Raw genomic sequence first — 107,965 nt, 5'->3', positions numbered from 1 at the left:
AGCACAAATTTCATGGTGAATCCCAATAATTTCTCAAGTTTATTCAATGTGCAAAAATAAACCATGTTGAACTAGAATTAGGTAATCACTTGTGAGACTTAAAGTTTCTCAGTGTATAGATTTTTTCCCTGAAATTTCTTGGTACATGTGATCATTTGTTTTCCATACTTGATGACTCTTAAATAAAAATAAAGAAAGGGTATTCATGGGATCGGCAGTAATATGGTCTTCTGCCATAACAACTCACACACACATTAGCTTATCCTAATTCAGAATTTTTACACAATAGCCTACACATAACTCTACATAGTAACACCCAATTATATGAAGGTCATTCCATAAGCCAGGGCAAAGCCTACAGCAAACAGCACACTGACCAAATGACAGATTGTGACTGCATGCGAGAATGGCTCAGTACCAGCACCTGAAATATTCGGTGCGGGCTTGAACATGTTAAAAGATGGATGTAAGCAGAATGGAGCAGCAAGCATACATGAAAATTGCCTTTCTCACTGACAGAAACGCTATTACTCAGTGCCATGTGGAACTACAAGCAACTGTGGGTGATACAGCCACAGTATTCTAGAGTGTCAATACCCAACACTGCTGCAACTTTCTGATGAACCATCTGTGATGCACACTTCAGCGAAAACATCCACCGCCACTGAATAGTGCAATCATACTCCATGAATAATGCTACAGCCCACACTGTGGGCACCATCAATAATTGTGTGTATCAGTCAGTGTGAGATGTCCTCCCCCACTCACCATAATCACCAAATGTCACTTCATTTGACTTTGACCTCATTACACAACTGAAGAAGCCTTTGTGTGGGAGGTGCTTTGCAAACAGGGCAGTTATCCTCATGGCATTTTGGCTACAAGTGGCACACATTGATGAAAATCCAAATGGCATTCAATGTCTTCCCCAACATTAACAACATTGTGTGGATGCACTGGGGACAGTAAATGATTTTGGTTCATTTTTATTCCATTTGTACTTCTGCACTATAACTTTACACAGAGTTCCAATGAATCTGTTTCATTTCAACCTTTGCCATGACCTCCTGTACTGGAATCCTATTTTTGTTGATATTCAGATACACACTGCTTTACCGATTCAATGCGCATTGTGGAAATCCTAAGTTGTCGCAATATTACGAGATATACCATAGTTGCCATGGCTTATGGAATGACCCTCATATATTCAGCAATAGATACGAAAGCCATATACACTTGACAAGCTTTCCTTTTTACGCTGTTGCACAGTAGAATAGTAAGTTAGTGCAGGACTAAAATTTTGTTAAGACCAATGGAGACAGTCAACTGGCACATGTCTGCCAGATAGGCAATCGTGTCATAAGCAAATTTCAACATGGGGGCCTGAAGTATAAACAAGCTATGACCATGTTTCAACAGACCATGCAAGAGAGAAGCCAAGAACAACTGATTCAGCACTTCAATAACAGTATGGAACAGACAGGATGTGCTACTGCAACAAGGCTAAATACAGTAACTTCACTCAGGATGCAAGCTTTGCCCAAGGAAAAACTCTGAAACTTGAAGTTAAACACCAGAGCAGCTGAGAGCACTATCGGGCTCAGAACAGAGAGCACATTTAGCATGTTTGATCAGCACTGCTTGGGAGTGGAGGCGGGGGGGGGGGGGGGGGGGGGGGGGGGGGATCATATCATCGCCTGCTACAAAACCTGTTCTCCTCAAGCTTATTCTTAGAGTTAGACCATCCCATCTGCATTTGGGATAACAATGGAAGACCAACTGTGTTAAGTTGCAGGATACTCTGGTAAATTTAACAAGTGTTTACAAGCAGCTGCTAACTTGAAGTCCACTGCCATCCGACCGTGGAGGGGACCTCTAAGCTGCAGTCCAGCTGGTCACAATGGTGACTGGCTGAGGATGGGGGCTGAGTTGATCTTCCATGGATGAAGAAACGAACTGCCCAAATGGCAAGCTGTTCAACTTAGGCACCAGATGCCTGTGTCACCACTACTGGAGCAGTACACGTATCACTTTACTGGCTGTGTGCTGAGACCGCAACTCAGGCTGCCCTTGGTGCTGCTGGTCTCCTGCCTACACATCATCTTGACAACCGACAACAGGGGTATGCAGGTTTCAGGGACCGAGCCGAAGCACAGGTTCACTCATCAAACGATTCGAGGCTCTGATGGTAATCCATAGCCATGTAAGGCTGTGGGGACGCACAGTTGCCGCATCCTCCTGCGATGAGGCTTCAGCACTGACCACAGGCAATGGAGGACCTGTTTTCAGCAAATTCTTCTCTGGGCACTGACATGCCACCTCATGCTTTCAAGCAATGAGGACTCTGCACAGTCGCTGCCAGGTTGCGTCACAAAGAAGATGGAATGATTGTAAAACTCTCACCTACAAATGATTGTTAATTGAATGATGTTTCATTACCACCCCGGCACTCAACAGTATCAATCACCCCTACTCCCTGTTCGACCTCCTGATAGCAAAGTGACCCCCATCTTTGGTCGTGACACTGCTTCCGGCTGTTGTTGCAGGGATCCAAACAAAGGAGTAAGCTCCACTGTCCTGCACGATGGCCAAATGGGGAGTTTCACAGTAAACTACAAGAGCAATGAAAGCTCAGCATCTGGCGCGGTCAAATCTGGTGTAGAGGGCTGATATATTTCAATTGTGTTCATCTTCACAAACATCAAGTATCATTTCTACACAACTCACAAGGAAACATAAAGAAAAGATGTAGTTGAATATGTGAAAATTCGAGGGAACATTTTCAGTGTTGACATACTAATCAAAAGAACACATTGGGACATGTCCCATAAACCAACAGCCAACCATAATTTCTTTAGAAATATATTTCCTGACATATTCCAAATCTCTTGAGGCTCTCCTCCATGCTGTTATCTGCAAAACACAATGTGAGAGTTAGTGATTCAATATTTTAGGGGAAAAAAAGGTCAAAATTCTCCCAAAAGATACCATGAAGGTACCTATGAAACCAAAAACATTTTGAAATAACAAAGTTGGCAATATAATGCCCTTTCCAACAAATTACACAAGTTTCTGCATTTCAAGCATTTGTTGCATCTCTAAGCTGAAATAGATTTGTAGAAACAGAGAGTAAGGTACCCTGTCCAGACATTCAGATTTAAGGGCCCTGAAACAATCAAACATTTTGTCAAATTTTACAATTTTTGCCAAATGTGTGATGCTGTTTGACATAAGTTTTAAGTGGCAGAAAATTTGACAAGATGGCGATTGTTGTTTGTGTTGCTGTTCCACCACATATGTTTAGTGAAAAATTGTTTCATTAAAATTTAGTTCCCTGCATCATGAATTTCCACAATGATGGAAACTATGATCAAGGGTAAAAACAAAATAGTAGTGGCAATTACCAAAATGGCATGTTTGTCAAATCTTTCCCAGCCATATATTACATAGGAAGAGGTTAAAAAGAAAATTGATACACTATGCACAACATACAAGCAGATGTGCAATAAAATAAAATAAAAAATATCAAAGTTCTTCAGTTTTTCCATGGACAATTAGGATATATGCTCCCATGTTTGGTATTTTAATGAACTGCAAAATACTGACATGACTAATTTACAGAACCATGGAAATAACATGTAGAACCCGAAGGTCAGTCTAGTTTCTGAAGAAATGCAGGAATGCCGGTGGCTGTACTGACTCTAAAATTTAGCCTAGAAAACAGGTTAAAAAAGGTAAACATACATATACAGCATTTGTAGACCTGGAGGAGCTTTTTATAATTCTGACTGACTTCTAATCACTGAAGTCAGCAGAGATAAAATACAGGGTGCAAAAGGTTATCTTTTATACAAACCAGACAGTAGTAATAAGAGCTGAGGGACATCAAAGCGGAGCAGTGGTTGAAAAGGGAGTGAGACACATTTGCAACCTATCCTCGATGTTATTCCATCACTACATTCAGGAAGCAGTAAAGGAAACCAAGTTCACATTTGGAGAGGGAATTAAAGTTCAGGAAGACGAAAATAAAAACTCTGAGGTTTGCCAATGACTATGTAATTCTGTCAGAGACATCAAAGGACTTGAACGATCTGTTAAATACAATGGATAGTGTCCTGAAAATAGGTGATAAAGGGAATATCAACAAAAATAAAATGAGGGTAATGGAATGATACTTTTTCTTCTCCTTCCTCTTTCTCTTCTTCCCGAAACATTTCTGCTTCTACATGCATTTGGTTGTGCAGTTTGGTCAAATTAAATCAGGTGATGCTGAAGGAATTAGATTAGGAAATGAGACACTAAAATTAGTTGGTGAGTTTTGACATTTTGGCAGCAAAATAATGGATGATGACAAAACAGGACTAAAAGAAGGGACTGACTGATATGACAAATCTCGTTGCATCAAGGAATCATCAGTTTGGTAACTGAGGGGAGGGAGGTGTGTGTGTGTGTGTGTGTGTGTGTGTGTGTGTGTGTGTGTGTGTGTGTGTATATACACACACCAGTCTTTCGACGGTGGAGATGGCCATCGCATGCTTGAGAATTTTATTATAACTGATGCGACTTGAAAAACGAGAAGATTTTATTCAGACATGCTGCCGCGAAACACTCCAAGGAAACAGATTTGCATTAAAATGCTCATCCACTGCCAGCAAGTTGACCAATGTGGTCAGTAAAACCATTGCCTGGGAAAGGCAAGTTGCTGGATTTGAATAATTTGCCAGGAAGTTTCATAATGCACAATGTTTTCAACATGGATAAGTTTTAGTTCCAAAAATATTACCACTTGAACAAAACTGAACAAAAGGAAGCTCAGTGACAATGCTCACAATTCACCTGATGAATAATGCAACTTTCTAATGATACCCTTGAGACTGGCCAAAAAACTAGCGATCTGGATTCCTGAGCAAAATTTCCGTCCACTGAACTGAATACTAGTGCATCTCCAAGGACGTAAAGCTTTTAAGTAGAAAAAAGAAAGAAAACTGCTGTTGAATATAGCTTTGTTTATAAAGGTGTCACAAATTCATTCCAGCAGGCAAATATGCAAGAAAGGTGCTGTGGACATCCTCTACTGCCACTGTAACACAATATGAAATGTCAGTAAAACAGAGAAGGGAAATCTGGAGGTTGCTGCAAGACAATGCTCCTACACAGCTAACGTTATTGGTTGATAACTAACTAAATTTTAGTACAGAGGTGCCTTCACTACAACTGCCCACTTCACGTGTCTTTTGCACTTGTTCCTGCAGTTTGAAATTAGATTGAAGTCACTTTTTGAACTGTAAAGATGCAATGGAAAATTCAATATAGCAGTAAAGGCACTCTCAGATTAAAGGTGCTAAGAATGTTGTGCACACTGTACTGATATTTGCAAAGGTATGTGAGTGCAAGTTGTTAAAAGGCTTCCATAAAAAGTTTTTGAAGGATGAGTTGAAAAGATCAAACAATAACTAGAAAAATAGGAAACTACACATTGAAAGAGGAGAAAGCAGAAATTATGTATACCAAGGATAATTTTAACAACCATTTTTATTACATACACATACAATTATTTTGTATAAAGGCTAATATATTTCAGTTCAATCTACTCTAAATTTTTCGTTTGGTAAAACTAATGGCTTTACCACAAATTTATTTTTCAAAACACTAGTTGCTATCAACTAATTAACATACAAAAATTATTACTTGCATCGCTCATGGGACGTTCAACAACAGAATGGCGGTGTGCTGGATCTGCCTTCTGATGTCCTGTTAGTACAATAAATAAATTCAGTTTCTATTGTTGCTGAGAACCATGTGCACTAATAGAGAGTAGGTGCAGATAATCTTATGACAGATCGTATAGTTTTGGAGCTCATTTTCAAGTAGTGCAGACAAAACAAAGGAGGATAAATATTACAAAATACTGTTGATGTAATTTTGTCACTACTAAGTGTGTAAATACAACTGTCTTTCTAGTGAGTTCGTATTATTTGATAAAGCAAACCATAGAACTGGCCTCAGCGGAAACTCACTTGCTCACTTATCTAAACTCCATACGGCGATAAATGACCTCCGATAGCCAGCAACACTGTTTCCACCTTTCAACAGCAAAGTGAAAATGGCTACTGCAACAGTGACTGAAAGCCATAGCTGCCTACCACTGCAGCAACAATGAGACATTGCCAAAGAAGTGTAAAGAAAATTTTGTTACAAGATTTGTCGCATAAGACACATGAAGCAGTCGTGCAGAACACACTTTAATTATCAGGGATGTTTTCTTGCCATAAGGACTATAAATAGTTAAAAGTAGTACATGTTGTTACCTCTCAGTGCAAACACAGAAAGTGGTCATAGAAAAATGCCTTCACTGTCTGCTATGACAGCTTGCTGTTAAAATTATTTCTAATGAGAAGGCAAAGGGAGTCACACTCCTGATGAAAAGACTGTCAGAGCAAAATATTAAATTCATGTAAGCAAATAGTGTGCAAATTACAGCAAGAGGGACACACTGCCAAGTGAAGTAGGATTCACGTCTCTACCCAGAAGAAGAACAAACTGTACAAAAATTGCTCTCTTATCGAGTGAAGTTTCGTGTAATGAGTGATGGCAATTTAGTACGACGTCACCAGCCGTTCGAGCACAGTGGAGGAAACGTTCAACAACATGAGCACCTTTTGTTGTTGGAAGCAGCATATGAACAAAGTCTTTAGTACATACTGCAGTCTGGTTTTAGCACTCTTTCTGCTACCATCTTAGTGCAGCTTTGTGATCACACATTTTTCGAAACTTGAGTTCACACAGTGTTTTTTTTTATGTGCAAATTTTCATGACCTTCGTAGTAATGTTTCCGAAGATAAAGCCACAACAAGACAAACACAAGAGAAAGAAAATGACCTTAGAAATGAAATGTAAAACCATTGAATAATGTGAACGTGGTGTGAGAACTGCTGATTTAGCACGCACATACAATCGGTGTACATCAACTATTTGCACCATCTTCAAGAATAAGGGAAAGATTAAGGAGATGGATGTTTCAAAGGGAGTGACAAGAGTATCTAAGAAACAGTTTCATATTCTGGACGATGTCAAAAGATTGCTCCTTATATGGATAAATGAAAAGCAATTGCAGGGTGACACTATTAATGAGAACATCACTTGTGAGAAGGCGAGAATGATTTTCACCGAGCCTGTTAAGAAGACACCAGGATCATCAGCAGCCAAAGAAGTGTTTAAGGGAAGCCATGGGTGGTTTGAGAAGTTTAAGAGAAGAACCACATCCACAGCATTGTGAGGCACAGTGAAGCAACCAGCTCTGACACAAAGGTAGCAGAGAACTTAATCAGCAACTTCAAGATGCTCTTAGATTCTGAGGGTTATCTGCCACAACAGGTTTTTAATTGTGATGAGATGGATCTATACTAGAAAAGATGCTGAAGAGTACCTTTATAACAGCAGAGGAGACTTCACTGCCCGGTCACAGGCCAATGAAAGACCATCCACATTGCTATTCTGTGCCAATGCAAGAGGCAATTTGAAAATTAAACTGCTGCTTGTTCGCCATTCAGAAACTCAATGAGCCCAAAAAAGTGTAAAGTCCAGAAGAGCAAGTCCCACAACAAGGCTTGGGTGACAAGTGACCTTTTTTGTGATTCTATCAATGAAGTGTTTGGTCCTTCTATGAAAAAATATTTGCTTTAGGTAAATCTGCCACTCCATGCCTTGCTTGTTATGGGCAATGCTCCTGTCCATTCTCCAGGCATACAAAACACCTCCTTGAAGAATTTTATCAATTCATCAAGATCCAATTTCTGCCTCCCAAAATCACTCCACTACTCCAGCCTATGGACCAGCAATTATTTCTAACTTTAAGAAGCTCTACACTAAAGCACTCTTTGAACATTGCTTTGAGCTGACTGAAGCTACCAATCTCTCTCACTCTCAGTTTTGGAAATATCATTTCAACATCGTTGCCTGCATCAAGATGATCAAAAAGGTGTGGGAAGGGATTACCAGGAGAACCCTCACTTCTGTTGGAAGAAGCTTTGGCCAGAATGTGCTGTCGAATGTCACTCTGAGGCATCTGAGTGAGTACCTGTGGAGCCTATAGTCAACGTGATTGTGTCTTTGGCCACGAGCATGGGAGTTAATAGCAAAGCAGCAATCTTCTGGCACAGTAAGAGATATGCTGAAAGCATGGGAATCAACTGCATCGTACACTGAAGATCACCACCCAAATAAAGCAGTAGCCACGTGGGCTACAAATTTATTTGATAATAATGCTGTGTTGCATTTTCACCAAGTGTTGAAGTATCAGCAGAAACAAATGACTATAGGTAGCCTCCTGGTAAATTATGTATTAGTTATGTATCATAAATCATAAAGTACATAATACTGTATATGTACTCTTTGAATAAATGGCATGAATACGATAAAAGTTTTAGTACTTTTCTGCATGGAAGCATTACCATATTTTACATTAATTTATATGGGATAAATTCTTTCACTTAATGAGTGTTTCGCACTACTGGTAAGATTCTGGAATGAACTATGCTTGTTATGCAAAGTTTCACTGTGTGTGCGTGTGTTCCTTTCTTTTCTGAAGAAGGCTTTGGCCAAAAGCTCAGTGTGAAAGTCTTTTTGTTGTGTCGGTCTGCAACTCAATGCGTCATCTTCACAGTGAGTAGCATTCTACCCTTTTCATAATTGTTACATACAACATACTCTATTGAGGCTAAGAATAAATTTACAGAGCTGATTTATATACTTTTAGAATTGTTTGTAGGTCAATGCTGGTATACTGAGTTCTCAGTTGATTGGTCTACATTGTGCTGCACAGATGCCTTAGAATATGCACCACATGAATCAACGTAAAACTATGTAACACACTAATACACTGAACCACCACATCAGTTTTATTCACATCACAATTCACTGAAGTATCCAACATCTGTAACTCAACATTAATATACCAAAAGAACATTCTACAGACTTCTTCCCTAGATAATTTGTAATTAATTATGTTCTTTTCCTTAAAAAATTTTCTTCGAGGACAAGGTCCCATTTAGCTTACTATGAGAAGAAGAGCTTTATCTACAGCAAAATAACACAGAAATTTGCAGTCATCTTGCAGCAGAGGTGTAGGTTCTGAAAGCGGGAGCTCGCCTACAACTGATGCTTTAGCGAGAGAGGTTTCTTTCACTCCACTCCCATCACTACTGAAGCCATATTCTCCAGAGTCAATCAATAAAAATATCCATATGTATCTGAAACAACTATCACACTATGGAGAAAGAGAATTATAAGGGTGGTAGAAGACAAAGCGGATGGGCGAGTTTGGAGAATTTCAGGAAAGCATAGCTCATTTACAAAGGATACCGCATACAGAACACAAGTGTGACTCATTCCCGAGTACTGCTCGATTCTCTGGAATCCACACCAAGTTGGATTACAGGGCGACAAGAAGGATGAACCCAATTAAGTCTTTTCAACTTTTGTTGATTATGTTGACTGAAGCCAAACATCATTGTCCTCTGAAGAAGACATGATGCTATGTTACTAACATGATAACACTTTTATTGGCACACCATCTCATTGGTTTCCCTGCCATAAATACATGTGTTTGACAATGCTTGTAAAAATACCAATGTGTACCATTATATAGCATGATGGTGCTGCCCCACTCGCCAGATCTTCAGTTTACTTTCTGGGAAATACTAGATTCAAGCACTACACAAAAAATTAACACTTAATAATATGTATCCCTAAATCTCATTTTCATAGCAAAATTTAAGAATGCTGTCAACCAAACTGCTTGACCATTATATCCAGATGGTGCCTCCTTTCTCACGAACTAGTGTACATGTAGAGGAACAAAAGTGCAAGCGTCAAAACTGGCTAGACACATGAAATGAGTGCTATAGCATCTATCCATTGCCTTCGTATTTTTTCAAATCATATTAAATGTGGGTCCAAGATTTTGGTGATCTGCTGGGAAAACTAATAATGTGCTTCTCTAGCCAATTTATTTCTAGAGTGATTAAGGCTGGCCACAATGTTGCCATACTGAAAAACCAATTATTCACTTGTAAGTTGGAGCTACTAATTACATATCTGACAACAAAAAATTCTGAAACTGTAAACGAGACTTCTTCATTACTAGTTTATTTGAACTTCTCATGTAAAGAAACTGTTCTCAATACTATTTTCAGATGTACAAAAATAACAGGAGAACATTATTTAAAACAATGGGAAGTTCAGGAATGATTTCATTTGTTTTATTTCATTTATTATTTATTTTATTTATTAGAGCACCATTTATTAGTGCCTATGCCACTCGGAAATGATCTTAACCTGGAAAAACTTTGAAAGTTCATAAAAAAATTGCTCAATACAAAGAAACAATGGAATTTTTTTGTTTGTAATGTTTTTCCATGTCAAAGACTTTATTTAAAATAACCATTCATAAAGTTTTTCTCAGTTTATTAGCCTTTTAACACTTTGCCGTCTGCAAGTCTTGTTAAAATTTATTCGCTTGGCGCCGGCAGTGCTAATTCAGATTACTTGGCTTGTCGCCGGCCGCTATCACCTTCCCATTGATAACAAGCTTCAAACACACTGACTTTTGTGGGCTTTAATTTTTCCGGAAATCCTCTATTTTGCCGCATCGTTTTTTTTCTTTTCAAGTAACTTCTCTGCAACTTCTACACTATCATAATAATTATCCATGTAGAGGTGATTCCACTTTCCATAAGAAGGTGTCAATAGTGCCATCACTGTTTTTGCTAAAGATTGTCCAGCATTGGAATATGTCTTGAATAAGGAAATGTGTCCCGTACTCGAATCACACAGCATCCCAATGAGTATGCCATATTTTGTAATTTTCAACGGATCGTAAACTTTAAAATTTAACTGTCCTCGCCACAGTATCATTCCTTTATCAATTGAGATGTTTTGACTTAGATTAAACATTTCTTTAAACTTTTTGGAAAAATAATCAATTACGAATTGCACTTTGAAAAGCCGGTCGGCATGATCCGGTTTATTGTTGTTGTCGGAAAAATGTAAAAATTATTATATTTGTCTGAATCGGTTGCGGGACATGGTTTTGCGAAATACCGGTGTGTGTATCAACGGATTCATTGACCAGTAATCACCGATCCTTGCTTTTCTTACAATTCTCATAAGGATAGCAAGCCCGAACCATTTTTCTAAGTTCAGGTCCCATAACGTCGACAAATTTGGCATTTTTTAAAATCCAGTTTCCTTCTATTGCAATTTTGACTGTAATACTTGTTGGTTTCGTTGTTAATATTTTCAAATAGATTGTTCCCCATATATAATTCTATGTTATCCATGACGCTCTGTGTATCTTTGGGAAATGTGTGTGGTCCTGCAGATCCTTCAAATTTATTATTGATCCTCAGTAAATCATAGTCTGTTTTCTTCGTCTGATTCAACAGAATCAGTTGGCAACTGTAGCACTCGCCAAATCCTTCTTGGACCTATTTCACTATCTTCCAACGATCCTGCTTCATTTTCACTTTTTTTTATATCCAGTGTAGTCTTCCCAATCTGCCAAGTCGTCCGGAACGTCAGACAAGAAATCCGCGCATTCATCGTAAATAATTGTATCGTCTCTTTCGTCGTGCCACGATGAAAGTGCACAAATACTTATAAAAACAAAATACTTGTTGATGTGTGTAACTTATTGTTACCTAAACAAAACACCAACAGAATGAAAAAGATACTAAAGTGTTGTCACCGGCCACTGCGCGGTACTATGCTCACGACACCACTGTGGTGTCGCTGGCCGTTGACTGCTATTTCGCGCACAACACCACTGTGGTGTCACCAGATGGCAAAGTGTTAATTGTATTAATTAGAAATCTATTAAATTGTCAGCCCTCATATTTTTATAATCTTGTGAAGTGTACATCCAGAATAAGCAAGTAGTGTTATTGGTATTTTCTGTCAATAGTCGACTCTGGTGAAAAGCACTCAAGAAAATACAATTACAGATATGTACACTTTGAACACAGGCTCATCACACTTGAGTGTTGTCCTAGAACAGCATACAAGACACCCAACAAGGAAGGAAAGCTATTTTCTTTTGATAAGCGCAATATATTTGTGACAAATCGCACTTATGCAAAGTACAAGCTTTTATTACGCTGCTGACAGCATCAGGCACATGCCTGAAATTGAACAGAGAAATGTATCATATGGATGCATCTTAAGAGATACTCTAAATGAAAGGCAAAAAGATTAATTCCGTATGAGTTTGAAATGACATACTATATCTACACATGCACAATAATGATATAAATGTGATACAAACACATGCCGATATGCAATAAAAGGTAGCCATGCAGAACTTGCCACTTGAAGCAATAAAAAGAATATCTTTATTACCATCATGAGAAAGTTTTACAGGAAAATTACTGAAAAATATAGCGACCTACAAACTGTAAATGTAAAATTTCACTCTTACAAAATTTTAATTAGTACTAGAACAAAGAACTCATGGTACCTGTAACATTTAGAAAACCACTGCTTCAAAAAGAAAAAAAAAAAAAAAAAAACTTTGAACATGTCTATTTTAAACATGGTTTAAAGAATCACCATTGGGCTTCTTCACCAAAATAGAAAATATGTACAAAATCAAGCTTTCCTTATGCCTGTAAGACTGGTCGTTCGTGCTTCCCTTGCAGTTTATCATTAGTAATAGAATATCCTGTTCCACCCTGAAACGAGATAATGACCACCATTAAATAACAATTTTTGCTAACAAATTTGCATGAACAAAAAAGTTTAACAGTAAACTAACCCGTTGCATTGGAATAATATCCTTTTCTGTGAGTTTTTCATTGGTCAGTGGGTGAAGCCAGTCTTTCTTAATGATCTTCTCAACACATTCCATTGTTACCACATCTCCCCTGCACATATAACATGGAATCATTACTAAACTTACAAAATCTAAGAGTGTCAGCAAAAAAAATATTACGTCCTAAATGTTATTTCTGTTAGTGAAGCTTAAAACAGTTTTCAAATTTCAGACATAATCTGTGAAGTTAGTAAAACAGTTACAAAAGTGCTGCAAGTGATGACACAAGAAGGTTAACTTGTTTCGGATTTTTTAGTTCCTCATGTAAAAGGCATAATGATCTGAAACAATAGATTGTTGTACTCATCATCTTTCAATTGCTGAATATCGCAGGAACCTCTGCTACTACTGATTATAGCTGATGTGTTCAAGAAGAGAAAATCCTCTGGTTACAGAAATATTGTAAAAACAAATGGCTGCCTTTTCTTTTTCTTTGAACTGTACTGATTTAAAAAAAATACAAAAAACAGAATGTTTAAGATGAAGCAATGCACAAACTAAGGCTTCATTTCCCCTGTATCCAGTATCAGGCTTGGTTCTCCACTTTCCCCCTTATTTCCACCATTCTTTTTTTATAACTGTTCAGTTCCAGTCCAAATTCCTTCCCCTTAAACTTGTCTAACAGAGTTATTCCTTCTTTTTCTAGGACTTCCTCTTATCCTAGAACTTGGTCTTCATTATTCCTTTTCACATTCTTCCATCTCCTACTTTCTTTAGTTGTCCATATCATTTTAAACTGTTGTTCTCAATTCTCTCATCAGCTTTTGTGCTCCAATTTCATTCCTAAAATCTTCATTTCTCACTGTGCCTCTCCTCTTTTTCCCTAACATACGTCTTAGAAACTTCATTTCACTGACTATGATTCTATTCTCCTCTCTTCTTGTCACTGTCCAGGTCTCCAATGAACATATTAGCATGGGCGTAAATTATGTCTTGTACACAACTTCATTGGCACCTCCTAAAGGATGCCACTTGGATACAACTAAAGAGCTTAATTTTTATTAATTAAAAAGAATCCACATCTGCTGTATAAAGAACAACGTGATTTCAATAACAAAGCCTTTTTTGAAACTTTTTTATCTGTTATGATGTCTCATCCCTGATTTTCACCTTTGTCAAGGTTACTTTCTTTTTTTAGCAGCTTGCACTTTTCTAACAGTGGCTTGATTCATCACTTCTTTCATACTGGCTGTTTAGTGTATACGTATGACCCACAGAAACTAGTTTGCTATAGTCTGATTCACGGACAGTGGCATTTTATGCAGTTCAGGCACAAATGGGAATTGTCTTGTTGCCAGTTCCAAGCAACAACTGCGGTATGCATATACATCTGCTCTGTGCTTGAAGAATGTATTGTATCTTGCAAATTATGCCTCTCACTTGCCTATGTAGAATCTGTCACTTACTACCACCATCAGCGATGTCAAATCGCATCAAACGGAATAAAAATTCACAAAATAACTCTCTACAATCACATTTAATGCTCACACTGGCTACGACATTGAAAGCAGAACACTACTGAATGCTCATTGCCTGTTGGAGAATGCATGGCATAGGTGTGCAGATAAGCCTAAATTCGACTGCCATCGTTTGTGACTCCAACTATAGATGTGAATCACACCTGACGCAGATGGCATCTACCCTGCTTCTAGTATACATGTAGCTTATCTACACCAGTAGTTATGCAAGTGTTTGCTAGTTTTCACTTTGACAAAGGCTTTCTCTAACCATCTATATTATACTGTGAGTATTTTTAATTTTATCTTAATGATTTAAGAGCTACTTACTTTACACTGTTACACAGTTATTGGTAGCCTTCAGTTCCAATAATCATAGCGCAGATATGTTCACATTGCAAGCACCTCTTTTGGCTCCTCTCAGTCGACAAATTATTCAAGTGTTTATAGTTTTGTATAAAAGTTAGTTTGATTTGTAGCTTATTTTCTTAGTATTTTACTATCCCATTTTCTTTCTTTTTAAACAGATCATCCTGTGACAACCTGCTAAGAAATCAGAACTGGTAATGATGCTACTTGTGTGTCCTGACGCTGAAAATACAGTCTCTGTGTTGCACTTCATCAGTAGGCCTAGTCTGTGTATACTTTCTCAGATAAAAACCGTCAGTAGTGTGTACTTATCATAAAAATATACTATTAGCACATTTTATGATAAATAAACAAAAGTTTTAAATAGTTTGTTTCAGTTTTATTTTGTAGGTAATCGTGTTTACTCTTCTACTCCACTCTGCTTCCATAAAAGTAATATGTTAACCCCCCCCCCATGTGCTCTTGCAGATTGTAGTGCACATGTAGCTGCAGGAAGAACCAGGTATTAAATATCTGTACTATGTAAACCAAGTAATTCCATCAAGGTGGTGAAGTGAAATGAGGGACTAAATTGACTCTTAGTCTATAGATTAATGAGTGATACAAAGAGCAGAGAGTGTACAAATTATACTTCTAAAGCAAATTATGTCTTTCAATAAGTTCTCTTTAAAACATAAAAAAGGTACTTACGTTGTTCTAATAACAGCACAAGGGACAGAATTACTCAGGACATCATGAGTAACAGCACACATATATCGACTTTTTTTGACAACAAGTGGTTTCTTGTCATCAGGATCATTCACTTCTTTAAATTTTACGTTAATGAGGTCCTTGACCCTCAGTGGCTTGCCACTTATAGGGCAGTAAATAGTTTTATCCTGTATAGACAATATACAAATTAGATACAGAGTATTATCCTATCACATAGCAATCTTAACTATACTCACATTGTACTATTTGTTAAATCCGCAAAGAGGCAGATGAGATTGCCAATACTTCCTTTTAGGAGGTGCACTTCTAGTGCAGACAGCGGAAGCACGCACAAATAAGCAATTGATAGCACTCTTAGCTTTTGGAACCACAGCTTCGTTCTTCAAGAGAGAAAACAGGAATCAACTGGTGGAGGTAACAGAGAAGGACAACACACTTGACACGTTAAGAGGGTTCGACAAGGATTTAAGAAGAAGTGAGTCACCCTGATTGCTCATAAGCATTTATAAACCATATTAGGAAACAAACAAGGAGGGGGTGGGGGTACATTAATGCTGCCATGTGCGCATGCTGCCTCCCCCCCCCCCTCCCCTCCCCCACACACACACTCAAACAAAACCTTTCCAATGCTTCCTCTCTGCTTATGATGATGTATTTCCTTCATGACTGTTCCAGAAATATGTCGCGTATTCATGCTGGTCCACATCAGTGGTTTGCTGTTATGGCTTTCAGTCCGAAGACTGGATCGATTCAACTCTCCGTAGTAGTTCATTGTGTGCAACTCTCTCCATCTCGTCATAACTACTGCAAATATTTGAACCTGCTTACTGTATTTGAACCTTAGTTTTCCTCAGCAACATTTATCCCCCACCCAAAACTGACAATTCTTAGATATATCAAGATGTGTTCTCTCAAATGATTCTTTGTTTGAATCTGGTTGTGCTACACATTTCTTGTTACATGAATTTAATTTAGCACACCTCATTAGTTTTTTGATCTACCCATAAAAATTAATGCCATTATTATGTAGCACAGCCTTTTCAATGCTTTTTTTCTCTTCTCGTTGGAACTATTTATTGTCCATGTTTCCCTTCCACACAAGGGTGCACCAGACAAATACCCTGAGAAAAGACTTCATAACATTTAATTTTATTCATTGTTAACAAATTTCTCTTTTTCAGAAATCGTTTTCTTACTATTGCCTGTCTGCATTTTATATTGTCTCTACTTCAGCCACTGTCAGGTTATTTTGCTGTCCAAATAGTTCACGTCTCTTCATTCTTAAAACTGCAGTACGATTCTGTACAATTTGTAGATATGACATTTCATTCGAGTTTTGTCTTGCTACCTTCAAAATTTCAAACAGTATATTCCAGTCAATATTATCACAATCTCTTTCTACATCTACAAGTGCTATAATCGAAGGTTTGCTTGTTTTCAGTGCTGCTTCTATGATATGCTGTAAGAGAGGCATTTGAAAAGTCCGTGCAAAAATAAAAACTACTTACGTATTTGGTGTAAACTTTTTCATTTTTCGACAGTCTCCTGTTAGACTTATAAACTTCATCCAACACTGTTCTAATTTGTTGATCCCTTCTGAATAACAGGAATTGTCCAAGTCTGCAAAATAGCTATTAGTTGCTGCACTCACCTCCTCATTTGAATAAAATCTTTGTCCCTCCAGCCATTTCTTCAAATTGGGGAACAAATAGTAGTCCGAGGGAGCCAAGTCTGGAGAATAGGGGGGATGTGAAATGAGCTGGAATCCTATTTCCACTAACTTTGCAACCACAATTGCTGAGGTGTATGCTGGTGCATTGTGGTGATGGGAAAGGACTTTTTTGTGGTCTAATCACCAACATTTTTCTTGCAGCTTGGTTTTCAAACGGTCCAATAACAATGAATAATATTCACCTGTAATAGTTTTACCAGATAGTCGATGAGGATTATCTCTTGCGAATCCCAAAAGACAGTCGTCTTTACCTTTCCGGCCGAAGGAATGGTCTTCGCCTTCTTTGGTGCAGATTTTCCCTTGGTAACCCATTCATTAGATTGTTGTTTGGTCTCAGGAGTATAGTAATGTAGCCATGTTTCATCCACAGTGATGAAATGATGCTTAAAGTCCTACGGATTCTTCCTGAACAGCTGAAACCATCCTTCCAACACTTCACACGATTCCGTTTTTGGTCAAGCGTGAGCAATCGCTGAACCCATCTTTTGGATAGCTTTCTCATGTCCAAATGTTTATGCAAAATATTATGTACCCATTCATTCGAAATGCCTACAGCACTAGCAATCTCACACACCTTAACTCTTCTGTCATCCATCACCATATCATGGATTTTATCAATGATTTCTGGAGTCGTAACCTCCACAGGGCGTCCAGAACGTTCAGCATCACTTGTGCCCGTATGGCCACTCCAACAATTATGAAACCACTTATAAGCTGTGCAGAGTCACTGTAATGTTTATCAAGATTCTCTTTAGTGTCCTGAGGTGGTTTGCCTTTCATAAAGTAAATTTTAATCACCACACAAATTCTTTTTCAACCATTTTTTGACAATCACACGACTTCTTTGATTCACATGAATGCCAAGCAAAAAGAAATAGACGAATATGGCTGAAACTTGGTGTGCGTTCTTTCCAAAGATGCTATTAACGAAACATGACCTCGATACATGCCAGTGATGCCATCTCTTGGACTTTGCACGGACTTTTCAAACACCCCTCGTAGGATCAATATTGTCTCATGTCTTCCCACATTCCTCTATAATCCAAGTTGATCTTCTCCCAAAGTCTATTTTTATAAATCTTTTAAACAATTCCACTCTTCAGTAAATAACTAGCATTAGTGTTTCGGAACCCAACGATCGTAATGATACTGAAAGAAAGACATTGACTAGAAGTCCCCGTCTCAACTTAAATCTTTCAGTGCTCTGTCAAATTCTTCTCATAGTGCCAGTTAGCTCCGTGTTACACAACAGCATAGACTAGAGGAGAAAAATATTAAGTCTTGAAAAAGAGATCTCGAGACACTGAAGACGTAGACCACTAAGAAATGTGAAATTGTCAAATGGTGCAAGGTAGTGACAAACCTCATTGACAGAAATTCACTGAAAGATTTAAAGAGGAAAAATTGTTGCTTATTTTCTTATGGCCAAAGTGAATAAGCAGAAAATTCCGTACCATTGGCCCAAAGATTTACTCTGGAACACATTAGTTGTCAATAAAATTTTGTTGCAATGCAGTTTTGTGTTAATTCTGAAAGTGCTTCAAAGACAACTGTGCCAGTGCTGGAGAGAAAATTTCATTCAGAAGTTAAATATGTATAAACCCAATGAACTTAACAGTAAACCTGTTAATTTCATGTGAAGCATGGTACAAATTTTCTTTGCCACATCTTCAAAATTGTGGATTTGGTGCATCTGTTAAATAGTGTGTGTTTTTCATGAAGATCTCCCTTAAGCCAATTTAAGTCCTAAATGAAGCTACTACATAGGTCTCAAGCACAGAGTCAATAAAAATGGAGCAACACTGTTACTGATAATTAGTATGTCTTGTCCATTATGTGATGTAATACAAATACACGCATCTTACAGAGAACCAACAATATGTATCGCTTTTATCTCTTTTACAGAAATAGTCCCATAAATCTGACATTATGTGCATCTATTTTAAGGAATTTCATGGAATTTTTATGACTGAAAACAACTATGATCACAGTTCTTATGAACTTCAGTTTCTTATGTCCATTTTATGTTTTTGTATACCTCAATGGGACAATGATACTTTTTATATTTCAAAGCTTTAGTTATTATGTATCCTACTGTACTTGTTATCTTGTTGGTTACTTGGTCAAATATCATCCGAGGGATCTGACATAAATTACAACAGTCATCTTGCTTGCATGCCAGTACTTTGTAACAGCTAGTTGTTGCGCAACATTGAAATCTTCCTCTGCTGAAAGATGCACATCAACACTTCAACAAGGCTTCCATGGTAAATAACGACCTCACTCAAGCAGTATTTTCACTAACACTACGATCTAGAAAGAATCTACAATACCTGGCAAACATTTCTACATGGCAGCCTGCATGCCAGTATGTATTTAACATCCAGTAAATTTCGCAGCTCTGGAATTGTATTCTGCTGGGTGGCACACATCAACAGGACAATGCCATCTTCATCGGAACCACTGGAATCACTTCACCATTGTCTTTGCTGGCATACAATCTTCGAGTTTTTGATCAATCCCCACAGATGGCTATAGGTGATCCCACAACCAAATATGAATGGCTATCTCTTTTATATATTTTTTTCACATATTGACTAAATTCTGTCTATAGCAGTTGCTTTATATAATGTAAAGTATATATTTCTTCATTTGTTATAAGCTTTCATGTAACTATTCTGTCTATATACCTTATTGTAACAACTGTTTTATGTACTGTATGCCTGACTGCCTATCGGTAATGTAATTCAGTATGCAGTGTCGAAGCACTGCGTATTTGAGCATCAGTTAAGTATCTCTCCTTAGCAGTTGACATTCACGGAGTCATAACATCTGCTCCATTCACCGCCACTGCCTACCATCAGGGTATAATTTCTTCTTTTAGTATTTGTTATACATGATGTATTTCATATATTACTGCTATTATCAGACATCCCTCTAAATCCATTCTGTGCTCATATTTCAGTATAAACGTCTGAGGATAGTCATATAATGACCAAATCTAGTAACCACTGAAATAAATGTTTCACTGTGGTCGAGACTGTTTGAAATCCATTTGTAAAGTACTTTTAGCCAGATTGCTGTTTCTCCACAAGAAATGTTCTTAAAAATTACATATACAGATGGTGGTAGTATCGCATTCACAAGGTATAGAAGGGCAGTGCATTGGTGGAGCTGTCATTTGTACTAAAGTGGTTAATGTAAAAAGGTTTCTGCCACAATTATGGCCACACAACAGGAATTAACAGACTTTGAATATGAAATACTAGTTGGAGCTAGATGCCTGGGACATTCCATTTCTGCAATCATTACGGAATTCAATATTCTGACTTCTGTAGTGTCAAGAATATGCCAAGAATACCAAATTTCAAGCATTACCTCTCAGCATGGTCAACACAGTGACTAACAGCCTTCACTTAATGACTGAAAGTAGCGGCATTTGCGTAGAGTTGTTAGTACAAACAGACAGGCAACACTGCATGAAATAACCACAGAAAAAAATCAACATGGGATGTACAATGAATGTATCCATAAAGACAGTCCAGCGAAATTTGTTGTTAATGAGTTATGGCAGCAGACAACCGATTCAGGTGGCTTTGCTAACATCACAACACTGCCTGCAACACCTCACGTGGGCTCATGGCTATAGAGTTGGAAGCTGGACAACTGGAAAACCACGGCCTTGTCAGATGAGTACAATTTCAGGTGGTAGGTGCTTATGGTAGGGTTCAAGTGTGGCACATACCCCACGAAGCCATGGATCCAAGTTGTTAACAAGGCACTGCAAGTTGGTGGTGGCTCCAGAAAGGTATGGGCTGTATTTACTTGAAATGGAGTAGGTCCTCTGGTAAAGCTGAACCAATAATTGGCTGGAAATGGTTATGTTTGGCTACTTTGAGACCATTTGCAGCCTTAATGGAATTCATGTTTCCAGACAACAATGGAATTTTTATGTTGACAATATGCCATGTCACCAGGCCACAACTGTTCATGAATTGTTTGAAGAAAATTCTAGATAATTCGTGCAAACAATCTGGCCACCCACATATCATCCGACATGAATCCCATCAAAAATTTATGCGACATATTCGACAGATTAGTTCTTGCACAAAATCCTGCACCAGCAACACTTTCGCAATTATGGGCAGTTATGGAGGCAAAATGGCTCAGTATTTCTGCAGGGAACTTCCTATGACTTGTTGAGTCCATGCCATGTTGAGTTGCAGCACTGCACTGCGAAAAGGAGGTCTGAGAAGTAATTAGGACTTTTGTCACCTCAGTATTTGTTGATGGACAATACAGGGTGTACATTAAGTCCGGGAACACTTTCAATTATTTATTTCACAAGAACCAAACACTGTGCAGGTATCATATATATGTCATTTTGAAGAGAAACCCTGAAAACGTTTTTTCTTGCATACACAGTGTAATTTGGTAATTTGCCGATAGTCAGTGCTAGTCACAAACATGGCAAGTGCAGGTGCCATGCTACGGAAAAGGACAGCTATTTCATGAAATGGCCCCCCGATCACGAGATCTCACTCCCTGTGACTTTCTTCTGTAGGGACACATTAAAGATCTGGTCCACATGATGTAGCAGAGCTCCAGGAGAGAATACGGTAAGTGACTGCCACAGTCGACAATGCCATGCTGGGACGGATATGGCAAGAATTCTATTACCGTATTGACATCTGCCAGGTCACTAATGGTTCACATATAGAATTTTTGTAAAAAACCTTTCCGAGTTTCTCTTCAAAATGCAATATGGATGACATCTGTACAATGTTTAGTTCTTGTGCAATACATAATTGAAAGTGTTCCTGGACTTTATGTACACCCTGTATATGAAGTATATATATGAAAGGAGTATCATTCAAGAAAAGCAAACAATGCAGTACTAAATTTCCTTGCAGCAATAATCAAGCAAGGAGGAGGCAAAATCTTTCATTGGTGCATTCGAGTCAATAATCAAGCAAACAATTACAAAATCTTGTCTGAAAATTTCAGACTAGCGGCAGTTGCTGTTGCCAGTGCCCCAGAAATATTCAGAGTGGCAACGCCAGCAGCACAGGAAAAAGTGTCCCAGCTAGCAGACTGAATGCAAGACACTAAGCGCAGATACACAAATCGCGTGATTGTGATGTAGGGCAGTATGAGAGCTAGTAGCATGGATATCTGTCTTCACTAGCCACATCATCTCAGTCAGGTGTGCCTGACAGAAAGCTTAAATTACATTACATTTTATACATAATATTTAACTCTGCACAGTTTTAACTTCAGAAATGATCTAATTTGTAGCACCTCACACATACATTAACTGATTGTATCCTAGGAGATGGGTCTTCCCTTTTATGTCATGCGAAGTTCTATGATAATCGGTTTAACCTTAAACCCCCCTACCTCTCTCTCTCTCTCTCTCTCTCTCTCTCTCTCTCTCTCTATCTATCTATCAATCAATCATTTAAGATAAATCAATGTAACAGAACAAAAGATTACTAGCTTTCCATCACATCCATAAGTATCTAAAACTTGAAATGAGGTGTCGTCTTCTAAGTGAAGCGAGGAAACAAAATCCTTGGAGATAGCATGCAGCACAGTGGATCACAGGCATTATTCTCGATTTGTGGAGGCCTTACACCAGTGACTTCAGAAGCAGGGCCACACTGTTTATTGCCAATATTTACAGGGTCTTGTTTCAGAGTGGGAGAGAAATAAAAACCAACCTGTGGCCAAAGATGGTGATTATACAGAAAAGTGACAAATCATTTTTGAATGTTGTAGCTGTTATCCTATATATAAGACATTTACTTTTACTGCAAAAAATAAAAAAAAAAGGAGGCATTACTTTTCTGACTGACCCTCATACATACTTCACTCATTTTAAGTACTGAAGTAACTATAGTGTATCTGCTACAGCCTCGCACTTTCCTCTGTGTGTGTAGGAAAGGGGGGGGGGATTATTCAAGCAGAAAGAAACAAGTCACAACCCACTCAGAGACTTTTCAGGGGAAAAGCAGTGAATATAGCATACAAGTGTGATATGCACTTTTAAGAAAAAAGAAGTAACTTAGGAACTAATGAACACAGGATTCAACAATGGCTGCTTTAATGGCACCACACAGTACTGTTTCTTAGTTAAGGCTGTCAGTTATTAAGTGAATATTAGTCATTCCTCCATTTCCAGTAGCTGCAACTGAAGGTGCCACATGACACTGAACATACCGTACTTTTACCTTTTCCGGAACTATATTTACTGATTTCATATTGAATATACAAGGTGTAACTCACGGGCTTCTTTAATGTGGTTTCTTTGGCTTCTGGAGTCTTTGAAGGTATCCAAAAACTTGGTAGGTGTTTGTCACGTCCTTCTGTCATGTTGGACACTGACGGCTTGTCATTGTTTTTTGTATCTAGAAGAAAACGAAGAGAGAATATTTTTAACAAAGACTTAGCAACATAGTCATGAACTTTACTTCCAAGAGGGATTTTTTTGGGTGAGTTGACAGAATTTTTAACTGTTTTAAGTTCTATTCATCATGCAATAGAAATAGTTTAGCTGCATAAATGGAAATTAAGTCAGTAAAACATACAATTTAAACTTCTATTTGATTTGAATAGCATTCCATTCAGTTAACATTATACGAGGCAAAGACGATTGTCTGTTTACCAATATCTAATACATACAACTCAAAGAAACAGAAGTTTAAAACAAAATTAAAGAAAAAGAAGAACAGAGTACTGAAATGCTAGTTTTAAGACTATGAATGATGTTTGATGGCAGCAAGAGAGAATAAATAATAGAAACAAAAATTCAGCTGTTAAAGTACAGAATGGAATAAAATATCTCACTAAACCAGATTCAGCACACAAAAGCTTCAGTCCAAAAAGCGAACCACATTCAAAGATATCAATGAGCAAAAGAGGAAACAAAGAAAACAAATATGGGAGAGAGGAGGTGGGGGAAGAGAGGGAGGGGGGAGGGGAGACAGACAGAGAGACAGACAGAGAGAGAGAGAGAGAGAGAGAGAGAGAGAGAGAGAGAGAGAGAGAATCAGGGAGGACGAGGACAAAATGTGGGTAACGATTATGTGATGAGGTAATACTGAAAAGAGGAAAAGTGAATATTTCAAAAATTTAAGGAAATTATCAGCAAGTATAACTTAATCATGCAGCACAATACCTTACAAGATATGCAGGGGAGGTAAATGTGAACAAAATGCAGGTGTCAGTTGGTATAGACAGGGCCAGTTTCAAGTTACCACAAGAAATGCTATCAAAGGGAACTCAAGCTCCATGGGGTTCCACCACGATGCCTTTCAAAATTTGTAATTACTTAACAAACAGTCTGGTTTCCTGCTAAAAGAAAAAAAATATCTTCAAATTTAGAATGTTAATGGGCTGCATTCACATTTCCTGCTGTCAAGAACACATTCATTGTTAATTCCACTTTTTCTTAAACCAGACAGCTTTGGGGAATGACACAGCCATCATTCTTCACATGAACTAATGACAATGCAGATTTCCATTTCTCTCCCAGTCGCCAGTGGTGTGTGTGGAAATACCAAAAACGTTTGATGTCACTGACCAGCTTGGTACGCCTTTTTTTCTACAATGCTAGACAAAGTGCCATTTGTAGGCCAAAACTGACAGGGAGCCCACAGCGATACACCTCAATCATCGCCAAGTGGCAAGTGGTTTGGAATTCCCACTACTAAGCCACAGACCGGGTGAGGTTGTGTAAAAGGTCCTAATGTTTTCGGTATCTTGGCTCACTCAGGCATAAACCACAAAGACAATCTGTGTTGGGTGCTATACAAACCTCTTAACTGTTTTATGCAAGATTGTAGAGTGGATCATAAGCACTCCTCAGGCGCCAAAAATAGAAAATGTAGTTGCCACATCCTAAAAGAGCAGACGTGGTAAAAGGGTTCATTAAATAAATTTTTAAATCGAACGAACAGTGTTTCTGCGAAAGCAAAGTGTGATGTGAAAGAATGTAGCATTAATAAAGTTTCATCAGTTGATAATGCCGAACAATCATATGTTTGTGGAAGCAGGAACTAATGGCTGATTTAACTATTCAACTAGCAGAGATAGCTTGTAATAGTGTTACTGCGGAACGAAATGCAACAGGTCAACTTCACCAAGAAGAAAGAAATTCATCTAAGGAAAATAATGGCCTTCAAGTTGTCGATGATCTTAAGAATCCAGAAATCTAGCCTGATATTATAAATGATAATAATTGATAATAAGAGCAATTAAGGAAGGTGGATAATGAGACAAGAAGGTGTTTTACTGTTTTTCATTGCTTCCGTCATCTTCCAAACGACAAAAAATTAAGTGAGCGCTCTATATTTTCGAACAAAAGATACTATGTACCGATCTTGTTCAAGCTGTTGGAGTGCTAGCTCTCTCTCACAAGAAATGGTTTAATAGATTGGCAAAGCTTGTCAAAAAGTCTCTCTAAACATGAACTGTGCTGAAACCATATTATTGAAAACTGCAAGTGGAAAGAGCTTTCATAGGCAACTAAAAACTAAAAATTAATGGATTAGGCAGATGAGGATCAAACTGATCAGGAAGAAAAGAGATAGAGATCAGTTTTGCTAAGATTATTTTCCATAGTATGTTCCATTAAGAAGCAAGCATAAAATGTTGGGGAATCCAGGTAATAGAAACTTTTCAGGGCAAGTAAAATTTATGGGCAAGTTCAGTCTCATATTAAATGATCATATTAATCATGTGGCAAACTTGGAAGATAGGTTACTTACTTAAGTAAGGGAATACAAAATGAAATCATTACTGTACTTTCTGATGAGATTGTACCAACCATGAAGAAACCATATTCAAAAATAAATATTATTCAATAATACTGGACTCTACACCAGATTTAAGCATGATTTTAAGAGTGGTAGATGTGTTTTCCAAACCAGTCATAATGGAATATCTTTTTGTTTTTGAAGTGACACAACTAAAAAAGGTCTTACAGAATTGTTGTTTCACTTACTACGTAATCTTGATGTACCACTTGCACACTGTCAAGGACAATCTTATGACAACAGAAGCAACATGAAGGATAAGAAGAATGGTACTGAAGCTCTTATCATTGAAGAAAACCCAAGAGCTTATGACATCCTTTGCTGTGCTTATAGTTTGAACTCTGTCGTTAGTGATGCAGTTAAATCATCTGTAATTGTGCTACATGTTTTTGACATAGTTAGCAATTGTTCACATCATTTTCTACGTATATGAAGTGCGAGAAACACTCAAGAACCATGTAAACTCAACTCTGAAGCCACTGTGTGATAAAACATGGGGGCTATGATTGACAGTGTTCAGGTTTGAGATTGGAGCTTAATAATGTAATATTTGCTTTAGCAGAGTTAAAGAACACTTGCAAAAATGATTCAGTGTATGTCAGTGAAACGTGTAGTCTCTTTAAAGAGATCACAAAATTCATTTTTTCTTTGTGTACTGTGATATGGCATTCTGTCCTTTGCCGTGCCAACAGAGTCAATAAAGCAGTACAGCAAGAAGGTATGCAATTAGACATGACAGCAAAATTAATAAAATCATCACTTAGTGTTACTGGAGATTATAGAACCAATGGTATTGAAATGGCAAAGAAAGAAGCAGAGGAACTGAAACTTCCTGGCAGATTAAAACTGTGTGCCCGACCGAGACTTGAACTCGGGACCTTTGCCTTTCGCGGGCAAGTGCTCTACCATCTGAGCTACCGAAGCACGACTCACGACCGGTACTCACAGCTTTACTTCTGCCAGTACCTCGTCTCCTACCTTCCAAACTTTACAGGAGCTCTCCTGCGAACCTTGCAGAACTAGCACTCCTGAAAGAAAGGATATTGCAGAGACATGGCTTAGCCACAGCCTGGGGGATGTTTCCAGAATGAGATTTTCACTCTGCAGCGGAGTGTGCGCTGATATGAAACTTCCTGGCAGATTAAAACTGTGTGCCCAACCGAGACTCGAACTCGGGACCTATGCCATTCACGGGCAACTGCTCTACCATCTGAGCTAAGCCATGTCTCTGCAATATCCTTTCTTTCAGGAGTGCTAGTTCTGCAAGGTTTGCAGGAGAGCTCCTGTAAAGTTTGGAAGGTACTGGCAGAAGTAAAGCTGTGAGTACCGGGCGTGAGTCGTGCTTCGGTAGCTCAGATGGTAGAGCACTTGCCCGCGAAAGACAAAGGTCCCGAGTTCGAGTCTCGGTCGGGCACACAGTTTTAATCTGCCAGGAAGTGTCATATCAGCGCACACTCCGCTGCAGAGTGAAAATCTCATTCAGCAGAGGAACTGGTTGCAGCTATAGGAAATGATGCCAATTTAACAGAATCCAGATGAGCAACTATTAAAAGGCAGTTTGTTGCAAAAGTAAGAGTGAACACATTCCAAGGGAAGAGAACTGATTGAGGGTAAACTTCACCTATGATGTAGTAGCCATGTTCAGTGTTATTTGTGACATGAAGAACGTGGCAACAAAGAAATACAATCTCAACAGACGATGCAGAAATTTCGCAGGTGTTCTGGGACATCCTAATATGCTGTCAGGAGACAAAAATTTGCAGGATCTTGGCAACGAAATAGAACTGTGGTATGCTATGCTTCCACAAACTGCCAACACATGTTTAGGAGTACTTCAGTACATCTTCAAAAAGAACTTCTGAGATGTTTTACCAAGTGTTACGATTATGTTAAGAATATCTTTGTGCATGTCAGTGTCTGCAGCCTTTGCAAAATGTAAAGATCATTAAAAGATCATAAAAACTATCTAAAATCTTCAATAAGCAACGAGTGGCTATGAGGTCTTGACACAATATCAGTGGAAAGGCAACTGTGCATTTGCTTGACACGGCGAAGTTGGTGAAGTTCTTCACAGCTCAAAAAGGTATGATGGTGGAAAGTAAGTGAGTAACTATTTAAAATTATGTTTGTACAATGTGATAGACTTTCCTCATTTTAGTTATCATTACAAAGAATCTATTAAATTAATGCCTACTCTTGCATGATTATAACAGTGCATGTAAAAGATATTACTGCCTGGTCAGCTGGGGTTCACTCGGAACTATTTTGAACTTTTACTAATGTGTGTTAAATAGCAATTAAGGATCATGAAAACAAAATTTAAGAATGAATATAAATGAAGTTTATTTCTATGACAGCTCTCACCAGCTGCTTGTCTAGGTTGTACAAAAATAACTTAATCATGAAACCTAGTGCTGAACCAGCCACCTTTTGCTTCTCAAAAAATGAAAATTAAAATTAAATGCTCAGTCATTACTGCCATTTCAATATCTTTAGTAATATTAGTTCCCCCAATTTATATGAAATATCAAGCTGTTCCAACCCACCCACTACTATGGCTCAGTCTGGTTAAATGGAAAAGAAAGAAAAGAGAAAGCACACATTCTAATATGTATAGGAATTGGATACACATCCAGATCTGCTTCTCCCTCTTCTCTGACTACCTTCTCCTCCTTACCCCCCTCTCTCTGTTCATCACTTCCCCCTCCCTCTGTCCATTACCTCCTCCCCCCTCTCTCCATCTTCTCCTTCGCTCCTGTCTGTTCACCTCTCCCTTTCCACTTTCTACCCACACACACACACACACACACACACACACACACACACACACACACAGAGAGAGAGAGAGAGAGAGAGAGAGAGAGAGAGAGAGAGAGAGAGACTGTATATAAATATATAGCCTATGCCCGACCAAATGTTCATTAGAGTACTGTATAAAAACGTACAGTAAATCGGTCAAGAAATTTTCAAGATTTTTGGTGATAACATTTCCCTTTCATATATTAAATACATGTTTATGTATTGCATATATTACAAAAGACATGTATAAAAACGTGCATGTGTGAACACAATGTTGTGACATCATTTCAAAGCAATCAGTGAGGAACTGCCAGAGAGATACGATTTTGTACCAACAAACATTTATATTTTTATTTCTATAGAAGATTGTACATACTTTTTTTAAATATATTACTGAATCGCCATATACATGCTTGCTGTTAAATTTTGGAGTTGAAGTAAAGCTCTGTATCACACATTATGATTAAGGACTTATTTTTCAAGAATGCAACAACTACTTCATAACATAATGTGGCACAGAGGGGACTTTTCCAAATGTGAAAACTGTTTAGACAGATGCAAGAACATGCTTTATGAAACAACTGGAAAAAATATTTAGTAATTTACTAAAACAGACACAACTAAATCAATACAGAATTTGTTTAGTATTACGGTAATGTCTAATAAATAGTTAAATTCCTGTTTCTTCCAGCCCTACTTTGTGTTGGTTTTAGGTACAGGTTCATTCATATATCCATATATTTGTGGTTCTTATTTGCCTTGTTTTAGTGCATATTTTAATGCATAAATGCACGCCTTTAATGCAGTAAACCCAACTGGCAATCTAGCTGGGGCAGCAGCACCATCCTATCTACATCCAAGATGGGGGCTGGGGAACAGAGATATTATGTACGGGTCAACTCACTTAGGTCTTCGTACTCTGCCATCAACACTTTTATTGAAATTTTGTGTGAAGATTCACGCATGTCCCCAATAAACACTGGTAAAGTTTAACATTTGTCAAAGCAATACTGGTTGAGAAATAGTCACTTGTTCGACTAAATACGTGACTTTGCGCAGAGTTAGCATGAATTTCTGGTGGACGTCTTGTACAACTCTATGTTTTCTCTTCACAGCAATAATAAAAATAATATTACAATACTATTCAGTCAGAAAATTTTGGACAAAATCACTATTAAAAAAAAAAAAAACAACTTGGCATGTAGTAACACTACAATAGAATGTTCTCAAAATAAAGTTTCATTAATGTACCTCTTTCCAGTACTGAACAAATGAAGGGCAAATTTGAAGATTTTACTACAGGACTCATTACAAAGACTACGATTTTAAACGGCAAAAAGTTTATTTGATTATCCAACATGGGCTAACAATGTGAGGCAATTTGAATCAAAGTTGGGCATGAAAACTGCAACATGAAAAAAAACCACAGAAGTTGCTACAGATTCTTATATCTCATAGCTTAAACATATGCTCGACATTAAACTTAATACATGATCGGTCAGAAGCAGAAGGATGTGGAATGCAAAATTTCATTTACCTACTATTTTTCAATAACCTACGAATTATCAGAAAAAGACAAGTTTTGTGAGAAGTTGAAAAAAGGGACACACACACACACACACACACACACACACACACACACACACACACACACACACCTCCACACTAGATTTAATTTTAAACATAAGCTGACAATGCTACATAAATTGAAGCAAGCTAGCCAGAAAAATCGCAACGCGAATGAAGTTTTAACTTTGCCTTCTGATGGCTTGTTGATTAAAGCCATGATAAATAGGAAACGTTGGACAAAACAACTTAGTAATGTAACGTTTCTCAGTAAAAACATCATTCACAAACTGCCCCGAAAATTTCTACAAAATTGGTTCAACCTTGATTTTTTTCATAAAAAATAGAAAAATCTATTTTCCATAATTGACTTCAAGCAAAACACATTCGGAAAGAGCATGTGTTGAAGCATTCACAAAATGATGTTCGATTTTCCAACATTTAGTAACAAAACCTGAAAATGACTGACAAATTTGAAGGAATGCACCATGGCAACAGGCTGTTGTCCATATTTAGTTGCATGTGGTTTTTACTTTTAAATTGAAAAGTAATATCCCACTATATTGCAGTCGCCCATCATGACATTGTCATTACTGGTTCATTGCAATAGGGATCACTCCCAGCTATGGGAGGGGGTTCTTCATTCACTTTCCCAAGCCTGCAATTTGACTTCATAATTTAGTTTCCAAAGCCGGATCTGCTCACAAAGGCATTTGCTAAGTGCCTTACCTCCTATTCTGAATAGGCACAGCATAAAGACTGTCACAAATAAAGCTTTTGGTCATTAAGCCCTTTGTCAACAATAGATGCGCGCGCGCGCGCGCGCGCGCCCATGCACGCGCGCGCGCGCGCGCGAGCGCCCATGCGCGCGCGCGCGCGCGCGCGAGCGCCCATGCGCGCGCGCGCGCGCGCGCGAGCGCCCATGCGCGCGCGCGCGCGCGAGTGCCCATGCACGCGCGCGCGCCCACACACACACACACACACACACACACACACAAATGCAACTCACAAAGCGACTAATGAAGTTAATCACTGTCCTCAGCCATCCAGCCCTTCCCTGTTCCCATTCCAGCACTATATAGTCGTCATTCCACCATCACACTCAGTCTTTTTACTTCTCTCCTTTGCCACCACTTCCCACCCTATCTCTACCCTGCCCTCCGTGTAACCTGCAGCACTTTACTTCAGCACTTCACTGTCCGCCATTCCCACCATACTGTCCCTCCCCCTCCCCATCCCAACTTCCTCCCTACCCCCACCCAGCCGCCACTCCCATCATGCACTGGTGCAGCTACTTGCAGTGAGGTTTCAGTTGGCTGAGACTGCAGTCGTGTGTGTGTGAGTTGCATTTGTTCACACGTGTGTGTGTTGTTGACTCAGGCCTTAATGGCTGAAAGTTTTATTTGTGACAGTCATTTTGTTGTGCCTATCTGCGAATCAGCATCTCCCATATATGGTAACAACTTCTCTTTTCATAATACTGTTACATTCCATCCTGGATTTTCCATTGTTTTAGTTTTACCTCCTGTTCTCAAATCTGTTGGAGTATCTCCCATAGACGGCAAGCAAACAGTAATGTCAGTTTTGATTTTAATCTTCTCAACATTGTGGTTTACATTTTTCAAAATTTTTGAGCCACTTTCTGCTGTTCTTTTTGTAGAAAATGATGATACTCAAGGAACTCATGGGAACGAGGTCTTGTTTCATCAGTTTTTCTTCTGCTTGATATATTAACAATTTTGCAATGTTCGGAAGTTTTTAAAATCAAAACTGATAATACTTTCTGACTGCCACCTATGAGAGATACTCCTACAGATTTGAGAATTGGAGAAAAGGTACTTACAAAATAACTTGTAATCAGACAGGTACCGCAACAAGGCTTTGGATCCTAAATTAAGAAATGAAATGACAGGCTTGGGTACCCAGATGAAGGAAGCCATCTGTGCCTAGTATTGCACAGTTATCGATCAATGTGGCGTCTATGGCAATGGGGTTTCTGGTTCATGTTCTGGAATTGGTAGTGACAAAGTCACCATGGATCAAAACAATATAGTGATATATTACTTGTGAATTAAAAAACAGAAATCACATGCAATGAAACATGGGCATGGGGTTGCTGCAATGTAGCCCGTTGCCTGCATTTTTGGCCTTTTTACAAAATCTTCAAGTTTAAACTTCATTTATTCAGAGTCGAAAAATGGTACATGAATGATACTTTGTATTTGAGAATCTTGTGTTGTTAGTTCCACATTCATCATACCTTCAGTCCCTAAAATATAAGAAGCCAAACTTTGAAATTTTTTGGATGTTGATTCTTTCTGGTGATTTTGTCTGAAATTTCCTGAATAAATATGGCTCGTAAAATTAATGTCATTATTTTTCTTACGAGGACATGAAGTTGTACAAGATGGCCAAATTTCATTTCTTTTGGCAAATTATTGTTCCACACATAACACCTCAAAGTCATCAGAAATTCATGCTAGCTCTGCACAAATTCACACAAGGAATCAAACAAGCAACTATATCTCGAACAGTATTGTTTCAATAAAAGTTAAACTTCACCTGTGTTCACTGGGGACATGTGCTACTGTACACATACAATTTCACCAAAAAACATTAGGGTGAGCAGGAAACCTCTGAGGATAGAAAGTTGAGATTAGGAGAGGGTGTTATTTTATACAGTAGGCATCATTTAATTAGGGATTTGTTGAAATCACACCCCTAAAGGGGTGAAATGTGGGATGAAAGGTTTTTCGGAAACATGTTATGATTAAGAGTATTTTGAAGCTAGAACTACGAAAAATAGTATTTGGTTTCTCAGTCACAAATAATAAAAATACATCAATCAGTATTTTTTGAAATTCAACCCCTAAGGGGTAAAATTGTGGCCAATTTTTTTAAATAAATCTTTCTAAGAAATCTGTATTTGGCTTTTCAGTTAGAAATTAAAAAAAAAATTGTTTCTGTGTTCTTGAAAATATGTGTTTCAGTGTTTTTTAAAATATTTTGTTATTTTAAAACATTTCTAAAACTAAATCTATGAAAATTGGTATTTTACTTCTAAAGAAATGTATGTTAGGGAATGAAAGTTTCTATGGATATATTACCACAGGAGCTCATAAAGCAGGATTAACAAAGATGTCCAACTACAGCTATTTGGGGGAGACCATGCTCATGTGACCTTCATCAGTGTGAAAAGTTTAGATGAGTTTACAATTTGTGAACAACACCAAAATTTTGTTAAAAAAGAAAAAAAAATGTGCACACCACACCATTTACGTAAGTAAAGCAACTGGCACTTAGCTAGTCATGTATAATCACGAAAATCATAGAAAATGTGAATAAAATTAAATTAAATTCTATTAAAAAATGCGGACAGGGGGGACCAAATTCCTTAAACTAGCCCTGAGTAGGCCTATGCCTGAGTAATTTTTAGGGCAATTTTCACACTTGCCAAATAACAGGATGGTTTGTTATCTCTGTCCCATAAAGCACAATGCACAAACCATTATAAATGGTTACACACAATACACAATGAATGTCCATTTCACATAAAAAAAGGAATGGATGATTGCCGTACATTGGTGGATCTGTCACAAATAACCTTGAAGTTGAAGATGCCTTAACTTACTTTACAGGGATGATGTTGCAATAGAATGAGAAAGGGATGGAGAAAAAGCTTTGGAGTCACACTATACATAAAAAAACATTTATAAAATTAAGGAGTCAAGTATTTTGGGTAAGATTTATCAGGAGACAATACACAAAGCTGAGTTTCCAATACATGTCTTGCATATGTATGACTATCCACAGTACTTAGAGAGAGAGAGAGAGAGAGAGAGAGAGAGAGAGAGAGAGAGAGAGAGAGAGAGAGGCCCACTCATTCGCCTATTCAATTGATGCATTCTTCCAAATCCTGTTTGCATAAGAGATTTAAAATTTTGTAAAGGTTTTGGCTGTGTGGTAAACAAATAAAAAATCAGATCAAATCATAACTAAGGAAACATGTAATCATACAAGCTAGTAGCTGGCACACATACTACACTAAAAGGTAAGAAAAATGAATTCAATGCATACACTATCTCATGTACAGTGTGCCTGGTAGAGTGGGGAACAGCATATGTTGCCACATGTGTTTGATAGGCTAAGTCTCCATGCTTTACTGTGATATTTCATGGCACGCTCACCAAGAGGTTCTGGACGAGTCTGTTGTAGATAGTTTCACTTGTGGCCACTCATTCACAAAGTTTACATTGATATGTCTGCTAACAGGTTCTTACAAAACGGACTGCTTCAAAACTGACTGTCAACAGCAAAACAGCAGCACCAATTTAAAGTAGTTTCTTGTGATCGGTGATAAGATCTCAGTTACTTCCCAGGTAATACAGACCCACAGTGTCTCAATTTTTCTAAGTCTTGGATGTGACCATTTACTGTTTTGTTTCGTTTTAGGGCAAAAAAACAGCTAGGGTCATATGCACCCACGACAGAACTATAGAACACGAAGACAAAGAGAGGAGTTAAAAATGACTACATGTTAATACAAATCTACAGAAGAGAAGACAGCTAAAAACTGGGACGTAGAGAAAAGTCTATAGAGAAATGGAGGTCGTGAACTAAAAATTAAATGTCCTTCGCCGTATTGCTAAGACAGATAAAAAGTAAAATGCGATTGACAGCCCACTTGTCGTACACTAAAACAACTGATAATTCAGAAGGCAAACACAACAGGTATGTAAGCAGTTAAAAAAGGGGCATTCCATTAGGAAATGGTGGGCCGTCAGAGGTTGAGTGCAATGAGTACAAAGTGGTGGGGGAGCACCATTTAACAATTGGTGATGACTAAAAAGACAGTGCCGAATATGCAAGCTAGCTCAAATGATATCCTCATGGCGAAAGGGCAGAGAGGAGGTTGTCTACGCTGCCAGGAGGTGCTTAATAACCCAAATAACCCGGAGCTCGTTCCCATGAAGGGAGGACCAGTGGTGATGCCAAAGTGACGTCATCGGCTGTCAGATGGAAACAAAGAGATCATCGGAGGGAATGTAAGAACAAGTGGGCTGAGCGTCAGCAGTCTCGTTTCCTGGCAAACTGACATGACCGGGAAACCACATAAACATCACAGTGGCTCCATCAACAGTGAGCAAGTGACAGATTTTCTGGATCTGTTGCACTAAGAGATGGACGGTGTGCAGCACACAGAGGCTTTGAAGGGCTCTGAGAGAATCAGAGCAGATAACGCAATTGGACAGCCTGTGTCGCCAAATGTACTGCACGGCCTGATACAGGACGAAAAGCTCTGCAGTAAACAGTAGTGTTCCAGAAGCCAATACCAAAAAATGTTGGTACCAATGACGAAGGCACATCAAACACCACGGTCAGTCCAAAAACCATCAGTGTACACAAAGGTACTATCGTGAAGTTCCATGGGAAGGTCACGAAACATACAGTGATAGAGCGAAGCTCGAGTAGTGGCCTTAGGAAGAGAATGACGGCTAATGTCAACACGAACCACTGCATGAAACCAAGGTGGTGAAGGGTTTACACCCACAGAGAAAGTTGCAGGTAGTGTGAAGTCAAGTTGCCGTAGCAAGAGCTGAACGTGAACCCCAGGAGGTAACAGAGAAGAGGGATGCACCCCAAAGTGGGGATCAGAGTCATCGAATAAGGAGGCATAGGATGGGTGGCCATGCATGGCAGACAGAAGGCACGCATATCTGCTGAGGAGAAAGTTACAGCGGTAGGACAGCGGTAGTTCAGCAGCTTCTGCATACAGACTCTCTACTGGGCTAGTGTAAAAGGCGCCAGTGGCCGAACGGATGCCATGGTGGTGAATAGTACTGAGAAGGAGTAAGAGGGACGGATGTGCAGATGCAGAAACAAAAGACCCACAGTCAAGTTTCGAACGGACAAAGGACCAGTACAAACGGAGGAGAGTGGTTCAAACTGCTCCCCGGGAAGTATCACAGAGGACACGTAGGACACTGAGGAACCACATACATCAGGCCACCACGTAAGACACGTGAGAGGACCAAGAAAGTTACCTATTGAGCATGAGCCCCAATTTCGTAGTTTCAACAAACAGAAGAGCAACAGGTCCAAGATGTAAGTGGAAGAGATCAATTGCACCACCATAAATTCATACAAATGGTTTTTGTCAATGTAAAAATGAAAGCCACCATCGATGCTCTACGAGTAAAGATGACTGAAACAACACTGAGGACGCCGCTCAAAGAGACAGGTATATGGACAACTGCAGTATATGGCAAAATTGTCAACAAAAAAGCAGCCGGAGACACCCGTTGGGAGACAAGCCGTTTATAGGGTTAATGGCGTAGCAAAGAAGACGACGCTCAGGACGGAATCCTGCAGCACATCGTTTTAATGGATGGAAGTGTCTGACAAGGCAGAGCCCACACATACCTTGAAAACTCTTTTAAAAATTCCCGAAGGAATCGAGGCACGCAGTCACGGAAGCCCCACATGCAGAAAGTACGGAGGATACCAGTCCTCCAGCAGGTGTCATAGGCTTTCTACAAACTGAAGAACATGGCCACAGTCTGGGATTTCCACAGAAAATCACTCTTAACACAGGTGGACAAAGTGAAGAGGTGGTCAACTGCAGAATGGCGCACACTGTGCAATGGTTAGTAAATTGTGAGAGTCAAGCCACCATGTTAACCTGGCATGAATCATATGTTCCATCCCCTTGCAAACACAGCTGGTGAGAGAAATGGGGTGATAGCTAGAAGGAAGGTGTTTGTGCTTACCAGGCTTAGGTATGAGCATGACAGTGGCTTCACAGCAGCATCTGGGAAATGCGCTCTCTGCCCCGATGTGGTTGTACGTACGAAGGAGTGCTGGCCCACAAGAGAAAGGTGTTGCAACATCTGAATGTGAACATCATCTGGCCCTGTTGTGGATTATAAGGATGAAGTGAGAGCGTGATCTAGCTCCCTCATAGTAAAGGTGGCATTGTAGCACTCATTATTCTGGGAAGAAAAGGGTATCACTCGAGCCTCCTCCACTTGTTTCCAATGGAGAAAGGCAGGGTGATAGTGGAAGGAGCTCAAAATCTTCACAAAATGGTGACCCGAGGTGTTGGAGATAGAAATAGGGTCCACTATGACATCATCTGCTACTGTCAGGCCAAAAATTGGGGAATGGACCTTGGTCCCGGAGAGCTGTTGCAGATTGGCCCACATGACAGAAGAGGGAGTGGAACTGTTAAAAGAACTAACTAGTAAAGGAAATCCAGCTACCTTTTTTGCTATCCTGAAGAATGCGACAATATTGTGCACACAACCGTTTATAATGAATGCAATTTGCTGTTTTGACAGTTACAAACGTGGAGAGCACATCTTTGCATGCGAACGATGTCTTAGCATGCCTCAGTCCACCAAGTGACTGGGACACGGCACAGTAAGGAAGAAGTGCAAGGAATGGAATGTCCCGCAATGGTAAGGATAACATTTGCAAAATATTCCACCACATCATCGCATTCATTTACTTTGTCAGACCAGAGTATAATACTGGCAAATCCACATTGGTAGCATAAAAAATTATTGATTTCTGCTTTGGGTGGTTTTTATGGATTTCATGGCAGTTTCACAATAGGAAATAAACTCACAAACCTAAAACCTGGACTCAAAACCCATAAACCCTGATGTTCCCATGTACATTGACAGCCAAGTCTTTTCCATGGTCTGTCCTACAATGGCCGGTAATTTACACAGTTAATATTGACATTCACCATAAGAACTAGTTCGGTATTATTTTTATGTAATTCATTTTTAGTGTTATTCAGTATACAGTAGTCATTTTCTTCTACTTCACACAGTGTTGTAACACATTTTCACTTTTTTATAGTCCATTTTAATTCACTTGCTACATATCACACTACGAGCTACAACGATTAACTCAATTTATGAAGAATTATTCTCTTATACTGTAGGATTAAAATGCCTGAAGCAGAACAATAGACTCAGCAATTGCTGCAAAGCTTTAATCTGATATATTTCAGATAAAAATCTCAAAAGAAAACTACAAACATTTTCTATTTCTGAACAAATACAGGGCGAGTCAGGAGGAAAGATACATGTTTTGAGGGCACATAGTATTAATGATTCTGAACAAAGAACTTCATATGGATGTATGCCCTATTCCAAATGGTTTCCGAGATAGAATACATGTAATATCACTTTTGTACGTTTTTCTTGAATAACTCGAAAACAGCACCCTCCAGCAAAAACGTGTCACAGTACAAAATTAAACTATATCAAATTTCCTACAAAAAGGTCCTATTCATTTTTTTCTCTAGAACTAATAGTATGTGCAAAGAGAGTGCGAGAATGTTGAAAAACTCGCACGACGTGCATTAGCTGTAGCTTATGTAGTTTTTGTAGGCCAATTTCACGTAGCATATTGAGATAGCAAGTTGAGACAAACAGTTTCATACGGGACACTTGTGGTCCATCAGGTTGGGAAACTACCTCAAATTGCCCTACAAAAACAAACTACCTAAACTACAGCACATATGCGTCAAACGAGTTTTTCAACATTTTCACACTCTCTTCACACAAACCATTAGTTCTAGAGAAAAAAATGAATAGGACCTTTTTTTGTTGGAAATCTAATACAGTTTAATTTTGTACTGAGAAAAGTTTTTGCTGGAGGGTGCTGTTTTCGAGTTATTCAAGAAAAACATACAAAAGTGATATTAAATGTGATCTATCTTGGAAACCATTCGGAATAGGGCAAATGACCATATGAAGTTTTTTTTTCAGAATCACTATACTATCACCTCTCAAAGATGTGTACCTTTCCTCCTGAGTCACCCTGTATAATAAAAGCACATCAACAGCAATATTAGTAGGCTACACATAATTTAATGAACTGGGGAAAAAGTTATTGTTACCAGATTTGAATGCAGTCACTGGTGTGCTGACTATATTCTTCTCAGTTTTTATGAAACTATTAAGTTTCGAATCTTTCTCTGCTGCTGCAATTTCTGCTAATTCAATCTGAAACAAGGGAAACAAAATGAGGTATAATCAAAACTCCAGAGGAGGATAGTTTTAAATGTCGCTACTGACATTTTATGCAATTTTGTACATCTTTCTTACACAGGCTAATTCAGGCCAGACCAAAGTTCAAAATGCAGTAATGTAAAGCGATTTTGTAAACGTGTCATTGGCAATATCTCAGTGTTGTCATAACTCTGTAGATGGCTACTGTTTTCGCCCACAGTCGTTTCTGAGCTGTAGGGGAACCTTCCTTCATTGTCTCGACTATAGATGTATTTGTAAATGGCTGGAAGAACACTGTTGTTACATCAGAAATTCTTTAGTCAAGCTCCAGGCAGTGTGACTCCATTGTGCCTGGTTGGATTTGTGACTGCATTCAAATCTGGTAACAATAACTTTTTCCCCAGTTCATTAAATTATGTGTAGCCAATTTTATTATAGCCTCCCTCCAAGTATCCTGATCAGCAATTCTTTGTAACCACACAAATCCAACCAGGCACAATGGAGTCACACTGCCTGGAGCTTGACTAAAGAATTTCTGATGTAACAACAGTGTTCTTCCAGCCATTTACAAATACATCTATAGTCGAGACAATGAAGGAAGGTTCCCCTACAGCTCAGAAACGACTGTGGGCGAAAACAGTAGCCATCTACAGAGTTATGACAACACTGAGATATTGCCAATGACACGTTTACAAAATCGCTTTACATTACTGATTGAGGCAGACCCACAAAGATGTTACGCACGGCCCACTGCAATTGTCAAGGATCAATTTATGCCAACTGAACTATAGCAAAGTAACAAGGTACATTATCTTGCCAATCAGTTTCATTTGCCTTCAGAGAAGCAATAATTGCGAACCAATAACCTGGATCTCTGAGAAGGAATGCATCACCAGATCAGTCAAAATGCCTACCTGATGATTTAATGGTTCCAGTGAATTCCATAAAAACATTCCCCATACAACAAAACTGCCCTCACTGCCTTCTGCTGTGCTAACAATGATTGCAGAACATGGTTTCTTTTAAATTTATTGCATAAAAAGCATAATTAATCACACAAACAAGAAATCAGAACATGTAACTTATAAGAGGAGGTTACCTACTGCCAACTAGCATTCAGTCCAATTTTTATAACGTCCAGCAATTTGAAGCATTTCTATCTGAGGTACAGTCATTACAAGGGTCTGACAACTAATGATAAAATTTTCTGAAGACTTGGGTAAATGGCTTCTTTTACTCATGACACTCATGATAGCAGAGAGCACAATGCATTCCTTGTAGTATGACAGCAATGAAGTAACCTACTGCACCAGTGAAGATCATCTGGCATACATCACGCACTGTGCATTGTAGATGTTGCATAGGAGGTGGGGTCATAATAATTTGACTTAACACTTTGGGTCCTGAGCCATTCCGCGTGGGTGTCTACCATAAAGCCTGGCTGATTTTAACGTACTTTAAACTACTATAATTTATGAAAGGTTTCAGTTATAGCAATAAAATTACTCTTATTGAAAGACCTAGACTTTCTTGTTTAAAACCATATAAAATACCTTTCTCTTGAATTAATACATACTTTTGACAAGCGTTATTATTATAACATTGTTTTTGAAAAAAGGAAAAATTGGTCAAAGGTATATTCACTGTATTTTCTAGAAGGATTTTTTTTTATTTTACACAGAAATTGTAATTATGATGGATACAGTATGTCTTATCTACAGTAACTTCCTGTAACTATTTTAGGATGCTATTTTGCTCTTTGTGTGGTAAATTTTGAAGCACGGCATTTTGCACAATGCTACTTTACATTCACTACACTGGTAGCTTGTGTCTTTTCGCCACACTTTTCCAGTCAGTTTTTTTCCTCTCAGAGAACACACTACACACTGTTTTTGTTTCTGTTTCTTACCTACTTCTGTCTCAATCTTTTCCAGGAAATGATTTCCAGTTGATAGCCTTGAGAGTCCAGATAGACCAGGTCGGGGTTCAAGATCTTTGCTTTGTGCAAGATCTGCACAGATAAATGTCATGAAGTGAGATGTTGTGAGGTGTTTTCCAGTAACCTTGTTATATAATATGCAGGAATTTACAATCACCACTAGTATAACATGGAATGCCAACTTTCTCCACCACTTCACAGTTCGATGTTCAAATGCGCCGTATGACAATCGCTGATCTGATAAGTCAACATCAAACTTGTTTTTAGTGTAGTCCACTACACAGGCTGGCTTTGACTTCTCTCTTCCTCTCTGATCAGTGAAAGTGACCATCTCAACAGTGTGCCTTGTACTTATCATATGCACATTTCTTTTGTCCTTCCAACACAGTGCTAACATACTTCCTTTATGCCTGAAAATAAGTTCACCTCGCTGAAGGTTCGGATCTTTTATAGCATGAGGCAATCCCTGCCGAGATTTTCTTGTTGTTCCCACAAGAGCAGTTTCTGCAGCAATCCCTGCCGAGATTTTCTTGTTGTTCCCACATGAGCAGTTTTTGCAGCTTCCAGTTCTGAAGCAAGTATTGGACTTGTGTAGAATCTGTCCGTAAACAAAGTGTAGCCTTTTCCTGACAGATTTGCAAGCAATGTCTTTACCAGAGTCACTGTGTCAGACCTTTCACCTGCGTAAACAGAGAAATTCCAGATGTAACCTGTGTCAGATTCGGATAACATGTACAGTTTGATACCGTATTTACTTGGTTTTTGTGGCATGTACTGTTTGAAATACACACGACCTCAAAATTTACACATGCCTTCATCTATTGTAATTTTTTGAGATGGTGTATACGCACGCTGGAAATTAGCACACACATTATCTAGGAGGGGTCTCACCTTGTGCAGTGGATCATAGCCAGTTTCTCCTTTCCTCTTAGCTAAGGAATTATCACTAATGTGGAAGTTTCTCAAAATAGAAAGAAATCTGTCACGGCTCAAGATGTTTGGACAGAAATTACATGACACCACAGGGTTCTTGGACCAGTGCTCTCGTATATGTGGCCTCACACTTACACACATATGGACTACAATTGCCAGAAACTTCCTTATTTCCATAAGTGTAACTCCTTTCCACTTTGACAATGAGCAGGTGGGTGAAAGGGAATTTGTGCTTCGTAATTTCCTGATACATTGTTGAGCATACAGATTAGTTTGTTCCTTTATATGTTTCATGATACTGTCTGTGAGGAAATATGAGAAAAATTCTATAGGTGCACTGTTCTGGTCTAAACTGACAACATTGCATATTCCGGATTGTCCTGAGAATAGATCGATGTCTGGTGTCTGGTGCACGATCAGTAGTCGTCCAACCTTCCTCAGAATCGGTGCGGCGCGCAGGTCTCGGCTTCCCCCTCGCCGTCAGTCTCGCTCATTCTTCAGGCACAATATCGACGGGATTACTTGCTGCTGAAGTGCTTGGACACCTGCTCTCCTCTTCTGAATCTATCAGAAGAGTAGTATTTGCAAATAAAATCATAATTACGTACTGAGAGTTTTTTCAGTGAAAATCTGAACAAAAATTATACATGTTTTGTTGTCAGAATTCTTTACCTGAACTGCCAGAAACTTCTTCTTGAACATAGTCCACATCATCATCAGAGTCATCTACAATATCTTCCTCCGACAAATCAACGTCACTTTCTTCTAAATCACGATGTAATTCGCGAGCAATTTCTTCATCCGTCAAGCCACGCTTCGCCATGTCGACGCTACTGAGACTGCGCGGAAAAAAATCGCCGCTCACAAAACACGACAAATGAAAAGGGAAACACACCCTTCCACAGCATTCCCGCACCGTCTAGTGACCAATACTCGAACTACAGTCCGTGCAGTGCCTCCCAGACAAGCGGGAGCCGTAAGAACACACAAAGGAAGGAAGGGGAAGAACAAGAACTCGCGCCCGTAAAATTACGGGCGCTGGACTTTCGGGCAGGCCGCGCACGCCCGTATTTTTACGGGCGTCGGCGCCTAAGTGTTTACAACGTACACCCTGACAAGATAAAATTCTTATCAAAGTAAACTGCCAACTATGCAACTAAATGAAGAAACTGAATATATGTAAAAGCAGACATAAGAGGGAGTTATAAAGCTTTTACAGTAGGGAGGAAGAGAGGGGAGACAGGAGGGGATGGGGAGTGAGTGGCATCAAAGAAACACAAACACGTGCAATTGCACGGGGGCGGGGCGGGGGGCGGGGCGGGGGGCAGGGGGGGGGGGGTGGCGTTATAAAGAGGGGGTGGGGGCAAGGAGGGAGGGAGAGTGCACTGAAGTATGCAAAAAGAAGAGAATAGCATACTATTGTGTTCCAGAATTTTACCTCTTCTTTTTTCTTCTGCTTTTCATATTCTTTCAGTTTCCTGCTGTATTCATTTTTCTTTGTTATTATGTATTCCAAAATTGCTTCCTTATCGAACAAATACCCATCTGGCCTGAAAATGAAAAAAATAAAAACTTAATTGTTTTCAATACAAAATTAAATCAGAAAACTAATAAATAAAATAGAATTGCTGGCAAGTACAAACCTTGTTTACTGCTGATGACAGACATACATAAAAGTAAGAAGAAGACACATGGATATCTCTCATCCAGATGTCTGAGTGTCCAGTTCTATTCCCCAAATGCTCTCCATAGATTAAGGTTATAGCTTTTTTCCTTGTGTCTTCTCCCTTTAAATCTAAATACTAACTCCTGACCCTGGATACATTCTATTGCTGTTAGTTAACTTTTTGTCAGCTTGAAATATTTTTGTTACAAACAACTTTTCTCATTGAAGTGCCATGTAAAATTATGGTGCTAAAAGATTGCACTTTGAGCTCTGCCTGTCTATACAAGCACAATAGAACCAGGGTGAGGAGATGACCCCCAGGTTGCCTAATATGGGCTGCTTAGCCTTATCAGCCATCTACCTCACTGATGTGCTGCTCAGCTTGAGATTGATAGCTTGCTTGCGAACCCCCCCCCCCCCTTCCCCGCCCTTTCACCCCCTTTTTAGGGGTTCGAGTCATCTGTACAATGCTGGCTGTTACAACAGCTCTGCTTTCTGTAATGTGGAATGCTCCACCATCACACCAAACAGTGCTTTCTGAAACATGTACAGAAGTTACAGTAGAAGTACTGATGACACTGCCTAATAATGACTGACCATATTAGAAAACTGATCACTAATTGAGTTTCCCGAGGAGGTACTAGTAGCTTATTGAATGCTACGTGTGTATAAGCTCTCTCATAGTACATACGTGTGTATAAGCTCTCTCATAGTACACTGCATTTTCTTTACAAGCCCTTTTGGCTGATGCATTTGCAAGCACATTGCCATGGATTCCAGATTATGATATCTCTTTGATCTGCATCTGAAGACAAGCTGTCGTCGATCTAAATGGAATATCACATTATATGTAACTACATATATCTCTTACAGAAGACATGTTCAGAAGAAATGTGTATACTGCACAATTACGAGCAGTGATATCCCGTTGAAAATTCGGGAATACGTACCTTCAAACACACCATTGTATTCAGAATTGCCAGAATCACTCTCTACATTTTCCAGAGTCCCGCTATCATTAATCTAATCCGTGATTTCTGTGTCTGATAAACCCTGCCGAGACATGATTACAAACATGAAGCAACAGGACGACGTAAGGAAGACTGAGAACGCAAAGGTAAGTTTTAATATGAATTACGGCACTGTAAACAACACTGCTATGCCATCTACAGACACTTTTTGTTACTGAATATCTGTAAAACGTATATTGCTGGCCAAAGCCGTAGAAATAACGTTGCAGTGTTTTGCATTTTATCAAATGTAAATTTTACGGGTCTGGTGATTTTCACGCGATCCTAGGTCCGTAAATTTTACGGGTTTGGTGCTTAGAGTGTTAAAAATACACTTTTTCCTGGCTGAAAACACACATTTTCCATTTTAAATGACACTATACTTTCCCTCAGAGTTGTAGAACTTAGCAATCATTTGAATGATAAAGGTTTCATATACCATCGTAGAACTTCCCGGCACTTTAGGAACAGAAACCAGCAACAAACAATGCATTTTGGAAAGATCATTGATGCACAGCAACATTTACACTACATGTTTTCATATTACAAAAACATAAACATGAATTCCATCAAATATAGCACAGTAGCTTCCAAAGCACTGAAATTGATGATGTGCTGTGCAACGTGCTTTTGTAAGCCAATCATAGTTCATGTCACACAATCTCGCCAGCCAACGACAGCAGGTGTTCAGAGAACAGGACACATCATGCAGTCAGCCAACAGCACCTTCACTATTACATACAATACAAATACTAGAAAAGCAAAGCTTTCACATATTATATTGGTCACCAAAAATTTTAGCTTTTTTTTCTGAGCATGTGGTTAGCAAGATTCTAAAAGCATGCTTAAATTGCAGTAGTCAGACATTTGTGGTAAGTATGATTATAAATTTCACTGATGTGCACCGAATGTTTCGTGGGTTACCTGGCTGAATACACGTTCTATCGAGCACCTCAACTTTTCGACAGAAAAGACAATTATATGTGAAACTCCTCAAGAACGCAACTTGCACCTCTTTTAAGGATAATTATGCTTTTTGCCAAAACTGTTATCTATGAAAGAATTGAAATAAATATGAAAAACTTATTTTGATGCTTGGAACTTTTTAGCATGTATTATCTTTTAAGATGTAGCAAACACAAATGTGCCAGTAAAAGTTTAAATAATTGCAGAAAAAGGTGGTGCACATTCTCACACAACACATAATTCATCTCGAGTAAAAGGAAATTTACTTGGACAGTAACACTTCTCAAATGACCATTTACAATATTCTCCCATGACCTGTTACATATGATGTCATGCACATCGAAAACACTTTGTTGTATTGCACAGTCTTCGTCCTAAAGCCTTTGACACATTTTGTTGTCAGCAGACACTTGTGTGTGCACTGTGTGTGGCCGTTTGCTAATTGCACATTTTCTTTGCAACTTAAGTTTTATTTTGGTGCTATTCTCCACTTTTGTTTTACTGCCGCGATTTTATTCTGTAATAATGGGCTGAAGTAAAATTTTTTGTTAGGGTATCAGTTCTTACCAGCCAAAATTACAAAAATGTAACTGAAAAGTAAAACAATGAAAAATTCTAGGAATTCTACGAAAATTTCTTGGGTTTTTCCTGGATGAAAAAAATTCCTGCCTTTTCCTGGATTTCCTGGTTGTCCCAAGATGTATATGCCCTGACAACTCATATGATAGCCCTTTGTCTATTACAGTGATTACGCCTTCATTACCCTCCACAGGTTGCTTCATCCCACACAGGTTGCTTCATCCCACTGGATATTTCCCTACCTTGTGAGAGAATGTCACAGCTCATTTTGTTGATATGTTTCCTCCATTTTACCCTGTTGTTTTCAATTTGGTTATGTTAAATACTTTTAGAGTCTCCCTAATGCTGTCATTTCTCTATCTGTTGCTCTGTTATAGCCTTCTACAGCCCTCAAAAAACTCATATAGGTTGCCCATTTCTTATTTTAGTATTTCTAAATGACTCAAAATTCATTTATGCAATGGAAATTAATTTGCTTTTCTTTCCATGTCTCATTATTAATATCTGTTCAATGTTCCACTTACGTTTTCAAATTTTGCTACTTTGTTGTGGATGATCTTGCCTTACTCATATACGATATCAGACAATTAATATGATTAACATATGCATCAGTATAACAAGGATGTACGCAGGATTCAAAATTTATCACTATATTTGTTTCACAAGATTTGAAAAGTCTTTGAGCTCATGTAATACAACTTGTCTCTATGTAGTTTTTCTGTCTCTGTCAGCAATTTTAATGTGTAGAAAGGATGTGCAAACAGTGAAAGTCCAGTTTGGAATATTAACAATATTATGAAAAGGATACATTGCTACTTACTGTAAAAATGACATGCCGAGTTCCAGACAGGCATGATGAAAAGACTGTTACATATAAGCTTTTGGCCAAAGTGCTCTTCTGAAAAGAAAAACACATTGTCATTTACTCCAGACTGCAAGAGGGACATGTTGAACAGAAGCAACAACCTGGTAACATCAAGAAGCTGTGATGGAAGATGAGAGTGGAGTGAAAGGCGGCAGAATAGAGCGGAAAGGAGAGAAACAGATAAGGGGGAAATACTGGTGGGTGCACCAGCAGAGAGCAGTGCACAATGAAGGTGAGGGGAGACGATAAGTGAGGAGGTGACAGGACAGATGAAATGGAGTGTGTGGGACAGTAGGTTACTATAGGTTGAGGCGTGATGATTTTGGGAGCGAGGAAGGTGTTGTAAGGATAACTCCCTTCTGTGCTGCTCAGAAAAGTTGGTGACAGAGGGATGATCCAGATGGCATGGGTTGTGAAGCAGTCATTGTAATCAAGCATATTATGTACCCTGTGACAGAACAGGCAGTTGTAAATAACACACTGGATTTCAGTGTCTGCTTCACAACCTGGGCCATCTGGATCAATCCCTCCACCACCAGCTTTTCTGAACTGCGCAGATGGGAGTTATCCTTACAACATATTCTCCACTCCTGAGATTATCCCAGCCTCAATCTACAGTATCATACTCTCCCTACACCCATTTCCCCACCATATGTTCTGTCACCTCCTTACAGTTTGTCTCCCCTTCACCCTCATTGTGCACTGCTCTCTACCAGAGCACCCACTGGTCTTTCACCTTCTCTACTCCCCACCCTTATGCTCCCTGTTCCACCCCCCCTCCCTCCCCACTGCACAGCCTCCTGACACTGTGCCAAGCAGCCCTGTCATGCCACCTATACTCCCTGCATGCTCTTCCAGGCAGAGCTAATTCCCCTTCCTCCACCCGTACCCTGCAACCCTTCCCCATCTCACTCCAGATTGTTGTTCCTGTTCAATGCATTTTTGTTGCAGTCTGGCTGGAGGGACCGGAGCTAGTGGCCATGTGTCTGTGAGGTTTGCTTGCTTGTATGAATGTGTGTGTGCTTTTCTTTTTTTGACAAAGGTTGTGGCTTAAAGCTTACATGTAACATTTTCTTCATCGAGCCTGTCTGCAACTCAACGTGTCATCTTTACAGCGAGTAGCAATCTATCCTTTTCATAATATTGCAAAAAGGAGATGCATTAGTCACAGTTCTTTTTAAGGACCCATAACACAAAAAATATCTAATCAGAAATGTTTGCAGCAGATTGGAAACTGGGAAAACATGTATCTAATGTTTAAGTATTCATCCATCTGCTTCATGAATATTCTTTTTTAAACCTGTTCCTTTATCATAAAGTGTTAGTCTATGGTGTTGAAAACTCCACAAATATGTTTCACAATGTAGCTACTTGTCCAAATACTTTTTCAGCAAAAAAACCTCCTAATTAATTCATAGGGGGCAAAATCTGGAATAAGTAACAGCAGCTACAAACCAATGGTCAAGCTTCTCCCTATTCATTCCTTTTACTTTACAATATCTCACAACTGCACACAATATTTACAACTATTTTTGTACAAAGAGAATTAGGCCAGTAGATGAATGGTAGAGAAAATAATTAATTTAAAGCAATAACAAGAAAGTGATGTTAAGTGACAGCTTACGTAATAACAGGGTCTCTGCAAGGCTGCAATGTCAGGGAACAGCAATCAAAATCTTTGATAGAATCCTTTCCCACCCTCTGAGTGTTTGTTCCATAACCTGATGCCTGAGCATCTTTCTTCTTTTCATGATACGTGTAGACTGCTCCCGCAGTGCAGTTTCTTGCATGGCGTGTCATCTCTTATCACTTAACCTGAAACAGAACCAAAGAATAGTAGCATACCAAACCACATGTAATAGAATATAAGCAATCTCTTACCCATTCTCTTGTACAAAATTCACTGTCATTCCTTGACAGTAAAGAAAATGAGTATTTTACACACAACACCATTCTAGCTGCCTCATATGCTGTGATTACACTGACTGTTGAACTGTCTTGGAATTCTGGTTGTGATTCAATATCATCATATGTACACGGAGACCTGACTTTCCATTAAAGGTGTTATAGCAAGTGCAAAATTTCAGACCTTTGCTTCTTGTGATGACATTCTGACTTGCACTCGATGAAACGGTGGTGGTGGCAGGGAGGAGGAGGAGAAGGAGGAGAAGGAGGAGGAGGAGGAGGAGGAGGTGGTGGTGGTGGTGGTTGTTTGTGTAGGAAGGAAAACATAATGAGTGTACTTCCTCACCCCATTAAACCTGTTTGTGCATATTCATGTGTGCCTATGTATGACCCACAATTTTTTCTTGATACTTTATAAGATAAGGGGTGCTGCTACATGCTAGGATTTGCTAAGGACACGTTAATTTTAAGCTGCATCTCCACTTGTGTGCACATGTCTAGGTGCACAACTCTTCCTCAATATGTGTGCAGAGAGAAACCACACATGCTAACCAGTGATCAAGCTTTGCTGCAAGCTGCTGCTACTGCTATAGTTGGTACAGTTTTGACACAATGACAAAATTGTGTGAGGAAATAAGCATAAGCACTATGTTAATGGAAAGCTTATGTATTGTAAAGTATGTGTGAGTGTGATGGAAGAGATAAAGAGGGCAAGCAGTATATTGTCTAAAAACTTTACTCTTATGTCACTGAAGAATTTCGAGGTAATATGTCATCTTGTTGAGCCATTGTTAGCAAAGGAGAATACAAACTACAGAGATGTTACACCAGAGACTTCAAGATTAGCTCTAACACATCAGTTTATAGTTACCGGAGGACAATTAGCAGAGTCTGATATTTACAGCATAAATATCTAACATAATTTCGAAGTTTACTAGGCTCTGGAGAAATCCCTGGAAAGCTATACAAAGGTAAGTTAAGTTGATGATCACTTATTATTTCTTTCTCTGGAAAATGAACTACTTAGTTGATGTTTAACGTTTACAGCCGGTAGGGCAACGATATATAAATATGTGGGTATTTCAGAATCGTGTATGTATGTGGGTGGGTAGCCGAGGGGGGGTGGGGAACAGTATGTCTTATTTTATGAAGTGTTTATTTATTTTCAGCTTCCAAACTCTATAGAAGAGTGGTTGGATGAAGTGCAGAATGTTAAAGTGAGGTGAAATTTCTCAAACTGTATGGCGTGGCTTTGAAAAGCAAACATGTAGCTCTCGAGCACAATAGTGGAAGTAGCTATTTCAATTACCAACAAAATTCAAGTGTTATTTCATTTTCTCTCATTAACACAAACTGTTTATTTCAGTCTGTGAACATATTCAGGGGAGACTCCTGTGTCTGAGGGCAGTGGACACGGTACGCAAATTGGAAGCATGCTTGAATTTGCACCATTGTACGTGCATAGTTGCCTCTTTGAGCAGTGGCCACATGCACCTAGTGCTTACAAAAAGCTGCACAGGTGTAAACAAACCTTTACAATAACAAATATTTTAACTGTCAACACAAGATAAGTTTGTGATTAAACAGAACTTACAAGACCTAAACTTGTTCCAAATCTGATTCTGGGCCATTCCTTTAGAATAACTCAACTAAACCCCCATTTAAGGAAAAAATTTTGTTGCCAACAATTCACTACAAAAAGGTTTATATTGCCTAAAAAAATTCAAAACTATTGTCTGCGACACTCAGCCACAAGTAAGCTATCTAAAAGGGCTATATAAATTAATAACAACGAAACATGTCCTAATATTATGTCCTTATTAAACAATGTCATTTTCAACAACTTCACTGTAAATAGACAATGCTTACTGTGTTTCTGAATACTACAATGCACGGGCCATATATGAAAACTTATGCACCATGCTACAACTGGAAGAATTCTTTAAAGCATCAAGACATGAAACAGTGCAGAAAAAGAATTGTTAACTTCCGGAAACTTACACTTAATCCACCTATGGAAATTTGAGGCTAAATGCAATAGCATACAGAAAAAGAATACAAACAATAAAGGACCCACTTTGACTCACTAAGCTTGATTACGTAACTATATCTTTTAACACCCCCCATGAACCATGGACCTTGCCGTTGGTGGGGAGGCTTGCGTGCCTCAGCGATACAGATGGCCGTACCGTAGGTGCAACCACAACGGAGGGGTATCTGTTGAGAGGCCAGACAAACATGTGGTTCCTGAAGAGGGGCAGCAGCCTTTTCAGTAGTTGCAGGGGCAACAGTCTGGATGATTGACTGATCTGGCCTTGTAACATCAACCAAAACGGCCTTGCTGTGCTGGTACTGCGAACGGCTGAAAGCAAGGGGAAACTACAGCCGTAATTTTTCCCGAGGACATGCAGCTCTACTGTATGATTAAATGATGATGGCGTCCTCTTGGGTAAAATATTCCGGAGGTAAAATAGTCCCCCATTCGGATCTCCGGGCGGGGACTACTCAAGAGGACGTCGTTATCAGGAGAAAGAAAACCGGCGTTCTACGGATCGGAGCGTGGAATGTCGGATCACTTAATCGGGCAGGTAGGTTAGAAAATTTGAAAAGGGAAATGGATAGGTTAAAGTTAGATATAGTGGGAATTAGTGAAGTTCGGTGGCAGGAGGAACAAGACTTTTGGTCAGGTGATTACAGGGTTATAAATACAAAATCAAATAGGGGTAATGCAGGAGTAGGTTTAATAATGAATAAAAAAATAGGAGTGCGGGTTAGCTACTACAAACAGCATAGTGAACGCATAATTTGTGGCGAAGATAGACACAAAGCCCATGCCTACTACAGTAGTACAAGTTTATATGCCAACTAGCTCTGCAGATGATGAAGAAATAGATGAAATGTATGACGAGATAAAAGAAATTATTCAGGTAGTGAAGGGCGACGAAAATTTAATAGCCATGGGTGACTGGAATTCGTCAGTAGGAAAAGGGAGAGAAGGAAACATAGTAGGTGAATAGGGATTGGGGGGAAGGAATGAAAGAGGAAGCCGCCTTGTAGAATTTTGCACAGAGCATAACTTAATCATAGCTAACACTTGGTTCAAGAATCATGAAAGGAGGCTGTATACATGGAAGAAGCCTGGAGATACTGACAGGTTTCAGATAGATTATATAATGGTAAGACAGAGATTTAGGAACCAGGTTTTAAATTGTAAGACATTTCCAGGGGCAGATGTGGATTCTGACCACAATCTATTGGTTATGAACAGCAGATTGAAACTGAAGAAACTACAAAAAGGTGGGAATTTAAGGAGATGGGACCTGGATAAACTGAAAGAACCAGAGGTTGTAGAAAGTTTCAGGGAGAGCATAAGGGAACAACTGACAGGAATGGGGGAAAGAAATACAGTAGAAGAAGAATGGGTAGCTCTGAGGGATGAAGTAGTGAAGGCAGCAGACGATCAAGTAGGTAAAAAGACGAGGGCTAATAGAAATCCTTGGGTAACAGAAGAAATATTGAATTTAATTTATGAAAGGAGAAAATATAAAAGTGCAGTAAATGAAGCAGGCAAAAAGGAATACAAACGTCTCAAAAATGAAATCGACAGGAAGTGCAAAATGGCTAAGCAGGGGTGGCTAGAGGACAAATGTAAGGATGTAGAGGCTTGTCTCACTAGGGGTAAGATAGATACTGCCTACAGGAAAATTAAAGAGACCTTTGGAGAGAAGAGAACCACTTGTATGAATATCAAGAGCTCAGATGGCAACCCAGTTCTAAGCAAAGAAGGGAAGGCAGAAAGGTGGAAGGAGTATATAGAGGGTTTATACAAGGGCGATGTACTTGAGGACAATATTATGGAAATGGAAGAGGATGTAGATGAAGACGAAATGGGAGATAAGATACTGCGTGAAGAGTTTGACAGAGCACTGAAAGACTTGAGTCGAAACAAGGCCCCGGGAGTAGACAACATTCCATTAGAACTACTGATGGCCTCGGGAGAGCCAGTCATGACAAAACTCTACCATCTGGTGAGCACAATGTATGAGACAGGCGAAATACCCTCAGACTTCAAGAAGAATATAATAATTCCAATCCCAAAGAAAGCAGGTGTTGACAGATGTGAAAATTACCGAACTATCAGTTTAATAAGTCACAGCTGCAAAATACTAACGCGAATTCTTTACAGACGAATGGAAAAACTGGTAGAAGCAGACCTCGGGGAAGATCAGTTTGGATTCCGTAGAAATGTTGGAACACGTGAGGCAATACTGACCTTACGACTTATCTTGGAACAAAGATTAAGAAAAGGCAAACCTACGTTTCTAGCATTTGTAGACTTAGAGAAAGCTTTTGACAATGTTGACTGGAATACTCTCTTTCAAATTCTAAAGGTGGCAGGGGTAAAATACAGGGAGCGAAAGGCTATTTACAATTTGTACAGAAACCAGATGGCAGTTATAAGAGTCGAGGGACATGAAAGGGAAGTAGTGGTTGGGAAGGGAGTGAGACAGGGTTGTAGCCTCTCCCCGATGTTATTCAATCTGTATATTGAGCAAGCAGTAAAGGAAACAAAAGAAAAATTCGGAGTAGGTATTAAAATTCATGGAGAAGAAGTAAAAACTTTGAGGTTCGCCGATGACATTGTAATTCTGTCAGAGACAGCAAAGGACTTGGAAGAGCAGTTGAACGGAATGGACAGTGTCTTGAAACGAGGATGTAAGATGAACATCAACAAAAGCAAAACGAGGATAATGGAATGTAGTCAAATTAAGTCGGGTGATGCTGAGGGAATTAGATTAGGAAATGAGACACTTAAAGTAGTAAAGGAGTTTTGCTATTTAGGGAGTAAAATAACCGATGATGGTCGAAGTAGAGAGGATATAAAATGTAGACTGGCAATGGCAAGGAAAGCGTTTCTCAAGAAGAGAAATTTGTTAACTTCGAGTATAGATTTAGGTGTCAGGAAGTTGTTTCTGGAAGTATTTGTATGGAGTGTAGCCATGTATGGAAGTGAGACATGGACGATAACTAGTTTGGATAAGAAGAGAATAGAAGCTTTCGAAATGTGGTGCTACAGAAGAATGCTGAAGATAAGGTGGGTAGATCATGTAACTAATGAGGAGGTACTGAATAGGATTGGGGAGAAGAGAAGTTTGTGGCACAACTTGACAAGAAGAAGGGATCGGTTGGTAGGACATGTTTTGAGGCATCAAGGGATCACAAATTTAGCATTGGAGGGCAGTGTGGAGGGTAAAAATCGTAGAGGGAGACCAAGAGATGAATACACTAAGCGGATTCAGAGGGATGTGGGTTGCAGTAGGTACTGGGAGATGAAGAGGCTTGCACAGGATAGAGTAGCATGGAGAGCTGCATCAAACCAGTCTCAGGACTGAAGACCACAACAACAACAACATCTTTTAACAATCAAAATGAACATTTTCTTCTTGTGGGGTACCACAGCCATATGTTTGTTAAAAGACGTATAGAAGTATTCCATCTCAGCTCAAAAAAAAGTCAAGTTTGAACACACAATATGTCTTTTAATAAAAAGAAATCATGAAATTATAAGCTAGAAAGTGTGCAAATATAAAAGCAAATCACTATCTAACCACAATACAAATGAAACGTATTCCACAAACAAGGATTCCAAGACAAGTGCACAGAACTCATAAAATTGATACTGAAGCTTTGAAAACGAAACAAGAATTTCAGGAACGGCTAAACATAGACTCAGAAGACTGGGGGGAGATCTAAACAATATAAGTCAAAACAGCCCTTGAGATAGCACCACTCAAAGACACAAAAAGCAGAGATGGTGGAATGAATAGTGTGAAAAAGCATTACTGCTTACAAAACAAACCTGGCAGAAATGGTACTCCACCAAAAGAAGTGACGAGTGTTTCAACTTAAAACAACAAAGGAGTCAAAAAAACACCAATGAGGGAACTCGAAAGGAAGCTTGAAAGAAACCAGATATCACTAATTGAGAAAGTCTTCCAAAGGAACACTACATGAACTTCTGTAAAACTTTTGAACAAAGCCTCCAAACTTACCAAACATCTCAGTGCTTCAAAAATGAAGAGGGGAAATTATTTCTAAATAATGAAAGAAACCGTGAAATACTAGCAAGCTTTTCAAGTTGTTATTAAACTACGAGGAACCGAGAGCAACATTTCTATAACAAAATCCAGGGTGCACTGACACAAACTCAGAACCCACTAGCATGGATGAAATCCAGAAGTACGATTAAAGAACAAGAAGCCCCCACAAAAAATTCAGTACCTTAATGCTGAAATGTGGAAAATGGCACATGCTAGTTTGAAGCAGATGGACTCCTTCAAAAATATGGGAAACATAAGCTATACCAAAAGACTGGAAAACAGCAATAGTTCACCAAATCCATGAAAAAGTAGATAAAAACTGCCCCCTACATGTATAGAGGAATTTACATCCTTCCAGGGACTTATAAATTCTTTCAAAATCATCACAAAACAGGTTGGAAAGCTAACTGGATCAGACTCAAAAGAGTACCAGGGACAGCTTAGAAAAGGATGATCCTGTGTGGAACAAATTTTAAATCTGAAAGTTATAAAATAATGAGCTCCAAATGCATTCCTGTAACATTTGCAGACTTCAAAAAAACACAGGATTTGATTGACAGGGCAACATTATTCAACATCTTAAGAGAATTCAGAGTTGACGACAAATCATTGGCAATCATTAATGACACACTAACAGATACAAAATTAAATATTTAGATGAAACTTACAAGTCTTTTGAGATCAAAACTGTGTAAGACAAGGAGATGGATTGTCCCCTCTGCTGTTCAAATGTGTACTATAAAAGTAGTCAGGGAATGGAGAAAAAGAATAAAAGGAGAAATTTAGAAAAACACACACACAGTTGAGAGAAAAGGGGATAACCTGAGTTACACTAACTTTTGTACATATTCTTGTCATCTTAGCTGAATGTATAGAAGACGCAATAATGCAGATAAATCTCCTACCAAAAGACATCTTCAAAACCAGGCCTATGTACATCTTTTGAAAAAACAGAGTATATGACAGATGCAAAGGAGGCAGCAAAACACATTGAAACTGATTATGGACGAACCAAATTCAAATATCCTAGGTGACAAAGAAGATAATTAACCAAGTACAAAGAAAATTGTGGTGGCTTTTCAACTAACATAAAACTAGTCTAAGAAGATAACAAAAAGAATTAAATTTTTTGACACAAACCCAAAACCACCAATGATGAAGACCAAAGTTACATCAGGCCTGAGAGAAATTGAAGTAACGGAGGAAGAAATAGGAAAAAGTTAAAAGTAAAAAGTTCAAAGGGTTTCAAGGAGAAAACAAAGGAAAAAAACATAAGAAAGAAGAGAAAAACATATGGGAAAAATGAAAAGCTACTGGAAAGAAAGGAGAAAAAAACCAGATAGGTTATTTCATGTGTCTTTAGTAGGTGAAACCAATAACAGAGGACACTCATATCAAGTGGTAAAAAACTACACGACACTAATTTTCACCCTCCTCATAGTAACAAATATGTAAATGTTCCAGAGAGGAACTAGATTCAAACACATCTGAACAATTGCACAACACATTTGGACTGTTGATGTGTTTAAAAATATAAGAAATCCGAACTTCGATATTTAAAAAAAAAACATCATTATCAGCCCTCGATATTTCAACAGAAAAAATATCTACATACCAGCTTATAAAAATATCGGCTGTACATTATACATATACTGCCAGTTTAGAGCTGTATATTTAAGTACTGATTTATTATTAAATATTTTGAACATCAAAAAGCTGGCAGCCTGCCTAGCCCCTCGGAAGAAAATTGAAAGGAAAACGATGCACATTCATTCTTGGCAATAACCACTTTGCTAACAATGGTAACTGAATGTAAGTGGCACAATAAAAGGTGTCCGATGGGTCTGTCGCTCGGTTTTGTTACATATTGGATTTGTCTGGAACATTTCAAGTTGACTTCCCTGTCTTTCATTTATGCAAACTTCGGCAACCTAGCATTGTAGTGTCAAAATTGCGTGGTGAATTTAAACACTGCAGTTTCTGTTCATAGTGCCGAACATCGATTACATCAGCATTTCCCCTCCAAGGCCCATCTTGTTGGCCCCGTTTCCCTCAACATCTCCGCTCACTGCAAAGACCAATCTTGTCACTTAGATTTTTGTTCCTCATTTTCAGCAATTACAAAAAAATTTTAATGCAACTGGTATGCTATTTCTTTACATCAGAAATCTTGTTATTCCATTCACACTGTCAACTCCCCCCCCCCCCCCCCCCACCCTAAAATTTCAAATATTTACCAAAAACTACAAAAAAATAAAATAAAAATATCGGCATTCAATATTGCCATGACAATATTGATATATCCGTAAAAAAAATCACAAATATATACTGGCAATTTTTTATATTTTATCAACAGACACCCCCCCCCCCCCCCCCCCCCCCACACACACACACACCACACACAATGAACTTTCTTTTTGTCAAGGATTCCCAATCTCAGTGCTCAGTGTCCCCACTGCCCTTGATAACATTTTCCTTTTTTGCTGAACTACCTCAAAACCAAAAACTCTCATGGGCTTGACAATATCTCGAACATAATGCTAAAATTCTGTTTGACATATATAGGCAATGTCTTGGTCACACACGCAACACATCATCATCACTGAGGATATCTCCATTTACGGATGTAGCTGGACAGATATTAATAATTATTGACTAAATTTACTTTGGTACTGACGTTTCAGTGAATAGTGTGGTAGGGACCAGCCTCTCACCAGTCGTACTTCTTTCTCGAGTGCCATGTGGTCACTGTTTTGTAGGGACGTGGACCACCTTACAAAGTGTCGCTGGCTGCATGCTACCAACACTGCATCCAGCCACCCCCCCCCCCCCCCCCTCCTCCCCGACACTGTTATATGTCAAACACAAAGTAATTTTAATCAGGGTATAGTCTGACTAGTTCTCTCCTTCTTGTAGCTAATAGAAAAAAAAAAACATGTATACAAGAATGGTAACATACTTCTATCAAAATAGTATACTTGTTCTCAATTTGTAATTCAAAATAATCTCTCCACAGAACGCGTCATTTTTTAATCTACAAATCAGATCAAATAAAATTTAAATGACAAAATATTGCCAACTGTTATTTTCCGTGACTTAGCAAAAGCATTTGATTGTGTAGTTCACAGTATTATTCAAGAGAAGCTCAAACATTATTGTTCCTGAGATCTTGCCGGCAGCAGATTTTCATTGTAGCTAACTAAAAGGAAGCACAACAAAAGGTGTACACAATGAACCTTGACAATGGGGAATAATCACTACAGGATTACCACTGAGACCGACAGGAGATCCACCCTTGTTCTTGTTATATACGAGGGTCAGTCAAAAAGTAATGCCTCCTATTTTTTTTTCTACGTTTAATTGTCAGGAAATTTAAATGCAATTACATAGGTTGAAAACCACAACATTGAGGATCATTTTGTCATTTTTCAATGTAATCTCCGCCCATCTCTACAGTTTTGGTCCATCTTTGAACAAGGGCATGTATCCCAGCACGGTAAAAATCACAGCTCTGCTTCCTAAGCCATTGACGCACGGATGTTTTGACGGCCTCCTCATCTTCAAAATGAATCCCACGATGAGCTTCTTTTAGTGGCCCGAACAGATGGAAGTCTGATGGTGCCAGGTCAGGGCTGTATGGGGGATGAGGCAAAACTTCCCATCCAATTTTGACAATCTCGTCAGAGGTGTGACGACTGGTGTGTGGTCTTGCATTGTCATGCAAAAGAAGAACATCTGCCATTGATTTTGTTGGGCGAACTCGCTGAAGACGTGCTTTAAGTTTGTTGAGGGTTGTGACGTATTGAACAGAATTTATTGTGCATCCCTGCTCCAAAAAATCAACCAGAATCACACCCTCTGTATCCCAGAAAACTGTTGCCATAACTTTCCCTGCCGATCGCACAGTTTTGAATTTTTTCTTCCTCGGCGAGCTTGTGTGACGCCACTCCATTGACTGCCTCTTTGATTCGGGTTCAAAAAAATGCACCCATGTTTCGTCCCCGGTCACAATTTTTTTCAGAAACTCATCTCCCTCCAAACGGAAGTGCTGCAAGTGTTGGGAGGCTATTGTTTTCCTTGCCTCTTTATTCTGATCGGTTAACATTCTTGGAACCCACCGTGCACAAACTTTTGAGTACCCCAATTGTTTAATAATCGTGATCACACTGCCTTTACTAAGAGAAATAATGCGACACACTTCATCTGCAGTCACCCGACGGTCACCACGAATGATGTCATCAACTTGCTGAATGTTGTGTGGAGTCACTGCACTCACCGGCCTGCCGCTCCGCTTTTCGTCAGTCAACGGTGTTTGCCCTTCAGCTTCCTTACAACGACGAACCCATCGTCTAACAGTGCTGACATCCACTGTCACAACACCATACACCTTCTTCAGTCTTTCATGAATGCGTATGGGCGTTTCACCTTCTGCATTCAAGAATTCAATCACACAACGCTGTCTCAAACGAACATCGATGTCGGCCATCTTACAAACTTCTGCTGTGCTGCCACCTGTTGACACAGAAAGTTACTACTGCAGTGGATTGCAGAAGAAGGTTTGAGGAATGGCGCCAAATTCAAATTTTTCACTTAACTTAATTTCTTTAAGTAGAAAAAAAATGGGAGGCATTACTTTTTGACCGACCCTCGTATAAATCTTGCAGCATATATCCAGCAAGCAAAAATGTTTCTAACTGCTGATGATGCAAATACTATAGCCTAATCAAGCCTAATGGAGCAACTTCAACAGATCGAAATGGAAATAATATTTTCCTGAAAATTTGTAACTGGATTTAGACTGCACAAGGCCTGAGCACACCATCAGAAATAAAGCAAGAAAGAAAATCAATAAATGAAAAGGAATATGGCTCTGAGCACTATGGGACTTAACATCAATGGTCATCAGTCCCCCAGAACTTAGAACTACTTAAACCTAACTAACCTAAGGACATCACACAACACCCAGTCATCACGAGGTAGAGAAAGTCTCTGACCCCGCCGGGAATCGAACCCGGGAACCCTGGCATGGGAAGCGAGTGAAAAGGAATATTCTAAATTCATAGGTGCTTATACTGATAAGAACTTGAACTGGAAATCAGACATTACAGATCTGATTAAGTGTCTTCGCTCTGCCACTTTTAGATTTGGGGTATCAGACTTTGGAGATGAAAATTCAAAATGATGACTTACATTAACCATTTTCATTTACTAATAAAGTATGGCATCAGTTTCTGGTGTAATTCATTCCTGAGGAAGAAAGTGAATGTGTAATAATATTGGTAGAAAGTGGTATCCCTTCTAGAATCTTCTGTGTGTTTCTACTACCCACAACAAGATGTGAAGAGGATCTGTGTATCTGTCAGAACACCTAGTACACTAATACTGCATCCATTCACAGTTAAGCACAGAGGGTGAAGAAATCATGCTAAGCAAGTATGTCACCTATGGCATCATACACAGCTGATGCAGCAAACAGGGATGTGTGAACTCAAGAGGACAGCAGGCAATCAAGAAAAAACATATTCAGAATCATTCCATGGGAATTGCAGGGAAATGAATGTCATGAGAGAAATACTATATAAACAACATAACCTCCCAGTGGATGAGGGAACCTGTGGAAAGGGATGGCTACTGATCTGTCAAACACAGTACTGACAGCACAACACCAAGAATGTGTAACCCAGAACATACCTACAGGTCATCAAAAGCCACATGGTTGGAACAAAAAGAAACAGCAACTAGCCAGCCTAACTTTGATTAGTGTGTACTAATAAGGGACTGAAGAGGTAGGAACTGCTATGTTGAATTATCCAGCCCACATAGTAATTAGGTTTACTGGACTCCAAAATTCCTTGCAGACAGTCAAGTATGTAACAGTTTTGTTCACATGGAAAATATCAAGTAATGACATATATTGAATGTTTTACAAGAATAACTGCAGATGATTTGAAGAAATGACAGTAGATGCAAACTAAGATAAGAAATTAACTGGAGGTTGGCAGTTATGCATATGTTTCCCATAATTTGGGATAATAAGATGCTACACTGGAAGAGATTTCCTCCTATAAGACAGAGCTGCTCTAAAACACTTGTATGTCCACAAATTAATTTGGAAGAAATGACACAGGGTTATACTGAAAGCAGAGGCAGTGCCATAGAAATCTCACACAAGGAAAAAAGTACGATAGTAACCACATAGTATGACCTACCTCTGTACTCTGCATGCCGCTATGAAATGCATGGCAGAGTGTACATCCAAATGAACCATTAATTAGGGTTTCTTTTCATTCAATTCAAGTATAGTGTGTGGGAAGAATGTTTTCCCAAACTCCTCTGTGTGAGCTGCAACTAGTCTTAATCATGTCTTCACTATCCCTAAGGAAACAGTATATATGGGATTGTACTATATTACTACACTCCACACTTAAAGTTTGTTGTTGAAACTTTGTAAGCAGGCTTTCACACGATTGTTTGCATCTTTAAGTGTCTGCCAGTTCAGTTTTTTCAGCACCTCTATGACACTCTCCCATGGGTCAAACAAACCTGTTGAACAGTGGTGCTGCCCTTCTCTGTATATGTTCAGTATCACTTGTCAGTCATGCTATAGGTCCCACATATACGAGCACTATTCTAAAATGTGTAGCGTAAGTGTTTTATAAGCAGTCTCCCATGCAGACTGTGTGTATTTCCCTAGTATTCCACCAATGAGGCAAAGTCTGCCACTTGGTTGACCTACAGCCAGGGCTACGTAATAATTCCATTTCAAATTCCTACACCCAGGTATTTGTACTAGCTGGTGCTTCATATCATATTAAAATACCCTACTCGTGACTACTGGGTGGCATTAAGGAAGCAGCAACACTGGCTGCTAGATAAGCCTCATGATCGTCTAGCAAAACCAATCACTATGGCTTCTAAAAACAACAACGGTTCTCTTAAGGTCCAAAGATCTACATATTTTGTACCCAGTCCTAGAACGTTACAGGTTAACATAAAGAGTATTCGTAGATCTAAAGTACAGAAAATAATACTGATGTGATCACTATCCAAGAAACACAGGTGATGAAGAACAACTCAAGATAAGGTGTAAAATACCAGGAAACTAATTCCTCAGTGCAACTTACCATCCAGTCTATGGGATCACTACATATGTGCACAATAGGATAAAGATTGCCTCCTTAATCTCCACAGGGGCCTCTACCAATATCCAAGAAGTTGTTAGAAAAATTGAAGAGTTAGGGCCTATATACTGTAAACATTTATACATATAGAGCAGTTCAACAACCATCTTAAGTCCTTCACATGCTCCTCCATACATCTACTTACATGGGCCGTTTACAGCCACCAAGAGTAGTGGAGGCATAATTCCAATGGACAAGCTTTAATTTCATGGGCAGAACAACACCTAACTTTTTATGCCCAGCACTTATCCATATTTAGATCAGCTGGATGTAGGCAAGAGTACAACCTTATTCTACATTTTGTACTGTCAAACAATTATCTCCAGCCATTATCAATCACACAAAGAGTTCTGTCTGACTTTACACACAGTTAGCACCATCCAGTAATATTGATAACAGACTTGCAGATCCCACTTGTAAATTTCATTCCCCACCCACAATGGAATTTTCAGAAAGCAAACTGGTTCCACATCTCTAAAAACCCAACTAAGATTTTGAGATTGATTCCTCCCTTGAGCAATAGCTATGGAAAATTTGTGGGCGCAATATCAAGCACAGAAAGAAACTATATTTCCAGAGAATGCCAGAAGGAGCACACTTTTGGACAGTCTGAGGCTAATGAGAAACTGTATGAGGACTTTCTACCCAACTGGAGAATAAGAAACAGCACACAAACTGCTGTATAGTACGGGTGCCATGTGACACCAGAAATGGCTGGACACTGCTGAAAAAGTTGACTCCAAATATTCAAGCAGAAAAAGATGGTATCTGTTACGTAACTTTGGGGGGGGGGGGGGGGGGGGGGGGGGGGTGGCAAATCGAATAACATGCAAGAACTTCATAAAGCTAAATACAGATGTTGCACACATCATCTCAACATTTAAACCATCTATTTTCCTTGACATCATATCATACAAGTGACGTGAATCACGACAGCAGCAATTTCACAACATGGCACAAAGTCTCTCTCAATCACTTCTGAACTCATTTCAATGGCTTTACAATGCATTACATCAGGTAAAGTGCCAGGTTTTGAAGGTGTACATCCAGAATTCCTTCTGCACTGTGGAAAATACGTGAAAACATGGCTATCTCAACTTTTCTCCAACATTCTGCAAAAAGGATCCATTCTACAGCTTATGAAGCAGACAAAGATCACTGGTACCTTAAAACTAGGTAAACCTCATCACATTCCCCTTCTGAGTATGATGTACTAATTACAACAGAATATACATATTGAAATACTTTGAAAGGTTCCTGTCAAACATACAAGCTGACTTCCACAAACAACTGAAGACCTCTGCTTTATTTATTGATCAGTTTGCAACTTATGATACTGTGTGGAAGACAGAGTTATCTATCAGCTGCTCCATGTAATAACTTGCAGAAGAACAGCACGACTTCTCAACAATATGTTGATTAACACACCACTTCAGTGACCAGAAAACCCTCAACAATGGAACACTTCAAGCCTCACTTCTAGCTCAGCTACTATCTAACTTGTACATTCCACACATGCCAGTCACTTAGTCCAGGGGATTTGGTTATGCTTATGGCTGGGTGATAACAACATAGCACAAACAAACTGAGATATACTTTTGTAAATGGGGCCTTCATCTGAACCGTAATTAAAATGACCCCACTTGCTTTCATCTGGGTAATATCCTAGCCAACAGATAACTGGACATAATTTTTGAGGGTATTCACCCAGGCTGTAACAAATTTTCACAGTACCTCCACATTATACTTGACAGAACACTGTCATTTAAACAGCATCTAACAAAGACTGCAGCTAAACTGGAGTCAAGAAATAACATTCTTCAAAAATTATGTGGCACTACACAGGGTTCTGCAGCTTCAAACTTATGATCATCTGCCCTTGGCTTTGTCTATTCAGTGGTAGAATATTGCCGTCCTGTCTGGATAAACAGCAACCATAGTAAACGGGTAGATACAAACCAAATCAAACAAAGCAAATTGTTATGGGGTCAAATTATAAAGTGAGGAAGTTAAAAACACACACAGTAAAAGGCATAAACGGGTTGGCCAAATCTAGAAACTGGAAAAACCAAGATAAAAAGAGTATCCTTGCTGGGAGGAATCGTTCTAGGTCCTAGACCTAGAAAACACGAAGAGAGGCCCCAACCACATTCACCCTTCCCCTGCTCCAGGAGTAAAGCAAAATCTTAGAACTGAAAATAAAAACCACTTTCACGTAGGGAACTGAGGACCAGTTCAACCACCTGTGAATCATCCACTAATATTAAAGACAAGGAATCTGGAAGGCTATATTTAGTACGAAGGAGCAAAAGATGGTGGTGTTCCACCAATATATGGGATACCGTCAGTCTGGCTCCACAGCCACATCGTGGAATGGCTTGTTACACAAGAGAAAACAATGGGCAAGTATAGTACGACAGATGCCTTAACAGCATAGGACAATGGACTGCTTCTGAGAGGAGCGAAAGGAAGAGTGCCAAACTTCAGCAGTGCCCTAGACTGAGCGGAGAGCATTAGCACACCAGATGTCATTCCACTTTTGAGTAAATAGAAATTTGATGTGTATCCCCATATCTGCACCTGGATAATGAAAGGGAATGAGGTTAAGTATCTGCCTCTTTAGCTAAACAGTCAGCCAGTTCATTCCCTGTGATGCCCACATAACTTGGGACCCAGAGGAAGACAACAGAGCAGGTGGCATAGCCAAGGGCAGAGAGAAGGTCATGGATAACAGAGACCAAAGGGTGATGAGAGTAGCATCGGTATATAGCCTGAAAGCTGCTCATTGAATCACTACTTATTAAAACACTGTGAAGGCAAGCCTGAGCGACAAAATGGAGGGCGCTATTAATGGCTAGCCACTCTGCTGTGAACATGCTACATGATCCCGGTAGTAAATGTTGTTGCATGCCAGTAGGAGACGTAAAAGCATATCCCGCCTTATCTTTAGTTTTAGAACCATCAGTGTAGAAGATGGTAGCACCCTGGAACTCTTCAAGAGTGGTACATACAAGACACCAGAATATCATAGATCCCTGGACCCTGGAATAGATTGGTCCTAATCCGTGGTCGAAGCACCATTCAAAGGGGGTGCAGGATGAAATACACGGGGACTTCCCCACGAGTGGAGATGGAGATCCCAACAGGGGGAAGTGAGACTTGTTCCAACATGCAATCCCACCTGAGGGCAGGCATCGGGAGGGAGACATCCCTTGTTTGCAAAAAGGATGGGGTACATGGGAAGGTCAGGGAATCGCCGAATGGTGATTGCATCAGAAACGGGGAGTTGGATCCATCGTGTTTGTAGATGGCGATTCCTCGCTACTGCAAGGAGAATATGGACAGGATTAGTGCGAAAGACACCGGTAGCCAGACACAGCCCATGATGATGAACAGGGTTAAGTAGTCTGAGAATGGGAGGAGCTGCTGAGCCATAAACCAGACAACCATAATCTAGTCTGGACAAACCATAACACTGTAAAGATGGAGAAGAGTAGCACGGTCTACACCACAAGATGTGTGGGGCAGAAGCTTCTACATGCAGGAAATCTTCAGGTGGCAAGTATGGGGCAACCATGTCAGTTTTTTTTATCAAAACTAAGGCCTAAGAAATGGGACTGTGCTACAACATTTGGGTGCTGGTTTCCTGCATAAAGTTCTGGATTCAGATCAATGGCAAAAATGAATAACCTGCGTTTTGGAGGGAGAAAATTGCAAGTCATGGGAGAGAGGCCATGCAGAGGCCTGTCGGATGGTGCCTCAGAGCTGGCGCCCAGCAGATGCTGAGTGGGAGCTTCACCAGTAACGAAAATCATTGACATACAATGCTGGGGTAACCAGAGGCCCAATGATTGTTTTGTTTTGTTTTAAGGCACAAAAACAACTAGGGTCATACATGCCCATGTCAGAACTGACAAGCCCATTGATGGCAATGAGGAAGAGTGTGACACTTAACACAGAACCCTGTGGGATACTGTTCTCCTGGATCCGGGAGAGGGACGAGGGGAGGGACGGGGGGAGGTGGTGCTGATTGAAGCGCAAACTCATACCTGGATAAAATGTGATGGCACCAAGCCGCTTGGTATGCTTTCTGTTGGTCAAAGAAGACCGCGACACGGTGTTGGCAGTTGGTAAAAGCCGTCGGATTGCTGTTTCCAAGGTGAGTAAATAGACAGTTGTAGACTGTCCTTCCCAAAAGCCACATTGATACAGGGACAAAATCCTCTGAGATTCCAGTATCCAAAATAATCGGAAGCTAACTGTTCTCTCGAGCAGTTTACAAAGTACATCGGTCAGGTTAAATGAGCAGTAGCTGTCGAGAGATGTTGGGTTCTTCCCGGGATTAAGGACAGGGATAACTATGCTGTTGAAACCCTGAGTAGATGTTGCCACTGGGTAACATCCAAGCACTGGATCATCTGGTTGTGGATGGAATTCGGACCTGGGGCCATGTCATGTTAAGAGGTATGAGTCTTCAAGAATCCCTACTCAGTTTGGTGGGTGTTGAAACACTGGAGGGTTTCTTCAAGTTGGCGTTTCTGTCAGAGAAAGGTAGCAGGATAGGAAGAGGATGCTGATGCTGTCGCAAAGTGTGTCGTGAGGTGTTCTGCAAGAGCCTACACAGAGCACCCTGTAGGATAAGACCCCGAACAGTTGTCGCTGGAGGCCCAGCTTGGACCAAACCTGTGATGAAGAGGCATATATTCCCAGGGAGGAAACACAGCATTCCTTTTTACTCTGCTTAATAAGGTAGAGAGACTTAGCATGGAGGCACTTACAAACATTAAGGTTGGTCTGTGAAGGATGCTGTTTAAATTGTTGCAGTGTCTGTCGGCAGTCCTGCATAGCGACTGCTACTTCCTTGATCCACCATGGTACCGACTGACAACGAGGGGGACCTGTGGATAGGGAGATAGCAGTGTCAGCAGCTCGAAGAATAGTGGCAGAGACGTCTTTTATGACCACATCAATGCAATCTGAGAGAGGTATAAACGCCAATTGGCTTTGCAGAATGCCCTATATGGGGGCCTGTCTGCCTGGCAATAGCAGGGGAACGATAGAATCACCAGAAAGTGGTCACTGAGATCATCATTGGGTGACCAATGTAGGGAAGCCACAAGAGCAAGGGAGGGGATTGTGTGATCGATAGCAAAAATTGTGCTATGAGCGGCATTGAAGTGGGTAGGGGAACTATCACTGAGAAGACACAAATAAAAGTCCATAAGAAGGTGAACAATGGAAACTCCAGGTAGAAATATCAACAATGTGGAAAAGACAGTCTGCTTCTTACTGCAGCAAACATGTCAAGTTGCAAACAGGCACAATTAAAAGACACTTACAAAAAACTTTCAGCCACAGTCTTCATCAGTAAAAGAGGCAGAAACATCATTCATACAAACAAGGAAGCACTCCTCTCTCTCTCTCTCTCTCTCTCTCTCTCTCTCTCTCTCTCTCTCTCTCTCTCTCTCACACACACACACACACACACACACAACTGGCAACTGCAGCATCCTGGGCCAGAACGCAACTACCAGGTAGGATGCAAGCAGCAGTTTGGAGACGACAGGGAAGGGGAAGGGATAGTAGTGTACAGGTGGGGAGAGAAAAGAACACTGTCTGGTGGAGTGTGCAGGGACTAGACTGCCATCAGGCTCAGCATCAGGAGGTTGTGGGCCAGGAAGGTGAGGGGAAAAAAAGGAGAAAAAATGGAGAGGAGTGGGCAAAGATGAGCGGATGCATTGGTAGAGGGCTGAAAATCAGGGTGGGAGGTGAGAATGAGGAGGAGATGATAGGACAGAGTGAGTGGAAACTGTTGGGTGGAGGGCTTGGGGACAGGTTTACCCAACCCCCATCATGGTCTGGGCCACCTGTGAAAGCAAGTCTGCTGCAATCATTGCACAGCTTTTTATAATGGTATGACTACCAACCAGCTGTCCAAGACAAACGGCTACTGCCAAACTGTAGCCAAGAGCAAAACAGACCACCCTGTGGCACACCATGCAGCTGAACATAACACACTTAATTTCAATGGCTGCTTCACTACCGGAGCCATCTAGATCCTCCCCTCCACCACCAGCTTTTCTGAAATATGCAAATGGGAGTTATCCTTACAACACATTCTCTGCTCTTCTAATTATCCTTGCCAATTTCCCTGTTGTAACCTTCATCTTGCAGTTTTTCTGTGTGTCTTACGCAAGCTGTCCATGCAGATGTTGAGATGCTGTCTATTGCCTCATGTGTAAGTCTCTCAACATCTGCAATTTTGATTGTGTTGTTCTTTCCCCACAATATATGCTTTCACCTGAGCCCATACCCGCTAGACTGGGTTGTAATGGCAATGGCATGGGGGTAATCTAACGATATGGTGTCCACAATGCTTTGCAATTTCACCTATCTCATAAACTTTGTATACAGGCTTGTGCTGATTGACAAGAACCAGCAATTCTGCTCTGGTATGTGATGAGTTATGAGGTATACCATTAGATGACAGCCATGCAATAATGTCTGTCTTTTTGGTGTTCATTTTTTGGAGCTTTGTTCACTTGCACTGAGTGGATGCTCGCACTGTCCATGACTATAACTGAAAATGCAGGAATATGTGGCAATAATTGTTGTGTAAACCACCTTTAGAAGACACCGTACATCATTTCAGAGTGGTAATCTTCAGAATTCTTAGCCACTGATGCCTTAAAAATCAGCTTACCCTGGGGAATACAGCCAATATCTGCTGATCCGATATGAAGCACTGTAATTCTGTTACCCTTACCAACAGGAACTTTTAATCCACCATATCCATCACACATTTTCCAGCACATAGCCCTTGTGTGGTTCTGATTATCGAAAGTTTCATCTAAGTAATAAATTCGACATGTGCCAGTTTCTCTGATCTCCTGCATTATCCTCAAAAACACAGTCCTTGCAGCTACAATATCACTTCATTCCATTAATAATTTCCTACCATCGTTCATTTTCTAATACTTGAACCGCATGTCTTTCAGTATCCTCAACATAGTCCATTTGCTTCCATTAAAATTTTCAGCTTCTTTCATACGCAAAACTAGTTTCTCTGCTGTTGAATACTCGCCTTCAGCATACATGCTGAACACTATGTGCTGCAAAATGTTTTTCGCAAAATCATCTAGCTCACCCACTTCCTTTTTGCAGTTGTGTTGTCTCCCTGGCGATTTGAAAACAGCTGAGCCGCAGGCTCGCATTGACATCTTAGCTTCGCTGGATATTCTCTAAACAGTCTTGAAACCAAAACCACAGGCTTCAGCTGTCTGTTCCTATCACTTGGCAATGGCATGACATGCGCCTTGTGCCGGCGTCGATTCAGCGAAAGATTGTCTCTTAAAGTATTGGTCCACACAGAACACTATTCCTCTTGCTTGTTGGTGTAGCACTTGGCGAGATTGCTTATCATCACTCATAATGAATATTATGAAGGCAGTCAGCACTCAGCATGGAACACTACGACTTAAATAACACAGCATGACCTGCACAGAATGACGACAAGAATGTCACTGGCGCATGAATGGCTGTGAGTCACGTGGTACAATTTCGCATGCTTCTGCGCATCCGACCCTGACCCGCCTTCATAGCTGCTCTCCACTCTAGTACTGATCAGGTAATGGGGATAATGTTTCATCCCAACAGAGTGAGTCTCGCCAGGGAAGGGAAGGCTGCAGGGTCATACGAAGCAGCATTCAATCATCCACTACCTCTCAACGAGATGGCCATTTGAGAACAGCCAGATTTTTGCAGCTTGATATGCTTCACATGCCAAAGATCCACCCTGATACCACCCACTCTGATCAGGGGTACCACCCAGCCACAGCAAGGACTGTCTGGCACAGTGGCTGTTTCCAGGAGTTCTGATGCTCCAGAAAGACAAGCAACCACTCCTTGGCATACATGGGGAGGTAACAGCTCAGGTATCACTAGTGCGATCCCTGTGTTATCAGGGGGCTCATTCAGATGGGACAAAACAGCCCCGCCATGCGGCCTGGCTACATGTGCTGGTGACCTAGCGAGGTGCATTGGTGCTATGGCAGGGAAGTAAGGAGAGGAGAGGAATCCATGCCATATATACTAAGGAGGGAGTTCCACCCCAAATGGCTCACACAAAAGACAGAAAATTTAGAAGTGGAGGTCAAACCTCAAGAAATGGGGAGGCACCAAAAGCCCCAAAAATGATGACAGAGAACAGGCAAGAGGAACAAAATCGCAAGGAATACCAGGAACCAGTTGGATTGCCAGATTGATATAAATAAAAACACTGATAAGAGAGAAGGGAGGGGGGGGGGGGTTGGCAGTGGGGAAGGTACCATGATGGGGGGGGGGGGGGGAGGAGGACATGGTGAAGGAAATGTAGCCTGGGAAGGAGGAATGGGCTGCAATAACTAGGGGCCCCATGTGCACCATGCACAAACCCACAAAAGAATGGTTAGCCCCCTGGGAGAACACTCCAGCATAGCTTACTCCAAGCCAACAACCAATCACGGGTACCTGACCTCTTCCAGAGGACATGGAGTACACTCAGCAGAATCCGTATCAATCATGGGAGACTTGGTGATCTTACTGCATATATGGGAAAGACTACCACCGCAGAGTGCACCTGTGGCTCTCGACGACAGACTAACACACACATTACTGAGGAGTGCCCTCAAAATTCATATCCTGAAAGCCAAACAGTCTTCATGGAACCTACAGTAGGTGTAATAAATTACATACATAATATGTCTGCAGATTTGGAAATTATGTACACATTTCACTTGTATTTCTAAAGTGATGTGGAATTGCCATACAATTAATAATCATAATTTCCAGGTTGTGCATTTTTTGAAGTGCAAAATTTTGCATTTTTGAACATTTAAACTTGGTTGCCCATCTTTGCACCACTTCAAAATCTGATCATGAGCAGATAATATCTGAGCAGATTTTTTCTGACAGTTCTTCAATAATGTGTACGACTGCATCATCTGCAAAACCTTTAAGGCTATTAATATAAATGATGGACATGTTTCCAACACATTTCCTTAGGCCAGACCTGTAACAACTTTTACATGTGTCACATCTAGCACTGTTACCAAAATCCATGTTATCAGTTGTGAACATTTATTTGCAACTTGCAAGACAGTTTCAGTTGTTAGACAAAGCCAGATGAACTTATACTACACTAGCAACTTGAGCTTCAATGTGAGAAGTTCTGATAGAATTACATGATTAACAAAGTATGTGGTGACAATAATGAGTTATTAAATGCTACAGTATTCATTGACATAATTAATGCTTTATTAGTAACACAGAAACTGAAATCTCATATCAAAATTAATTGGCATATTGTGCATTACATGTGTTTTTAAGAACTTTACATGTGTAGCTAATTGAAATAAATATTGCAGAGAAAGCTCAATACTGCACTGAAAGCTACAGATCAATGCCTAGCTTCCCACACAGTCTTTCCAATGATTTGTCCAAAATTAATTTTCTTTTCCATAATGTCTAAATCTTCCAAAGAATACATTTCTTGTTCTCAATCTCGTATCTGTTTTCCAGCTAAAGCTCATCATATTTTGGGACCCATGTCTAAAATAACACATATGTGAGATATTTTTAATCTAGGAACTTTTACATAGACAGGTTACTAGTGCTAAATACAACCCCCAACCTGGAGGACTGGGTCTTTTTCTGTATGGTCTTCATCTCTCAGCCTTTGTAAATTCCTCTACCCCCTGTAAGTCAGTGGTGCTGGTTTTGATCCACCCTGAGTATTCTACCTCCTTGGTACCCTTCATCTCTGATGGATGGGCATTCCCCTAACCACCCCCTGGGGAAGTGTTTGGAGCAGTCTTCTGCACCTAAAATGATTTTCTATTCACAATAATACCCTTGAAGCAACACACTAATAAACTGTCCTGCACCAATTAATAACAAAGATGATAGGAGATTCTAATGGAACAGTTGGAAAAGAGGCCATTTTCTAACTTACTCACAGACAACAGACACAGAAAGGCAATTAGTGTCATATGATCCTTCCAAGGAGCAGAAATGGGATCAATACACAATCTAGGAATAGGTACAATTAGAATCAGGCTGAAAGCACCACTTAAAAAGAAAATTGGGCCCAGAAATGTGACCAAATACAAAGTTGAAGTTTCAAACCGATTTGTTGTTTTAAGTAGCAGGGTTGAAAACATGAAATGATCAGCAACGAGTGCATGAACAGAATAAAAGCAGTCATCCTCACAGCTGCAAGGAATAACCTGTAGAGAGTAAAGAAAGGCAAGAAGAGCTGGTGTGATTAAGAATATGAGGAAACTGAAGGTAACATTGTGAAATTATGAAGGAAATGGATACAAGCAAATAAGAATCTTAAAATAAAACTTGTCTACTGGTAGGCACAAAAACAGGTTAAAAAAATACTTAAAATGTCAAACTGAATCTACTCACAAATATCATCAAAATAATCACATCAGGTAAATGTGTGCCACAGTCAACAATCCAAAAGAGGTTTTTGTTACAAGTCTAGAGCCTTGAGGGATAGGAGTGACAGTAAGATTATTGAACCACTCAAAATTTTATTAACAAGCTACGAATATTGTGACAACATGCTGGACTGTTCTGATCCAGAAGCACAAATTATAAATTCCAGCAGCGCCAGGGTAACAATGACCAAATTCCAGAACCAACATATGAAGAGGTACTGGGAAGTATAAACCACCTAAAATATGGCAAGACAACTGAGAGGGATGGAATTCCATCTGACAGATACTCAAATGTGCAGGAAAAGTACTGCAATCATAAACTAAGACATACAAACAGAATGGAAAGCACTATTAATAGTCACAATACATCAAAAAGTAGACAGGGATTATCAAAATGGATTTCACAGAAATAGATCAACTAATGGCAATATATTTATAATCAGAATATTACATAATAAAGCGTAGAAATGTAAACACAAAATATGATGAAACTTCCTGGCAGATTAAAATTGTGCCGGACCTACACTTGAACTTGGGACCTTTGCCTTTCACACGCAATTGCTCTACCAGCAGGCCACCCAAGCACGACTCACGACCTGTCCTCGCAGTCTCACTTTCACCAGTACCCCGTCACGCGTATCCTGCTTGGGTAGATCACCTAGTAGAGCACTTGCCTGTGAAAGGCAAGTTTCTCGTTCAAGTCTCAGTCCAGCACACAGTTTTAATCTGCTAGGAAGTTTCATATCAGCAGACACACTGCTGCAGAGTGAAAATTTCCATCTAAAAAATACATTATTTGTCTACTGCCAATAACTCCTTTCACAGGCAATACAAAGTCCTAGCACACTTGTGATTTCAAGTCAACTTATAAATCTTTGTAAAATTTGCATGGATGACAACAAAAATAGTCTTTTGGTAAATGGAATAAAATATGGCCATTTTAAAAATAAAACTGGACTAAGACAAGTAGATGGTCTATTTCTCTTCACTTTACTGTGCCTTGGGGGTGAGAGTTGTGATGAAACTCAGCTAGTACCTGGTGGACTCCAACAACGAAAAAAATTTAAGGTTTTAGCTTATGCATATGAAATAATGCTCACTAGAAAAAGAGAAATAGATACTACACAGTTATTTGTGGAGCTCATACAAGAAGCATCCAAAACCCTAAGAGTAAACAATCAAAAACAAAATACACAATAGTTAAAAGACGAGATGAACAAGACAACCAGCTGCATCTCACAACTGGGAAACATAAATTCAACCACATTTAACAGTTCAAATTTCTAGGTGCATTGATAGAGGAACAAACAGAAGTGAAAATGAGACTGCAAGATGCTAGAAGACATTTCTACAGTTTATATTACTGGCACTAAAAAGATGCTGTTTAACAAATCCTAACCTATGAAGCAGAAACATGGAGTTTAACTAAATTGCAAAGATGGAAGAGCAGACACAACACCGAAACCCATATGTTATCATGAAAAGCAACAGTAATGAGCACAATACATTCCAGAAGAATTTAGTGGTGAGGCCGTCTTTATATGAAAGAGGATCTAGTGGTTTCAAGAATATTCATGAAGAAGAGATTTGGTAATAGACCAATGTGGAGACCCAGGAGTTCATGGATAAATGAAATTAAAACCCTATGCGTCATGCTGGGAGTAAATAATCAGGAAGAAGTAGCACAAGATAGAAGCATTTAGAGGCAACTTGTGAGACTGGCACAGTAGCTTCAAGTCACGTGCAACTGAATAGGAGGAACAAGAAAACGGATCATGTCATTCTACTGTGATATTATAACTATGTTACAAATATAGGAATGATTCTCATCCAAACAAACACGATCAGGGCGCTTAATTTCAAGACTCGAATATATCAGTGAAAAGAAAAAATACGACTAGATCTATATATTTATCATGCTCTGATCAGCAGAAACATGATCAGATATTAGTAGTAAACTATCATTTGCATTTCTCCAAATGGGTTGAACAATCAAGTTCGAAACTCGCCAATGATAGGGTAACAGTAAACAACGCAATATATACAGAAAAGACTCTTGTCACCCGATGAAACGTTTTATACGAATATGGCATCTACTCTGATGGAGAACTAATGTACTAAAACTAAAGATGTTTACCTCTTGCTTGTTTTTGTTGTAAAGGTGTACTATATAAATTTCAACTTCTGCGACCACACATGAGTATGTCACATTATATGTATCTATAAAGGCCACACATACAACACAATCACCCTAACTAGTTTTTATTATTTCAGTTTTTTCACTGAAAACTCTTCGCTATTCCTTTCAATGCACAAAAGTTTTGTGACAAAACTCACATTCTAAAGTTAAACACAATCAATAAATTGGCTGACAATATCGATAACTCGATCGAACTTTTGACAAGGTCGAGATCGCTACAGACTAATTATCTGGGTACGATTTAAGCAGGGATTCGACTGGCATGATTTAAAAGTCGGATTTACAAGGTCGTGTATACAGGCGATCATCATAGGCCGCACCACCAGCTCCTTCCGCCACCATGATTTCTACCTCACCATTTATGGCCGTCCTATCCGCCCCACTCCTACCCTCAAATACCTTGGCCTCACACTCGACCGCCACCTCACCTGGACTCCCCATCTCCTTACCATCCAACACAAAGCTCACAGCCGCCTCCGCCTCCTGAAACTCCTGTCCGGCCGGACGTGGGGTCTGCATCCTTCCACCATCCTTCACACCTACAAATCCTTGATCCGCCCCATCCTCTGTTATGCCAGCGTAGCTTGGATTTCCGCCCCTCCTCGGTTCTATAAAGCCCTCCAAATCCTCGAACGCCATGCGCTCCGCCTCGCCTTCCGCATCTGCCTTCCGTCCCCCACGCACATCCTCTACGACCTCATCCCCTTCCCCCACCACTCCTTTTCCCTGAACACATCCGCACCCTTTATATTGTCCACCGCCTTGATCTCCCTCACCCCCTGGTGTCTCCCTTCCTCTCCACCATCACCCAGTTGCCACGCCTTTACCGTTGTGTCCCACCCTCTTTCCATCTCCACACCCTCCATCTCCTTTCCCAACGCAACTTCCACCATCTACCCCTCCCGTATGATGAGCTTCGCCCTGACATCTACCCTTCCTACCAACTCTAACCCCATCTTCCTGCCTCCTCCTCAGGGCTCCCTCTCCTCCCCTCCATCCTCCTGAGTGGCTTTCCCTTTCTATTCCCCTCCCTCTCTTGTGCCCCCTTTCAGTGTCTCTGCACGTCCTCCTGCCTTGTCTTCCCTCTTCATCTCCTGCCCCACGTGTCTCCTGCCTCTTAGTGTACCCGCTGATGCCCCCACACTCTTCATCCCGACGCTTCCCCTGCTGCCCATTGCTGTCCCCTCCTTTTCCATCCTCTCTGACCTTTCCCGCGGCATGTCCCACTTGACAGTTTTATTCTTCGTCGTGTGTGCTCCAAGTGGGTTTTAAGTGTGTTGTTCTGGAGTGTTTTTAATATTGTGGCCGACTTTTAACCTGTGCATGTGCATTCAGTGTCTTCTCTGTGTTTTAAGAATCGCCAACTGTATTTTTTATCTTTCTGGTGACTTTTTTAACTGTCCCTGATGAACGTCTCCATGTCGGTGTATTTTTACCTCCATTTTCTCCCCTTACTCTGTTTTATGTTCCCCTATTTTATCACCATATGTATGTATCATTTTATTCTTGTTTTAGTTGTCTTGTCACTCGGCTGAAGAGCGGCGGATTGTGACGCTGACAGCCCTCCCCTGCCCATATGGGGCAGGGGAATGAAATCACAATAAAGAAAAAAAAAGGTCGTGTATACATGCACCTGTTGACTTCAGCGTGCACCAGCGACCGTTCACATGGGCGTGAGACTTTTCAGTCCAAGCATGTCCAGTTTAGCTTTTCAGTATCTCACCAACTGAATTAACACAGTACGTTTGTGCATTCGAGTCGTGGCTTTAATTCCAATTCAAAAATAAGCAGAACGCCTAAACAGGAAAAAGAGAACACGCAGATGTTGGGTTTGGAAGTTAATTGTAAGGAGAAATGAGTTGGGAGCGTCTACAATGCTGATGAGGGAGTTGGAAAATGAGTGCGAAACTTGCTTCGAAAACAGTTCTCGAATGAACAGATAGACACTACTATTCAGAGAAAAGGGTCTTTAGTGTGGGATCTAATCAAACTGCTTTCATCTTCTCTTGCTACTGCAATGTTCTTCAAAACAGATCATCAATGGAAAACCATAAGAACGTTGGCTTATAAATTGCGCTCGCTGAAGAACAACTTCACACTGAATTCTTAACGTTGTTGTTCTCTAACATGTATGCCTTTCGCTAAATTCAGATTTTAGCTTTTATTCCATTTTCATCAAAATGTGCTGCATTTCCCCTCCTTCCTTTAACAATATCTTTCGTTGCTTCTTTGTTCATATTTCTGTCTTTATAAGTACCAAGATTAATGTTCCACAAACACAGATGTTCTTCATAGAGTTCCAGAAATTGCACAGCATACTGTAACGGCCACTTTTTTGTTACTGCCATTGTGTTTCAGACCTCAGAAACAACATAAAATTTCCACAGTGTCAGCTCCACCATTCGGCAAGAAGCGCCATCTCACGAAGATGATGAAAAAGTAATGGGAGGAAGCCACCATGTGCAGGTAAATAGATTGGGTTTCAACTTTCATTTCTATGTGCACCAGTTTCAACGACGTGCGATTTTGGATGTTAACACACACATCTTTATGTGTGCAAGTCAATATGTCTCAGTAATGACCATGTAAACCCAAATTTACATACACATGCATTCTCTAACCACAACCACTCGCACTGTCTCCTAACACGTGGAAACACCCTACTTGTACACTGTCATGCCAACTTAACATAAGATACTGGAGTTAAAAAGATTTTAACTTTTTTGCACAATGTCGCTTCGTCCACCATCACCTATGAGCTTGAGCAACTGCCGACAGATGGATGTATTCTCATTCTGCTCTGATTCGTTCGACAGTACAGAGAGCTGCAGATCTAGAATCGTTTGTTTATGTACGTGTACAGCTAGCATCATGAGAAAAAATGTGCTTAGTCTTCAACTAAGTAATAAGCACTCACTAAGTGGCAAAATATTCTTAAACAACTGTGATAAGAGTATGGTTCTAGTATTCAGCAACTCTTCACAACCGCTTATTTTATATTTATAATAGAGTAGAAACACGCGATCGCTTGAGGTGAAATTGGGTAAATATATTGAAACTGAGTATATGAATTTCCTGAGCTTCACTTGCTGTAAAACAGTCAATACTGTAAATGTACTTTTTTATTTAAGTATAATGATAGATTTTTGCCGTCATGTCACGCCATGGCACATCAAGGTTTCTTGGGAACTAGTTTTGATGGCTCCTGTTATTGTCTATTGTTGATCACAAGACTTCCAAGCTCATTTCCTCCTTATATACATGCATACAGCCATCCTCTTGTCCTCCATAACTTGTTTCATTGTATTTTCATTAGGTCATTCTTTTCATGATTGATATCAATTATTACTCCAGGTCTTTGTTATTCGTTCTTTATAATTCGATTTTTTATTTATATGTCGGAGTGAAAACAGTTGAGGGCAGGCATGCGAGTTGAGATCACATGACTTGAATTGACCTAATGTGACGTGACGTGACAGACAGTGTGAATATACCCTGACGTATCGGTGCCATGACAGCCTGACAGCCAGTGTGAATTGCCTTTACTGTGAGATGGAAATTTATTTGTGGCTCTAGGGATTTCAAACTTTTCTTGACCCTCATTAAAGTCCAATACTAGTATACCAGTGTTTGTATTAGAGCTATCACTGGGTTGGGTTCGGTTGTTTGGGGGAAGAGACCAAACAGCGAGGTTTAGGGAAGGACGGGGAAGGAAGTCGGCCAGTCCCGTTCACAGGAACCATCCTGGCATTTGCCTGGAGCGATTTAGGAAAATCACGGAAAACCTAAATCAGGATGGCCGGATGCGGGATTGAACCGCCATCCTCCCGAATGCGAGTCCAGTGTGCTAACCACTGGGCCACCCTCGCTCAGTCCTATCATTGGGCAATGACTGTTCTGCACAGTAGTACAAAGTATGGTTACAAAATAAAGTGCCATACCGGTTAAATAAATGTACATTTACAGCAGCTGTGACTTACCAGAACCTTGACTAACTCTGACGCTAAAAAAATGCTAAGATGTTGGGACATCTGCATCTACATGGATACTCTGTAAATCACATTTACGTGCGTGGCCGAGGGTTCATCGAATCATCTTCACAATTCTCTATTATTCCAATCTCATACAGTGCGTGGAAAGAACGAAGATCTATTTCTATCCATGCGAGTTCTGATGTCGCTTATTTTATCGTGGTGATCGTTTTTCCCTATGTAGGTCGGCCTCAACAAAATATTTTCGCATTCAAAGGAGAAATTTGATGACTGAAATTTCGTGAGGAGATTCCTCCGCAGCAAAAAACCCCTTTCTTTTGATGATGTCCATCCCAAATTCTGCAGTGACGTTCTCTCCCCTACTTCGCAATAATACAAAACGTACTGCCCTTCTTTGTACTTTTTCGATGTACACTATCAGTCCTATCTGCCAACGATCCCACACCATGCAGCTGTATTCTAAAAGAGGATGGACAAGCGTAGTGTAGCCAGTCTCTTTAGTAGATCTGTAGGTTACAAAAACCTTACTTTCTGATATATCTTTGGTGTATTGTAAATAACATAAAAATTTAGAAATAGTACTATCCAGAATGCAGTACAAATACTATAGTGACTCTAGTTGCCAGATATTTCTATGTTACTTGTAATTTAATGTGAGCTGGTGCCTCATCTAGCAAGGCTTGAATTAGACTTTTCCACAGAGCCTGAAATATGGCTTTCAAAACTGATTTTACTCATTCGAAAATTGTCTTAAAATAAGACGCCATACTCGTCAGATACGTCCCTTGCTAGCATATTTGATGTTCCCAAACGATTCGTAGATGCCATTTCCATATCAAACATATGTGTGTCGCCATCTTGAAAGTGGCGTAAGTAACACTTCCAACTCAGGCTTTTGGAAACGCTAAAGGGCATGTGACGGTAGTCGTGGAGGGCTGCACTTGTAAGAAATTCTTGCCTATGCAGATGATGCTGTAATTTACCATCTAGTAAGGTCATCTGAAGACCAGTATCAGTTGCAAAGCGATTTAGAAAAGAGTGCTGTATGGTGTGGCAGGTGGCAGTTGACGCTAAATAACGAAAAGTGTGAGGTGATCCACATGAGTTCCAAAAGAAATCCGTTGGAATTCGATTACTCGATAAATAGTACAATTCTCAAGGCTGTCAATTCAACTAAGTACCTGGGTGTAAAAATTACGAACAACTTCAGTTGGAAAGACCACATAGATAATATTGTGGGGAAGGCGAGCCAAAGGTTACGTTTCACTGGCAGGACACTTTGAAGATGCAACAAGTCCACTAAAGAGACAACTTACACTACACTCGTTCGTCCTCTGTTAGTATATTGCTGCGCGGTGTGGGATCCTTACCAGGTGGGATTGACAGAGGACATCGAAAGGGTGCAAAAAAGGGCAGCTCGTTTTGTATTATCACATAATATGGGAGAGAGTGTGGCAGATATGATATGCGAGTTGGGATGGAAGTCATTAAAGCAAAGACGTTTTTCGTCGCGGCGAGATCTATTTACGAAATTTCAGTCACCAACTTTCTCTTCCGAATGCGAAAATATTTTGTTGAGGCCAACCTACATTGGTAGGAATGATCATCAAAATAAAATAAGAGAAATCAGAGCTCGAACCGAAAGGTTTAGGTGTTCGTTTTTCCCGCGCGCTGTTCGGGAGTGGAATGGTAGGGAGATAGTACGATTGTGGTTCGAAGAACCCTCTGCCAAGCACTTAAATTTGAATTGCAGAGTAATCATGTAGATGTAGCTGTAGATTTGAAAACACTAGTTGATAAAAGTCTGGATGTATGTATTCACAGTTATCGCTACTGCACAGAAAAGTCATAGCATATCAGAAAACTCGCTGTAGCATATATATTGGTAATAGAAATGAGCACAGGTATTAATCCTAGTTTACACTTTAGCAGATAAAGGCGAACGAGAATTCTCTCTGGTGGAATGACAGCTGAGCATGATCAGACACATTTGCTCATGTTCAATTCACATTCACACGTGTTCACTCGTGTCCTACTCGTTATTGGTCTTTCAGGTAACTACCAAAGAAAATTTGCATATTCTCCATTGTGGCGCTAATAGCACAGAGCGCATTCGTCTGCTATTTTTCAAATAAGCTTCTTTGTTGACATGAGTTGCATGGACGATAGAATGCTCTGAAGAGAATGTGATGATACTAGGCTATAGGTAATGATGATACTAGGCTATAGATGGCAGGTGCTTGTGAGATCCACAGCACAAATGACCAACTTAAAGACAGCAAAAAATTGCTGAAGCACTGAAAGGGCCTAGTGGAAATATGAAAAAGACATTCATTAGATATATCCATCAGACGAGAACAGGGTGAACAAGCACAAGCTTATTTTTTATTTTTGTTCTCGCGTAGCACCACCAGAAATTTCACTGAACATTAACAATCACAAATATACCTGGTGTGACGTAAGTCATTAAGCACTGCACATATCTGTCTGTGGTCAGATTTTAGAAAAGTAATTAATTAATATCTGCCACACTGAAAAATCGCGAAACCTATATGCAGCGAAATTTGTTTAAAAAGTAATGGCAGAACTGATATGTTATTAACATGTGAGAGAGCCTTGGTGTCATTTGTACATTCATTGGTAAGCATGAAAAGTGTATGTTATGACGAGAAAATTGTCTGCATAATAGTGGATGTTTACTTAACTGATATGGTGGAAATTTTATCGAAATTATGAAGATGCAAGACAATCTTTAGTTTAAAAATTTCTGAATACATAGTCATTGTGTGGGCGGTATATCTACAAATTAAATCGAAGGTTTGAAGTGACAGGTTTTATATATGACTTACCACACAGCAGCCACCGAAAATTAGTAATTACTGAAGAAATTTGCAGCTCACTGCACAGGCGTTAGTTCAATCCCCCAATAAATCTGCAATACAGACCTAAGTAACTACAATTTTCTGATAGAAGTCTAAAGAGAATGTTAAAAACTTAATATTTGAAACCTTATAAGCCTGCAACACTACATTCTTTCAATGATGGTGATCTGATCAAAGATGGAAATTCCATGAATGGTTAGTGATCTGCAGTGAAGGAGGAGGAGATTAGTGTTTAACGTCCCGTCGACAACGAGGTCATTAGAGACGGAGCGCAAGCTCGGGTTAGGGAAGGATGGGGAAGGAAATCGGCCATGCCCGTTCAAAGGAACCATCCCAGCATTTGCCTGAAGCGATTTAGGGAAATCACGGAAAACCTAAATCAGGATGGTCGGAGACGGGATTGAACCATCGTCCTCCCGAATGCGAGTCCAGTGTGCTAACCACTGCGCCACCTCGCTCGGTCTGCAGTGAAAGTAATCCTAACTTTTATATATGTGTTCTCTGGCATTTGATGAAGTAAGTTTTAGTTTAAATGGAAGAGTTAAAAAACACAACTGTGTGTATTGGTCTCCTGAAAATATGTGATTTGCTATTGAGGAGGCGCTAAATGTTCCTGGAGTTACGGTTTTGGCTCTCCATCATTATAGGGACTTCGTAAAAGTTTTTGCACTGAAGCCCTTAGGTGCATTTGTTCTTGGTGTCGCCATTACTAACCAAATTTTCTATTTTTTCTAATTAGATTTTTCACTATTGATCACCATACTATTAGATAGTTGGGTGTAGCATTTAAGGTGCAGACTAAGGTGGTTGATCAGATCACTCTCCACATCATCTAGGGTAGGAACTCCTTCAACTACATGGTCAACTTCTTATTCACTAGATCAATCGTCATTCCCTTACAATGAGGATTTATTGTAATGTAGGGCACATTTTTCAATGTCCTTAGTTCACTAAATCATTTTTTTACACTTAAACTGTTTGTCATTCAGTAGTCAAGTAACTGTTGCCATTTCCTCCCATATTGATTAGTGACTAGTAAGGAAACTAATTACTTCGTAATGTAATTCAATTATCACCTGTGTGCAACTCTTCGTAACTATCATTTACTTTGTTAACTGTTTCTGCATGTATATATCATTGCACTTTAGTTATCGTGATAGAAAGGGGGTGGTGCTGAGTGGATGATTAAGCCACAGCAGGCTCCTTAGAATTAAAGTGTCCACAAAAAACTTCTTAACACTGGCACCTCCCACCAGTATGCAGGATATCAATGATCAGCTACACTATCAGCCAAAGAACATCTGTTATCCAGCCTATGCTGTGACAAAAAACATTATGTCCTGTGCATACAAGAGACCCACAGAGAACAGCGGCAGAGATGACGAAAAATACTGGGAATGATATTAACTGCAGAAATACCACACTCTCAGTACGGAAGGGGCATTTTTGTAAGACAAGGGATTCAGATAATCAGTGCCCACTGACCTGTAGAAAATAAGGCCACAGGAGTTTCAAACGGAGATACAACTTCAAGAAAGCTGATTGGACGAAATTTTCTAACATGCTGGCCAAGAAGATTCGGTCTGTACCACCCATACCTGAAGAGTAGGGGAACTGAGTTCACACTGTAAAATACTGCTCCAAGGCATCAATTCCAAGAGGGCGTAGGCCAATGTATCTGCTGCTCTGCTCTGCTGGACGAATATTACCAGCTATATGAAGAAAATCCTTATAGCAAGGAAACTTATCTGGCTGCACAGAATACTCTCTCATCAATCTCTGAGGTGGAGAGAGAACAGTGGATTAAAATGATGACAGAATGTGAAATGAGTAGAAGCAGCCAAAAGGTCTGAAGATTGTTGCGATGTCTCAACAACGATTTCTCCCAATCAAATAAACATACAAATGTGAAGGCAGACCAGATTGCATATCAGCTCTTGAAAAACGGTAAACATGACCATACCAGTAAAATCGGGAGACGTACCCTGGAAAGGGAGCCCGAGCAAGGAGGCAAGTTTCTGTCTCGACCTTTCAGTCTGAACAACCTTAACTCGGCTCTAAACAAGCACAAAGTCGGAAAAGAAGCAGGGGTAGATGATATAATAACTCAACAGATCAAGAACTTTGATCCAGGCACAAAGTGCTGGCTACTCGAACTAACAAATAATTTTATCAAGAACTGCAAGATACCTAAATCCTGGAGGAAAGCAAAAATGATAGCTAGACCTAAGCCAGGAAAAGACCGGGATGATTCCAAAAGCTATAGGCCTATCTCCCTTCTATGCCACATGTATAAAGTGTTAGAATAGCTTATCCTCCAAAGAGTAACAGATATGATAGACCCATAACTGATCCACCAACAAGCAGGTCCCAGACAAGGGAAGAGCTTGGCTGCACAGGTGTTGGAAGCTGACACAGCATATAGAGGACCGCTTAGAAAGGCGGCAGATCACAGGAGCTGTGTTTATAGATCTCTCAGCAGCCTACGACACTGTCAATCATAGACTCCTGTTGCTGAAGTTATGCAACCTGATCAAGGATTACCAACTAACCTGTATGATTAGAAATCTACTGCAGAATCGAATATATTTTGTGGAACATCAAGAACAAAGAAGCAGATGGAGGCATCAGAAAAAAAGGTTGCCACAGGACAGTGTGCTGGCACCCACTTTGTTTAATATATACACTAATGACCAGCCAATACCAGAAGGAACACAAAGCTTCATACATGCAGGTGACTATGTTATCACAGCTCAAGGATATAGCTTTGAGAGTGTGAAGCAGTCTCTCACTGATGCTTTGAAAAAATTGTGTTTCTATTCCAGGGACAATCAGCTGAAACCAAATCCATCCAAAACTCAGATCTACACTTTCCACTTTACAAACAAACAGGCTAGAAGAACCTCACAGATAGATTGGGAAGGAACATCTCTAGAACACTGTAGACAGTAGGGTCACTCTGGACTGTGCTCTCACATACAAGGAGCACTGGTTAAAAACAAAGCAAAACGTGGCTGCCAGGAACAATGTTGTTAGGAAGCTGACAGGAATACCAAGAATGTTGATGCTGCTCTTAACGAGACATGCCATATCATCATAGGTTGTCTGAGAGCCACACCCTTGGAAAAACTGCACTGCTTATCCAGTATAGACCCCCCCCCCCCCCTTCAGACATCAGAAATCAAATGAAAAAGGCATTCACATCCAAATCCCACCCATTACATGGCCATCAACTGGCACAGAAAAGACTTCTGTCTAGAAAGAGCTTTCTTCACAGCACAGAACCTTCATCGACATTCCACACCAACACTAGGAGAAGAGATGGCAGGCCAGATGCCAGTATCTGGAGGAGTGGCTGATTCCACAAGAAGCTCTCCCTCCAGGCCACACAGAGAAATGGTCCACATGGAAATCACTTAATCGCCTGCATTCCTGTGTCACAAAATCGAAGAGAAACCTGCAGAGGTGGGGCTTTCAGGTGGACTTTCTGAAGTGTGACTATGGAGCAGCCATGCAGACATCATCACATCTGCTGCAATGCACATTACCTCCAACTGTGTGTGCTACGGAAGATCTTGTAAATGCTACACAAAGTGCTCTGGATGTTGCTAATTTTTGGGCATCCATTGTATAGTTAAATTGACCAATGTTTTGTTTATGTAATCTATGTATATACATATCTATTTTTTCTTTGACTGGTTTAATTTATAAACCATAATGTATGTAGTATGTAATGTAGTAATGTATGCAATAATGTTTTAGTCTGCTTCTGACACGAAATAAAAAAGTTACACTTTTTGTGGGTCAGCTTGCCTCAGGAGAGGACACAGTAGTTTTATGACACCATTCCCAAGCAAACTAGTGCATGCATCCTGGCGAGAAGACGTGCAATATCAAACTGAAAAATGGGCTCATCCTGCCACATTCTTTATAAATTTCAGTTGATTTCATAATCATTCAAGTAATCTTACTTAAGTAGGATATCAAGAAGAGTTCTGGTACAGATAACGATCGTATTTCAAGGTCACACCATGCTTCTGTGGAATGCCCCTCTACCTATGCCTCATGTGCAATTGCATGTGGTACATTCAAGATCAGGATGTAACCTGATAAATATCATATGTCCACCCAAGTGTGCAGGGCAATGTCATGACAAAAATGGAGGGGAAACGAAGGTCATACATCCATTGTGAGAGTTTTGGTTCAGATAATAATCTAAGAAGAGGACACCCTCCTCACACTGTTGTAGTCTATAGAACGGTTTAAGAAAGGCAGAAAAATCTTCCTCCTCCACCACTGATGTGGGCCAATAGGATGGCTTAAAATGGCGGGTCCGCACTCCATCTTCCCCTTTTTTATTATTACAGTTATGTGAGTTTTGTCATTAGAGGTCTGTACACTGTTGTGAAACGATCATCAACTTAAAAATAGCGGTAAATATTACCATAATTTATGAGTAAGACCCTTTGACATTACCCTTTGGCATTATGAATAGTGCACAACTGCATTACTATAATTTAATAATGTTGTCCCATATACTGCAAAATGGCAACAGATATTAACATTATTCATGACATACGACACCTTTACAATTCAGAGTGTGAGTGAGGCACTGCTGAAATACTGTAAATTAATAATTTCATGTCGTTTTCCTGTAAGCACTCCAAAGCATGATCACCTGCCATTGATATTTACAATTTTTGACTGATTTTCTTTTGATTTCCAAGATCGTTAACCAAAGATGCATATTGCATATAACTAGGGGACTGGACAAATATTACAGTTGGATACTTAAACTAATTACATCGATGCCTGCATTAAACAGTTGCTGCAAAGGACTATTTAACAAGAAATACACTTATGCTACACACGTTTTGCAAGCACTCCAGTGTTTGAACACATCCCTCATTCATCGTTTAAAAGTCATTACAACTTTGTCGATCTTCACTTGGTATTCTGAAGACACACAAAAAAATGAAACTGAACAATTAGCACAGTGTCATATATAAACAAACAAACCATTAACCCACGTTAAACAAGCAGCACACTGCAACAAATATGTACCAAGTCTATGAGGAACTCACCCCTATATTTTTAGTGTGACACAAGAAGATGACGTTACTATAAGATTGCCTTAGACAAGAGTGACACTATAGGATTACAGTAGATTTGTAAGTAACCCAGGAGAAATCCGAATATGTACACTCACAACACATCGCTAAGTGCACACTGCAAATAATTACTATCACCACTGACATTAGATAGGAAGGGTATGCACTTTGTTTCAAAATCAAGCTAAAAATTGAGGTGGGGATGCACGTCATTGTCTCCTATGGTCACTGGGGATTCTGCAGATTGCCAGCTCAGAGCCTAGTGCCACCAGAAGCTGGCCGCCACCTAGCCACAACATCTGGATGTGAACACTTGCTATCCACTAAACGCGTCTGTGCCTCACATATATACATCATAACAGCGTCTGGTAGTAGAATCACAGTTTGCTGGAGGCAGAGAGAGAGAGAGAGAGATCCAATCGCCCATGACAAGTGCCTTATCTCGCGAAAACCATGCACCTTGGACACCGGCTATGATCGACTTCCTCCTCCACAGCTGACAAATGAGATAAAGAATAGACACTATTTTTGTCACACTTGAGACAGCTAATTTCCATCATAAGAGGGCCTGCCTCCAGCCATGATAAGGCCAACAGGCCATATCCTGTTGAAGCAGCCAGCAGCAGAGAAGTAATAACGGCTCTAATAACTTGTATTAAATGTTTCTCTAATTCCCAAGAATATTTCCAGTATTGAGCATTATGAAAATCAGTACGTCACAAATGGACAATCATCAATCAGTTTGCTGTTCCTTTGTTAGTTTCCTAAACTCATTCGACAACTGTGAAACTGCTTGGCTTCCTGTGATCTCTGCATGACAGCGAAGAACAGCTTTCTATTCTCATTCCTCATTGAAGATGAATATATAACCCATATGAATGATCTCGTCTTGGATGCTGGAAACGTACCGATGTCCACATACATTATTTTATTGGCATTTACTTCGTAAACAATCACTGACAACAATCTTGCTGATTTAAACTTTATTAATTTCCAAAGACATCTAATTTTGTGGTAATCTATTGCTCGGTTTATGTATGTGTCAACCATACCACCTTGCTGGCAGTGTGAATGACTTGTCAGTTTTATTTTGCAGTGATGCAATGCTAATAACATCAGATCATTTGTATGCATATATGCCGCTGAGCATGGCTGTGAGCTAATATATTTATCAGTTAGACCTGTCTGTACTGTGTTTCAGTTTAAGTCTTTATGTTTAATTTAGTATTGGGTTTCTTCCGATGCTTCCAGTTAATGTCTTTGTTGTATAATACCTTTCATTAGGAATCTTCTCTAACAGATGTGTTTTGGCTTGTAGGGTCTGCGATATATTTGCTAGCATCGATCGATTGATTTATTGATCCATCTTTAAGCATTTTTCATGCAATTGATGTCGTCATTTTACATACATTGTGTAATTACAAAATAAGTCATACGTTTTTAACATTCTGAATGAGTAAATATGTTTTATACTGCACATGTTTAGTAGTCATTAAACATAAATGTGTCATGCAGAATGACAAAAGGAGATACTGTATGTGTAACGTAATACACATGGTAAGGAAAACATTTTAATAAATAAAAATGAGACAGTTTTAATACATGTTACCCATTGGGGAAAATGCATTATGTACATAAAGCACAACAGCATGGTACAATAACATTTTCAGAACATCTTATGTAATAGGGTGGTCATGTCATACAGCAGTTAACTATTGAGTAAAAATACACTATGCAAATAAAGCACAACCGCATGATACAATAACATTTTCAGAAGTGCTCATGTAATATGATGGTCATGTCATATAGCAGTTTTTATAGATTAGATCATTTTTATTACATACTTTAAATTCTTCTATTGTATAGAATGCTTTTTGTCCAAGCCACCTTTTTGTAATATTTTTGAAGACTTTCAGACTGTGTGCTGTAGGTGGTAGCATGTTAAATAATTGTATCCCTGTGTGTGTGTGTAACTGTTTTGATTTTTTTTAAGCCTAGTAACTGGGATGTCCATCATCAGCCTTTGGCGTGCGTCATGGCTATGTACAGACTCATGCAGTTTATAGCTTTCTTGGTTTTCCTTTATGTGCACTAAGCAACTGAGAATAAACAGTGATGTAAGTGTCAGTATTTTTAACTTTTTGAAATAGTCTCTACATGATACATGGTTTCTCACTCCAGCAATAGATCTAATGGTCATTTTCTGCCAAAGAAAAATTCTTTTTGCTCCAGAGACGTTGCCCCATAACAGCACTGCATACGTGAGGTGGCTATGAAAAAAGGCATAACAGGCATTTAGCAGTAGCTGTCTGTAACCTATCTTTTTTGCCACAGTATCTATGCATGACAGTTTCATTGTGTTTATAATATTTGTCACAACAAGGGCTGTACAATTTGGCCTGCAGACTGTTAAACCTAGGCCACCTTCTGTTGGTGATTTTGTCAGATGATTCTTGGCTGCATGAAACAACAGGCTCTTCCAAATGGACCATTCAATGCGTTTCTTTTATTTGTGCAACATATTTTTTATCAATAGGTATGGCTTGTGCAGCATACACATTTGGGACAGGGCCAGTTTGATGTGCTCAATTCTTGGAATAATATTCAATTTCCTTGTAGTGTTCACTGTCAAAGCACCTCTTACTTTTTCTGCCATTTCTTTGGAAATGACATCAATTAGGTGCATGTTTTTCCTTAGTTTCCCACCTACCATTCTCATTTCAACAAATTTGGTAAAGGGATATAGTGTGGGATGTATACTTTCATTAAGCCACAAGAACTGAGTTTTGTAGTTGCTCATAGTTGTCTCCACCACTTTCTTGCAAACATCCATTATGTCCAAGATTTTTATGGTGCCTTGGGTTCTGTAAGTATTATGGTATTGTTGTCAGTGTAGGCACTGATGATAAATCATCGTGTACTAATGTGTTGCCCTGCTATGTAGGTGCTGACCATACGGATTAATAATTCTAAAGAGATGAAGAACTGTTTCATCAACAAAGGGTGACTCTGTCTGGTACCGCATTGGACCGGGTATGCTTCCCTAAGATATCCATTTATTTGTACTTTGTAAACCATTTGGTACCGATTTGCTAGCAGTAAACCAATTGTTGATTGTGGAAATGTGAAATGCTGTAACACACTTCTTAGTGTTGATGACTGAATTTGTCAAGGGAGTTCCCTACATCGATGTTCAGTAGCCCTAATGTTTGTGCCTGATACTGCCATGATAAGGTCGTGTCTCTTAAAGAACAAATTGCATCTATGATACTTTTGTTGGGTACGCTACACATATCATAGGTCCAATGAAGTCTCGAAGGGCTTGTTTTAATCTTGCAGCTATGATACGAGATGATTTTCGAATCTATACGTAACAACGTTATCGGTCGGAAATCTGTTATTCTTTGTGGTTTCTTTTTTCTTGGAAATGAGTACGATTATTGTGGGTTCTCACCCACAAACTTCGTAACCTTTTTCCTGATGATTGGCTGGGAAGTTTTCTAAAATTAAAAGGAGATACCATCTACTCCAGAGTTCCTGAGTTTCTGCATGATTTTTGTTTTGTCTTCTATTTCTTCTTCGGATATTGGTCCCGACTTACAAGTAGTAGTAATTCTTTCATATGATAGATATACCTAGAAACTGTTTTTGTATCATCAGATGGTTGTGCTCCATACACTCTTTATAAATAATCTTTTCACGAAGTACTGGCTAACATATTTATTCCCATCTGCAAACAGGATATTACCTGCACATGTCTTTTCGTTCTCTCATAAGGTATTAAATGCTTCACTTAGCTGGTAGGTGCTTGTAATCCTTCCTGATATTGCTTCAACAAGCAACGGAATCAGAAGCATAAGACAGATTTCCACCAAGAGGTAGTTTAAAATATGCTTGTCAGTCCTTTTTTTTAGTAGAGTATAGCTGTTTGGTACTATCTCCCTCCATTAACACATGTTCCATTAAAAAGTACAGTCTTTTACAGCGTAGAATTCCCTCCTGTTTTTGAAATGCAATTTGCTTAGGAGAAATAGCCAGTTCTCCTACAGATTAATGGAACTAAATGTGCAAAATAAATTTTTACATAGTTTACAGGCAAATAAATAAAACTATAGGCGGAAGAGTTAAGTTTATAATCTTCCTCAGCCCTTATTGTACTTCTACACAGGTCACCCTTCGTGTGTATTTATTACCCCAGCAGACAAAATACAGAATAACAGTAGTGCTACATGTATATTGTTGGACTAAAATATGGAAACACAAAAAACAAAACACAACGCATTACCATGTCTAATACAGTGTAAAAAAAAGTTGTTGTCATTCGAAACAGATTCCAGTGATGTCGGAATGGATGAATACAGGTCATATGATTTTCGAGGAAATCTTATGCCACCTTTTTCTGCGAAACAGTGGCAACTCAAGTAACAACAATGGAGGTGCATAGCGACCACACACTATTCTCTCCTATCTCGACTACAAAGGCCCAACAATACTGCTATCTAGTGACTGTGATGACCATGAGGTGAAAATTCACACCGCCAGTCCTGGACGATGTGAACAGTGTGAAAGGGCCCTGTCGTCTTGGAATATAGCATCAGCGCTGGGGAACAAACATTATACCACAGGATGAACTTCACCAGCCAAAATGATCACATAATCCTTAGCACTAATGGGACGTTACAGAGTAACCAAGGGGACGACGAAATAACATGATATGGCTGCCAAAACCTTCACCCCACCCAGTCACGTTTCCCTCTTGGAAACAGTGTGAAACAAGATTCATCCGATCAAATGACTTTTTCCCATTGCTCCATAATCATGGTTTTATGGGTTCGCCATCACGTGTTCCTACTACAGGTAGTTGCATCACTGATGAGTGGCTTTGGAATTCCAGCTCTGCCTGCAATTCACATCCTATAGAGCTCCATTTGTGATGTTTTGACAGGGTTCGCAAATGTGACATTCAATTCTACAGTGACTTTTGCAGCTGTCCTATTTTTTGTCATAATTCTCTTCTATGACTGTCTGACATGGTCATTCAAAACACACTTTCGTCCGTATTGTGACTTAGCATATATCGTTTTTCCACTTTGTCTGTATGTGGTATAACTCTTCGATATGGTGCCTTACGAAACATCAAACACTTTGCCTGCCTTGGTTACGGAAGCAGCCACCATACAAGTGCTAACAATTTCTCCAAGTTCCAGTTCATTTAGCTGTGACATAATGCACACAGCTACACAGAACTCTCTTCTGACCGCGACTCACACTTGCCGTAGACTGGGAACGTTGCACAGGTGCTGCTCATTATCAGTTAGAACGGTGCAACCTGCAGACTTAGCTATTATCTGCATTTATGTTTAAGCATGCATTTCTCACGGTGTTTGCATATTTTGTCCATCCCCTGTAGTGCCGTAATTGTTAAACGATGGATCGCCAACAGATATGCGCTGGCGGTTAGAGAACAACAAATCACAAGACTTCCAGTGGCAAAACTATTATGTACAAATCGAAAAAAAAACGTATAGCAGTCATATTGCACTGACAGTTAAACACTGCAAAAGTGGTCTACAGACCATGAAATATAGAAACTATCGCCAAAGACACTTTCTCAATTACACTGCTCTGCTAATGTAGAGGAAAGCTGGATTATTTCAGCGTGAAACCTATCTCCAACCAGGCTATATGATGTTTTTATGCATGATTCAGCTCCACACGTACGGAGTTTATGTAAATCACCTGCGCTATCATTTCTGAAGTATTCCGCTAGTATTAGGTGTAGTACCAAGAAGGTTTTGGTAACAGAGAATATAAAGACATGCGCTTCTAAGGCTACGCGGTTCTGCACTTAAAACATATTGTAATGTTAGAGCAGTGCTCTTTGCGACCTCTCATATGGAACGTAAGCTGTTAATATTCCAGTGTAAGAAATATATTTCCAACGCACGACTTACAATATCCTTTCAAGTTTTTCTACGATAAACTATGGTGACAAACTGTAAAATGGAAAAACTGCTATCTTGCACACCAAAGAAAACATCGTTTCTGTGTGATACATGCACAATATAGCTCTTCAGAGGTGTATATTGTATTATCAGCTGTGGTACTGCAATATACAACTACTGAATGGATCGCGTGTTTGACCCTGTGCAGGACTGATTAGGTGTTTTAAACCCTGACAAACAGTGTTTACAATGTGCTTCTTTGTACTCTCTACCAATCACAACCTTGTGGTGTCGGCTAACAGATGCTGTATGGCAGCATTATGCTTTGTATCTATTGAGGTAATAATGATACACGTGAGTTGACTGCTGTATTTGATGCTTTCCTGGAAAGAAGAGAACCATCTATCTGCCTGTAATTGACTTGCATCAGCGTTAAAGGATGACAGAAAGTGAATGGAGTGATCGGTTGAGATGGAGTTGTAATGGGGCATGATTTAATGGTATACTGATGATGCATTCTACAGAGAGAGGGAGATGTTGTTGCAGGTCATTTAACCATTTTTTTTCTGTCTCTCTGTCTGGGTGTATCAGATATGTGGCATAACCTGCATTCGACTCGTATACAACTGCTTGTTCTTTGTGTGACTTAGAGCACTATCTACTGCAATCGTTAACAGCAAACCTCTCAGTCATCAGAGGACTTCCAACTCATGTATGATGATGATGAAAAAATATGTCCATCCTGTTTATCTCATGTACGATGATGATGAAACATGTCCATCCTGTTTTGGCTCTTTCCTCTAGACGATTTATGCGACGTACTCCATTCTCCTACGCATCTTGTCCATAAATTCAAGTCTTCAGTTTCATAATACGGTGATTCTAAGTCAGAACAGGTGTTCGTCAGTACTTCAATCTCCGTGTCTACATCTTATAAATAATAATAATATGTTGCTTCTGCGTGAGAGGATGAGAATGCAGATCAGATAATCAATAATATTTCAAAGTATTAAGATTAAACTATATTATATCCTCACACATTGTCTGGCGTGTGAACAATGGCATTGGTGGCTGAGGTCGTGTGTTTGCTAAGTGTTTTTCCAATACCGTGTGAGATATCGCACTTCTTGCAGCAAAATTGCCGTGATGATTGACTTACGATTCTTCTATGCTAGGACTATACAATGTTCCATCAGATTGCACACAAAGCTCGTCCAAGTCGCAGCCGCTTACATCATTGTTAAAACTAGTCAAATGAAAAAAAGACATTGAGTGTAATAAAATACATACTCAAGAAATCACAGAAATTATGAATAGATACTTACATCTAAATAATAATTGTTGCTTAGCAGTATATTAATATAAATGAGTATGACGATGCGCCTCTCTAAATCTGCCTATGTTCAGTATGTAACAAAATGTCTGGAGTTATGGAACGATGACAAAATGTGTCCGAACTGAAACAGATTATCTCACCACTCTGAGTAGCGCGAGAGGAGTCACAGCTGAAGAACAATTTAAAAAAAAATGCTGTTTTTTTACCGCAACTACATACTGTTTAACGATAGCGCTTCATATCATGTCTTTGACAGCGCGAAAAAAATTATGTTATAGCTTTTGCAAGCAGAAGAGCCCTTAAAATCTGTTTGACAGATATTCTATTTACAGTGTTGGTGGCAGCAGGATGATGTTAGCGGAGTTTTTATAGTTTTTTCCTCTGACAGTATAAAATTACGATGATAGAGTGTTTGGGTGCCAGACATGAATGCACCCTGAGGGACGCTGTTCTACTTCAGATTGTGGTACTTGTATGTCATTTGGAAATGCATTGCACTGCAGCAGCAAAATCCTCGTCCTTCTTCTAGTTCCCGTAACTGAGTGTACTGTTTTTGTACTACACACATCAAAAAAAGGTTTTGCATCACTTCGGTTCTGAGAGTTCCGAAACATGTACAAAAAATTGGAATAGAGATCAACATAAACATCATTTCCGCCCTCTTTGTTGATCATGAAAACCACACATTGCATGTTGTACCACGAATAGCGAGACCTTCAGAGGTGGTAGTCCAGATTTCTGTACACACCAGTACCTCTAATACCCAGTTGCACGTCCTCTTGCACTGATGCATGCCTGTATTCGTCGTGGCATACTATCCACTAGTTCATCAAGGCACTGTTGGTTAAGATAGTCCCACTCCTCAACGGTGATTCGGTGTAGATCCCTCAGACTTCAAATGGTTCAAATGGCTCTGAGCACTATGGGACTGATATCATCAGTCCCCTAGAACTTAGAACTACCTAAACCTAACTGACCTAAGGACGTCACACACATCCAAGCCCAAGCCAGGATTCGAACCTGCGACCGTAGCAGTCTTGCGGTTCCGGACTGAAGCGCCTAGAACCGCACGGCCACCGCGGCCGACGATCCCTCAGAGTGATTGGTGGGTCACATCATACATAAACAGCCCTTTTCAATCTATCCCAGGCATGTTCGATAGGGTTCATGTCTGGAGAACATGCTGGCCACTCTAGTAGAGCGATGTCGTTATCCTGAAGCAAGTCATTCACAGGATGTGCACGATGGGGGCGCGAATTGACATCCACGAAGACGAATGCCTCGCCAATATTCTGCCGATATGATTGCACTGTCGGTCGGAGGATGGCATTCACGTATCGTACAGCGGCATACGTCGGCCCCACATAATGCTATCCCTAAACAGCAGGGAAGCTCCTCCTTGCTGCACTTGTTGTACAGTGTGTCTAAGGCGTTCAGCCTGACCGGGTTGCCTCCAAACACGTCTCCGACGATTGTCTGGTAGAAGGCATATGCGACACTCATCGGTGACGAGAACGTCATGCCAGTCCTGATCGGTCCGTTCACCATGTTGTTGGGCCGGTCTGAACCGCGCTGCATGGTGTCATTGCTGCAAGGATGAACCTCTCCATGGACGTCGGGAGTGAAGTTGCGCATCATGCAGCCTATTGCGGACAGTTTGAGTCGTAACACGACGTCCTGTGGCTTCACGAAAAGCATTATTCAACATGGTGGAGTTGCTGTCAGGGTCCCTCTGAGCCATAATCCGTAGGTAGTGGTCATCCACTGCAGTAGTAGCCCTTGGGTGGCGTGAGCGAGGCATGTCATCGACAGTTCCTGTCTCTCTGTATCTCCTCCATGTCCAAACAACATCGCTTTGGTTCACTCCAAGACACCTGGACACTTCTCTTGTTGAGAGTCCTTCCTGGCACAAAGTAACGATGCGGACACGATCGAACTACGTTATTGACCGTCTAGGCATGGTTGAACTACAGACGACCCGAGCCATGTACCTCCTTCCTGGTGGAATGATTGGAACTGATCAGCTGTTGGACCCCCTCCGTCTAATAGGCGCTGCTCATGCATGGTTGTTTACATCTTTGGGCAGGTTTAATGACATCTCTGAACAGTCAAACGGACTATGTTTGTGATACAATATCCTCAGTCAATGTCTATCTTCAGGAGTTCTGTGAACCATGGTTATGCCAATTTTTTTAAATGTTTGTATTACCTCGTGATGCAGGATATAGATTCGTTTGGCGCTGGCCTTACGCATTGTACACAATTTTCTGAGCTACGACAACATGTTCCCAGTTTCAACGAGTGGTCAAAACACAGTCATGTCGCATGAACTCAGCTCGCCCTGTTGCTATATGGATTGCAGAAGGTCTTAGATATAGCGCTCTCCTACTTTTGTTCACTTCCGAATTCAATTGGAACGATCACATGCACAAAGCTGTATGGAGGGCGGGGCAGAGACTGAGGAACAGTTACAAGAAGTGGAGGGACTGTCTAAAACTATGTTGAAGTTATACTGTAGTAGACAGATTCGAAAAAAGGTGATTTTTTTCCGAGACATGAGAGTGCCACAAATATGATTCACTGTTGGCTATATTAATTAAAATACATCTCCATAGGATCCAAAGCAGGTATGTGATTGAATGGAAAGACTTGATTCAAAATTACAGACAGTATTTCTACCAGAAAGCGTAACACTATAGATCTGAAAAGCCAGTGGATTAGTCATAGGAGTTTGTACATTTCTTACGATCTCAATCTAGCGCTGCATTTTTTTTAAAGTGATTTATCGTATAGCACACCATCTGCTGTACGTGTTCATTCTCAGTCAACCATCATCCTTCCTTGCCTATAAACCCAGTGGACATATCGCAGAAACTGTGACATGACATCAGGACAGAATGTGTTACAAATATAGGAGAGATATCTTGCGCCGGCATGGGGGAGTTGCAAATACCGGCTTCATGTCACATTCCTTAGTCGAATCACTTACTGAATTCGGTGATTTTACGAGGATTGGAACTTAAATAGTGGCCACTATTTATTCATAACCGATATGGACGTGGAAGGCGTAGTATACCGTTAGCAGAGCCTGTTCTGTTGAGCCTCGTTTTATGAGCTTACACCGCCGGTGACATGCACTCGCACTTTCGGTCTGTTTATGCACAATGTAATGACACATTCCTATGCAGAGACATACAATATCTTAAAAGCTGCGCCAAAGATAAATTGAGAGGCATGTATATTATAATCTTTGTAAAGTTCACATTGGATTCTCTTTTGTTTGATACTCTAAGGAGCTAAGGGACACTTTCGATTGTTGCCTTGTGGAGGATGGACGTGATTTTTTGGACTGTGCGGAAAGGCAGCCATATGGTTGGTAATTATGGTTTGTGCGACGAGCACAGCAAGTCTTATTGTGTTGTGAATAAAAAATAGTGAAAAGTATCGAAGTGTTACGAAAATTATTTAAAGCAACGTAGCATAGTATTCCTTGGTTTCCACCGTCTTCGTGAAGTGAACCGATGCCGACTCATGATGGTACACACGGTCAACAAAGAGAAGAACATCGATGGCGAATAATGAATTAATATTGTGGCAGAAGGACTAATTCTACGTCTAAGGTGAGAACTCTGCTTAAATCAACAATGACGTGGAATTTAAAATATAAAATGTTTTTTATTTATTTCGCCACACTGGCGACCGCTGACAGGGACAGTGCTGGTGGAACAAAGAGTAAGTACTTCATTGTTGTGCTACAAATGTACTTGTACTAATTACTGTTTCTCTGTTACATGACGCACATGGGAAATGACGAATAAAGTGAAACAGTATTAACTGTATAAACGGATGGCACAATAACCAGAAGGAACAAGGACAAGGATTTACAAAACTAACGTAATCGTGAGTGACGCAGCTCAGTCGGAATTAAGGTAGGAAAGCGCAAACGCATGCAGTGGCTGCACCTTGGCTTAGCTCCACTTAAAGCAGAACCATTTCCTGTCCATATTAAAATCCTGGTAGTGTTTGTGGCAACACACAATTACACTTTGATAATTACTTTTTTATGTTCAACAATCGCAGAATTAGAAGACGTAGTGCACCATCTTGTAAATTTCCGAGGCGCAACAAATAACAATCGCGAGATACTTTTATTAATTCAACTGCGAGAGAATTTAAAGATTTAGATTAACAGTAAAGTACAGATAAAAATAATATCTTCACAATGGAATCGGAGAACTTTAATTTAACAAATGTTCATGGACACGTCACCGATTCTGACAATAGTGACGTAAATGATGACGCAATTAGTTTTTCAGCACAACATAATGTAGAAGTAAATACGATTCAATTGCACTCCACAGGGATTAACAATAATGAACCACTTGCAAATGAAACCTTGTGCACTGTCGATGAAGCATCGATTACCAGATCAGATGAAAATATTTCGCGTGAAATCAGTGAACCTAGCCCGGTTTCGATTCAATCAGACCGTGGCAGAGAAACAATGGCAACAAATAATGGCATAAATACAAACACACAAGCTTCGTCAGTTACGCTTGAGGCATTATATAGTCTGATGTCAAACGTGAGCGAGCAATTATCTGATTTAAAGATGAGTCACAACACAACGAACACAAAACTGGCGAATCTAGAAGTCAGCCACAACACAACGAACACAAAACTGGCGAACATGCACAGACATTTCGATCAACGCTTAAATAAACTCACCAATGAAATCGATCAAAAGATCGAAGACAAAGTCATCAAAACCGTCAATAGTGTACACAATGTATTGGCAAATGATTTAGAAAAGAAATTGTCAGATCTTACAAACAAGCAGGAACAGGAACTGTCAGAAATAGTAGAAACACACAATCAAACACAAACCGTACAAAAAGAAATACATGAAAACGTACAGGCTATTCAATTAAATTTAACAAGAGTACAGTCCGCATGTGAAGAAATACCTGACCAAGTTAATAAAGTTAACGAAGAAGTCGGTTTTCTGAAACAGGAGACTCGACGTATCAACGCGGACATTATCAAAATAAATGAAACTTTAGAAAACGGTAATGTAAATGAATCAATAACTGACCGGGAAACAAAACTTTTTGAAAAATTAGGTAATGAAATCAAAGTAGCCGAGAACAGAATACGTAAGGAAATTGCTGGTAGACTAAACGTTTCAAATGACTTGCCTACGTCAAGCAACAGGCAGCGCGACACTTATTCGCCCGTGCCAGATTACGATGTCAATAACGCAGAACATCACGCGCCCTGTCCGGCGTATGTGCACGCACCGGCACAGGCAAACAATGGCTATTCGCCAAACGCGGTGCTGCAACAGGCAGTAGGCGTGTCGCCTTGCATCTCGACGATTCTAGTCGATGAGAGCCTGTTGAAACATAGACAGTTTCCAGTTTTCTCCACAGAATCCAGAAAAACTCATCCAGTCGTATTTGTAAGAGCATTTAAAAATGTCTTACCAAGAAACTGGACTGAGGCACAGAAGATTAGATATGTAGTAGGCTTCACACAAGGCGACGCACTTTTGTGGGCCACAGACATGGCTGAACAGTGCGTCACCTACGAACAATTTGAACGGGCTTTCTTGGAGAAATATTGGTCTGCTGGGGTCCAAGAAAGACTGCGACGTGAGGTATTCAACCCACAACCGTTCAACCTAAAAAACGGCGGGTTGAGAAAGTATTTCGAAAAGTACTTGAATAAGACGCGCTATTGGAACAATCCAATACCGCACGTAGATGTTCTCAAAATTCTGAAAAACAAACTACCCGCGAACTTACACGAAAAATTGGTAACCATACCGGAGAACGACCTTGAATACTTTCTTTCCGTGCTTGACTCAATTGATCTAATATACGAAGAAGAGCCGAGCACAAGTAATCGGAATGAATATTCCGGAACCAATCAAAACAACGGTAACGGATATCATTTTAATGGCAGTGGACAAAACCCACACAGTTGGCATCCGTATGCGACAAGGCCAAATAATGGAACCTGGAATTACGGGAATCGGAGGAATTCGGCGCCACAGAGACGTGAAGACCGAAGGTATAGTACAGATTACGGTCCACGCCGGTATGGAAATGATAGAAATCACGTGAATGATTGGTCAGGCCCGCGTGATGAAAGGCGGCACACAAATGAAAATTACAATAGTTACGGTAATAGGAATGATAGACCAAGGAGGAATAGCGACGGCCGGTCGCAAGAAAATGTTGCACGCAGCGGTCCGGAAACTAATTGGCGACAGAATAACCACTCAGTACACTTTGTAGAGGTAACGGACAGTACTGAAGCAACGCCGTTGTCGCCCTCGGTAAACAACAATCGGTCGTAATGAGCCCCCACCGACCGACCGATCTGACAACAGGGGGCACAAGCAAGCACACATTACATCTTAGACAATTATTTTTAAGATATGATCAGGATGCGACCGTAGAAGATGATCTATGTGAAGAAGAGATGAAAGCACCGGACAAGGTAAGTGACCTCGTGCAGGCTGTAATAACAACAAAAAGATAAGAAAGGTTACAGAATTTAACATTGGACAGGAAGTACTATTACGTACCCACCCAAAATCCTCTAAAATTAAGGCATTAAACAAAAAGTGGCAGTTGTTGTATGATGGCCCTTTCATTATAATAGACAAATCTCATCCAGGATGTTATCTGTTAGGTAACACACGAACGGGCAAGGTGAAAGAGTTATACCCCCACAAGGACATCAAGGAATTTTTTCATTAAAGGTTATATGTTATTTTAGCAAAATTGAAATTGTACAACCTTGGATCACATAGTAAAATTGCTGTCATTAACCTAAAAAACTTGCGAACAACTGGGGGCATATACCAGCTTAAAAACACTTATTTAACCAAACCTAATGAAACATGTGTTACTGTGAGTCTTAACACTATAAAAGAAACCATACGGTACTTTTGTAGTCTAACTCAGTTATTTAAGAGAGGGGAACAAAGACAAATTAGCGCGAAGGTCAGAGTTTGTTCGCTTGAGACGAGCAACAAACCACACGTCGAAGTTGCAATCCAACGCTCAGCTCATGAGCACGCGATAGCTGCATGTCAAGACGAGGTCATTGGCCGCGCTGTAGGCAGCGAGCCGGGGAGAAATCTTCCCCCTTCCCTGTCCGATCAGCTGAGCGTATACAAAGCGCGAAGGCGCATGCGCGGTCGAGTCCAGGCGTCACGTGACTATTACACGATGGTGGCTATCACGAATAATGTTCGCCAACAATGCAGAGTTTTCCCCGCACCTACAGTCCAGTCGTGGCACGTAAGCGCGCATGCGCGGAAAGTTTAAAAGTTTTGAGATCACTCTTACTATGAGACACAGAGACGAAAGTCATTCAAAAACAAGAAAGGAAAGGGTACACAAGTCTTGTAAATAGTAACTTAGAAAATTTAATTATAAGCTGGTATTACGTAATGAAAGTGAACATACAAGTACATACTGGTCATGGACGGTATTGTAATATTATATTATACTGAGTAAAATCTTAGCTTGTACGGAAGGAGGAAGAAAATAGAAAAAAAATAAATAGATAAATAATGCAGATATATAACCGGAAGAAAGGCTATGTACACGAGAACAGCACACAATTACATATAGGGAAAAAGCAGCAAAGAGGAAATCAAAGAGATAACGAATACATTTACATTACACAGTAGCTAGCGATTTTCAGAATGAACAACAAGGTAAACGCGGGAATTTTTGTGACTAAGGAAAAGAGTGGCACAAGCTTTAAAATAGGGTAATAATAAACAGACCTATGCAACGTGAGTAACGAACTGAATCGCTCTCAAAACAAATACCTAGGGTTTATAGAGAGAGAGAAACACACATTAACGTTAGGAAACACCTGAAGCACTCAGCAAACAACTTTGTAGAATATATAAGCTATACACGAGGGTACATGTACGAAAGCTAAAGTGTAAAGGAGGAAAATAGGGAATGTTGCGCATTAATAGACTGTAAGGCAGTTATGTATGTAAGAAGAAATATTTAGTTGTAAGTATTATTAGTATAAGGGACGATGCTCAGCACACCCTGAATTATTTTGGAATATTGAAGGAATGGTGCAGGGTACCGAAAAAGGGCCCCACCGGCAATTGTATATTATAGTGGTAGATATTTTTTTGTGTATAAACGTATGTATGAATGTGTGAAAGGCGAAAGAAGCCCTGTACATGTACTGAACTTAAACAACGTAGAAGTGTATAAGGAAAATTAAACTGTAAGACAACCTCGTATAAACAGGTATACCTAACGTCAAGAAACAACTTAATTAAAACCGTAAGACTCTACGAGTTTACGAGAAAATGCGAAAACCCTGATACAAAGTGCAATATTAGCGATGCTTCACTCATGTATGCAAAAGGAAGGTATGAATTACTTTACCCACTTGAAACATGAAAGGAAAAATCATGTTAAAATTATATCTTTCACACATATAACAATTTACAGTCACAAAGAATGAAAATGATGTCGCCGCTATACGAGAAACAGGTAAGTAGTGTGATCGACGACCTGTAAGCAAAGGAATCGTCTATAAAATGAATTATGAACAAAAACGTCATAAAGAATTTCATGCTGCACTGAAGCTATGAAAGTGTGATTATTCGTGTACACAGATTTTCATGACAACCGATGCATTAAAATGTCTATTTTTTCTCTCATGATAACACAAGACGCCTATAAGCGCACTTTAATTGAAAATGATACACGCACACAAGGGCGTGCCGCTATTATGAAACTCTGTACATAGTAATAGTAGTTACACCCTGAACTTCAACATTTTATGTTTATATGTCCATGTTAAGGTAGGAAGTTTTATTAGGGTTAACGATTTATAAGCACACCAGAACGTGCTTAAGCACAAAACACTGTACATATTAGGGTTATGCTGCATACAAATGATTATTTCATGCATTTTCAGATTTTATACGCAAAAAACCGTAGCATACACGTAGTCGTTGCCACTACCCTAAGTAGAAGGTAGAAAATTCCCTTCCCAAGCTTCAGTGGAGCGGCTACAGGTGTATTCTCTGCATGCTGATGCATGTCGTTGCGTGTGAAGAATACGTAATGGAGGTAAACCTTAACTTATACTCGAGTTCAAGAAAGAAAACAAAGGACTTGTTCCTTCTAACAGATTAATGGGAAAAGGCGAGTGTGTGTGTCAGTAAAATCCAAGACGAAGAAGCCACTATTAATGGTCAAAACTTTTTTCAATTTTAGTCGATAGTTTTTTCCTGCAATTAATGTAAACAATGTATTGTATGTATTATATGTTATTCCATTGTATGTGATGTATTTTGTATTTCATGCCAAGTCCCGTGACTTACAAATTATGTGCATTGACCAGAAGTATTGACGGGAATGAAAAAAAGTGTAGTGAAAAGGAAGTTTCGATCGCAATACTCGCGGTTAAAGTGGAGTGTGTAGAAATTAAAATTGTGCAAAGTAGTGCTACGTTGCAAGTGTCAGCGAGCCTAAACAAGTGACATCGAAAATTGAAGCTTGTATCGTCAAACGACCCATGGCGTCACAGTAGGAAAGGACAATGCCAAACAAGTTTGACATGGTACGCTTCTTACCAGGAGCTGCATCGACGGGATCGTCCTCCGCCTCGCACATAGTGTGGTGTGTTCTTCGGGGCACATATTCCAGTGTACCTCGTCGTATCCAGTCTAAGTACTGGAAGGAAATACAAAAAGCACACGCATACTGAGGTTCGGAAGTCTCGACGGTACCCGCACGTCGGTGTATATTCAGTGCACTGGCGCGCGCATTCAACCAACGTCGCCCGCTAACGGACGACCAATCAGGCGCGCGTATCACCCGCCCATATTCAACACGGGCTAGCGAACAAAGCTCGTCGCCCCAGAATAAATACAGAAAGCAATACAAGGACTTAATTTTCACCTCTGATGAGGGAGGAAACATTTGTATGTAACGTTGTATTCAGTGTATATTTTATTGTACAAACTTTACTACATGATGTCATTTTCTCAGTATTAACCAGAACTTTGTATATTAGGATTAAGGTTTGTAAATATTAGCATCAGTATACCAAAAAACTGACACACACTCAGAAATACCAAAGAATTCACAGTGCCATGAAAATGAGACAATAAAAATGAAGTGTGAAAATAAAAGACCCCCAAACCTATCAATTGCAAGGTCGACTACTGTATCCTGTCAATCAAATAAAATTTTCTAGTGACAGTATACAGTAGGGGGGCAGTTGTAATGACACATTCCTATGCAGAGACATACAATATCTTAAAAGCTGCGCCAAAGATAAATTGAGAGGCATGTATATTATAATCTTTGTAAAGTTCACATTGGATTCTCTTTTGTTTGATACTCTAAGGAGCTAAGGGACACTTTCGATTGTTGCCTTGTGGAGGATGGACGTGATTTTTTGGACTGTGCGGAAAGGCAGCCATATGGTTGGTAATTATGGTTTGTGCGACGAGCACAGCAAGTCTTATTGTGTTGTGAATAAAAAATAGTGAAAAGTATCGAAGTGTTACGAAAATTATTTAAAGCAACGTAGCATAGTATTCCTTGGTTTCCACCGTCTTCGTGAAGTGAACCGATGCCGACTCATGATGGTACACACGGTCAACAAAGAGAAGAACATCGATGGCGAATAATGAATTAATATTGTGGCAGAAGGACTAATTCTACGTCTAAGGTGAGAACTCTGCTTAAATCAACAATGACGTGGAATTTAAAATATAAAATGTTTTTTATTTATTTCGCCACAACAACCCGGCGATCACCGTCTGTACTCAATATTGCGATATTTCTGCGGGTGCCACTTCATTCGGTGGTAGTGCCATATCTCGATTTATGAAGCCTGTATAGTTTTTAACATGGATATCATTAGCGATACTTGTGTGTGTCGGTATAACCAAGACCACTTCTTATGCAGGATGACTGTAACATTGCCGTTGCGATCGTGGTGTTTTTTTAATAGCTAGTCGCTTATAAGATTACGTCCCTCTTCCTAAGATACACTGGTGCCACTCGCAAGAAAAACAAATGAGACATGTCCATCCAGAGCGGATTTTCACTCAGTATTGTTTAGTATTACCAACATTCAGTTATTGGCGAAGTATTTTACTTAGTAGGGGATGTGAGATAGAGTCACTGTAATCACAGGCTTATAAAGTATGTGTGCTGTGGTCTGTGTCCCGGAATGAGCAAAGAAAATCACTGTGTCCTGTCATAAGGGAAAGTATGGATTTGATATGGCCCGCCCGTTGGCCGTGCGGTCTAACGCACTGCTTTCCGGACGGGAAGGAGCGTCTGGTTCCCGGCACGAATCCGCCCGGCCAGCCTGTGGATGGTTTTTAGGCTGTTTTCCATCTGCCTCGGCGAATGCGGGCTGGTTCCCTTATTCCGCCTCAGTTACACTATGTCGGCGATTGCTGCGCAAACAAGTTCTCCACGTACACGTACACCACCATTACTCTACCACGCAAACATAGGAGTTACACTCGTCTGGTGTGAGACATTCCCTGGGGGATCCACCGGGGGCCGAACCGCACAATAAACCTGGGTTCGGCGTGGAGCGGCGGAGGGGTGGAGTGGACTGCGGTAGTCGTCGTGGGGTTGTGGACCACTGCGGCTGCGGTGGGGACAGAGACTCTCTGTCGCTTTTAGGTCCCCGGTTAACATACAGTACAATACAATACATACAATACAATGCATTTGATGTGGAAAATTGCAATAGCTGTAAGGGAAATGAAAGACTTTTCTACATGGAAAATTATGTCCAGTCATAAGAATGCTACAGATTTTCGTATTTCCAGAGCCACCGTCGTCAGGAGGGAGTATTTCCGATACTCTACTCATTGTCAAATGTCATCAGACTCAGGCTGCAATCGTTACATTTAATTGTCATTACAATGATAAAATATATGTGGCTGGTTTCCTAGGTAGATTCTGTCTCGTGTGCGAAACCTGTGGCGGCGGTGGCCTGTGGTCAGAATGATTGACATTTCTGGCTCAGGCGGGAGCCGTCCGAACTGGAGAGGTTGGCTGGGGTACAGGAATGTAGCTGACCTAACCGTAACGTCCCTAGGCGGCTGAATAGCGAACTATTCCTCAGTACTTGATGTGCAGCCCTCGTGATCATGTGTATTCTCCATGGAAATTTGAGAAGATTGAATATGGGCGTGTGTTTGAGCTGGATAATTATTCCCTCCAATGTAAATTGTCCTGTTGAATGCTTCTACACATTTCTCGCCTTTATTTGGTTGAGATAACATTGCTTGTGGTGTGTGTTGTGTGCATCTAGACGGTGAAAGACAGGTGGAAGAGACGTTTGGTGGTTCTCTAGACATGAAAAACAGTCTAGTTGACTTCGTAAAGTAGAAGGATGATTTGGGGTCTCTTGTGTCACTGACATCGGTATTCGTAAAAAAAAAAAAAAAAAAAAAAAAATGGAGTGGCACTACCAGTTTCCTCTATTTTTCTTCCAAGTTATGACGTAAAGATCATCGCAGACTATATGGTTTCTAGTTACTCGGTAGTTTGCTGCACATTCTACCTCTCCACACCTCGTTAAAATTTCGGGTTTCTATAGATACAATTTCCACTCTTTATCTTCGGAATTATACTGTGCAAGTGTACAGTGGCATACTGCTATGTGCTTGATATTGAGAACTATCGCGTAAATGTTATGATATATTCTGGCAAACCATGTGAAAATACGTTTGTTCTTGAAATCCTAGAGTCTGCAGATGGTTGTAGAAAGCATGGCAGCAAGCAAGCAGGCATGTTTGGGCCTGAAACAGTAACGCCTTTGTGCCAGGGAGAATCAGTCCAGCCTTAGTACACCAGTTCGGAGAATGACCGCGGTCCACGTGTCAGGTAAGCGTATGTAGGGGCAGTTGATTCGTGACTGTTGGATGTGGTGGATGACCGACTGACCTCGGGGGATAATATTTAGTGCCGCGCGGACTTTATACAGTGCATGTGCTTACGTGTTTTTGTGTTCTGCCTGTCGTCGTGGTTTATCTGCGAGTGTCAGGTGGTCTATACCTATATACTGGATGCAGAAGTGATGATTTTATATGGTGCAAGATACTAATTGTGTTTATTACATCGATATGGTATGAGGTGATATAGCCGAGTTTGAGATCAGTTTCATGGTGAAATATTCAAGCTTCCCTCGACAATAACTGAACTCTCTTTGGCGATAGTTTCCGTATTTCTTGATCTGTAGACCAGTTTTGCAGGGTTTAGCTGTCAGTGCCCCGACACCCCCAAAAGAAACATAGACCTTGCCATTGTTGGGGAGGCTTTCATCTCTGAGCGATACAGATAGCTAGCTGTATCATAGGTACAACCACAACAGAGGGGTATCTGTTGAGAGGACAAACATATGGTTCCTGAAGAGGGGCAGTAGCCTTTTCAGTAGTTGCAGGGGCAGCAGCCTGGGTGATTGACTGATAT

At 40.0% G+C, this 107,965-nt stretch overlaps 1 protein-coding gene across 2 annotated transcripts; it reads right to left on the bottom strand.

Moving 5' to 3' along the window:
- Positions 1-5,514: 5,514 nt before the first annotated feature.
- On the bottom strand, positions 5,515-75,355 carry LOC124613226 (nitric oxide synthase-interacting protein homolog). Of its 2 annotated transcripts, XR_006979627.1 has the most exons (9): positions 75,120-75,355; positions 48,933-49,123; positions 43,661-43,772; positions 39,239-39,344; positions 23,426-23,547; positions 15,385-15,572; positions 12,812-12,920; positions 12,515-12,728; positions 5,515-5,751 (listed from the first exon to the last, which is right to left on the bottom strand). XR_006979627.1 is itself a non-coding variant. In XM_047141900.1 (8 exons), the coding sequence occupies exons 2-8, from the start codon at positions 49,106-49,108 to the stop codon at positions 12,657-12,659; spliced, it is 885 nt and encodes a 294-aa protein (XP_046997856.1). In that variant the 5' UTR covers positions 49,109-49,123; positions 75,120-75,355; the 3' UTR covers positions 12,367-12,656. The 2 variants fall into 2 exon arrangements, 1 of the variants encoding a protein (XP_046997856.1); XM_047141900.1 differs by lacking the exon at positions 5,515-5,751 and having other exon boundaries at positions 12,367-12,728.
- Positions 75,356-107,965: the final 32,610 nt, after the last annotated feature.

This window comes from Schistocerca americana, chromosome 4 (assembly GCF_021461395.2).
Source record: "Schistocerca americana isolate TAMUIC-IGC-003095 chromosome 4, iqSchAmer2.1, whole genome shotgun sequence".
NCBI lineage: Eukaryota > Metazoa > Arthropoda > Insecta > Orthoptera > Acrididae > Schistocerca > Schistocerca americana.
This window is presented reverse-complemented; position numbering and strand designations above follow the sequence as displayed.

What these genes read in the sequence shown, in the direction of transcription:
- LOC124613226 (XM_047141900.1), bottom strand. Translation starts at nt 49,108, where the DNA reads ATGACACGCCATGCAAGAAACTGCACTGCGGGAGCAGTCTACACGTAT. An exon ending in AGCAGAAGAAAAAAGAAGAG is followed by an intron (nt 39,345 to 43,660) that starts GTAAAATTCTGG and finishes CCCTTGTTTCAG; the next exon opens with ATTGAATTAGCAGAAATTGC. An exon ending in ATATTATTCCAATGCAACGG is followed by an intron (nt 12,729 to 12,811) that starts GTTAGTTTACTG and finishes ATCTCGTTTCAG; the next exon opens with GGTGGAACAGGATATTCTAT.